This window comes from Dermacentor silvarum, chromosome 6 (assembly GCF_013339745.2).
Source record: "Dermacentor silvarum isolate Dsil-2018 chromosome 6, BIME_Dsil_1.4, whole genome shotgun sequence".
Taxonomy (NCBI): domain Eukaryota; kingdom Metazoa; phylum Arthropoda; class Arachnida; order Ixodida; family Ixodidae; genus Dermacentor; species Dermacentor silvarum.
In genome coordinates this window covers 179,334,321-179,478,499 of record NC_051159.1, presented here as the reverse complement: position 1 = coordinate 179,478,499, position 144,179 = coordinate 179,334,321, and the positions used below count along the sequence as shown (strand labels likewise).

Genomic DNA, 144,179 nt, shown 5'->3' with positions numbered 1-144,179 from the left:
GGTCTGTTGCTCTTCAACTTATACGCTAACGATATTACTTCTTCTACGAAAAGGCGGACTTTATAATTTGCGCAGATGACACAAGTGTTTTCATTTCGTCCGGTTATTGCACCAATTTAATTACTATGGCAAATGACTTCTTGTGCAGTCTATCCCATTGGTCCACAGAGAACTGGTTAAAAGTAAATACTGCGAAAACAAAGGCTGTAATTTTTCATACCAAAGGCATGCGTCTTCCTTCAGATCTAACATTAGCGCATAGATCTACAAATACAGAACTTGCTCATTCTGTAAAGGTGTTAGGGGTACACTTCACAAGTACTATGCAATGGGACAACCATGTAAGCTCTGTACTCCAAAAACTTAGCCGCATAACTGGTGTTTTAAATCGCTGCAGATATACTTTGCCCGTGTCTGTGAAATTATTAATTTATAATGCTTTATTTGTGTTTTACATTCAATATGAGCATCTTGTATGGGGCACCAAGACTCAGTGTAACTTGAGTAAATTATTTCCTATGCAGAAGAAAATACGTGTCATCGCTAATGTACTGTATGCCACCCATACTGAAAACCTGTTTGAGAAATACAACATTGCTACAGCCCATAACATCTATAAATGCAGACTCTTACGCGAATATTACTTTAGTACCAAACGTAATAATACCTTACTTGTAGAACTTGCAAAACTATCCGTCAATTAATACCCTTATTCAACTCGTACACCTGAAGTATGGAAGATTCCGCGTTCTAGAACTAACTACGATCGTCAAATGCTGTGTAATAACCTTCCAATATTACTGAATTCATATGATAGAGCAGGCTATAATTTACAGGATTTGTCGCTCTCAGAATTTAAAACTCTATTGCTTTCACCTCTTAAGAGCGCGTTTGTGAATGTTTAATAATGTATCTTATGTTCTTTTTTTTCGTGTATGTTACCAAGTGCATATCATTTAACTATTTCAATGCCACAGTGTGTTTGCATTGTTATTACTTCTGGAAATATTTCTTTTTTTCATATATTGTATAACTGCAATGCTTCATGGCCACTATATTAATACAATATATATGTTGCTTCAGGTGTTACTCCATGCAGCCATATTGTATCTAAGGGGGTGAGATTGCCTCAAGCCTCGTCTGTGCGGCCTTTTAAGCGAAGCTTTATAGGCTTACAAGTTTCGGTAGTGGTGGTTGTGGTGCTGGTGTCACGCTGAAAAGTGGGCCGATCCTGGTGATCGTGCAGAAAGCGTCCAAGCTAAATGACACATACCAGGGACAAAAAAGAAAGGAAGAAAGAGAGAGAGAGAAAGAAAGAAAGAAAGAGAGAGAGAACGAGAGAGAAAGGAAGATAGGATGCATTAATAAACGTTTATGTTTCATTACCGTGACGTAGTGAACTTTACGTTACCCTGACGAAGGTCAGATACAAGCTTCGCTTACCCCCATTTTCTCGACAGGGGAAGGGCTTTTTCGCTCATCCACATCCATTTACCACTCCTCTGTACGTGTGCGTGTGTGTAAATGGCAATCAATCAATCAATCAATCAATCAATCAATCAAACCAACACTACAATACCGCAACTAAACGCTCATAAAAAAGAAAAAGAAAAAAATTAAAGTGGGTATATGAGATAAACAGTACAGTCGTGAGAGAGAGAAGCGATAAGGGAAAGGTATGCCACCAAGATTAACCCAGTTGGCTACCCTGCATTGGGGAAGGGGACCGAAAAATGAGAAGGGAAGTTCGCAGTGTGCACGGACACACACACAATGAAGAGCTGATCGTTCAGTTCATCACAAGCAGTACGCTGGAAATTCGCGAAGCTTCCTAGCTGTGGCTCGAGAACGTTGACAAGTTACATGTACGGCATGACACAAAAGAAAGAGCAGCAGCAGCAGCAGCAGCAGCAGCAGCAGCAGCAGCAGCAGCAGCAGCAGCAGCAGCAGCAGCAGCAGCAGCAGCAGCAGCAGCAGCAGCAGCAGCAGCGCAGCAGCAGCAGCAGCAGCAGCAGCAGCAGCAGCAGCAGCAGCAGCAGCAGCAGCAGCAGCAGCAGCAGCAGCAGCAGCAGCAGCAGCAGCAGCAGCAGCAGCAGCAGCAGCAGCAGCAGCAGCAGCAGCAGCAGGCAGCAGCAGCAGCATCAGCAGCAGCAGCAGCAGCAGCAGCAGCAGCAGCAGCAGCAGCAGCAGCAGCAGCAGCAGCAGCAGCAGCAGCAGCAGCAGCAGCAGCAGCAGCAGCAGCAGCAGCAGCAGCAGCAGCAGCAGCAGCAGCAGCAGCAGCAGCAGCAGCAGCAGCAGCAGCAGCAGCAGCAGCAGCAGCAGCAGCAGCAGCAGCAGCAGCAGCAGCAGCAGCAGCAGCAGCAGCAGCAGCAGCAGCAGCAGCAGCAGCAGCAGCAGCAGCAGCAGCAGCAGCAGCAGCAGCAGCAGCAGCAGCAGCAGCGCAGCAGCAGCAGCAGCAGCAGCAGCAGCAGCAGCAGCAGCAGCAGCAGCAGCAGCAGCAGCAGCAGCAGCAGCAGCAGCAGCAGCAGCAGCAGCAGCAGCAGCAGCAGCAGCAGCAGCAGCAGCAGCAGCAGCAGCAGCAGCAGCAGCAGCGCAGCAGCAGCAGCAGCAGCAGCAGCAGCAGCAGCAGCAGCAGCAGCAGCAGCAGCAGCAGCAGCAGCAGCAGCAGCAGCAGCAGCAGCAGCAGCAGCAGCAGCAGCAGCAGCAGCAGCAGCAGCAGCAGCAGCAGCAGCAGCAGCAGCAGCAGCAGCAGCAGCAGCAGCAGCAGCAGCAGCAGCAGTCGTTCCTGAACTTGTGTGGAAAAGCACATCCGCTGACGCGTGTCACATATCGCACGTCATTCATAGCCCATTTCACGCGTTACTTTTACTATTAGCCGATTTCCACCTCACAAGCGCCTTGCATGCGTAAGCCACGTGGTTCCGCGCCACGGCGACACTGGTGAACGAAGTCGTGGGGTTAATTCCTGGCTGCCGAGGTCACATTCCGATGAAAGTATATAGCGCAGAAAACCCAGGAACCGATCTGTGGTAGCACTTCAGGAACTCCACGTTGTCAGCACCAATCCGGAACCCTCCTCTACGACGTCTCTCATCCACACTCCAAGAAAGTTTGCACCCTCTTACTAGAAAGTCGCAAAGGATCACACAGTATGAGCGGTCTATGAACAAACATGTCGATCAATGGAACAGGAAATGGGTGATGAAGATAGAAGGTGAACGAAGAAGTTTCAACACCCTTTGGGGCTTAGCTTGTCCCGCAACAACAATCGTCATCTGCCTTGCGCGCCTTTCTTTTCTCTAGCGCTGCGCGCCTGGCACTTCCAGGTGGTCACGAACGGCATGCGCGCTTTGTCTGCGTGACATCGCAATCTTGACAGGAAAGTAGCTAGCGCAGTTTTCAAGGAAGGAAACGCAAGCAAGACAGATGACGATCATTGTAGCGGGACAAAGATAGCCCCGAAGGGTGTAAATTGTTTTTGGACTGTATACTCACTGCGCTGCTTTACGACGTTAAACTAACTAACTAACTAACTAACTAACTAACTAACTAACTAACTAACTAACTAACTAACTAACTAACTAACTAACTAACTAACTAACTACTGCTTAGATTCGGTGTTTCAGTGATCTGACGAGATTGGGTGCATGACTTGCAGGCTTACCTCACTGAACGCTGCGGAATCCGCAACGTGGTACGAATAAGGCGAGCATGACGTGGCGTAAAGTGGTACGTCATTTGGCGGAGCGGCGCACGCTTGAAGTGCAGTGCAGACGCAGATCTCACAGCGCATGACCATTGTCGAATCATCTCGTCTACAGCATGTTTAAAGCGACCGCGCAGCTGTCGGTTGCTTCTTTGCGCCGGTTGCTTCCTTCCGCACTTGCAAGAGGACGCCACTGACGCACCTGCGTCTTGTCTGTGCCGGAGAGCCATCGTTCAAGCGCGAAATTTCGAACACCATCCTGCCAATCGACGGTAGCGGCCTCGCAAGGAATGTGTAAATACATTGTGACTTTCGCTATGTGTAGTCGTTTCTTGGCTACCCGCGTTCATAGCATGACATTAAATTCCGTTGGATAGAAAAACACAAGCTGTACATTATTTTTTTTTGTACTTGCCACATTGCAGCATGACAGATGAGCCTAGCGGATTTGAGCATGTAGCGACCTTTGTAAATGAAAATAATTGTCTGTTTTCAGAAAATGCTGTAGCTGTGTGTTTTTCAAATGTTTTTGGTTGAGATATACGCCGAGAGGTCGAATGGGCCCACTGAATCGCTCACTGGGCCTGCTAAACACCGAGTTATGCGTGGCATATGAGTAGGGTTCCGAGTTTTTGTAGTGCATTTGTGACCAAGACTCGAAGCATTTTGCCTTTCTGTAAAGTTTGCTTCTACAGTTGAAGTTCTCAGTTTTTCGGAGCTTCCAACTGCACCATAAAAAGTTCGCTTTCTTTTTTTCCCTGGGGGGGGGGGGGGGGGGAGGGGGTAGCTGAAGCTTCTTATCAACGAAATCTCTTGACGAGCTCTGGTGTTATGCTCGCCACTATGCCTCTTGAATTTCCTGGAACAGTTTGTGAAGTACATCACTAGACAGTACTGCTACACGAGCGCTTTCTTTTCATTGCTACTTTTAGAGGCGAAGCACCTTACGGCCGAGCCTTGTCCCTCCCTCGTCGTCCGTAGCTCTGGTTTGCATGGAGACCGCTAGGGGCGCTGCGGTGCACAAGGGCTATATAAGCGCTGTATATACTGTACACATGTACAGTATATATATATATATATATATATATATATATCTGGATACCAAGAGAAGGGAAGCGCAGTCGAGGTCGGCAGAAAACCAGATGGAATGATGAAGTTAGGAAATTTGCAGGTGCAAGTTGGAATACGCTAGCGCAAGACAGGGGTAATTGGAGATCGCAGGGAGAGGCCTTGGTCCTGCAGTGGACATAAAAATATAGGCTGATGATATATATATTAAGACGTCTCTGTTGGCACGACGTTTATTCGGCCCGAGTACTCGGGAGCGAACCAGCAAAGGCACACACCCGATGATGATGATCACACATAACTGAAGATGAGGATCGAGCAACGTAGAATAATGATGATAATATACAGATGAAAAAGACGTGCGTAATAAACGCCCACACTAATTCCCCCCCCCCCCCACGTGGAAGCGGCCATCCTGGCCGCAGGTCAAGGTGACGAAGAACGCCGCGTGAAGGGTTTCATGTGGGAGACATGAACGACCTCGGTGCTGCGACAACGGCGGTCTGTTACGGCGAAAACAGGAGTCACGCGATAATTGACGGGCGATGTCTGCTCCAGGACTATGTAGGGCCCGATGAATCGCGGCTGGATCTTGTCGCACAAACCAGGCGTGCGAAGGGGCGTCAAGTACAAGTATTTCCTCACCAGGTCGGAAAGACACAACGCGATGGAAGGTGTCGTAAATGATCTTCCGGTCTTGTTGTCTGGCTGCTGTGTTTACGCGAGCACGGTGGCGGCACTGGGCGAGTCGTGAAAAGAATTTTCGCTAGACGATGCAGATGGGTTGACAGGAGAATTGAAGAAAGAAACGTCTAGAAGGGAATTAGGCGACCGTCCGTAAACTAGGTAAAATGGCGAGTAGCCGGTGGTACGCTGAACGGCCGTGTTGTAGGCGAAAGTGACGAATGGTAGAAGCTTGTCCCAATTCTTGTGATCAGGCTGAATATATACGGCGATCATGTCGGCAAGCGTGCGATGAAATCGCTCTGTCAAACCGTTAGTTTGTGGATGGTAACTCGACGCAGTTTTGTGGGTGGTACCAGAGGCACGCAGGACTTCGTTTAAAAGTTGCGAAAGAAAAACCTTTCCACGGTCGCTTAGCAGTACCCGAGGAGCACCATGGCGCAGAATTATAGCTTGAAGGACGAAGTCGGCAACCTCCGAAGCTGAGCCAGTGATCACTGATGTTGTCTCAGCGTAGCGCGTCAGGTGGTCGACGGCGGTCACTATCCACCGATTGCCAGCTGCAGTAATAGGAAGGGGCCTGTAAAGGTCGATGCCAACAACCTCAAATGGTGCGGTGGGACACGGAATAGGCAGTAATTCGCCGGCAGGAGCAGATGTTGGGAGTTTGCGACGCTGACACGGAGAACAGGAACCGACGTATGTCCCCACACTATAGTAGAAAGGCCAGGCCAATAGTAACGGCTTCGTATGCGATCGTAGGTCTTGTGGAAACCTAGATGGCCAGCAGTCATGTCATCGTGGAATGCTTCGAGGACATGGGCTCGAAGAGAGTGCGGTAGAACGGGCACCCAGCGTTGACCGTCAAGGTGGTAAATGCGCCGATACAGCACGCCATTGTCCAGCTTGAATTGTGCGAGTTGGCGTCGAAGCCGCGCGTTAGGTGGGCGAGAAGCGCCAGAGAGGTGGTCTATCATACGCCGACAATATTGGTCAGCCCGTTGGCGAGATGCAAATGTTTGATCGTCGTCCTGAGAAAGGTGGTCCATTGAGGTAAGAGAGGAAACCGGCGTAGAAGTGACATCCGAAGAGCTGCTTTGCGACGCAGTTGCCGAGGTGTCGAGTGGGTGCGCAGGAAGCGGGCAACGAGAAAGAGCGTCAGCGTCTTTGTGTTTTTTGCCTGACTTATGAATAATGTCAAAGTCATATTCTTGCAGGCGGAGAATCCAGCGACCCAGGCGTCCAGTCAAGTTCTTCAGAGTGGAGAGCCAGCATAATGCGTGGTGGTCCGTAACAATTGTGAAATGACGCCCGTGCAAATAGGGACGAAACTTCTGTACGGACCAAACAACAGCCAGGCACTCCTGCTCAGTTATCGTATAGTTCTTCTCGGCATCGGTGAGTACGCGGCTGGCGTATGCAACGACTCTCTCGCGCGAAGAGTTGTGGCGTTGCACAAGAATGGCGCCGATGCCGTGGCCGCTAGCGTCTGTGTGCAAGAGAGTCGGGGCAGTCTCATATATATCGCGCGACGGAAGTCGCGCCATAGGCTGTGGGGGGGGGGGGGGGGGGGGGGGGGAGCGCAGTCGAGGACGGCAGACAACTAGGTGTGGTGATGAAGTTAGGAAATTTGCAGGCGCAAGTTGGAATCAGCTAGCGCAAAACAGGGCTAATTGGATATCGCAGGGAGTCGTCTTCGTCCTGCAGTGAACATAAATATAGGATGATGACGATGATGATAGAATTGCTGTTGAGAAGCCCTGAGCCAGCGTATACCAGCGCGACTGGATAAAGACACCAACCATAAGTGAAGTGGGCACCACAAAATCGTGCGGTTTATATGCACTGCTTCTTTTTCCTGTACACGCTCGCCGACTTCCCACACGGAGAAGAATCTGGGTGATATGCTCAAGGACAAGGCGTAACAGTGCAATGAACGAAAAATGCAGAAAAATACACACGACTAACGCTGGTTGCTATTGCCAACAGAATATTTATTTCTGCTTTATTAACTGCAGCGCGACAGGTAGGCAGTGGGCAGAGACGAAGTGAGCAGACCGGGCGCTTGAGTCTGTTGGTTATTTTCCGGTCGCACTGCAGTTAATAATGAATCAACGCCAACTAGATCAACTTTCAGTTACTGTCAGCTTTTACAAATACTGCCTCTGTCATAGTCAAATTAATTAGGCGCATTATCACAAGATGCACAGCTCATTGCTGCGCCACATACATTTCTGAGGTCCAACTAATCAAAGCTGGTCTTTAAAAATAATGTTTCAGTCAGCAGAACACAATGCTAGCCCTGTGCGCGCGCGCGCGCGCGCGCTGTGTGTGTGTGTGTGTGTGTGTGTGTGCTTATACAGTCTGCGTTAGCTTTTTTCGTGTTGTTTCTTCTTCTTTCTGAGGTTTAACGTGCCAAAACCAGTTCTGATTATGAGGCACGCCGTAGTGGAGGGCTCCGGATTAATTTCACCTTGAGTTTCTCACAGCGGACATCCCACCATGCTGTTGCATGCGTTCTTGTATGCAGCGTAGCACAAACAACACATGCATGATGACCGGCAAGACGGCTAGATACGTTTTGTGACAGATTGTTCTTTTTTTTTTTTCTGGGTGGTGCTCTTTTTTCCTCCTGCTGTAAGCGATATCAGTGACATGCAGTAAACCATCAGTCGTTAGCACCGCGTCGCGTTTAAGGCTTCCCTGTCCTCTTGCGTGCCCTGTTCGGCCCGCATTCGGCCGTCGATACACACTCCGTAGCGGGGAGGGACTCTCGGCCAGTGCCGCAAGAAAGCGGGCGGTGCTCTCCAACGCACATTCCCGCTGTCCGCGGTTATGATTCGAACATTCGCTCCACGCAGCGGTTCTCGCAGGTGCGGCTCACGACAACGGGGGAATTCCACTGCCATCACTGTAGGTAGCTGGGGCTTCTGCAGTGGGGGGCTGTGGGGGGAGAGCTCCGTGAAAGTCGCCCCGGCGGTCTTCCAGCGGCTGCTGCCCGCCTCCCTTCCCCCGCCCCCCTCCTCGTCCGTGAACCTGACCCGAATCGAGGCCGACCTCGTATAAGAGGCGCATCCGGAAGCGCGCATCCCCCAGACGCCCCCCTTGGTCGGAAAGCAGTCGCTCGCGCAGACATGGATTCTTCTTCGCCGCCTCGCTTCTTCGCAACCGCCGTCACGGTGAGTGCAACGGCCGGCGACGCTTCTGGCCGGACGCCGGATACCCGCTGGGTCGAGTCGAGCCGCGCACAGCCACTCACCCCATTACCGCGCGAGTCGGGCGCTCGTAATATCCCCCGTTCTTGTAGTAATCACGGGAGTAACACAACGGACCTTTCACCCGTACCTTCTTATGTTACAAGTGATTCGATGTGAGTACCCCTCCCCCTTTATGTTTCCTGACCCCCCTCCCCCACCCCTCTACCACACCCTCGTTCACATATACTGCTCACTCCTGCTATGGGAACGAATACGTTGAACTAGAGGGTGTGTTGCGTGTTGCGAAAGGTACTTGTATAACCAAATATCTGACGAATGTCAACAGGATCAACAGTAAAGCTCTTACATTGTAGCTTGAGCATCAGATTATATTTTCTGCATCTATATTTGTTCATTTGCGGATACAGCTGTGGTAACGCTTTATTAATACCTGAAGGGTAAAATAGCCGAATACTCACAATGCAACTGTGAAGCAGTGCTAGAGGTTACACATGATGATATGGACGTTGCATCAGTTCAAGCACGACGACAGAACAAGGTGAGTGGAAGCAAGGAAACCAAAACGGGAACTCAAGAGGATGCTTGACGAAATTGCAGAATTTACACCTCACTTCATGCCGTGGAGTCATACTTCAGAGAGGTCAAGGATAACTCTCTGTGCGTGTTTTCTGTCCATTGCTAAAGAGCGACAGTGATCCGCGACAAAGTGCAGAGCGCCCCTCGGTGCAGAGCGACGCAACAGGCAGGACACTATAACGGTCCGGTCGTATTGAGCCCAGTACCGCCAATTTTGTACAAATTATCTGGACTGGGCAGCCTGCAGCGAGGCTCCACCGAACAGGTCTAGCTGCGTACATTCGCCCCTTTATCTGAATTAGGCGCTCGGAATGTGCCTTAGGCTACTTCCACAGGGGTAATGCCATAGCACTGCTCCCTCCCCCTTTTAATTCTCGGGTAACAGAGGGTCAGCTGTATACTCGTCCCCGTCCTACAGGATTCCACGCAATCATGGCGCTGGCGACTAGCTTTGAGTCAAGCGATTGCCGGACAACGCGTAAGGTCGTTCACACCAAACACTTATCAAACACAAACTAAATTTGTAGCTTGTTTGGCGTCTGCGTTTTAAACATACAGATCAACCAATTTCTGGATGCATTTAAGTTGGTGCCAGCAGTCTGAAGAATCGCATTGTCCTTTCCCTTTGTTTTCAGCCAAGGCCACAGAGCGTTGTTTTCAGTACCGTAAGACACCGTAATGTGCTCAGAAACAGTACAATTACGAGACCATATGCCACGAGAGTGCACGTACTACTTCATAACGCTCACGACAGTAGCCGTCAGCAAAAAGCATCACCACTACACAAACTACACCACACGCCCCGGGGCTCTTGAACTTAATTCCCGTGCAGCAGGGGCGGATCGGGGTAGCAACAAGACGATCTAGAAGAGGGGGTCACCGAAACAAACTGAAAAAAAGGAGGGAAGGGGGATGGGTGGCTCACTGTGCGCTCAATTTTGTCAGCGCGAAAATTTTCAGACAACACTCGATATGTTACTGCTACCTACTTCGACTATCAACGCGCAACATACCAAGGCAGTGTTGCGGCCACGTGTCGTCAGAAGTGTCGTCATTATAAACCTGATCCTGGCAGAAGGGTATAGCGCTGTCTCATGCCCCCGAATCGCTTCCTCTCCCTCCTATATGAGTTGGATTGCGGTCAAACTCAAAGAGGACTGTATAGATGCGCAACCATCTACGTTCGCTCGTTTCCTTGACGTCATGGCGCCTCTCGCGAACTACGTTTTGCACTACGGCGGCACACATGTGAGGTGCATTGTGGTTTTATGGGCGCAGCTTGTACTGAGTACTTAGGTTGTCACCAAGCCTTCTTTTTTCTTTTTGATTTTTAGTAGGTTCACGTGCTACGCTTGCGCGCCGCGTATTAGCATATTTGCAAATATATGTATCCCGGCAAGATAAAAAAAAAAGAAAATCCAGGATTCTTTGCATCATCGTATAGAAAAAGTGCGACGTCAGCCACGGCCATTCATCAATAGTGCACTTTTGTGCTGTTTTTACTTATACGCAGCTTCCATTCTCGCACTATTCACATGGACCATTTCGTGCATGGATATATAGTTAGAGATATTACGCACATAAATATCGTAAACATTACGTAAAAACATTACGAGAAAGTTAAAACGTGCACCTCATACGGCAACACTGCCGGAAGGTATATACATATATACTGTATATATGCGTGTATACGGGCAGCGCGGCCACCGCTATACAGCGGTGCCGACGAACTTAAAACGACGCAAGCTTCGTTATCGTCATTGTTTTGTCGCGTTCTGTAGCACCCCTGTCGCTTTGGTTCGCGATCTTCGGGCTGCATGCACCGTTACCCAGTGTCGCTATCGCCAGCCTCCGGTGGCTTCGACGCGACGAACCCGCTCTTTGTCGGTTAGCGACTGTAAACACAAACGGGTAGCCTTAGCGTAGTTCTGTTTTTACAAGCAAAGCTTGTTTAGGTCTAGCCTGAACGTCCGTGTCTGTCCGCAGAAACTATCATCATCAGCAATGGCTCGAGCGTCGTCGTCTTTTTCCGCAGCTGGTACGCTGGCGCCCCTCGGCGCAACCGCGCGAAAGCGCTCGTGCCACTGCTCACGTGTTCGTCGTCCTCATCTCCTTCCACAGCTGGCTCCATTGCCGCTCATCATTCCAGCGTACAATTTCACTTCTGTCGTCGTAGTGGGGAGGCCGTGTTTACGGAGGTATGAGCCATTGCTTAAGGGGGTATACATGAGCCATTCATTGTCTTACGTGACGGATAGATTTAGGTTTGAAGCAATTTCACTTTGAAGAATCGCAAGCGGCAATGGCGGGCGGATGCTGCTAACCCCGCTGCCAAGAAAACTCGAGACATCGAATGCAAGCGTCTGTGGTTCGACACTTGTCCCTCATCAGTGTGATCCGCTCCGACGAACAGCGACACAATGCCTTGGAAGTGTTGAGTGAACATTACGCTACAAGTGGAGAAGAGCTTGGTGAATTTAGCGTTTGTGGTACGTGTAAAAGGAATCTTTAATCAAGAGAAAACTGTCCGCGTTCAGCTATGCGAACGGGTACGCATACACTCCATTTGTTGTGATGGTGATAAGCTTCGCTTATCATCCATCTTCACGGAGTGGAAGGGCCGGCAATGTTTTCTTTGTGGTGCTTCTTTTTCAATATGTTCTTGTTTGCGAGTCAATTCACTATTCCCTTGAGATCACACACACCTACCTTCGTTAACAGATCGCACGCTTATCACATAGTGCACGAGCTCGTTTCACTGTTTTTCTTTATTGAAGCGATAGAAGATGTTGGCGCCCAAGTATGGCATCGGCTACTACTTGGATGTTGAAGAGGTGATAGAAATAGATAAATAGTTGCGTGTACTTTTGCACATAGTTTCAAGATGCCGACATAAATCGCTTCACTTTATTTGAACTGTTTTTGGAAGGTATGAAAACTATTTCCCCTCAAAAGTGTTCCCATTGCAGGTGTTCTCAGCGACCGACAAAAAAAAAAAAAAAAAAGAGTAAAACCACTCTACAAATAACTCCAAGTGGGGTGGAATAAATTTGCTATGCCAGAGCTGTGCTTGCGATGTCGCACTGCATCGCATGTTTACTTTTTTCTGCAAATATAAAAAGCCCGCGAAATATTAAAAAAAAATACCACTGTGAATGCGTCCTCGTGCGCACTGAATAGCAGTACCATGAAATAGTCTCAGATGGGAAAGCAAGCTGTTAATCTCAGGCTCGTCGTTCTTGGCAGCGGATGTTCTTATTCTTGATTCGAAATAATCGTCGGAAGCAGTTGGCCCGTCGTGGAAAGAACACGGAATGGGGAAAAGGCATGGATCGTTACAAAAAGCGGCCTCGGGTTACTTTTAAAAAGTGGTCCGCAAATATTATTCTTGCAGTTAATGGAAATCAACGCCTGTCGAGCCTGTCCTAGTTTTACTAAATAGGCGAGAGACGCTGACGCGCGCACGTCACTCATAGGGAATGCCTCCTGTCCCGGAGCCTTCAGCAGCACCGGCGCATCTTTGCGACTTCCCCTTTTACAGCTTGCCTGCACGCTGGGTGACGCAAGCCCCTCGGTCCAACGGAAGCCATCGGGAAAGAGGCGCACGCTCTGTCTTCCCCTGACGCCGTCGCCAACTGATCCGAGGACGGCGGCGTTTAAGGTCACCAGACCACTAATGTGTTGCAAGAAGGGCTCGGGGGGATGAAGTCTCGGCGCAGGCATGCGTAACCAGAGCGCCCCTAACCGACCTAACCGTGCCTGCGCAATCTGACAGCGGGGCGGAAAAATAGATACAGCGGCCACAGCTCGCTTCGCTGCGTCTACGAAGTTCGTCACGTGTGCTGAACTGACGGTGTTTTACGTCCCAGAGCGTCAGCTATGCAGGACGCCGCAGTGCACCGGTGCGGGTTTATTCTTGAGGTTGTTTAATGTGCACATAAATCCATGCACACGAGAGCTTTTGTTGTGCTTGCTTGCTCCAATCAGAACGCGACCACCGCTGCGAGAAATGGAACGGCCGAACTGGCGTTGAGCAGTACAACGTAGCAGCGCCACTGACGAATTCTGGCTTCGGGCAGCAGCCCTGCTGGGGTCGGAAATCTGAAAGAAGGTAGGAATGGACAGAGGGTGCGAAGGATTTCACGGTATACACACATGGCGCACAGCACGCTCGCTGCAACCTGCTGCTTGTGACCATATGTGACCTAACTACGTGGGCTGCACGTAAAAACGATTATATTTGTTTAGGTCCCACTTGATTGGCACCTTTGATCACTGCACATTTAATCATGGAACAGTATCTACTCGTGCCAAGAAAAGAAGATGCTCGGGCAGTCGAAATGAAAGTGAAGGCACGCCTTGATCTATGGCGACAGCGAAGTGACAACATGGGCGTGTGACTGGCGTTTTCGTTTTCTATCGGAATCGAATACAAATGCGAACCAATATTTTTATTTTACCAAATACAAAGCAATTCTTTTAAAATTTTTCCACCACTTCGTTTATGTTCCTTTCAAAGACTTTCTTCATTTGTAACCAAAATGGCTGAAATTGTCTAATAAATATGGTGACAGCTCAACACTGCTGATTTGCATTGTATACTTCACTGATAATTACGCTTGGCATTTAAAAAATCACTTTAAAAATTTTATTTGGTCGAATACTGGGCTAAGAATCGGTTCATAACCAATCAGGAAAAGAGAGGACATGATAATAAATTAAAGAGATCTAGGAAAATTAAAAATGACTTTAAAGAGATAGAGGACATTGCTACCCTGATCAAACTGCTCAGCTTTGTCACGGTATCGATAAACACAAAAAGGGGACCTGCTACGTCCTTGTCGTTCTTTGCTTTGTGTCCTCATGCTTTTGCGTTTCCTTTAGGATGAAACGTCGTATTAATACACTTGCTTTACTGCAGGTGTTAATTGATGTTACTTTTGTGCTGTTCACCAAAGCAATTGAACGCTTAGGATTTAACGCTCGCCGTGCTCCACAGCACCTCATTTTAGAGAGCGGACAACGCTCTAAACTAACCTTCTTCCAAGTCGAATCCAGAGCAGTTAGGAAACTGATGCCAAAAGCAACGTGTATTCTGAGCAACATGATAATTAAAAAAAGAAAATATTTTATGACTAGTGGCCTTGTGGGAAGTGAGCATGGAGATAGGTTCTTGGTTCAGCACCTGAACAAAAGATAACGGCTGCGTTCTATTCTACGATTTTACACTGAAAAGGAGGAATCATACGATTGACTTAGCCTGGCTACGTACATTTCCATGCTCCTAAATAATCAATCAATCAATCAATCAATCAATCAATCAATCAATCAATCAATCAATCAATCAATCAATCAATCAATCAATCAATCAATTATCGCGCCCAGGAACAACCATGAGGTCTAAGAGCTGGCGCACGCATATATAAATAAAAACAAACATAAAAAACAAATAAAAACGGCAGGGGAATATCAGTAAAACAAAACAATGAATAAAAAAGCAATCTTGAAAGGAAGAGGGTACATACAACGCAAAATGAAAACATAAGGAAAAGGCGGCGAAGGGCAGTTGAGCTACTAGCAGTTAACAATCAATCAATCAATCAATCAATCAATCAATCAATCAATCATTTATCGTGCCCAGGAACAACCGTCAGGTCAAGGTGCTGGCGCACGTATACATAGAAAATGAAATACACCAGGGGAATATCAGTACAAAAAAAATAATGAATAAAAAATAAAAATCTTGAAAAGAAAAGTGTACATACATGCAACCGTAGGCGCAAAATGCATACATAATAAAAAGGAGGAGAAGGGAAGTTGAATATGTGAAACTAAGACACAACAACGGAAAGCTCAGAGCCGAACAAAGAGAGAGTTGTGAAAAATGTCAAGGTCATAAAGTGGGCGTTATAAAGACTCTGTATTCTGTGGACGGTTGAGTGTTGGTGGTGACAGGCAGCAACATGGGAAGGTCTCTGTTTTCTGGTGATCTTGCGCGGAATACGAAACTTGATACAACTGAGGAGTTCGGGGCCCATGAGGATACCGTGAAGGAGTTCGAAAAGGAAAAGCAGGTCAGCGCGATTACGTAGGCAGCGAAGTAAGGGCAATGACAATAACGCGACAGTGCTAGAGCACGGTCCAGTGTCCGTGTTAGCAAAGCAATATAATAATAACAATAATAATCAATCAATCAATCATGTTTATTTGACGTGCCCAGGAACAACCCTAAGGTCTGAGTGCTGGCGCACGCATACATTACAAACCAAAAACAAAACACTCGGGGAAAAATAATAAAAAAATAAATGAATAAAAATAAAAATTGTGAAAAGAAGAGAGTACCGACAAGAAAGCGCAAAGTAAATACAAAAGAAAAAGGAGGAGAAGGGCACTTGAACAATACATGAAATTATAACACAAGGCAAAGCTCGGAAAAGAACGATGACAAGGAGTTATGAAAGATATCAAGTTCACGAAAGTAAGCGTTATAAAGATTCTGTATTCTGTGGACAGTTGAGTGTTGGTGATGACAGGCAGGAACATGGAAAGGTCTATGTTCTCTGGTGATCTTGCGTGGGATCCGAAACATGACACAGCTGAGAAGTTCGGGACACGTGAGGTTACCGTGAAGGAGTTTGAAGAGAAACAGAAGGTCAGCGCGATTACGTCGGTCGCGAAGTGAGGGCAATGACAACAATCCAACAGTGCTAGTACAGGGTGCAATGTCAAGGTTGCAAAGCGGTGATTATAAATGCTTAGGAACTTTTTCTGGACACGATCTATAATGTCACTGTTGGATCTAGAAGAGCCATTCCAGATGACCGACGCATATTCGAGTTGAGGAAGACAGATGTTTGTGTATAATTTGCGGAACGGTGTTGGAGACTTGAATTCCCTCGATAGTTTGCATACAGAACCAAGAGAGCGCATACCCCGCAATGTAACACGTTTAGTGGTGAGCCGAAAAGTGTAAGGTTCCATCAAAAAGCACATCAAGATCATTGATCTCGCAGACCTTACACAACGGCACAGAATCTACAGAATAAGAAAAAGAAATACTTGCTGTTTTGCGTGTGAAAGTCATGACTTTGGTCTTAGCAGCATTCAAGGTAAGGTTATTATCCTTGCACCATTTAGAAAAGTAAAACAGGTCAGACTGCAGGGCGCGACAGTCATCAACAGTGTGAATTTTCTTTAAAATCTTGATGTCATCGGCATATAGAAGGAAAGAAGAGTTCCGAATAACAGAAAGAACGTCATTAATAAAAATTAAAAAAAGGAGTGGTCCTAATACTGATCCTTGAGGGACGCCGCTAGTTGCCATGTAAGAAGAAGACGTTTGGCCATTGACGTTAATATAACAGGATCTGCCAAGAAGATAACTGCGCAAGAGATTCACAACTGACGAGTCAACATCAAAGTGCGTTAGCTTGATCAGAAGCAGCGAGTGGCTGACTACATCAAAAGCCTTGCTGAGATCACAGTAAATGGTGTCAACTTGCCCCCTTTGAAGTACCGGCGTGGAGATCTGTGTCATGAAACTTGCGAGATTTGTGATAGTGGAGCGGCCGGTGAGAAATCCATGCTGATTCGGAATGAGCGAGTTCTTCACAGTAAAAGATAATATGTTGTGAAGAGCAAGCTCGAAAATCTTGGACGTAGCCCAGAGAAGAGAAATTGGGCGATAATTCGAGACATCTGATTTACATCCAGACTTAAATACAGGAAAAACACGAGCAGTTTTCCACATGTGAGGGAAAGTGGAAGTAGTCAAAGAGTTATTAAATATAGATGTCAATACTGGAGCAAATATACTGCCGTAAGCTTTTAGAATTGCGGATGGGATGCCATCAGGGCCGCAGGATAGGGAAGGCTTCAAGCGCTTAAGGCATTCATGGACAAGCTTTTCATCAAACACCGCACTAGATGTAGGAACCGTCGTGTGCTGCTGACTGACACCAGTGTTGAAACCTGCATCTTTATATAAGGAAGAGAAATGGGCTGCAAAACAATCCGCGACTGCTTGGACTTCTGCCCCTCTAGAGTCAAGTAAGCGAAAACCCCCTCCATGTTTATTGGAGCGCTTACGGATATACTTCCAAAACTCCGCCGGCCGGTCGGAGGCGCTATTTTCCAAGAATGCCATATATGAATCTTGATCCCGCTTATAGAGACGTTTACAGAGAGCCCGAAAAAAGCGGAATTCTTCTCTGTACTCATTAGGCAACGGAATTCTGGATTTTCGGTGTGCGCTATCTTTATGCTTTAGGGCAATTAGTGAGTTCAGACGAAGACCAGTGGGGATATCTAGAGCGTCTAGGCCTGTACTGGGGAATGTATTTGCGCATGCTGCTCAGAACAAGCTCTGTAAACTGATCCACTTGGTCATTAACATTGCTTTTGTCTGTAACCAGTGACCAGTCGGTGGTCGACAAGGAATTATATAAACCAAGATAATCACCACGCTTGAAAGCAAAGCGTGGGGATTCATTTACGCCACTGGAGGAGCTCTGCCTCAGTGCTGACACTGAGACAGTTATCTTTAGTGGCGGATGAAACTTATCGGTACGCACAAGGAAAATTTCGGAATGAGAGACATCTAAAACCTGAGCATTCGAGATGCAAAGATCTAAGACATTGCCACAGGAATTGGTGATTAAGTTATGCTGTTGAAGGGAACAGAAAGACAGAAAGTCCAACAACAGGCTGCATTTCTTCTCTGTGTAATGATTGTAATGAGAATATCTAAGTGTGTTCCAATGAATACCTGTATTAAAATCACCAAGAAGAATTACTTTGTGCTTACTATGGGAGGATATTACACTTTCAATGGAAGAGATGACCTCATCATACAAAACAGGGGAAATATTCGGCTGTACATAGAACGATCCAATCAACAATTTTTCACATCGGGCTAGGCTGACTTCTAGCCATATCGACTCCCGTACACTTTCTATATCGATGCGCCGTACACATTTCAGTGAATTGTCAACTGCAATCAGCACGCCACCACAATGATGATGATGATGATGATGATGATGATGATGATGATGATGATGATAATAATAATAATAATAATAATAATAATAATAATAATAATAATAATAATAATAATAATAATAATAATAATAATAATTAGGCTGTCTGCATGCTGCGTAATCTGGATATGTATGTTTTTTTTTCTTTATTGTTCAGCCCTGCGTGATTCAGAAGAGAGCTCACGTTTATTTCTTTTAGAAAATTCTACACTTTCAATAATTTCCATGTGAATGGAAATAATTGAAGAGCGTTGTAAACAATTTATATCAATGCCTTGTATTTAAAACTGCGTCACTTACCGACGTTTCAAACAGCAATGCCCTACATGTTGGACGTAGGCAGATTGGGTGCGGTTTCGGGAGACTATAGTAATGGGTGTGCCAGGCATGCTACCCAAGAGGGACACACGTCATCACGAATTCGTGTCTGTCGCATAAATGTTGTTCCCTTATATTTGGGAGAGTAGAGATTCCTTGCTCAGGCTTTTGGAAACAAAGGTTTGTAAAGGCTGAAGATAATTTTGAACCAAACTGGCACTCGTGATGAGGCGCCATCATTCATCTTTATTCTTCCGCATGAACATCAAGCTGCGGCACTGACGAGGAAAGCGGCGAGTAATACGTCACCTATCGATATGAACCATCCGCAAGACAGAACTTGTTTGGCTGATGTAATAGGCTTCACAATCCAGTGATGATAGTAAGGTTAACACTGAGCGACCAGCAAAATGTCAAGCGTTTTGTAGAAAGTGAGCACAAGCGCGATCTGCACGTGTTTTCCTTGCGCCCGGTCCAGCGGCGCGCCAAGCAATCCTGGCAGCCACAGATACATTCGAAAAATGTTTCACCGATGAAGTGGTCACTTTTCTTGTAGATCATACCAACTGTTACGAACAGCAAAGTAATCAATGCTTAGACAATACACGGGATAAGAGGTAGTGCTTTCAGGCCCTTCATATTCGGTGCGGTTGCCTTACATAGAAGCGGTATAATATTGACAAAATTTTCCCAAGTAATTTTCAAAGCATGGTTACTAGCTTACGATTACCGAGTTGATTGATGTTCTAAGGCAATTGTCTTTCACTGTAAACGCTACAGAACTGTTGCAGTCGCGTCTAATGCTCCCGATGTGCAACCCGACTCACTGGTATTGAGACACTTGAGCAAAGGTCATTCAAATGTCATGGTCAGAACTCAAAGCCCTTATGATCATCGGATATAATGCTAACACATGTGGAATGGCGAGACATGACCAAAACATTGCAATTTAGTGCGCTGCCATATTGACAAGAAGTGGTATTCTTCGCTACATCTTGATGCGTGTAGGTGAAAAAATGCGTTCCAGCTGTAAAGGGTAGCATGTCTTAAAGCTGACCTGCTCGCATGGCCAAAGGCATGTAGCAGTCATATACCAAAATGTCTATGGCTATAAGCCATTACATGAAAAGAGACGACAGTACTTTTGAAAACACGAAATGACTTTGCTGGTTCATTCACATTGTAATTCTGCAGGACAAATAAATAATTTATTAGCACTGCCACGAGAAAAATACCATTCGTTGTGAGAAATTTGACATCGGAGTTCATACGAATGACGGTGACAAGAAATTTATTTGGTCCTGAGTCACACACGTTAAGAAGTGCATTTGCCTAGTGACCTATATGTAGGACGGCTCAAAACCAAGTTACAAAATATGTTCATATCAATAAAGTGGTGATACTTTATTCTGACCCATCGGAAAGGTTTTTTATCAAAAATATATTTAAAACAAACACCTTAATTATAGCCCACCGTCGCGCCGCCTACAGCCACCGCTTCTCGGCGCCACTGTAGCCTGTATAGAGGCGCGTTCCTTACCGGCTATGCCTTTCGCGAGGCGCGCGCTTGTACAGCTGAGCAGGCCGCAACCTCTCGAGCATGCGCCATATAGGAACCGGGTCAGATTGAAAACGTGCGAAGAAAGCAGGAAGAAAAAATCCAGCGCTAATGCAGCTCCACTAACGTGAAACGTGGGGAAGTGCGAAGCAGTGATGCGCCGGTGCTGGAGTAGCGCTGGAGGGAGGAGCAATCGAGCTAATGGATGGATGGATGGATGAGGCTGAACCCTTTAAATCGGGCGGTGGCATACGCCACCTAGCCATGACTATTAACATATTTTGTACTTTGTGGTGGGAGCGCTTGTGGGTGGTGGCGCCCTCTCTTGCGCTGCGCTGGTACCAGTCTGACGTTGGGGAACCAATTTTAACGAGTTTCTGCTAAATAATGCGCTTAATGCTTGATTATTCCTGTCTTTTAAATTATTCTGAATCATGTTAGTTTCTTTTGAACCGGTTTTGATCAATGCTGCACTTGTTTTGACCCTGTTTTGAGCACTTGTTTTTGAGCGTGATCACGACAGATCACGCGCGACGGACGCCCACGCTGACAGCCCGGGCACCTAAAGTGCTTCGCACTTAAAATTCAATTGCCAAATTTTAGCCATATATCGGTTAACAAAACGCGCGGTGAATAGCAGTTCTCAATTTTTTCCTATCGCGGATAGCGGGGACGGAAGCGGGAAATTATTTATATATTGCTTATTGCAGCCATATTGGGTGATAGCGCTTCGTCCGTTCGTTCCGTTGGTCCTGTCTGGTTGTAAGTTCATTTAACTGTAACACGCAACAAGCAGATCGAATCCGGAATATTTGAGAATAAAATGACACTCAATTTGTTATTCAAAATCTGTGAATATTCCTACGCTCTTTCTAGGTAGGAATGAGCATCAATATCCGCGAATACTCTCGCTTTAAAGTATTCTCACATAGTATTCCATACTACCATCGTGTCTTCTGCAATGCGAGTGTCTAAATCGAACATGAAGTTTCCCATTTAAAGGTTAACGAGCATCCCGGCTCGTATTGCTTCTAGAATAGGTCATCACGTACGATAGAAAGCATTTTTCTCTTGCTATTTCGTAATGATCAACAGTGCGCGAACAAGAGAAACCTTACGTTTGAGCCAACGCTTCGACAATAGGACTTTGTCCTTTTATCAAAACGTTGCATACTTCTAGCCTGTGATATTCCTTGTTCTCCCACTTTTTACACACGCACTACAGAATAAGCTCTCTTTGAAAGCCTCACTGCTACATTACAAGGAAGGAAATCGTTAAGGTGTTTGCGCTACAAGTTTCAGAAATATTTTGATTTTTGGTGTAGAACAAGGAGGCATTCAGCCACCAGATAATAGTCGCGCTCACACGAGTGCTAAAGCGGCGGATCGCATCTCCTTCTCAGCACATTGGACCTTAAACGACGGTAATGCGCTTGGAAGCGCACCAATGCGCCAGACGAGAGCAAGTCAAAAAGGGCGAGTTGGCTCACACGCTACGTGTATAGACTTTGGCGAATCGTATCGAGGGAGACGGGAAAATCAATCCTGACGCTTGCCTTCCTCCACTCAGCTGCGCATCAAAACAGGCAGGAATAGGTTACGGCTCGTTTCGGTCATCGTCGCGAGAAAAAGTGATGCTCCAAATGTAAACGCTGGTGCATAGCATTATCGTGATGCGCTGGGAAATGCGACACGTTATAGTGCCAGATTCAAGTAAATACTGCTTGTGAAATCGATGATTGGACGACGTCTCGTATGTTCGAGAAACAAATTCATATCCGAAACAGTGTAGTTGAACAAGGTGTCCATGTAGAACAAGGCTTCCGCGTGGAAGCCGAAACGTCAACCCATCTATCTGACTACACCACTTCTGCTGGCATTCTGTCTTTCTGTCTCTAACATGAAGTACTGCGTATGACTTACATCAGGTTCTCAACAGCAGCTATATAAGACATAGCGGAATAGAGATTACGGCCGATGACGTCTTGATTTCAGCAAACTACGTGAACACATGGAAGGACAAGGGGGTGATCTTTCGCGTCGTCATCTTCCGAAAGCACTTAAGGAAGAAAATTTGTTAATAAGCGTCCTGATATATGCACGCGCGGAGCGTCAGAGGTGATAGCTGAGTTCACAACAGTAATTCACTGCACTGCTCTGCGCGCGTATATCATGCAGCACAGAAAGATATACATTACAGCTCTCACTTTCAATATAGAATTGAAAAAAACAAAGAGGAGAGAGAGAGAGAGAGAGAGAGAGAGAGAGAGAGAGAGAGAGAGAGGAACCTAAATGCAGAGATGAACTAAAATCGCCGCTCTTGTGAGACCACTTGTATTGTAGCAATTGGGTGTGCAAACATTAACATACAATATAAAAATGGAAAACAAAACGAGACGAGATTCCACACACTGAGAATAGAAAGATATTTCAATCAATAGCTAACTTAGAAATAGAGTGCGAGCACTTCGCCACACTTGCACATCTACTATTGTCTCTCCTATGATAAAATCAGTTCCCAGAACCTATACGTTCAGCGCAATGTAATGTTCAGCATCCCTGTCATGTATGGACTTAAGTGTCAAAACTGATCGGAGCGCCTGATTTCGAAGGGAGGGAGGGAGCGCAGTCGTAATACAAGATGCCTTTATCATTAATTAACAGTTTGCACACGTGTAGTTTTTCCGAAAGGAAGTCATCGGAGCATGAATGTACGCAGTAGGTAGTCGGGAGGCGTTCTCTCACCTGTTAGTTCTTGTTATTGCTCGGTATTTCTCTTCTGGAACATTGTATGATAGCAACCGGAAACGCATGCTGCAAGTAAGATAAGGGACAATGCTTTACGTGGGTTATACCAAAAATGAAAGGGTGAACTCGCCTGTTCTTCTGCTTTTTCACTAGGGAAATTAATGCGAACTGTTCCGCAGGCGCAGTGCTTCTTCCTACACGCATAGCAGATGTGACTCAACGAGAGGCCAGCTGGTTTGATACCTTGTTGTTACCAACAGTACATTGAACAAGATATAAATGGGCTGTAGTTGGCAGCTAACGCTAAATCATCTATAATTCGTGTTGGACTTTCATCTCATGGCGAAGAACAAGCTCAGTTCTACCTACGTGTGGCCAGTTTCTTGTTTACAATTAGCGTACACGATTCTACGTAATTTATGTTCTACACTGACAGTGAGGGCAGGTATTCCACAGCTACTCCTTATATGACGGTGTTATTTTGTCCATTGGAAGTTGCGTAAATCGCTGGTGGAAAGCAGTTCCAGCTACACAGTTTTACTTGGTCCACAATCAGCATAGCGGCAACAAAGTTGGTGGGAACAATGCGAACTATCTTGAGGAAAGCGTCCGCGAAGCAGTGGCTTCGGAAGCGGGGCAGGCTTGAAGACCAGGAGGAGGGGGCCAGTGTTGGGGCCACTTGAGGGGCAGGCTCAGCTGGGGAAGCGAGAAGGAGCTGCACTGCCGGTGCAGGTGGCGGGCGAGACGCGCGCGTTTGCGGATGTGGGTCAGGCGGCGGCGGTCACGGCCACTTCCTGCCCGGTCGGATCGCTCGTCCCAGCGCGAGACAAAGACGCGCCCCGCGGTGACCCCCCTCCCTCCCTGAGTCGCCCTCCCTTCGCTGGGCCTTGCGTGCGCAGATGCGGACGGGAGTGCACATCCGTGGATAGCGGAGTCGGCACGGTGTCGAGCGCGGAACGCAGCAGGGGCGGTGAACGGGAACAAATGCGATTAGCTCACTCTAACTGCTTCCTAATGCTCGCCGCGAAGCGCGTTCACGGTGACTGCCCAGAACGCGGAATTCAGTCGCGGAATGCGTGGAAGCGAAACAAAAGCCGCAGCGGCTGAACCGCACACCGTCTTTCATCTAGCCGCCCTCGGTCCTCAAGAGATCTCGGTGGCCTCGTGTTGTCGCTTTTCGCGGATAGAAAATATTACAACAAAAGACCTAATATTTGCATTTATTGTAAGAAGGTTGGCGTAGGAGCAAGTCGCACTACCAGTGTTCTTTTTTTCGTCACCTTCCGCGGCTTGCAATATTTTGATATAGAGCGAAAGAGAGAGAGGTACTTGTATTTTTACACTACATTCTGCTCCGACATTTTACGGTAACTCAGTATTTCGGGACAACTCAAACGCACGTACAACTGCTGTAAGAGCGTCTGAAGGTACGAGGGGATCAAGACCAATACTTACCGCAACGAGAGCCAGAATGGCTACAGTGTGCGACAAGTTGTCCTGGTGGGGTTTAAGTGTCCACTTAGTGGACTGACCATTTCGGCCGCCGCTGATTGGCTAGAGCTGAATCAATGAGAAGAAGACTGGCGTTGGGTACCTGTTTCCTTCTCACAGGTACCCCAGGCCAGCCAACCAGCACAATTAAGCAGCAGCCGGAATGGATACGCACATTAGGTGGTCATCTTCACTGAATGGTGTCACCCCCCTCAGTTTTCATCGAGGTCAGCACCTCTAGGCTGCTTTTCGAAGTATAAATAGATGATTAAATGGTAGAAGCATTTAATACTGGTGTCAGCGGTGTCAGTGGTGCAGTGCGTGGGAGGATTTAACGAAATCTTACCTGGCACATATCGGAGGAAACAATTAAGCAATATTTAATTCGAACGCACGCTTACGCACACGTAAGCGACTTTACCATGCCGTAAAATGTGTGAAAAGAGCCGCGAAAAAGCACGAAAGGTGTATACGCAAGCTGCTATAGCGCTATACAGGGGTCGTCCGCATTGCGGATCAAGCTACGCTAACGCGCGTAAGAAGACGTTGCGTTTGTTGAGCATGAAGTGAATAATAATCCGTCTCCTGATCTCCTGATCGCAGCTCTTCCTGCTGGTGGTTCTGGCGCTTGGAAGTGGCGTGCATGCTGACTCGGCCACCGAGCGAGAGCCTGCCTCGTTCCGGCAGCAGCAGCCGCTGGGGTCGTACCCCACTGTGTACGGGCTCGCGTACCAGCAAGGGTTCCCGACCGCCTACTTGGCCAGGCCTGTTGCGAGGCCATCGCTTGGATCTCGCCTTCGGGGCCTGGTGAACGCGCTGTTCTTCCGCCGCCAGCAGCAACAGCAGCAGCAGCAGCCCGGCTACCCGACTTTCAAGCCAGCGGCCGCAGTTAAGCCCGATCTGGTGGCAGCGGCGTCCAAGCCCTTGCTCCACTCGGCGCACAAGATCCACTTTCCGGGCTCCTTCCAGACTGACAAACTAGGATATGGGAAGCAGGGACTGCAGGCAGCCTACGCCCAGGCATATCCCTACTTGTCCACGGCAAAGCTCTACAACGGTCTTTATGGGACCTCGAAGAACACGTACGCCGCAAAGCCCTTCGCCGGAGCATACAAGGCCTGACTACCCCGGACGGATGTTACTCTGAAAGACCGGGATGCGGCCTGAGCGCTCTCACTGGAGCTTCGCTTTTTTTTTCAAGTGTGGTGAAGTTCATGGTCATCATTTGCCCCTCTTCGAGACACTCAGAAAATCATCGTGGACCTTGCAGAGCGCCCGTTTAGCATCAAGAGCCAGCGTTGCTGCAGATGTCTCAAGAGTCATCGCTTTCAACTCCACGACTCATGGTTATCCATATCGAACAAACGGGCATCAGTCAACGATTGGATGACATTCGTCATATTTGCGCTTCCTTCTCGTCCTTTTCATGAACGCCTTGAAGTCAACGCTAATAATGGCTAAGATTGACGACATGGAGTCTGCCATTTTAGTGCTCGTCAGCCAGCCCACAAAAGTGCCCGAACTCACGAAATTTTGTCTAAAACGGTATAAAGCTTTCTCAGTATCTGTCTCTACCGGTGGCAAAGAACGTGCAGAAAAGTTCGTCTGCTCTTGCGGTTGGCGCAAGTACCACGAGGCGTGTTCAAAAACATTTTTAGAAAACTGGGATAACCGCTCTAAAAAATCTGTTCGTTCAAGTGAGGCACTATCATACGGGTTTTCTTTCAGACTACGTTCATGAAGCTTGGCCTGTAATGCAAATTTAATTGTAGCTATTTGTCATGCCATGTTTTTAATTGTTAGAAGGACGACATTGTAAAATATTGTTACCAACACAAGCAAAGAGTTCAACATTTGTCAGGCCTACGTAAAGATCGACAACATCATGATGTATTACTGATGAAACTCGTAGACTTAAAAAGTGCTTGTGGGTACAACTGCTGACTGTCATATCGTCTGAAATTAGGAGAGGAATGTGGAAGTGTGCAGGAAAGAAGCCAACTCCGGGGAAATGGAGGCATATAGTAACAGTGGTTTGATCTAGTGCGGATATCCTGACATATAGCTTTCAAATAAGGCGTTGTCAGAGAGCTTATAAGGCATTGTCGGTTGAGAGCTTATGTTCTTGCAGGATAATGTGAGTAGGATGCAATGAGCTTCGAATGGTCTGTAGTACCTCACCCGTTTTTTCGCAGTCGGTTTGATAACATTCACCGTTTGCTGTTGTCAAATTTGCGCTGTGCCACCCTCAGTGGAAACCACTTTGCTTTTGAGAGCAGCCAAACGCATGTAAGCATTCAGTGATACTTCAAGTAGAAGTCAGACTGCATTTGTACGGCAGTATACATTTTTAAATGTTAGTTTCTCACCCGATATAATGATTGTTCTTATGGAACTCGATCCAACTGCATTGTGCCGAGTTATCGTTGTTCTGTAGAGACAAGTGTTTTGCTAAAAGGCTGGAAGATCAAGAGTGACCGAAGCTTAGTGCACTGCGTGTGACGAGCTGAAGGTTGAGAACTGACGTAGTGATGAAATTTATTTAACTACTGTGCCTTTATGTTTCATCTCGTCTAAGTCTATGAAAATCCAACGTGAAGAATTATTTGTACGACCTACGAAACTTCTTGATCTTCAAAGGACTTCCACTGTGCGACAAAAAGGCCATTGTAACGTATCTGCGTATGGAAGGTACGAGAATCGCTGTATAGCTTTTATGACAGGAAAGAGAAAGCATCTTGAGCCTCGGTAACTACCATATAAAGCTGATAGGCTATGGTGGAACTTGGCTAAAGTAGCCGCTCAATTTCCCCGATTCTTCTCACTCTTCTAAACCTTAGGTCCATGCGGTGAGCTATTCGCTAAAAAGAACCTTTACCTTTAGACTTACCACGGAGAATGGGTGAGAATTGTATTGCCATTAAGTGTGTGTGCGTGTGTGCGTGTACCAGCATCTTTGTATCGAACAAACCAAAAATGAAAAGAGCTCAGAGAATCGTCTATTTATTTGCTCCATTTTGGCTATCACGAAACCCACCCACAATTTCTCATCATAGAAGGTTACTTCACCGTGCACTATTCTGGGTAAAAAAAAAATGAGGTCTAGTAAGCGCGGCCTACCAGCACAAGTTCGAAATTGTGGATAAAGCTACGTAAACACGTTCGCTTAGCACATGTAACGTACGACGGTGTCGGCCGAACTCAGTAAGACGACAACGAGAAGTGATTTGTTGAGCGCAGTACTCGAAGTACTCGTACAGTACTCGAAGTATTCGTATTTGAGTAAGAGTTCATTTAGGTTTGCGCTAGCGCCTGATGTCATGTGAAGTGAAGCAGTGAACAGTGTGGGCATACAGAATGAGTGGTATGACGACATGAATGTTGCGCAGTTAGTGCGGCACTGCGGTCCGTCAAATGGGCCCGAAAGCAAATGCGATACGAGCAGCAAGCAGGCAGGCGTGTGAGGACTAGACGAGCGCTCTTGCTGCGAGCTCTCGTGATGCGCTCAGAGTCCATTGGCGTTGGCCTGCTAACGTTTAGTACTTTTACACAAAATATTTTCATAATATCACTTTGCTGTATGCGTTACAATATTTATGCGTGTCTTGGTTCTAATAAATTTGTGTGCTGTCTTTGCGGTCTTCGCTTGACTTCAATTTGTATAGACGAGGGTGCCTTTTACTTTTTTTTTTTTTTTTACAGAGGGCGACAGACCGAAGGTGAAAGCTGTGCGACATAAGTATACATGTGAGACACACAGTACCCAGTGTATTTCAAGGTTCCGCAACCACGTTGGTAATGCCATAACGTGGTATCAATGGCAATGACTGAAAAGGATTAAACCAAGTGAAACATTATTACTTGTAAAACAAAGTGGAATTCAAGCACGGTATCCATCGTCCCTTGCAGGAAGTTTTCAATAAGTGGTTTGAACCTTCTAAAAAAAAAAAAAAATCGTTTGCGCGATGACTTTGAGTGGTCTTGGTTGCCTTTTAGTCAGACCTCCGAGACAATGAGGTCCCAACAAACCATCGCCTCCGAGATAACGGCCGAGCAGGTCTGCATTGAAGATCATGCTCACGCGCTTCCTGTTCTCAAAACTGCCACTCCGCGCTGTGTATAGTTGAAAAAGCCGTTTCACTCGTACTCTTCTCATTCCTATCTTAAATGAAATTGTAGGTGCTTGCCAGTTTATACTTGGAAGACGCTCAATGAGCCGTGGAAGCTTTTGGCGGCAGGCAAAGAACAGGAAACTCGTTACATCATTCAAAAGTTAAGATAAAGCGACTAAAACACATGAGCAATGTGATATACTGCCACAGCGCCATCGTTAGCAATTGAACCGCATGAAGCGGCACATTTCTGAAATATTGCGTGCAATATTGTGCAATAGAAAAAATTGTGCAATTGTGCCTTGTGCAATAGAAAAAATTCCGGCATTTCTTGGACTTCGTTGCGAAACACATTTAATTTAATCTACAAGAATGGACTCTAAGCTTGCCTGCCACGATGGACCGATAATAATTTTGCTCTATAGGTATGATGCACAATTCAATCGCAGCCGTTGTTGTGCAATTATTTTTCAACTTGTTATAACTCACAGATTTCGGTGGAGCCCATGTACGCAAAGACTGTCATCATCAGCATTGGCTCGAGCGTCGCCGTCTTCTTCCGCAGCTGGCGCCCCTCGGGTTGCGCTCATGCTCGTCCTCGGCACGCGCTCATGCCGCTGCTCCCGCGTTCGCCGTAGTCGTCTGCTTCAACAGCTGGCTGCGTTGCCGCTAATCATTACAGCGTAGAACTTCACTTCTCTTCGGTCGTCGTAATGAGGAGGCCGCGTTTAAGTGGGTATGAGCCATTGCTTAAGGGGGTATGAGCCATTCATTGTCTTACGTAACGGACACATTTCATTTTGAAGCAATTTAATTTCGAAGAATCGCAAGCGGCAATGGCGGGCGAACGCTGCTAACCTCGCCGCCGAGCAAACTAGAGACATCGAACGCCAGCGACAACGGCGGACTGCGGGCATACCGTCAGTGATCTCGTTCTCTCTGTCGCTGCCGAACGTGTGTGTAACCTCATAATTAAGTAATACTTTAATAAACCCTCGGGATTACCCAGCAATAAAACCCGGGGCCGCACGTTTCAGCTTCGCTGGTTAACCATCTTCACGGAGTGGAAGGGCCGACGATCCCCCCCCCCTCTATGTATGTGTTTGTTGGTGCTTCAGTAACAGGCAACGACGTTTATGATGAACTGATGGTTCCTATACTCTACTGGGAGATCCTCCCCGCAGAGCTTGCCATGGAAGAGATGGTCTTGGACTCGTCTGGTGGTCAGCACAGACCGCCTGCGGCTCAGAAGCGGCCCAGTTCTTCAGTAGAGTCAGACGTTGCTGATTCTGAGCTTTCTGAATCAAGATCGCACGATTCGGATGACTTCATACCTGCCAAGCACCGCCGTTCAAGACGGATGTCCGGTATCGTCCTCAAGCGAAGCGACTATCATATATTACAGCAGCATCGTTACTACGACAGTAGCTTTCATGCCCGTTGGCGCGATGGTAAGTATGAATGCTATCTCCCTACAGAAACTTAATGATTTCTTCTACAAACTAGCTCCTGGACTAATCCAAGAGGTTTGCGTGAATCCTTGGAAAAATGTCATTACCGTTGACACAACAGATGATAAGATGGAGCGAACTCTGCTTGGTTTGTCTGAAATCTGTAGTGTCCACACGTGCCATACATACCCCAGGGTGCGCATATATAGCAGCTGGTGTCGTATCTGATGTCGACTTGGAACTCAATGACGACGTCATTAAGAGCATGATCGTTTGCTCGCCACCATGCAAAATAATTAGCGGTTGAAGGCTGGGCTCATCAAAGTGCCTGAAGTTACTGTTTGCCTGTGGAAAGCTGCCTAGTCATATAAAGGCTGGACTTGTGCGCTATCTTGTTCGACCTTTCGTACCAAAGCCCTTACAATGTTATAATTGTCTTAAGGTTGGTCATGTTCAGGGATTTTGCACCAGAAATGTGGTCTGTGCTAAACGTGGTGGGAATCACCATGTAGATTCCTGTGAAAGTCAGATATATCGGTGCCCTAACTGTAATATGGCGGATATATGACAACGGATAAAGCATGGCTCTAATTGAAGAATGAAATAAAAGCGCTAAAAAGGAAAGCCAAAGAAGTATCTTAATCGCCAAAGAGAAGGCAGCAGGATATGAAAGCTCGCGTCGCTGTAGTGCTGGTCTAGCGACTGGAAATGCCTCGACAAAGCAAAAGGCAGCGCGTTCAAAGAATGACAAAGGAAATAACCTTAACAATTGTCAGCAGCCTCGCCCCTTTGTGCTGCAATGGAATGTCAGGTCGATGGGACCGCGGCACGCTGATCTAGTTCTTCGACTCATCGCTATGAAGACTCCACCAAGTGCTCTAGCGCTTCAGGAAACTAACGTAAGGAAAAACGAATATCGACTTCCAGACTTTGTGATTGTCCACAGTAGCACTCGGTGCGCGGAACCAGCCTGCGGCTCTTTCCAGTATGTAGAACGCGGCGCATACGCGCAATGCTTCACAAGCATTGTATACGTACGCGCTGACTTGGATTTCACGATTCTTGACACAGACGACATTTGTGATGATGAGTTTGAGTGTACAGGTGTTACTGTGAGCCTCAGGGTGTGACTACAACGGTGGCAAGCATATACAACCATCCTTCAGATACCCCACTACTTGATTGCTTAGTGTCTCGGTCTGGTGCATCGTTTGGGATTTTAATGCCCACCATCCGCGATGGTGTTCCGGTCCCCAAGATAGTCGTGGGACAGAGATTAAAGAGCTTAGTCAGAATGACCTGCAAATACTGAATGATGGTTCACCTACATTTATAGGCAGATGAAAGGAGCTTTCCACTATAGAGCTTGCAATATCAACGAGAGATGTGTGCTTAGCCTGGCCATGCGAAGCTGACCCATGGGGCTCAGATCACCTACTCATTTGCTTAACACCAACACATACTGCGGGCCGCCAGACTGCCGTCTATACAGTGACAAACTGGGACAAGTTCCGTACAGTACAACGACGACGGAGTACCGGCAAATCAAGCCCCAATCTTAAGCTTTTGCGGCTCCGCGCATGTCGACGCCACGCTTATAGGCGGGAGCAGCGCTCTAAGCGATACACCGACAGGACTCTGTATAAGCGCATTGATGCAGCCATAGGGCGGCATACAAAACAGCTTCGTCGCAAGAACCGGGCAGTTTTATGTAGTTCGCTGCATACTGGAATTGGTTTCGGTAGTGCATGGCGCATACTGAATGCTCTCCGCGCTCCCGAAATGTGCAAGAATCCTATACAGCTGCATCGTACATAGTGACTGGCCAGTCAACAAAACTTCTAGTGGTGGCATTTGCAGACATTTCGTCTCTCGTAGGCCCAGTGGCACCACAAATGGCGACCTTCCTTCTTTGACAAGTCTGAGTACGATAACTGCTTCTATGGTGCAGTCTGCGAGATGGATGAGGCAGACTTCACTCTTGATAAATTCTCAAAACGCCGCACTGCCCTAGGTGAAGACTTACCAAGCATTTCGGAACTATTGATATGAGTTTTAATGACTGTATATTTGAGGAATATAATGAAGTATGAACAACCTGTGTAATCCCTGCTGAATGGAAATCGTCCGTGGTAGTACTGATTTTAAAGCCCTGGAGCCCTGCAATACACCCCAAGTCCTAATGGCCGATATCCCTAACTTCAAATGTCATCAAGTTAATAGAGCGAATGGTCCTATATTTCATTTAATTTCATTTATTTTACCCTCAAGACCACAAGGTATTGCAGAGGGGAGTGGGGTAAAAAAAAGTTACAAGACAAAGAAAACAAAGAAGGCAGCAAGTGACGTAGTCATAGACATGAGATGCCAGAAACGATGGTGTCGATTATTATGGCTGTACGAAATTGTGCGTGGTCTTCAATAGCAATCAACGCGCCGGGAAGGTCGTTCCATTCTTCACACGTCCTGGGAAGCAAAGACTCATGACAAGCTTTGGTGCGACACTGCAAAACTCCAACTTTGTGATGATGATCAATGCGAGGAGATATGTAGGTTGGGGATGAAATAAGATTATCGCGCAGATATAAATTATGGAAGTATATTTTATGAAACAGAGCTAGGCGAAAGCATTTGCGACGAGCAGAAAGCGGTGGAAGTTGCAAGATATTTTTCATAGAAGTTACGCTTGCCGTACGGTTATAAGTGCTTAAGATGAAACGCGAGGCATTATTTTGAACACGTTCGAGAGACTGGGTTAGTGTCTCAGCATATGGGTCCCAAATTGATGAAGCGTATTCCATTTTACTTCTAATTAGCGTCTTGTACAAAATTAGCTGTAATGATGATGGAGCGGAAGAGAAGTTTCGACGGATATAACCTAACATGCGATTACATTTATTGATAACGCTGTCGATGTGTAAAGACCAGGAAAGAGTAGAGGTTAAATGGACACGTGGGTATCTCTAAGATGTAACCGCTTCCATGGCAGTATTGTTATAGGTCGGAAGGGGAAGTACACGGCGGGTTACACGCATGGCTTTGCACTTAGATGGGTTTAGTTTCATTAAACACAAGTCGCACCAGTTACAGACAGCGTTAATGTCGTTTTGCAGAGTGTTAGTATCAGCGGTGTCAGAATTTCACGAAGAATAACGCAATCGTCGGCGAAGAGATAAATGTTAGAAGAAGTTTCATTGGGTAAGTCGTTAATATAAATTAAAAAAGGAGAGGGCCTAACACTGATCCTTGAGGAACGCCAGATTCAACAGGGCTAAATGGGAAGAAGTGGTTATTAAATGCAACGAACTGTGATCGATTAAGAAGAAAGTTCTCTAGCCATGCAAACAGATTAGGATAAAGATTTAGTTTACTAAGCTTAAAAATTAGTAGTTTGTGAAATACCTCATCGAAAGCCTTCGCAAAGTCGAAGAAAACAGTCTGTGCATGAACCTTTATCAAGAATAAGATGAAGATCGTGAGTGAACGAAAGCAGTTGTGTTTCACAGGAAAACCTTTTGCGGAAACCGTGCTGTGCGCGTGTGAAGAATGAGTTATCGTGGCCTAGATGTCAGGCTAGAGAAGCTGAATTTTTTTCACTGATGTCATGAGTGGTTTTCGTCGCCGCCATTCAGCTTTGAACAGTATCTCAGACCTTGTCTCAGCGCTTGAATTTACTAGAGGAAACAAGCACTCCGCCTACATGCTCTTCCTAGATGCACTCTTAGCACGGTAACGTTTATGTTAACCTATAATTGCAAGTAACTTATAACATAAAGGTTAGGCTACTCGGTGACTAAAAAAACTTCATCTTTGTGTTTTCGTGAATTTCCGTCGCGACTAGAGGTTACATGTGCCGAAGCGTATATTTTAAAGGTTACTGCAACGCCAAATGTCTTGTAACCTTTAGATTGTAACCTCTAAAATAGTTGGAATTCGTGGCTATAGGGGACCTACTGTATGGATTGCAAGTTTACTTATTATTGTGTCGTATTACGATCCTGATGTAGTGTTTTTAGCCGGGACTAACCTATACGATATGTTGTGCGGCCGAGGGAATGAGGAGGTTGGACTAAATTAATATTTTATTAATACCAGCGGTGATCTTTGGCTTTGCAATGTAAAAAAACATTAATCTTGCACGAGCGTATGCACAAAAGCGACAGCAGCAATTCATTCATCACTGACCTCTACTGCATACGTGCCATTATAATCTAAAAGGAAGCCACAGAAACAGTGAACATACATCGGAGAATATTATGGCAAACGATGTTGCGGCATACGGTTCAATGTGATGGAAAGCCCCCCGCTACCGCTGCAGGCATTTTAGGCTGTGGCATAAAACAGACTTTTATATCGGCACAAAAACTAAAAGCAGATGCATTATGGTGATTGAATATATATTTTTACATGTATGTATGTATGTATGTATGTATGTATGTATGTATGTATGTATGTATGTATGTATGTATGTATGTATGTATGTATGTATGTATGTATGTATGTATGTATGTATGTATGTATGTATGTATGTATGTATGTATGTATGTATGTATGTATGTATGTATGTATGTATGTATGTATGTATGTATGTATGTATGTATGTATGTATGTATGTATGTATGTATGTATGTATGTATGTATGTATTGTTACGTTGCGGAAGTCGTATATACATGAGTATTTACAATATATACAAGAGATGCAACGATACATAAAACAAGATGGCTGGCGAGACGGATTCTACCTCTACAGGCCACATCGTGTCCTTCTGACTGGCGCCATTCTTGTTTGCGCCGTAACTTAATCGTAACGTAACATAACGTAACGTATGTATGTATGCTTACGTGGTAGTCTGGCGGTGGTCTACTCCGCACCACCGTCATTTGTACTTTGCTACTTGAATAGGCAGGACTTGTGTCGAGTGAGCTCCTGAACGACCCTTTGTAATGTGGCGAACCCATTTTAAATTAAGGATCCGGGACCTCAAAGTGGTGCGACGTAATGCTAACGTATTTCTCTCGCATTTACAGCTAAATCGCCACTAACATTTTACCAGTGGCATAAAAATTGATTTTCTTTTATTAAAAATAAAACATTAGGACTGGCCTCTTACCAGCGTGGCCAGACAAATTCTGGAGATCATGCCGCACACCTTTTCCCGTTGCGTGCTGGCGTAACCTTGTGAGTGAAAAACAGTGTTAGATCCAACGGACATATTGGAATTTATGTGAACCGAAGTTTTAGTAAAGCGGTAGCAAAATCCTATTCCTCAGGCATTTGACCCATGCCTTCATCGCATTGTTCATCACCAATTGCCGGTTAGACAAACTCTAGCTAGTTCTGCTGAAGTATCTAGCTAACTAATCAATCTTTGGAAGACGAAAAAAGAAAAAGGAAAATAAAGACATCGCGCGTTTATTAACAACAGTGTAGTTGGCATCATGCTGTCTATGCATGGTGTAGTCGATATGCAGATGATTTTGGTACGTCATGATGGTGTGTATATTGAAGATATAAGTGTGTTGAAGTAAGCGGGGCAGTCACATTGACGATACATCTTTATTTGATCCAATTTAGAAGGAGTTCGAGCTTCCAGGGCAACACGCTGTGAGCAGTATGGTGACAGCCATAGCAAAAACCAAGCACCGCGAATGCAAACGGTGGCAAAAATTGCATGTCATAACGGCCATTTGGACTGCTGGGTCAGACGTGGGCTCAGGTCTCGTGGATTGCTCAACTACACCGTTTTATCACCGTCATATTCACACGCATAGAAGAGCGAAATGTAAAGAGCTCCGACAGATCAAAGCTTCGCTCGCGCTTGTTTTACTGCAACATGGAAACTGGCCGAGCCGGGCCTGATCAAACAAGGCGCCCACGTTGGCGCCGTCTGATTATCCTGGTGGCAGCAATCAACGCTGCAGAGACGTTCTCTGCTCGCGTTCGGCCAGGGAGAAGGATATAAAGCGTCGCTCAAGCCAGCATTCAGCAGTGCGCCATCGGCAGTGAGTCCCCGAAGCCACAAGGTGAGACTGGCTTCTTCCCGTTTCCTCTTTGCCGCCGTGTGCGCAACATACAAGCACCTTCGTAGCTTCGTGCTACAAATCGGGTGGACGAAAATTCTTCCCTTTCATGCAAGCACCTGTGCTTAACACCGTAAACAGTTTCCCAACACCGTGGGCCATTATATGAAACACCAAAAGAAATGTTTGCTGCCGAAGTGAATGGTCCAAGCATGCAAGACCTTTAATCAATGAGGGTAAGGGCGAAATAGTATGTGTTACACCCTTCGAAAAAGGTGATAATTTATTCATGCGCTCTTGTAGTTTGGAGGCAGAGTTTGCTGATACACTTTGCACTCGGGCAAGCACTAACAGCGGAAAATGTTTAACGTTGACGATGCTACTACCTGTCTGGCAGTCCTGTTAGGATCGTAAATTTAATATAATAAAGTTTGCCTGGCAGTCCTGCCAGGATCGTAAATTTGCATAGAGAAAATGGGGCGGGTGTCCTAAACATTAATCTCATGAGCCTGTTGGGTGCGGAAAGCGCTTCAATATTGAAGGAGCGGCATTCGCGATCTGTTCAGTTCATCATACTTCCCCCAAAAAGTGACTCAATCAGATCGAATCGTTGCGGCCTTTTCCCGGAGATACGAGATGCCCAGCCCTGCCGCCGCCCGCTGCTTGGTCCTCCTGCTGCTGCTACAAGCGGCGCTTGCCTTTCCCGACTACAAAGGTGAGCATGCGTGCAGCCTTTCAATACCAGAACATTCAATAACAAAATATGCTCCATCTCACGAAGTCCATGCAGTATATTGAAAGCTAGGGGTCATGTCAGTCATCAAAAAAAAAAAAAAAAAAATGGAACCAGAAGAAGAGTTCCTCCATTCCCTGGTTCTGCGCCCTCCGCGCGACGCTGACTGAACGGAAACGCGTTTTTTTGGAACAGCCAGCTGGTTCACGTTACTGATTGCCTAACACGATCTCTAGCGTTCACTATACACTCAACAGAATTAGTGAAACAGAGCATACGCAGAATAGTGCTACAGCATTCCATGAATCCCACATGGAGTTTTCGACTTGTATACAGAATGCTTAATAATAGACGCTCTTTACTTCTGGTAAACTACCAAAATGCCGTCTTTCGAGTTAGCCGGTTACTTAAACTTTTGGAGCGCACTGGAGGGAGTTTTTCAATAAGCCTCTTTATGACCATTTGCTTTGTGGCATAACATTTAAAAAAATATAATTTTACAGAAAAGCCCGAAGGCAGGCTTTCCGTCTATTCTGTCAGCTGGAACGGAAGTATTCTAAGATGCTGGAGGGATGCCGATGTCTCACTTACTGTATGCAATAAATTAGACACGTGTGCCTCTCCAAACACCTAAAGTACTCCATTATGTGGGGCATGTTTACCTATAATAACCATTCCAGGCGCCACAGAACCATCACTAAGACTGAACAGAACAAACTAAGCAATGTAGCGCACTGCACACATCACTGGGGGTATTTAGAACAAGCCTTTCTCATTTTTGTCGATTTAGAGGCGGTATCAAATAATGAAACTATAAAAATGTCCTTAAACAAAGCACAAGAATAGACAGATTGCGAGTGTACATCTGTTGCTGGGGAGAAATTTTGCATTGGCAACTTTCAGAAAGTGCACAGGAGCAACGCTATCAAAAAAAAAAAAGGGGGGGGGGGAAGAAAAAGGAACCTGGAGACACACTAATGAAGACATAAAATATTGTTTTGGCGCTCCATTTTTTTTAATCTTTATTGATGTAGCGCACGCCCAGACGCGCAGGTGCACGTAAGTGTAGTAGATGGCCCACGGGCTTTTTGAAGAGCGATTTCGCGCTACCTGACGAAGAAGTTGCTATTATTTTGTGTCCATATTCACGTATTTCACTGACACCTTCAAGAAGCATCAACGGCAGCTTTGATAATTAACGCAGAAATAAAGCAAACACTGCTGAGAGAACCACTACCCCTGTATAAAAGGGCACTTTTAAAGGCACATCGAGCCAAATGACTCCAGCCTATAGTATATTGACCACTATAAGTGACACACAAGGCCTCGCTTGAGCAATGTGAAAAGTTTTACTCAAAATTTTATCCACTCCTGTTGAAATACCTGGCATTAAATAATAGATAATACTCACAGCTCGAAAACAACAATAAGAAAGTAAAAAATAAATGCAGGAAGTGAAGTCTTTGCCAATAAAAGCTCGAATCCGCTGCCCTACCGTCAAGACCCTGGGGCAGGGCTGCGATGCGCTCGAGAATAGTAAGTTCTACAGAGGCACCCGGCAGGTCTGGTTAGGCCTGCATTGCTCCGGAACGTTTGACAAAGACTCTGCATGCCTTCTGACCGCTGTCTCTTCGCCTATGCACACAGACCTTCGCGACCTGTACGAGCTGATGGCCAAGGGTGAGCAGGAAAGTGCCGGCCACGCCATGGAGCGCAAGGCCGGCTACACACCGACCCTGCGCTTGCGGTTTGGACGCCGCTCCGATCCAGCTTGGAACGAGGCGAGGACATGGGACGCTCAGCGGGCAGCCTGAACGGCGGGCACTCGCTCTCTATGCGTGAAATAAACCGATGATTCATTCCTGCAGAAACACTGTTATCCCCTCTGGTCTTACAGCAGGCGCACGCAGACATAGCTGGCACTGTCCATTGGAACGGCCGGCATCCACGTAATTACCGGTGAGCAAGCCGAAATTACATTAAAAAAAGAAAGATGCAGAGAGCAACACTTGCTTTCAAAACTCAGATTGCAGCAGCTGCTCCTTGCTGCTGCTATCACTATAGGATGCTATACAAGGTGAGAGCAGAGCGCCGATCCAAACACATAGGTTGCACGGACATCATCGCGGACGCCACATTGGGGTACCAGCAGGTCGAGAAGGGGCGTAAGCAAGGAACATGACAGCATGACATCACCAAAAAGCGCGTCTTGCGTCGAACGTCAGAGCGATAACAATGATAAACCGGTGAAACAGCAACAGAAAGCGCGCCTTGCGTCGAACGTCAAAGCGATAACAATGATAAACCGGTGAAAAACAATCGCCGTGAAAAAGCAAAACAGTTTGCGCGTGATACTACATTGCACTGACGTCATCGTAGTCACCATCTTAGGGTACCAGCGCGGTGAGATATGGCTGCGTGATGTCACATGAATACTATCTATAGCGCGCGAGCGCATGTAGCCGACAGTACCATCCGCGCAATCTGCTGATAACTATATACCAGCGCTATTGGTGAGGGCACAAGCAACAGCCTTGGTACAAGGGCGCAACGGAAAACTATATGCCCACTTTGGACCGCGTTATTGTTGGGAAAGACTTGACTGTGCCCTTGCTTATTGCTGCGTCCTGGCGCACGAGCAGAGGCTAATGACGCAGCTAAATGCGAAGCCGCTGGGGACCACTGTGTCATCTGCCTGTGCAACGGGGTCGAGGCATCTCACGCAAGAGCCATGACCACGCCGCGGCTCACACCACTCGCAACACGAAAAGGAAGCGTCATCTGGCGGGCGCGCGCCACGCGCGCCAGCGCGCCGCTTTGGCGTGGCTGGCGCAGGAATAGAACATGTCCCACCTCACGCCAGGGCCGTAAGACCAGGGTGCACCGCGCGCTATGCATAGCTTGGCTGGCCAGTTGCATTCTTGCGCTGAGTTTTCACCACGGTGCTCGCCACCCACTTGTGCGCATGCGCTTCGGCAACAGCTTATCGCCGCGCTGCTGTGGACCACGTTCAACGCGCTCAACCATACAGGTGGCAAATTTTCGGGGATCCTGGCGTCACCGGCGTTACGCAGCCCCTGGAAGGCGAGTGCTAGTTTCCGTTTCAAGGAACATGGGCGCTCCTAGCGGTTGCCGGACATCCTAAGTTATTTCTTTTATTTCTCTTTTCGTGAATTTTAAATCGGGCGAAGCCCAGGAAGTGGTTGTCTTCGTGCGTCCGTCGAGCTTGCCTCCGCTCACCCTTGCCACTCGCTCAGCGATATCACAAGTCAGATCGCGCTCGGTCACCTGCTTCGATTGTCGTGTCAAGTATGAAGATGGGAAAGATAAGACAGATAAGTTTGATCAGGCGTGCAAGGAATGGAACCCGCAGGAAACCAGGCCAACAGAGCATTAGACGAAGATTGCTAAATCGCGGCATCGCATGTCTTGTGTGGCTGTGTGGTGTTCTAACAGCGGGATTTCCAGTTCTGCCAAGTTGTTCAGGTTTTCTAATGACCACAGGTAAGCACAAGTATTTCACTCTATTTTCTGAGCAGGTATTCATTTTGCATGAGTAAACCAGTTCTGTGCAAGCCTGAGTGGATTGACAAAAGAGCAGTGTCGCTTAACTCATTCGTCATGACGGCAGCCCATCTGCTGCCGGTGAAATACTTGTAATGAAGGGCTTGAGTGCGTGTTTTTTGGGCTATACATTTTGTTCAGTCTTTGTCGACATGCACAGCCAAGGTTAAAAAAAAAAAAACAGAAAAGAAAGAAAGACGCAGCGGTGGTGGTTAATAATTTTCGCAATGGTTTCGATCTTCTGGAATCTATGTTCGCTCATTGTGTACAGATTTCTGTTGTGAATGAAAATTGCATTCGCAGATTGACACTTTCGCACTGCGTGGAGGTCAGTCTTTTTCCAATACGAAATGTGTGAATAAAATGAAAACGTTTAGCTCTTACTTGTCTTAAATTTTGGCTGACTGCGAAATTGGCAAGCTTTAGTTGATACACTTCACAACACACGAACAAAATTAACGAATGGTGGTGCCAGGAAGTTATTTTCTTTATGCTAGCGCCCCTTTATCTGTGGACTAGAGGTGCTATTCTCCACACGCATGACGGCTGCACGGCCGCCATTATCCGCCATCTTGGCTGTCTCATCAGCTGTCCAGAGGTTACCTGGTTTGAAATTTGTGCCGGGAAACGGTAGTTTTGCAAAATGCAATTTTGCGTTTTCATCAGGATAAGGAAACGTGACGTGGAGCTGCAAATTTTATCGACTAATACTTTTTTTGTGATCCTTGGCACCTGTATTGCGACTTTAGCGCTTTAAAAATAAAGTGGGCGGTAGCGTGCAGATGCCCGTGCAATGCATCTGCAATTTCGCGAATATGTGGTGGTGTTCCAAGATAGCCAGCATGTCAGCTTGTTTATTGGCTGAAGGAATATCCCGTGAAGAGCGTCACAATTAAGGAAGGGCAGTTTCGTAAACGTCAATTTGACGTTGCGCTGCCCCACCATTGTAGACATTTTCCGCCATAATGTGTGGTGTGACGAGCCGCGCGAATTATGGTAATGAGCGGCCATATGCAATGTCGGTCGAGAGGCACGCGTATCGCCGCATTTTCCCTGTCATTTGAGACCATGAAAATCTTTTGTTCACAACGCGTGCTCATAGCATGTGAATCGCTATCGGGTGGTGTTGGCATTTGTGTTTTGAGCCATCATTTTTATTAAAAACACGTTTATCTGAAATAATATTGGTTGAAAGTAGCAAGCTTTCTGCGACATTTTGCAATTTTCACTACTGCGTTGGTATTGTAATCAATATTAATGACTTTTCGCGTCATCAAAGGTTATGACAACGGTGACTTTTTAATTTCTAAAAAGAAATGTACGCAAGGGACGCCTTGAAGTTTCCTCTCACGGTGCGAGTAAGCAGCGAAATGCACAAGAGATGGCAGTGCGGGCGCTTGCGTCGCGCAAGCGGATACCTGTGGCGCGTGCAACGCTATCGATGATATTCGGTCGCGCTGAGTCACTTGCGTTTCACGAGATAGCGATAACGCGGCCTAGAGCGTGCGCTGATCATCACTGGCAGGTCGCGTATGTAGGCTCAAGGTAGAAAGCAAGCGCGTGGGCGCCAATATACGATGACTCATTGCTTTTCCCGAGGACACGCATCCTAGCTAATGAAGCAGACGAGCGAGAAACGATTTTGATGGAATAATCGTACGCTTTGAGCTAGCTGCTTTATTTTTGCTGCGGAGGAAAACTGTTTTCCTTTATCAAGAATGCTAGGTTCAATGCCTACATTAGTTTCTTAGGCGGAACGTCAAAGTTACGTCACGTTACGAAAGTAAATTGGGGCTATCGGCGCCGTTTCTAAGCGTCACGCCTACGTCACGCCTCGAAGAAAATGTCGGAATGTCCAGAATAGTCTTAGTTGAACCGTAGCCCTAAACTTAGCCGCAAATTAGGAATTTCCAAGCGACTACTTTCACGAAACGAGGAAATGTAACATTTTAACAGCGAATATTGGTAGTTAAAGGTTTGCTGTATAAGTATTTCTCATTATATAATTGCTTGGCGCTGGTGTGTACGAGCGATGCCCCAATGATGTAACAGATGAATAGAAACTTGCAAGGTAGACGCGGCAGAAAGACAGCGCTTCCTAAACGCGGTAAAGCCCCTATATTTATAAAAGTAGCGCCATTCTTAGATCTTGCCGCCACCGCGCTCACCCCGGCACTTCCTCCTCGCCAAGGTATATATATATAAGTAACTGGTAGCGTAGCTTCCATAGAAGCCCACATGTCAAGACAATGGAGGCTCGTTGCAACCGTCGCCATCTACGTATCGGGAGGACACCAGCAAGCAAAAAACTAAAAAAAAAAATAAATAAAAATAAAAGTGACGTAACAACCGGAAATGGTAGTGACGTCAAGATCTTAGGCTGCTTGGCGCGAATGTGAATTTCTTCAGCGGGGACGTGCGGGGACGCGCGCTATCACGGAGAGCGAACGCACTCAATCTCCCACGTGCAAGCAAGGAAGCGGAAAGCCAGCGCCGGAGGGAGCAGGGGGGGGGGGGGGGGGCACTTCTCTGCCAACAACCGCGCTCGTCGCTCGTCCGCACAGTTACGGTGGCTAGATGGGTAGGTGTGCCGACCGAGCGTAGTTCACCACTTCTCCGCATCATGACGCAAAATTGGCGCTGCGGACAGTAGAAAGGTTCAGCGGCGCGCAACGGTGGCTGCGCTGTGTAGACGAGCTGCGTGTCTGATAGTATCGCTTGCCTCTGATTGTATCTTTGAAGTGCGCGTTATAATACCGTTCTGAGCAGTGTAGGCCAAGCCAGAATGAGGAACTTGTTGTTGTCGTCTAGTCAGAAAAAACGAAATGATGAAGTAAATTTTCTAGCTTGGCGATTGGTCACATTTATTGGTACAAATGCGGCGCTCCAGCCCATTGCATTAAATATGTAGATGCATTTCTTTCCATGCATAACACAATACTGCAGTGGTTTTATACGGTATATGGAAACGTGTTTACGTGAAATTTAGTAATTTCTTATGTTTCAATTTCGAGAAATCTAGCTATTATGTTTATTGCTGCCTCAGTTACGGTATTTAAGTTGTTACGAGACGAATTGTGTTGGTAAGTGCACATGGTTCACTGTTTGGTTCCAATAAAATAAAGCAATACGTCTTGGGCTACATTCAAGAATATATTTAAAATACAAGAAACGCTCTCATAACTTTAGTCAGCAGATGCACCAACATAAATAGCCTAGCGCGCCAGCAACGTCTCAACGTTGGTCCACCACATCATAACATTATTCACAGCACACGCCTCCGCTTCAGGTGATTCCTCTTCTCCCTGTTGCTTTCGCGCCCCATGTTCTTGTCCTTGACAAGAAAGTAAAGGAGCATAATTGAATAGAATTTCACAACATCTTTTGTTAGCTCTTTCTTGTGCCGCTCACAGCCGATCATATTTGGAGGATTCAGCTGCAGAAAGGATGCAAAGTCGGCGATACTGTTCCTTCGTAACTCATATTTAAACTGAAGCACAGCTTGAAGGCGTTTTCGAGCGATGCTACCAGTTTTTTAGTGCTTCAGAAGGGAGCAACAGCCCTGACCTACTCATTCTGTTGAATTCAGTAATGTCCCTGAGCAATCGCAGCACTTGGTTCTTTGCAGGAACTTTCTTGCTACATAGCCTGCTATATAGAATATAAGCATCGAGTCACTTTTCTTTTCCCTGTAGCAGCGCAGCGCTGCTCGATGTCGCAGGCGCTGAGCACCTCATGTGCGGCTTGCAAATTTCCAATGTCGAGGAGCTCATCGACGTACGCTTTTCGGTGTACGGCTTGCTCATAAACTTCGCCGATACTGAGCAAGCTACTGAGCAGCCCGGGGCGAACATTTCCGCTCACAAATTTAGAGCCCGACTTGCAGTTTGGAGCGAAGCAGTAGGTCTCCTTGGTGGTCTTCTTTGGTGGAGCAACGCCGCCGCTAATCTCGCCGGTCATCTTTCCTACCTGGAACATTCCACATCGCTTAGGAACTTACAAACAGTACGAGAGATGCGGAGCTCTTCACCTTTGAAACTGACACGAACAGATGACATACAACTATTTCAATACGGGCTTTATTTTTTTTGCTCGCCGCCAGTCCGCCAGCCCCCTGTAGCAGACGACGCGCACCGCTGAACCTTTCTACTGTCCGCAGCGCCAATTTTGCGTCATGATGCGGAGAAGCGGTGAACTACGCTCCAGAAGCGGCGGTCGGCACACCTACCCATCTAGCCACCGTAGCACAGTCTCTTATCTCTCCCACGCGCAAGCAAGGAAGCGGTAAGCCAGCGCCGGAGGGAGCGGGGGGGGGGGGGGGGGGGGGGGGGCGCACTTCTACGCTGCCAACAACCGCGATCGTCGCTCGCTCGCACCGTCTCTTATCTCCACACGGCTCTGACCTTTATGCGCTCAGTTTCCGTTGAAGCGATAGACCGCACGTACAGTCAACCACAAAAGTTTGCGGACCACGCGAGCGCGTGCCAGACTGCCTATCCGCGCCACCTAGCGATACGCCACCTAGCGGCGACAGGGGCGCTCTCCCGGATATGAGCCCTCTTGGTACTCGCCTGCCTGTTAATTTTTTATTCCCGTGCATGACATTGTTAGTTCGTTGTGTTGACGCAGAGCGCTGTCTGCGATAAGACCGCCACATATCTGGCTTGATAGCAGTATCGGAGCAATCACTGCAACCTTTGTCGACTAGTGTGCCAGTGGGTAGATAAGTTTCACGAAGCGCTGCGACGATTTTTTTTACGCGCACTTTGGTTGGCAGCATCTTGGTCCAATGAGTGTTGCTGCTTCTGCGTCTTGAGAGAAAGGGTAGGGAGGTGTTTCACTGTCATCAAAAATAAAGAAAAAGCGGATGCATAGAACATTTTCTTTCACACATAGGCGCATCTTCGCATCAGTCGCTGAAAACGTAGTAGACTTGCTTCAGGCCACGTGGTGATTGCCTATTTGGAATGATGCCGCTGCGTGTTCCACTTGATGAAAGAAGGCACATTGTGCGTTTATTTATAGAGGGAATACCTCAGCGCGAAATCTGCCGCCGAACCAACAGGAGCCGGACTGCCGTGAATAGGATTATTCAAGCTTTCCGCGACGATGACAGATTCACAGATATGGAGCGCAGTGGGCGTCCAAGGGCCACGACTGAGGAAGAGGACTGCCTGATTACGGCCGCCATCGTGGCTGATCCTTTTCAAAGTGCAGAGGATATCCGAGAAGCGTTCTCGCTCGCGGTATCGTCTGAGACTGTAAGAAGAAGGCTGAGTGAGCTTGGCCTGCAGTCTTTCTTAGCAGCACAGAAGCCCTGCCTCTCAGACAGCCAGCTACAAGAACGACTCATGTTCGCTACAGCAATGAAAGATTGGACAACAGAGAAATGGGGCGATGTCATCTTTAGCGACGAGTCAACTTTTTCCACGCGCTGGGACCAACGGAAGCGGGTTTGGTGTCCACTAAACTGCAGGTGTGTTTACAGTGTATTGGCAGTTAATTCACGAAGCTAATTCTGCATCACAACATGTTTCACGTAAAATGAGCTTTTGGACATTACGAGATTTTTCTGTAGTGGTATTATGTTGAAAACATTAACGATTGTTTCATAGTACTACTTACTCTGAAGCTAATTAAAAGCTGCCAGTGGGTCTTTCAGTACTATCTAATGATGTTTGCACGTTTTCTATTGCAACTCTATAACAGCATTACAAAGTTCATACGCAAGAGGAATCACAACATTTTTAGACGCGCCGCTGGAACCCAATTGTATGCTATTTCTTGCAGATATCTGCCTAATTACACACAGAGTGTTCTATCCAGTGGACGGTGTTCCGTGAGCGTGTGGGGAGCAATCAGCAAAGATGGCCTTGGTCCCCTTGTGCATCTGAAAGGGCCCTTCACTGCGTCACGGTACTGCGACGTCATCACTAGACACCTCGTTCCGTATGCGCTGGACGGTCCCTTCAGCGACGGCTGCTATTTTTTTCAACACGACCGCAGCCCGATCCATAAAGCACGTATCGTCCAGTCATTGCTAGAAGAACATGCTGTTTGCCAGCTTGAGGGGCCTCCATGTGGCGCCGACTTGAATCCCATAGAAAATGTCTGGGGCATGTTGAAGAAACGGCTGTCCACACGAGCCAACCGTGGCCGCACGGCCGATACGCTGTGGCAAGCGATCGCACAAGAATGGGAAAGCCTGCGTGGTCGACCGGAGATTACTGAATCTTTGTACGAGTCGATGCCCACACGCATCAATAAAGTGCTAGAAAACGGCGGACATTTCACTTCCTACTAGATCATTGAGAGACCTAAGTTTCATGACACTTCTGTAAATGTCTTGTGAATAAATTCATCCCCTTCAGACACGAATTATGATGCACTGTCTGCAAATGCGTCAAATGCGCATGGCATTATTTCAAGACGCTCACTATTACATTCCAAGAAAGAAGACGAAGCAATGTGCTGTTTTGTGCGAGTTTCAGTTAAAAAAATTAATTAGCGTATAACTCATTATCTAATTATTCTGAAATCCGTCAGCTTCAATGCTTGCATAAAAAGAATCAACTATTAGGCCCGAAACGCATGCACACTTGCTTTTTCGGTTGTATTCGTGTCGACCGGAGAAAAAAAATACTCTTGACGTTGGTCTTGGAACGCGGCACGTCGAACGATTGTCTAACATGGTAGTGTCTCCAGCAAAGTGATCATCTGCAGCAATACGCAGGACAATGAAGTTAACTGACCGCTAGTTGTCCCATCAGGAAGCGGACACAAATGTGCACACTGAGTTTTAGGTCATTTGAAGAAACACGTGGCGTGGGACGCGCCTCCGAATTTCGAGTCCCCAAACGAGGACGCCGTGTCGCAAAGGGTTATAAAAAGAGTCATCGCGCCCGATTATTTCTTATTTTTCTAAATGTAACCACTATAGCAGCGCGGTGGTTCGGGCTTTGCGCAGCAAAACCTGGGCGCAGGCGATCAAATCCCGGCCGCTACTGTCACTTAGCGATGGGGGAGGAACGGAAAAATTCTGCCTACTGACTAAGCATCTGTGTCCCATGGCTGCCTCACCGCTCACTCACGCACTCACGAAAAAAAAAAAAAAAACAGCGTGGCTACGCGAAAATAGAACTGATAACAGCCGAAGAATACGCTGTCTGATTACTTGTACTGATATTCTGCTCTCAAAATATAAGCAAGTAGCCCTGGCTAACAAAGAGCGCGTCACGTTGAAAGAGATAGGTAGAAAATATTTGCGCACAGTGCGAAAATAGACAGGCCATAGATTTAAGGAGGGATGCGTCTTCAACGTAGCGCTGCTGTCGATCGCTGGTGACGTAGCGGAAGTGTCGCGAAGAGGCTCTTGGCCACGCGCTCGCGTGGTCCGCAAACTTTTGTGGTTGACTGTACCTTCGCCGCTGCGGCGTATCCGCTTGCTGCCAGAGTTTTGACGGTCGTTGTCTGCAGTCATTCAGTGTGATCTATTCATGTTTGTTTGTGCGCGCTCACACCACGCTTGTTCATTTAGTTAGTAATAGTCGGGCCACATTTTCCAACGCACGCTACTCATGCAATGCTGCCCAGATCGCCAGTGCAGCGCTACAGATGTGTCCCTTCGCACGCGCTGCCCACGGGAAGCGCTTCTCATCAACACCACCGTTTCACACGCGCCTTCTCGTGGTCATCGAGTGTCTCGTCATGTCGGTCTACTTACGCCGCAGCACACCTCCTTACTTAATCAGCTCATGTTTACTACAATTCATATTGCTACCAAAGCCGCTCACCTTACTTACATTGCTGTGTTGCTATCGCATTCATTGCTTCGCCCTTAGGGCGAAACTGTGACATTTTTTTCTTTCCAGCGCGCTCCGATCGCCATTATCAGACCTGTGCGACAATACGAATCGCGTTGCTGCTTCCAAAACGGCATTATTAAGGCCAGTTACTGACTGACGAAGCAAAATCGCGCCTCAAAAACTGCTCCGCAGGGCGCGATCGAAGTTTTCCGCGGATTTCCTCTGGCCCGGTATTTTGTAGCGATGCCTTTCCGATGCTAATGCCTTTTCGCGCTTGGTCAGCGGTCAGTGACGGTCCGCTGACGTTATCAACGGGATCAGCCGGCCGTGAGCGGTGGATGATAAGACTAGTATAGAATAAAGCATAATCGCTACAAAATACCCGCCCTGGGCCGCTATTTTGTAGCGATGCCTTTAAAGTAATAATGCCTTTTCGCGCTTATCGCGCTTTGTCAGTGGTCAGAGCGACGGTCCGCTCACGATATCAACGTTGATAACGCGAGCGGACCGTCGCTCTGACCACTGACAAAGCGCGATAAGCGCGAAAAGGCATTATGACATTAAAGGCATATCGCTACAAAATAGCGACCCTGGTAGCGCGTTAGCTGTCGTCTGCTACGGCAGGTCCAACGTAGGCGGCGCCACTGTCGAGATCGCGCCTCAATGACCGTGATAGTCATGGTACCATATTATGACGTGATGGCCGCGCCGAGTGCGACAGTGGAACGGAGGAGGAGGGAAGTGGTTGGCGCTAGTTTTAATATCGCGGGGCTTTAGTATCGGCATGGGACCGAGTGTCCCTAAGGAGGTATAGAGAGTTTCCGGTTATGTATCCAACTTCACCGGCCGCTTCTGGGCAGGCTGGACACGCTGAACATATGATATATCCGTGAACGGCACGTCATCGCCACCAACGCAAGTGCTCTTGCGAAATAAGCGGAGCAAAAGGCCGCCAAAGTATCACAGTGCTGTAGGACTTGAAGAGCGGAGCAGAACACGAAGACAGCAGTCGAGTTGCAATGCAAGAGAAGGCAGAACCAGGCGTCAAACGGCTTGCAGAAAAGGAGACAGCCATAAGGCCGCGAGGAAAGCAGGAGTTGAAAGGTAGCCTCGTCGTATCGACATGTTGAAGAAGCGAAGCTCCGACAAACAGCAGAAAGGGACGCTGCGAGAGTTGCAGGGCAAAGGCACGCCGCTGTGTTGACATTGGGTGCTAGCGATGCCTGTGTGTAAGGATGAAGAGAAAGTATACGTAGTACGTGCAGCGTGAGGCAGGTGCACGTAATTTCATGCACGGAATAGCTGTTTTCTTTTTCTCGACGCATTGGCTACTTCGCAGCAGCGGAAACCACTATAGCGTGAGGAAGGAGGAAGAAAACTTGAACGTGGACGTCTTCAATTTGTAGAAGAAGAAGATCGAGCAAGGTGAGCCGGGCTGTCTGTCGGCTTTTATTGCTGTCGCAGGTGTGTTAGATCTGCTGTTTTCCGAAAGTTATTTTACCCAATACGCTATTGGGAATGCACTGGGGTTGTGAATCATACCAATCACGTCCTTCCTGAATGATTCTTATGCTTAATGCTTAGTTGATATGATAATGTCACGCGTATATGATAAAGATTCTTCTTCCATTGGTCGGTATTGTTCGAAGCCACTGCTATAATACTACAGGTATAGCACGAGCGAGAAATGATATAAAAGTAGACAAATATGAATTCGCTGCATAATTGGAACAGGGGTCATGATCCCGCCAGCGAGATAGAACGAACAAGACCAGATTGAACAGGAAGAGTAGTAGACAGGGCGCTTACTTATCTTTCTGGTTCGTCTTCTTTTTGCAGGTGTTTCCCCTTATACGATACCACGTTCACTTCTGCATACACTGTAGGGAACGCTCAATAATAGAACACACCTGTTCTTATTGTAAATTCGACTGGTTCTGTACCACGCTCCAACTCGGTTTGCAGCAATGCGGAGCCCTCTCGAGGTTGCCATCGGAGTAGCCACGTGATGGTTTTTCTGTCGGATCTCGGCCATGCTCCCAGGTTGATGGTGGAAGCACCTCTGAGCGCTCGGAGCTGGAGCGCGGCGCTCAGAATGAACCAGTTGAATGTGTTCCGACAGTTCGATTTCAACCAGCCGAATGTAAACTGAACCGCGAGAACGCTCTAGAGCCCTAGAAAGCGACCAGTCAAATGTACCATTATTATGGATACCTTGTCGGCCCTTCTGTATTTTCCCGGTTTCCCCAGTGGTCTCTGATCCGATACCAAGTATTGTGTCGTACTTAAAGATTAGGTTCTGGGAGCTGAGGAAGCAGATGTCTGCCAGACCGTGGCACATCGTGTTCAGCTGTCATGCTTTGACCTTGGCTCTGTTTTTGCTTCCCTTTTCACAAGGCTTCGTCATGGGAGGTAGCTGCTATCAGTTCCTACACTTCAGAGACCGACCCAGCATCCAGACGATGGCCAGCGTCTGTTTTGTGAGTGCCACAAGCAAAGATTTTCTTATTTTTTCGGCCTAATAGAGACTGTTGAATAGGGACTACCAAACGGGTAGTAGACACATAAAATGATCGTTTACTTTCAAATTATCAAGTGTGCGTGAAACAGATTACACGCGAAATGGGACGACACGCGTGCATACAAGTCGTGTTTGACACATGTCGAACCACGTATCGAATACTACAGACAGAGGGCGACACCCGTTTATTTTCGTGTACGTAGTAGCTTAAATACCATGTTATCTAACTTGCCGATAGGCATGTCATTTTTAAGCCAAGTGATTCTTATACCACGTTATACAGACGTGTGTGCGCGAAACTAAAATGAATGAATAAATAGTGGGGTTTAACATCCCGAAACTGCTCATTAGGTTATGAGTGACGCCTCAGTGGAGGACTCCGCATTAATTTTGACCACGTGGGGTTTCTTAATGTGCGCAAAGTTCACAAACGTTGTTGTCATTCGCGCCCAATTGAATTGCGGCTGGAATCGAAAACAGGATACCATGTTCCCAAGCAGAGCAACATAGTTGCCCATCGCGGCAGGTAACTGGAATATGAAGTCTCTGTGCGAAAACAACTCTGCCTCCCAAATCTCTTGGAAGTGGTGTACTGTCAGACGAATCGCAAATCGCCAACAGTTTCACCGCCTCACCACCCTCATATTTCTCGAGGTGTGAAAAGGTGAATTAGGCAAAGTTTCCGAAGTTCAACTGCCCATAATGACAGGGTGCTCTAAACCACACCGTAATGATGACATCAGCTGCTGTATACGCGGCACCAAAAGTGTGTGACAGTAATATTTGTTTTACTTCATTCGTTTTTGAGAAGGGCAAGCATGAAATTAAAAAGATTAGGCTCGTGGTATAGTTGTGTAACGTAATAGGTACAGTACAGGTCCAGCAGAACACGCATGAAACACGCATGACGACCGAAAAGTCGGAGACGCGGCAAAGTGGATAAGCGCCGTGTTTTATATCGTCATGCATGACCTGGTTCTACTGTACTGTACATAATGCGAGCATGAAGGATTAAAAAAAAAAGAAAAAAAAACCCCGGTCAGCTCTGGAAGTCTGCTGGCGCAGTGTTCATAGCTATCTGTAACTCGCCTGTAATGTTCTTGAGGAGCACCTCAGTCAAGGAAATAAGGGACAGACAGTTTAATATTAACCATGCATGTGGCTCATCATGGTGATTCTGGAACGGTTGTCAACCAAAGACAACTATATATATATATATATATATATATATATATATATATATATATATCATCATCATCATCAGCCTATATTTATGTCCACTGCAGGACGAAGGCCTCTCCCTGTGATCTCCAATTACCCCTGTCTTGCGCTTGCGTATTCCAACTTGCGCCTGCGAATTTCCTAACCTCATCATCCCACCTGACTTTCTGCCGTCCTCGACTGCGCTTCCCTTCTCTTGGTATCCATTCTGTAACCCTAATGGTCCACCGGTTATCCATCCTACGCATTACATGGCCTGCCCAGCTCCATTTCTTCCGCTTAATGTATATATATATATATATATATATATATATATATATATATATATATATACAGGTTTTTTCAGCGAATACTTTCAAAAATTATTAAAGATTGCCTGTGGCACATGAGGCCATTCGAGTTCATGAGCTGGTCTACTCGAAGAGGCGGACATTATTACTTGCACAAGAAATTGCAATGCACAATCGAATAATTAACAAAAATGCACTAATTAAGTTTTAACTAATTACCTGATGGCCCATATTGCAATTTACAAATTGTAGCCGTAGAATTCGCAAGGCGGATCCACTTGGAAATAATTCTCAGGATGACACCAGTTTCGAGATATTAATTCCCGAACTTTGCGAAGAAATGCATTGGAGTTCCAGTTAATTTTGTGCTTCAATGCATAAAGCGACGTTTTGTTAAGAAAATAACTGGAACGCCAATGCATTTCTTCGCAAAGTTCGGGAATTAATATCTCGAAACTGGTGTCATCCTGAGAATTATTTCCAAGTGGATCCGCCTTGCCAACTCCACGGCTACAATTTGTACATTGCAATATGGGCCATCAGGTAATTAGTTAAAAACTTAATTAGTGAATTGTTAATTATTCGATTATGCATTGCAATTTTTTGTGCAAGTAATGTCCGCCTCTTTGAGTAGACCAGCTCATTAACTAGAATGGGGCTATCTGCCACAGGCAACCTTAAATAAATTTTGAGTGTTGCTGAAACACCCTATATATATATATATATATATATATATATATATATATATATGCTTGGGGTCGATACGCATATAATTATTACTACCTCGACAAAAATATCACCGTTTGGCCATAAGGGTGAAGCAATGAATGGGATAGCAACATGTTAGAATAATACGTAGCTGTAGTGGCAGTATGACTTCAAGTAAACGTAAGCGGACTAACTAAAAACGAGCTGTAGTGCTAGGGGCCATATATTTGAATCCTGCCATCGGACAATTTCATTTATGTTTATTAATTAAAGCCGAGGTTTTTCTTAGCGACTGTATGACCACTTTTCCGTGTCGGGTATGTTTCAAGCCTCTTTCCTGGGCCGATCCCGAAGGTAATTCACAACCGCGGCAATAAAGTTACATAATTTTCAGGTTTGAGCTCTGTTATTATTTCGCACTTATATTACACTAATATTGAAACAGATTCAATTGTGCTGTTGTGTTTTATTATCCATGCTATTACACTAATCTCGAAACAGTGTCCATTGTCGCTTTTTGTTATATGGCTGTAATTTTGAAACTGCCCACCTGCTTGGACCCAAGGGTCTGCAGTATGTGATAAGTAATATATATATATATATATTTATTTATACGAACCCACATGACGGCTAAAGTTCGCTTTGTGTGTCCTTGTAATCGATATCGCAATAAAAACGACTACCTGCAAAACACATATCTTTCTTACGTGGTGCATCATCATTGTATTAAATAATATATCGCCTTATTTCTGTTCAGATGTCTTGCCCACTTTATGGAGGTAAGACGCGTTTGCTACGGCAAGGTTGCAATGTGTTGATCTGGGCATGTTGTAATTATGAATCTAGGGTAGCTATGTGCTAAAATGAATCCATATGCACACATGAACAACAACAAAAAAGTGAGTAGAACATAAACAGAGCGCTCTGTCTATGGTCTAGTGCTTTTTCTGTTGTTTTTCTTTTGTCCGCGTGTGAATATGCTGCGCTGAAACTATCATGAATCCGGAAAGGTGGTACACCCCTTCATTGCGACCTCGCTCTTCACCTTGCCCTAAAAAAAAAAAGGCATATGAAGGAGATCAAGATAGCTCATAAAAATAGACACAACACAGTGAGGTTGCTTGCTACAATAACAATTGGTTGTTCGTAGAAATGCCACGCATGACCCGGATACAAGCTATCGAAGGACATTGCACAATCTTAGCAGGCACAGATTTTTTGAGCTCAATTATCTCCTGAAGATTGCTTCAATAAATAAGCGAATCGTAAATGGTAAGTCTACAATTCGCTGCAGTATAAATATCTAATCCAAACTCGTGCCATAGGACGCAGGACAAATAATTGATAGCAGCAACAATAGTGCTGCGTCGAGCCTCATTTTCGTTGCCTTTGGTCTTTTGGCTCTAGTATACGTGCTTCAATATGAATCCGAAATTAAGAAGCCTGATGTCATAAATGAGAAAAAAGCAACTGTCCCCCGTTCTTCAAAGGAATTTTTTGACCAAGTTGAAAGTCCATAAATAACAAAAAAGACATTTCTCGCAATGAAAATTGCCCACATCAATGATAAATGTCTACCGTGCCACAGTGATGCTGAGAAACGCGCTTTAATGCTACTCGTCGGTTTGTCGTGGTGGGTCAGTACTTACGGGCTCTTCTCTCCGAACCCGATGTCGCAGGCAATGAACAGTATACATCTCGTCGCGGTGCTGTACACGGCCATGAGCGCTGATGACGCCATCGTCATGCTCAAGCTGAACGGCATCGAGTCGACAGTCACGGGTATGCACGTACTCCGCAGCAAGTACTACGTAGTGCTTATCGATAGACGAAGTCTCACTTGAGAGATGGGTACTTGTACAGCAAGGATGCGGTAAGGAAGGGCCCATAACTCATACTTATGCCACTGTCATGGACGTCCTTCGCGTTGTTCGCGCATGTGTGCTTACAGTAGCATTTGATCACTTGAATAAACAGAACAGCGCAAATTATAGCAAGGCGCACAGAAAGAAAACGCAACAAGCGTTGACTTGCAAGTAGATTGCATTTCGCAGGAACATTGAGCTGGAGTTGCTTTTATTTGCATCCAGCTCACTGGCACACGTGCGAGGTTTTCCGAATTTACTCTAATCACTCTTGTTCAGAAATAAATTTATTTGCGAGTTAAGTGCTTGTTACTTCATGTTTTCCTGTACTGTGTTACTTCGCGCTGTTCCGAGAGTTCGAAAACTCCTAATTAGCGATTCTATACTGCAAGTCTGGACCAGCCCTTGAACTTAAGAGGAAATAAAAAAGAAATGGTGTTACGTACAAGTGCTGGACAATCAAACGGCGCAAATCGCTATGTGCATTCGAGATAGGTTTTGATACTCGCGTTCGCGCTACTCTGCCTCAGTATTACGTGTCTCAATCATTTCGATGAATCTCGTTTCAGAGCTTCACATCGCAGGGGGATCACGCTTTGTCCTTTATTACATAACAATATTTGCTGACTTGTTTCTTATCATCGGCATCGAAGATGTGAGTAGAACTGTTTGCTGTAACACACTAATGCTTCGTACTAGTTCTCAGCTTGGGTTTCAGATGACTCTTACCTTTTTTCCCACTAAGTACAGTGAAACAGTAAGGAATAGACGCAGCTTTTAAAAATATACGAGTGAACTTTTAGCTCGAAATGTTTTTGTTCTGCATTTGGTTGTCACAAAATACAAGGTCACATCGAAAGAGGAAGAGAAAGTCCAATTGTTTCCAGCACGCCTCATGCTCTGTGACGTTCTTGCAGAGGATGGGTTACACAAGAGACATTAGAAGAAAGCACTCATAGTGAAAACGTTAACTGGTAGGAATAAACTTGGATTCATGCATAAGCAGATCTAATTTACAGAAGTTTTGTGATCTGAAAGGTGCGAAATGTGATACACTGCGATCAACTTCCTTTTATTATAACATGTTTACAGACAATTTGGCTGATAGCTGAGATCATGGCCGATATGGGCCGCGATATATTATAGCGATGCCTTCTGCTCGATTCTATGCCACTCTTATCATCCATCGTTCACGGCGGGCGAGTCCCATTGATAACACGGGTGGAGCGTCGCTCTGGCTACTCACGAAACGCGAAAAACGCGAAAATAAATAGCACCAGAATAGGCATCGCTAATTGAGACGCGCGTACACTCGAGATCAGCCACGCGCAAGTAAAACAAACACAAGGACCATAAGGCCGTAGACCGCGGGCACTGGCAAAAAAATTGATTCTACAAATGGGCTCGTGATTTGAGATAAGATAAATATAAGTTGACGCTGTTATTGCGTGTATGCTATGTTGCTCTTTTCATTTAGCGCTGTGGGTAGTGAGCCTTGTCTAGTGGTGTAGTGCATATTTAAGACATAACGCTTACTGTATAATCCCAGATAAGCCTTCTTCCTTCCATTGCCGCTCTACTATAGACACAAACCGATATGAGGTGGCCATTGACATTACGGTTTTGTTTCTTTGTTTTTGTTGTTTGGATTTCCGTTGTGATACAAAATTCTCCCAAAGTACTGAAGTGCACCCTCATGAGTATGGGGAACGCCACCTTTTACTGACAGATGTCGCTGATAAGTAAGGTGTCATCATCTAATACTTATACGATCTACGACTGATCGCATGACAGCGCACCAGGATGCGTTCCTTTAGAGATGTCATCATCATCATCATCATCATCATCATCATCATCATCATCATCATCATCATCATCATCATCATCCAATTTATGGCCGCTACAGGATAAAGACCCCTCTTAGTTAACTCCAATTATCCCTAGCTTCAGCTGGCCCCATCTTATGCATGCAAATTCCCCAACTTCATCGCACCACCTAATTACATGACGTCCTTGACTGCGCTTCCCTTCTCTTCGCACCCATTCTGTAACTATATCAGCCACCCTTTATCTGCCCTACGGATTACATGGCCAGCCCAGCTCCATTTCATTTTCTTAGTATCAACTGGAATATCAGCTATACCCCGTTTACACCTTAACCCACACAGCTGTCTTCTTCTGGAAACATGAAAATACACAATAAAGAGATTTATGAAAATATAAGTGCATGAATACGAATAAGTACACATGTGGCCAGTTTCGGGTTTTGCGGATATTTAATCCCAAACACGCTACATCTCCGATGCGTTTTGGTGGTCACGGAATGCGCTTTCCGTTAGGGCGTTCGTTCACCGACCGAACTCCAACCGATCACTGATGGTTCATGCGCTTCACGTCGCGCAACAAACAGATACACAGTCAATGAGTTGATAAGGATAAGGTGTGATGAGGGGTTATATTGGTCTTACCACGGTTGATAATGATTCGACGTTGATGGATAAGGTGATAAAGAGCGATAAGGGCTTATAATGGTCGCATCAATTCTGATAAGACTATTAAACACCGATAAGATTTAAGGGTCAAATCAAGTCCGATAAGGTTGATGAGAACCGTTAAGAGTTGATAAGGGTCGGATCATGTCCAGTAAGGTTGGCGGGGACAGATAAGGATTGATAAGCCTTGGATCAATTGCGATAAAGTTGATACCGACCGATAAGGGTTGATAAGGCTCGGATCGAGTCCGATAAGGTTAACAACCGATAAGGGTTGACGATAGTCGGATTTAGTCCGATAATGATGATAACGACCGATAAGAGCTTATACTGGTCGGATCAAGTTTCATAACATTAATAGTGGCACCGGGCTGCATGGAGTTGAGCAAGCGGCACAATGCTTATCTATACTTAGACAACTCCCAGAGAAGTTTCTGCGTGAATGTGTTTATTTCTTCAAAATTTCAATAGCCTTCGTAATCAGTGGCGCAACGGATGCTCAGCGCAAAATTGACGGGTTTCATATCCCTGTTTGAGGTCTAATATGCACGTTTTTTTCTCCTCGTCTTGCAGAACTGTAGGCTGGGAATGCTGACCTTCATATGGTGGAACTCATTTCGAATTTTCCTCGAAGTCCTCACCATCGTGGGTGTGGGATTATGGAAAGGCACCAGCGAAAACGTTAGTATATCTGCATCCTCGCGCTTCACGTGAACCGACGAAGTCGACAGATCAGCATTTCTGCGTTTAGCTGTATTTTATGCACGTTTTCTTGTCGTTGACAAGACTGTGAAGTTAAAAAGTTTAAGCAATACGCTACGTCAGCCAGCGATTCACCTTTCGCGTCGAGAGGATTATGAGCTTTGCCGAATAAGCGTTGTTATAAGTCTGTATGGCCTTCAGTGCTGTCCGCATGGGTCTCGCGTGAAGCCTTAAAATATCAGCATGAAACCGTCTGACCTGTAGGATCCCTCATGATCGATAATTTATGAGGATTTGGCAGTGGTCGCGTATAGTGGCAGTCGAACACCGTGTTGCATTCACTGACGCGTCCTGCATTCGGAACGCGAAAAGTACTTTTCTCGGTAACCGATGTCCCTACGATGTTGGTCGTTGCTATGAACAAGTTAACGCTCCAACATTGACGTCCGCGGACATTCTAATGGGCAATAAAATTACTACAACCTTTCTTCCCCCCTCCATAAGACTTTGCATTTTCCTAAATGGAGACGCTTTTCGCTTTGCTTTGCAATCTCGAGACTGCGTGCCACAACATTGCTCCCAGACGCTGTACCCAGCATTGTAGATGATCATATCTCCTGTCAGCAATGGTGGCGGTGTTTGAGTGGTAATTTACCGTTTTACAGTTCACTCTCATAATGTCCTTCCTGTCCTGCCTGGGTCTGACACTTCTCGTTCAGGTAAGCAAAGAAGTTGCATTTCTTTACCTTGAACCATCGATAATATACCGATGCAATAGTTACACCATAATTCCGTATAAATAAGAAAGTCTTGTTGATTGATTCGCTGAACAAATGTTTTGTGGATGGTAAAGAGTTGACGTGACCTTTAGGATCATCTTGTTTCCCTCAAACCCTCATAATATAGTATACAGGGTGTCCCAATGCACCAAGATTTAAAAATATGCAAATGCCACGTAGCTGGACAGAACCAAGGTAATATTTTTGCCGTCGCTTGGCGTTGATCAGCTTAATTCTTGCATTCCGTCTAATTACATACCAAGTCTTAATTAACTTCTCAAATATTGTATTTAGATAAAAAAAATTCAATGAGAGAATTGCAGAGCAACATGAAAAACTCCCGATACAGCTTTCTGTTCGTCGATACGTGCTACATAAAAGTATTTTTCCGAGCGTGAAAGAAGCCTGCGAATACACGCAAAGTGCTTCGAGTGACAATTTTGCGAGTATTCGCGGGCTTCCTTCACGTTCGGAAAAGCACTTCTATGTAGCACGTCTTGAGGAACAGAAAGCTGTATCAGGAGTTTTTCATAATGCTCTAAAATTTTCTCATTTACACTTTTCATCTAATTATAAATTTTGAGAAGGTGAAAAGTAATTAGGACTAATTATATGATTAAGCGGAATGCAAAAAAAAATTATCTGAGTATCTCTAAGCGACGGTAAACACCTTGGTTCTGCCCAGCTACGTGGCATTTGCATATTTTAAATCTGGGTGCATGCTAGTTGGGACACCCTGTATACAGACGACAGCAAACTGCTGTCGCTAATCAAACGTTGAAGAAAGCTACATAAATATCTTTAAGAGGGTAACTGCAAAAAAGACCGCTCCAGCTTTGCGCACAATATGTTAGTTCTATTACGGAGACTTCTGAATGCACCTCAAGCACCCAAAAGTCTGTTTAGATATTTAGTCGCAGTTATCGGAAATTTGTTGTCGCACTAGGAAGTGCCACAACTGCTTTCTGTAGCTTGTCCAGTCCTGAAAACAATTAGGTTGCTTGCGTAGCGATACCTCATTGCTGGAGAAGCTCCCGCGCAAAAATTTGTTGATCGTGTATAAATTTTGCTTACAGTAGCGATACTTAAGGCGTATTGTGTGGCAGAAGAATGTATGGTTTTGTTTGTCACATACTGCGCAGGTATTATTTTTTTTGTCTGTGAAACTGTGACACGTGCTACGTTAACTGCAAATCACACGAGATAAAATTTTACAAGGTGAATTTTCCATGGGGCACAACGTGGGTACGACGTGATACAGCTTGTTCTGCAAAGAAGTGAGCTATCTGAAATAACACTCTGCACAGCACATGTAAATGAAGATATATTTTACGACCTTTTTCAAAGCGATTTAAGTGCGGATATGTGCGATGCACCAATGTAAAGAAACATCGCAGTGGAAAGTAAACGTTTTAGTTGCGCGATGTTGACTTAGAGTTTGCAGTGGTTTGTGAAACGTCTTTTCTGATGCTTCTTATGTGTCGTGTACCTGTTGGACGTGCCTAATCATGAAAAAGCTTCCTTGCTATCGCTAGGTACACTGTGTGCTTTCTTTGGTTATTGTCCTTTTGTCTGAAGCCCTGCCTGTGTCATGTGTTTGAGAACTCAGAAAAAGAATATCGCGAGAACTGCCGCAGAGGTGTGCACCGAAATCTAAGAGGGGGCAGTCGTCATCGGTGGGGCGAAGCTTATTTCACAGCAAATCCCTCTAACGTATCTAAGTAAATCCTGTATAATTCTCTATAATTTCCTATAATTGGGGTTAGGTTAGGTTAGATTAGGTTTGGTTGGGTAAAGTTAGGCTAGGTTACCAAACGTTACCTAATTATAATTAGAGGGATTTAGAGATCCTTTATTTAGAGGTGTTAGAGAGTTTTGCTCTGAAATGAGCTTTACCTTCATGTTGTCGAGTGCATGCAAGATGGCATCACGATATGGCACCGCAGCAAACACACAGGCGCGTCGTAATTTTGCCTTGCTAGCGCAAGTTCGTCAACGTGCACCTGACCATGTCACGACAAGCAAGTGCGCATGCATCAGCGGCACCGTGTGCGGCTGACACCCGAACTTGGTGTAGCATGGCCTTTCGATCGCGTTTTATGCGAATATTTTCTAAGCTTAAAAACAAAGGCAGCTAAACTCACTCTGTCCTCACCTCGAATTGACATGTTTGCTTAATTGTCACTCACATTTCACATAAAAGAAATTCATTTTTTTCCCCGAACTGCATCATTGGCTGCCTGGTTTCTGCAGACCTTAGGTGCCCAATTTTTCAGTAGGAGCTCGCTTTCCCGATGGTGAGGCGAACATACGACGGTGATCATCTTGTCTGGTCAAAACAGAGATGAACGAAGTGCTTTAGTGATCGGTGCGGGCCGAACACTACGATATTGCGGCGAAATTTGCACGAAAGCAAAGTAGAGGTAAACACTATTTTTTTTTAACATTGTGCGAAGAAAAACGCCAGCCAGTTAGTGTGAGTAACGATGGTTTAGCTTCATACTTTCATATTACAGTTCAGTTTAGAATCAAAGAACTGAAAGCAGTGGTAAGCGACTGCCTTAAGGAAATCAGCTCACGAAGCGCGAGGCGGCGCTTTGAAAACTGGCGCGCTGCTCTAGTCTGCATGCGCCCTGCTTTCGAGTGGACGCTCCAGCTTGCGTGTTCCGGCGCCATTGCTTCGTGGGAAAGAGCGCACATGTTGCAGATGCGGGGACAAGCAAACTGCTCGGCAAGGATGCCACCGAAGGAAAAGAGAATCGCACAGGCTGTTCGGCGCGGTCCCCTTCCCGTGCTCTTCATTCCTGCTCGAACCATTGCCAACTGTCCCGCCTTATTGAATTGCGTGTTACTTCTGAGAGTGGCACTTTCTTGCACACATGCACAGACGCAGTCTCACTGTTCCGAGTAATAATAATAATAATAATAATAATAATAATAATAATAATAATAATAATAATAATAATAATAATAATAATAATAATAATAATAATAATAATAATAATAATAATAATAATAATAATAAACATCTTTGCATCCCCGATGCTTTGAAAAAGCGCTTTACACGTATAGGTGCTCGAGATTACACTTATAGTGGCGTCTTCGCAAAGTTCTTGCAGTACATCGTACGGACCTTGCAGCCCATCTAAATAGACAAATTGCGAGTTGTCTTATATAGGTATAAATGGTGCTGGCCTGAAAAAAAAAATAGACGCATATTTTATTTTTGAACCAAACTAGGCTACCGCAGATGCTATGGCCGTTGAGTGCCATCGAAACACTGAAAGTCGTCCCTAATAGGTTTGCAATTATATGGCATTGGAGCATGTGTCACCCATGAAAGAAGAGTACATTGAATCTCGGCAGCAGACGCGCGGCGGATTTCGGTGACAAACGCGGCCCGGAACCGTCAGCCCAGGTAGTGGAGAAGCGCGACGCTTCAACTGCCTGCCAGCTCGAAACCTTCACGCACGCCACAAAGCTCTCGCGCGTCAGCACGAGTAATCTCGAAGAGCTGGTCGGTGTTCGGCGACCCTTTTCGAAGAAAGTCCGAACCCTAAAATGGACGAAAGAGCCAAAGAAAACTATCCACTTTAACACTAGAGCAACGGTTCACAAAATTGGTTTATTAAAGGGATGATGCACTTGACTGCGTATATCTGAATGTTTGGCGCAGTGAGGATACTTTGGTAGCGTTTGTTGTTTCGTTGCGTGATTCCATAGAGAACAGAGCAGGTGACAGCTGCATCTGTAGCGGTAGTACCGATAGTACGAATGCGCCGACTTGTTTTGTGTGTGCGATCCTGTGTTGAGCCAGTTCTGCGATAACATGTCGTCAGAAAGAAATGCTAGGCATTTCCTCGCTGCTATACCAGGTGTTTTTATTGCGATAGCAATTATATGGACACTCAAAAGCAGATTTCTGCCGTCGGCGTCGCCGTCGCCGTCGCCGTGAGGTTCCGTATGACGTCAATGAAGATTAAATCATCGCCGCGCGCCGAACGCTGTATGTGCGAGTGAAAGGGCGCGAGGGACGCGCTCTTTCGCGGGGAGTGAACGCACGGCGGAGAACAAACGCGCGTTCTGCTCTGTGCTCCCTTAAGGGCTGCAGAAGTAGGCGTCTCTTTCCTCCTTTACAATCACCATATATGTAGAGCAAACGCGCCTTCTTCCGATGCGCGAGAGGCCGTGGGGGAGGGGGGGGGGAGGGAAGGGAGGCGACGTTTAGCTGCGGCACCAAGTGCCTATTTATATCAGAGGCTCCGGCAACAGTCACCAACGCCGCGCGCATTTTTAGCGAACGCGGGCAAAACGCCGACGGCGTCGACAACAGTTCTGCGTGTTGCCGGTGCTGCTGCATGTCCAAGTTTATACAGCTGATAAAGCTAATATCATTACTCCGTATAGCTCTCTACCAATTTGCTATCGCAATTGATGCTTCGCCTTTCAGGTGAAACTGCGACAACTTTTTTTTTTCTTTAGCCGCACCAAAGCTTAAACGTTGCCTGTGGTAGATAGCAGAATTCTAACCTTTGAACTAAATTACTCGATGATGGCGGCCATTACTTCTGTGAAAAATATAAATGCTTAATTCAATAATTAAGCTAAATAACTTTCTAAATAACTACTTTAAGGTGCATATTTCATTTCCCCAATCGCAGCCGGTGAGTTCGCAATGCCTATTCACTTGTACGAAATTCTTAGGACTATGCCAGTTTCGAAATATTAAGCTTCAATGTGTCCGGCGATATGGACTGGCGTTCAAGCTACTTTTGTGCTTCAATGCATAAAGCAGCTTGTTCATAAAAAAGCAAGTAGAACAACAGCGCATCTTCACCGCAGTTTAGACAGCGCATAACTCGAAACCGGTGCCATCATCAGAATTCATGCTAAGTCGATATACCTTGCATACTCACTAGCTACAAATCGTAGGTTGAAATACGTGCCGTAAGGTAAATACTTAAAAAGGGAATTAATGTAATTATGTTAATTGTTGCATTAAGCATTTTGATTTCTCGAAGAAGTAATAGCCACCTCATCAAGTAAATTAGCTCAAGGTTTAGACATGTCCTATGCAACATAGGCAATTTTTGGAAACTTAATGCAGCAAAAAAAAAAGAGGAAAAAAGAACACGTTATTTATTGCGCCCATCGTTGAATGTCCCCTTTTTTTCTCTGATGACTGCACAGTTACCACGTGGACTTCTTTCAATTGACCAGATTCTACGCAACTGTTGCTGCGCGCGCTCTATCTTTAGCTAAAGGCCATGACACCGTGCGCCTATCTTTGCTTCCTTCACGTTCGTTCACTTAATTCGCGTTAGCTCGCCTCTTTCAAATTGGTTCCCAGTCGAGGTTGGTGACAAAGCGAAAGGGCTTCATATTCCGCGCATTGATTGCCTGCTTCGTTCCTTCTCGGAACCGTTCGCTGCGCGCAGGGATTCTTCACGCGTCGCGTGTTCCACTACAGCTCGCTGGTGCGTCCCGGCGTGCGCATACACGCGCACGGCGAGATGATGCCCAGCGCCATGGCCCTGGTCGAGCCTGGACCCACTGTCGGCCACGTGGGAGGTAAGGAGGGCGATGAGGAGTCGACCGAGACGAAGACCGCGCACAGGACGTCCGAGAGCCGCAACGTGACCGACAGCACCAAGCGAGAGCCCGGCCCGAACGGTGGCGAGCAGTCCTCCACTATCATCAAGAAGAGTCCTCCAGAATGAAGCCACGGGACCGAACATAAAATACGTCACTCGCGCTGCTTTGCTCGGTTTTGGTGCTCTCGGCATTTACTGCGCCATACGCGATTTATTACACGGCCCGGTACCTCAGCGGCAGCCTACGTCGAGGCGAGAAAACGGCTTGGCAACGGAACCTTAGGCCCTTTGTCCCTGGATGCGAATGGCAAGCCCGCGCTTACATTCACCTAGAAAAGCGGATCGGGCTGAGTCAACCCGTGTCGTGCATACGGGATGACACAGTCCGACACGACGCTCGCTCAGTCCGACTGGCTAGCGCTCACGAGGGCCATGATGGTGTAGGGGCTGAGCTAATTATAGCACAAACGAAATTATATTTCTCCAATGTGACGTAACGGACACTATATAAATGCGCTATGGCTGTAGCCTCCTCAGCTCTGCTGTAGATGCGTGAACGGGAAAGAGAAGCCTAAACGTAGCACAAGCGAGATGCTATTTCTTCAATGTGGATTCCCGGACACAATATAAATAGACCATCGCTGTAGCCTCCTTGGCTCTGCCATAGGTGAGTGAACGGGATATCCATAAGCTTTTCACCGTGTGCGTGGCGATTCAACGTAACAAGTATTGTGATCTCATCGCAAGCCACCGGGAAACGGCTAGAATACGTGAGACACCAAGTCCGCGAACTATCAATTAGCCCACCATGTCTAGAACGCGTCAGCGCCCAAGTTCTCACTTCTGTAGCAAATATGAGGCGCTATAACGTAAAGCTATTCGAAACTGTTTCTATTCCATTTCTGCAATCAGCCCTCCAGGATTCGTGAAAAATGTCCCCCAACAATTTCTATCTGTCACGCGACGTCATGAAAACCTGCTATAACGTGTACACTGTGATAATGCATGATTACACCGAACAAAAGACAACTTTTTTATTATACGCCTTTTTCGCCATTAGCCCTCCGCTATTGATCAAAAAATCTCGGGATGCGCCCAGTTCACCTGCCTGTCATGTGGCGTCACAACACCTCCAATGCCCACCACGTGAAAGTGACGTGTACGCATTACAAGGGAATTATGCCGAACAACACTGCACTTCTTTCACAATAGCCGAAGACTGCCCCATCCATAAGCAGTAGAAGATCGCTGCCCGTCGATCACTATGGCGCTGGCTACTTAGAGCTGCCGGGGAGAATGGTTTGATTTGCGTAGACTAAAACATTTTGCGTGGCAGTATAGCGTTGTTGGGCCCATTCGTCGACTATACGACATCGCTCTGCCAACTCTTTTTCGCTGATGATCCTATTTAGCGGCATTTTTGAAGTTCCGTTGCATGCAGCTGCGATTTTCGACCAGCCACCGCAAGCTACGCAAGGGGAAGCAGACCAATCGCAGACGCCAGCTTCGCCATCCTCATCCGGTTTCTTACTTTCACTGCGCTAGCTCGGCCCCACTGAGACCCTCTCCACTTCCGCGTGTTCCTCGCCTCTTGTCAACCAATTAGATATGAAAAACCCGTTGAGGTAGGCAATGCTATTCGCTTTTAAAGCAAACAAAAGTCACCTCCTATAAACGAGTAGAGCGTTTGATTGGGCTGTTCAAACTACGCTGGACAATCTGTCTCGTGCGGCACGTTGCAAACGGAGGGAAGTGTGGCGCAACTGCCTCGCTATTCTGGAGATCGCGAGAGGCAGCGCGTGGGTGACGTGTGGGTGACGCGTGGGCGCGATCCAGAGCAGCCGCCGCAGAAACCTCGCTCATGCAGCGCTTTCTTTTCATATATGGTATCGGTGGCGTAGTCGGTGAACAGACAACGCCCTACTTTGGCTCCATCGCATAGACATCGTCGTCGCAGAGCCTGTATTGCGCGGCACTACGCTTTTATCGCGCTTTCGCCATACCCTCCTTCTCCTCTTTCCGCCTCATGGTTCCGCTGCACCCCCTCCTCCGTTTTCCTCCTCGCGCTTCCTTAGATATCGCCGTCTTTCACCCCCCGCTGCGCTCCGCGTTCGCTCTTTCATCCTTTGCTGTGCTTGTTCGCTCGCTTACGAGGGACGCCGACGCTCGCCGCAGGAACGCGCGTCTAAGAGCTGCGTAGCTGTAGCTGCTTAACCGTAGCTGCTTTCCAAGAGACGAGGGCCGCCGAGAATGTTCTATTGGCTGTTTTTGAGTCCCAGTAAATGACGGAGGCTCCTTTGCAGCTTCGAAGGGCCACCGCGACGGCCATTTCTTCTGCTTAGTGAGTGAAGTTGGTAACTACCGTGGCTGCGTTGACGAGCGAGCCATGGGCGTCCACCGCGGAGGCCGCGTAGGCGCGCCGCGTAGTTTTATCGGCTGCATAATATCTGGCCGCGTCAACGAAGAGGACTTGCATTTTGTTACGCTTGATGTTGTCGAGGATTGCCTTGGCTCTCGCTTTTCTCCGCCATTCGTGGTGGGTCGGGTGTATGCTTCTTGGGATTGGATCAACGGTTATTGCCCTCTTGGCGTTTGTGCATAGTTGAGACTTCTCAGGTGGCATGAAGATGGGCTGTATAGGCTTCTAGTAAGATCTCGATGCCCACCCTTGTGAGTGAGAGCCGACTAATTTGGGCGTTTCGCTGTGCCTCAAAGAGTTCGGTTGCCGTGTTGTGTAGCCCCAGTTGGAGGAGACATTCCGTGCTAGTGTTTCTAGGGAGGCTTAGGACCTTTTTCAATCCTGTTCTGATTAGTGTGTCGATTTTGTTCAGCTCCGTCTTCTTCCAGTTGAGGAAGAAGGCGGCGTAGGCTACGTGGCTGATGAGGAAGGCGTGAAATGCTTTCATGAGGTTGTCCTCTTTCAGTCCGTCCATTGTGCTGGCGACCCGTGATATTACCCTGGTGAAGTTGAGGGTGCTCTTTTCGATGCGCTTTAGTGCCTTCCGCGTTGTTATTGCTGTAAGCCCCAATGACCATGCCCAGGACCTTGATTGTGTAAGGAACGAAGCGACTGCGCGTCCGCCGGTTGTGGTTTATTGAACCAACTGGTCAAAGATGGCGCTAGCGCGAGCCTTCGCCTCACGCGTTCTCTCCTCTTCGTCGTCTTCAGTTTTCATCAATTGTGTTACAACTGGGGATGTTTCCTCCGTCCCTGGTGTGTAGGCGAACGGGGAGGGACCTAAGGGACTGTCTCTGCCTGGGTCCTTGTTTGCACAGAAGGAGCTCTGATTTGAGGGGGAGAGCTTCCGTGGTGTCGTGGTGTCCAGCGCTTGCTGTAGGTTCTGCTCCCGAGTGCCTAGCGGGTCGCTCGCGGACCAAATGCTAATGCCGTCCGCGTAAATCACGTGCACTACCCCCGGGACTTTCGAGAGTTTGTTGAAGGGATCGTGCATTGCGATGTTGAAAAGAAGCGGCGAAAGCACCGACCCTTGCGGGGTGGCGATGTTGCCTAGCCTGTGCTTTCTGCTTCTGACTTGTCCGACGTTTATGGTGACCGTTCGGTTATCCAAAAACGATATTACAAAGTTGCGAAAATTTACTCCGAGATCTAAAGTGGAGATTTCGTTGATGACGTGTTCGTGCCTGACCGTGTCGAAGGCCTTGGTTAGGTCGAGCGCCAGGATGCCTTTTACATCCCTGCATTTGTTGTCTATGACGGCGCTCCTGATGAGCAGCATGGCGTCTTGCGTGGATAGCGATTTTCTGAAGCCTATGCGATTGTGGCGGAATCGGCCATTTTCTTCAATGTGCTCTTCAATTTTTATGTGGATGGCATGTTCCGCGACCTTCCCGAGGCACGACGTAAGGAAGATGGGTCTCAGGTTCTCTGCATGGAGCCGTTTTCCGGGTTTGTGCATGAGGACTACATTGGCAATTCGACTGGCACCCGGCCTTCAGCCCATACCTCGGTAATCTTGCTCGTAAAGATTTGTACGGCTTCGTCATCTTAATTTCTGAGTAGTTTGCTTCTGAGTCCATCTGGGCCGGGGCCGAGCGTCTGTTTAGGTCGTGAAGGACGTGCACACTCACCGAAACTACGCGAGAATAGAAACAAGAACGAACACGGTGTCGCCCTTGTCTTCTACGCTCTTTATTTTCCCGATTTACTCGGTTTTTGAGCGTAAAGCCGTATACCAAACACATTTAGCAACATTTACTCTTTTTTTATTAGGTAATGAATATTTTTAGTTCGCCCTGAAAGCGCAATTCGTACTGTTGAGATGGGCTGTTGTGGAGAATGGCTGCGTCCTCAGATGCGGACATTACTTGCTCGGCAAATAATATCTTACTCACTGTAATTGACAATATTCACTAACATTTTATCTTAAGTGTTTCCTTCGTGTTACATGATGAAATTATTAAATTGAGTGGTTGTAACAGTCGATTTAATTTATATAACAGTCCATTTAATCAAAGATGCAGGTGATAATATGCTTAAAAATCTCGCGGCGTTTTATACGCAATGTCTCACGACTTCAAATGTACCAGAGAGCTGGAAGAATGCAAACAATATACTAATCCATAAAAGGGGAGACTTTAAAGAATTGAATAATAGACCCATTAGCTTGCTTTCAGTATTGCATAAAATATTTACCAAGAGAACTTCCAATAGAATCAGGGCAACACTTCGATCAACCAAGAAAACAGGCTGGCTTCAGGCAGAGATATCCTACAATAGAACACCTCCATATCATCAGTCAGGTTATTGAAAAATCTGCGGAGTACAATCAACCTCTTTATATGTCTTTCATAGATTATGAGGAGACATTTGATTCAGTAGAGATACCAGCAATCATGGAGGCATTGTGTAATCAAGGAGTACAGGAGGCATATGTGAATATCTTGGGAAATACATATCTACAAAGATTGCACAGCTACCTGATTTCTCCCCAAGAAAAGTAGAAAATTGCCTATTGAGAAAGGTGTCAGGCAAGGCATGTTTTTTTTAAAAGTTATATGACACTTAGGAGATGTTGGCGTCATTAATTGACGCCTGCTACTCCTTTACTCTCTTAAATGGAACATTATCTGCTGTTACATGATCTACCATTTCTTCGTTTTACGGGTACATAGTGCATGAAGTAATGATGCGCATTTTGCTAGACCATCATCAGTGAAGTGTACTGCTCGACGTCGGGCTTTATTGTTCACTTAAAATTGTGCGCATTTGAACATTAAAATATTAACTTTCCTTGGTTTCAATCTGCATAGTACAATCAACCTCTCTATGGCTTTCATAGATTATAAAACTTCAGGCATTTGATTCAGTAGAGATACCAACAGGCATAGATGTACTGCGAAATCAAGGTCTACAGGAGGCATACATGAATATCTGGGCAAATATCTACAAGGATTGCACAGCAACCTTGTTTCTCCACAAGAAAAGTAGAAAGATGCCTATCAAGAAAGGGATCAGGCAAGTAGACACAATCTCTCCAATGCTATTCACTGCATGCTTAGAAGTATTAAATCTATTAGGCTGGGAAGGCTTCGGAGTAAGGATCAACGGAGAATATATCAGCAACCTTAGGTTTGCAGATGACACTGTCCTGTTCAGCAATACTGGGGATGAATTGCAACAAATGATTGAGAACCTTAACCGAGAAACTGTAAGAGTAGGGTTGAAGATTATTATGCAGACAAATGTAATGTTCAATAAACTGGCAAGAAAACAGGGAATTCATGATCGCCAGTCGGCCTCTAGAGACTTCGGAGGCGTACGTTTATCGAGGTTAATTACTCACAGGGGACCCTGATCAAGAGAAGAACATTTACGAAACAATAAAAATTGGTTGATTGAATACGGCAGGCATTGCCAAATCCTGACTGGGAGCTTACCACTGTCGTTGAAAAGAAAAAGTGCAATCATTACATAGCTCACATAGCTTACATTACATAGCTGGGACACCCTGTATATACAGGGTTTCTTTCAGCCCGCGAATACAGGCTAAGTGCCTCGAGCAGCCAGTCGCGCGGCAATTCTGCGTGTACTCGCGGGCTTCTTTCACACTCGAAAAAACACTTTTACGTAGCACGTATTGAGCAACAGAAAGCTGTATCGGTAGTTTTTCATGTTGATCTACAACTTTCTCATTGACGCTTTGATAATTAGGACAGTACTTCTCGAGTTAGATAATTAATTACAATTACCTAATTAAATTTCAGGAACGAAAAAAAATTACTGGCGGCAACTCCACTGTACTGGAAACAATACACACTAGGTTTACTTCGCGTAACGCCGGTACTCTTTTTTTAAATCGTGCTGCGTGATAGCTGGGACACCCTGTATATACGGAATCGGCTAGCTAGCACAAGATGGATAATTGTGGACAAGGCCATCGTCCTGCAGTGGACATATATATATATATATATATATATATATATATATATATATATATATATATATATATATAATCAGCCTATTGTTTACAGGGGTACGTGCCATTGCACTTTGACCCTTTCTGCACGATCCCTAGGATCAGCCCACATTGTTGGTCTATGTCGCTGGATACGATCCGCCAGACCCTAGCCATATGCAGCTTCGCTGTAATAAATCTCGGTGGACTTTATTGCGACCACCACACACAGTGGCCGTGCGTCGTATTTTGTGAAAATACCGCGTATTAACACGATAGCGTTAAGGGCCCCGTGTCGCAGAAAATACGGCGTCGGTGTCGGCTTTGGCACCCGCAGCCGATAAAATCATCCCCAACCACGCAGGCCCTCCAAATATATTTAGGTATGCCACACCATTTTATCATTAATCTTGCTTAAACCTTGTCTTGCATTCTTGGTAAAGCTATTCCTTGAAATTTTGAGAATGACAATCCACAAACAAATGTCATGAAACAAAACACCCACAGCGCATGCCTTTTATGTTAAATCTTCTCAGACTGAAATATTAAAAGTACGAAACAAGAACGGAAACCTGAAAATTAGGCATTTTTTTTTTGCTCGGCTGTGCAATATCTCCGGGATCACCCCACGCAAGAGGCCGCGTTTCTACCAGAAAGCTCGCCTTCGTGCAAAGCGTTTGCCGTCAGTGTTTCCCGGTAACCATTACGGTTGCTTAAGCTGCAGTTGTCGGGAAGCGTGAGAAGCAGTCGGGGATCTTTGAATGCTATCGCGTTCCACTCTTAAAAGCGAAGCTTAAGCGTCCTCCCAATTTTTTCTCATCGAGCTAAAACAAGCATTGATGCACATGCCGCCTGTTATCATTCAACAAGGGCAGCTATTTTCGTAGCCTCCCTACTGGATGCTGTCACCATACTTTAATTTCACGCTCAAACAACCGTAGCGACTTTGGGCCACCGCACTTTTCCCATAGGTTAGGAGTTTTCCCATTTTTTAAATATGACTGCCCCGTGTATGTACTGTGTAGTTCGGCGTTAATAAAGATAATAAATGGCTCCTGCGTTTTGTTTATTGTACGCTCGGCAATCTTCATAATCGTCCACCTGTGGCGTCTTCGCTACACCGATTGTGTCGCGCCTCCACCCCGCTTCTGGAGTCTGCAGTTATCATTAAAAGGGCCATGACACCAAATTTTCGAGGTTTTATAATGCACTGCATCTTAAACCATACCATGTTAAAGAAAATTTTGTCAGGAAGCTGGCAAAATTTGAGGGCATTCGGTGCGTTAGAAATTTTGAACTTGAGTTAAGTCTGAACCGTGAGCAGTCTGGCAACACTGACCGGATCGAGACAAAATGAAGCGAGTTCTGCATGGTCATCGCGTATGCGTCTCGATGGTCAGCCTAATATGTTTCCTGCAGGCATTCTCTCTAGTTCGGGCTGTTTTTATCGTGCGAATGGAATTGCGGGCACAATGCAACGCGACACTCTTTCTGCGCCGTTGTGTTCCAGAACTCGCGGAGCTAGGAGAGTCTGGCACGGCGCGCATGTGGTTTCGAAGCAGACGTCACAGCGATGGCCACGCACTTATCGACGCTTAGAGATATCAATATAAACATGAAGTTTCTGGCTTTAAACGTGCGCTGAGTGCCCAGTTTAGTTTTCTTTTAGCCATATTTACCCATCTGCTCCTGGTTACAATAATAAATTGAGAAAATTTTGACAAACATGTCATGGCCCCTTTAACTTACAATGGGCACACTCCGAATTGTTTTTCAAAATTAAATCACTTTTAGGAAACATGGATACTGGATTTCCCGATGGTGCAATCAGGGTAGCAACTGTCTCACATTAGATAGGTCCCAGGTTTGATCCTGGCTGATGCATCATCTTCATTTATTATTTATTTATGACTGCTATTAACGTTGCCATGGTCATATTTCGGGCTCCGCCATGCACATATATAACTGCAATAAATATGCGTACTCGCTATCTTCCTTGAATGAAATGAAAATTGAATAAGTGGGCTTCTCCTCATACGAATCATTATTGTGGAGAAGACAGCTTGAGAGGCTCTGCTACATGCGTGCGGAGGGATCCGAAATTGCGTGTAGTTTTCGGCACGGTGGCTCGCACGAGAGCCGGCTTTGTTCCTTGGTGGTTTATTTTGACACGCACGCGCACGCGCGCTGTAAAGACGGCTTTTTGTTCCGTTTATTTACTTCTAAAATTTGAATCAAGATACCGTGGTGGAGCTGAACAATTTGTCGCTCAACTGTAGCAGTTACAGCTATAATTGCCGAACAATTAATGGAGAACCACAAGCGTCATGCTCAGAATGTGGGTTCTACTGTCACCGGTGGCAAGCAGTTTTTTCTTTCACTTTCATTTCCGTTGTAACAAGACTCGCAAATCTAAATCTGACTAATTATTTCGACAGCTCAGTAAAAAAAAAAGTAGTAAAAAAAAAAGAGAAAATAGCGTTTGTTCCTTTGATGTTTTTCTTGACTTCATTACATGTTTGCCTCATGCAGTTGTTACATGACTAAAGAACGCGTCTCTCAATCCTCTTTATTCTTCCCTAACTCACAAAAAGGATTATGACCGGACAACAGCAGCAAATATGCGTGTGACGCGAAACGCCCCTGCCTTAGCGTGATCGTCAGTGGGTGAAATACGAACACTTTTAACGATCTTTGCAGCTATGCAGCACAAACAAAAACGAAAGAAGCTCTCTTAGCTATCGTGGAGTCGGGTGGGTTTCTTTCCGCATGGTCAATCCTGAAAGCTTACGAGCATTGATGTCACCCACAAGAGCTTGCCACATGCGTCGGTGCGCTGCTCAGCAGGAGACCCGCAGGGACAGAGCCTGCTTTCGGATGCGGAGTGCTCTGGCTTTAGGAACCTGTGCTTCTTGAGCAACACTTGTTTCGCATTCACTGTACCACACTCGACAGCACCCTAAACAAGACCATTATGGTACTTGGGCAGAAATGTTTCTGCAGTCACGAATTCCCGAGGGGAGATGTTTGAACTTTATCGTTTTTTGTCACTTTGAGCCAACAGCGCAGAATCGCAGCATATAAGTCAGAGCGGAGGCGCAAAGCGCTGCAGCACCAGCAACGTTTATTTGTAGAAGCCATTAGACGCATGCCGTCACCGAGGCACTTCTTTGAAAGCGAAATTGAGCAAGAATCATTAGGGGCACCCGCACCATACGTATAACACCCATTGTGAAACTATACGCTGATAAGGTTGACCTTTTCGAGCTTTTTATGAAGCTTTACCAAAATATATAAACAAGTTTCTTCTACACTTCAGCAATATCATGCTTATTATATACCACGTAACTTGTGCCAAATAAAAAAAAAATGACAGTCACTTTATTATACGCTAAAGATGATGAAGGCGAAAACCTGCGCGCTCACGAGAGATTCATTAAATTAATTTGACATTCTCATTCGAATGCGTTGTTACTTCCTATTACTTGTTTGCTCTTTACTTGTTTTTCGCTTTACTTGTTCTCTTTTTCTGTCGCCTAGACATCGCTACCCGTTCTGCGTGGTTAGAACGGTCGTGCCTTTGTTTTTCGTCTACTTTATTGTAGCGCAGGCAGAATGTAAGGTAAGGTAAGGCAAGGCACATTAGACCGCATATCGCTAACTTTCAACGACAGATTTATTTCCAGTCCTCGCAGCCATACTTATACTCCTCGAGACATCATAAGATACGAGTACATTTCTTGGCATATATGAACACAACCGGGAAAACCACACGCAGACACTTTTGCGGCCACACTGATTATTTAAAAGGGTGTCCGCTCAACGGGAACAGAGGTACTCGAGCTCTTTTATTGATAAAGAAATTGATGGCTTACTGGCGCATGCGTCACCAAATGTGGCTATGTTCGTAGCTTCCATAGTCATTTCGAACTTGCTTCTACTCATGATAAGTTTCTTTAATGTGCATGAGACGTCACCTGAGACGTCACTTGAAATTTGGTGCAATTGTATTATGGAAGTGCCACTTAACTGGGCAGAACCAAGGTAATGTCATTTGACGTAGCATGGAGCAAGTCGGGCTATTTTTTTTGGTATTTCGCCTAATTACATAATTATTTATTCTTTGTTAATCAACTTCTCAGATATTATATTCAGAGCAAAAGTGTCAATGAGAAAATTGTAGTCCCCTCTGAAAAGTTTCCGATCCAGCTTCTGTTGCTCAATACGTGCTACAATGCGTACTACATCAATAAACTCTTGCTCTAATTATAATAGTTGAGCAGTAATATTCTTTCTGCTGATATGGTAATTGACAATAAGAGAAAAAAAAATAGCGCTGCGCAGACCGTGTAATGCGTAGGATGGATAACTGGTGGATCATTATCGTTTCAGATTGGATACCAAGAGAAGGGAAGCGCGGTCGAGGATGGCAGAAAAACTAGGGGAGGGGGGGAGGGGGTGATGAAGTTAGGAAATTTGCAGGTGCAAGTTGGAATCAGCTAGCGCAAGACAGGGGTAATTGGAGATCGCAGGGAGAGGCATTTGTCCTGCAGTAGACATGTATATAGGCTGATGATGATTATTATTCTTTCTTCTGTTTCATTTTCTTTCGCCGGTTGTCTTTTAACGGAATGTCAGAGTATAGGTGGCGCGTCACGCTAGCCAATGTAATGGTACCTACAATTTATCTGTCATGTGTCCAGAGAAGCAGACATGCTCTGGCGATGTCATAAGCCATGTTTTCGAAGTCGTGGCGCGGCGCGTTGTCTACCGTGAGACGATGTGGACGACAGAAGCACACTGAGCTGATTCTTAACTGAGTAGCCTCCTCACCGCAGCTGCTTTTGTCTTAGGAGATGTACCGTCGTTCTTCGAGACGTGCGAGATTACCGACTTCGCTAACCACCGATTGCACATTGTATAAAAGTGACGGGATAATGTCGCTCGGTGGTATAAGTGTCTATAAGGGGTAAAAATGGCAGTATGAATGACGGAGCAATTGACGCTTGCACAAAATCTCGCGTGCCTCAGTAGCCATATCTTACATGTGACGGCTGAACCCCATGTAATTTTGCGCGAACAGGAGCGCGAAACATGCGCGAGTTTTCCTGCAATACTGATAGCTCGTTTGCGGTCAGATTCTGCGCACACGTGGCATTTCACGATGCATGAAGTTTTCACTACGTCATACGGAGGCGTCTATGTATTTTATTAATTTCGAACAATAATCGCTTCTTCGCCATGATGAAGAGGAACCGCTTCTTCAGGGGTCGTCGTTATACATTGTCGATGGCTTGCAAGGTCGGTAGCAGCGCAGCTCCCCGAACTCGGCACTGGTTTCCATGGCAACCTGCTGCGAAGCATGTAAGTTTGGAGACGCCGAGCGAATTGGTCAGAGCGGCAAGCAAATAAGCGCATCCGAAATAAATAAATAAATAAATAAATAAATAAATAAATAAATAAATAAATAAATAAATAAATAAATAAATAAATAAATAAATAAATAAATAAATAAATAAATAAATAAATAAATAAATAAATAAATAAATGTTTCGTAAAGCGTGATATTAACGAGTAGTGTGGAGTGGCACACAAAAGTTGCACGTTGTGACAAGTTCATTATTGATGTTTGCGCACGCGCGCATGCGCACGCACACATACAGGTGCGCTCAGGTGCAGGCATACGCCAGTGTAAGTACGCGCGCAAGGCAGCTGCGTTCAAAGTCTGCCTTTCCCTGAAGAATGAATTCATGGGGTTTACGTGCCAATACCACGATTTGATTACGAGGCACGCCGTAGTGGGGGACTCCAGATCAACTTTGACCCCCTGGGGATCTTTAACGGGCCCCAATGCACGGGACACGGGAGTTTTTTGCATTTCGCCCCCATAGAAATGCGGCCACCACGGCCGGAATTATATCCCGCGACCTCGTGGTTAGCAGCGTAACATAGCCGCTAAGCCTCCACGGCGGGTCTTCGTCAGACGCCCTTAATCATCGAGCTTAATGCTGCGCTGTGTATACCATTGGTCGGTCTTTCCCAGGCTCCGTACTGCACGCCATCCGCTCTCAGTAGATATCCCAGGTCGGCCATTGCCACCGACTGACGCGATGGGTCTGCCCGCAGTAGGCCGAGTACACGGCCCAACCTCTGCTCTTCCAACTGCGAATAACACGTCAGAGACGTCAACGCCGGGAGTAGATCATGCTCGTACAGACGTTTTAGCAGTAGAAGTAGCATTAGCAGCAGAAAAACATTACGATCGATTTGTTTGCTAACAACCGCCAATTTGTTATAATAATAAAGAAAAATGTAAATAGTTTGCAACTGGCGCAACGCGCATGTCTTCAACGCAAATTTCGATGTCTTCTATATTTAATTTCTTACGTTGCAAACCAAGCGGCCGCCGGCGCGGAGGAATGAGCTTCACTCACCGGGGGGTAGTCAAAAGCCCTTCTGCCCATACGTGGTATAGTGTTAGTCGTTTTCGAAAAGAACTGTCCCTGCGTCACTCCTAGAAGGGCTAGGCAGCAGCAAAGCCTCATGAGAACGTCAAGACGCAGCCAGCCTGCCGGAAGAAGAACGTAATTTCTTGAAAGCCGTACCCGGGCACACGAGAAGCACCGTGAAAACTCTACAAGTGAGCACACGTGACAGAGTAAAAGCCTCGCGTGTTGAAGCACTGGGTTCGGCCACTGCATGCAGACGCGTGCACCGTCGTAAGTGTAACAAAAGTGCTATACACCCGGCGTGCTTGCTGTTCCACATGTACACTTGTCAGTTTTCGTTTTCGACATTGCAAATCAGCAAACTTTTTTTTTTCTTCTCTTTTTCGAGGAGGGCTGCCTCACGGAAAAACAAAGGTAGAAAAAGAACTCATAAATATTAATGCAATCCTAAATCATGCAGGAGGTCATTCCAGTCACCCAGCATGTTTCTGGGCTTCCTGCATGAATCCACAAACACGCTGACTGGAATGACCACTGACACCGTGCTCGACTCCGATCCACATCGTTTCAAGAATGCCATTGAATAGACGCTGCAATTAGGTATTCCCCATACCTCGTTTAGGAGGTCCCGCCTAGAGTTTCTACTTTTGGACGTCCTCCTCCATAATACTGTGACTGTGTATTTTTAATATTTTCCAATAAAATTGAATGGAATTGAAAATTCCATAACTGGGGCCTCTGAAGTGTAAATTAATGAATAAGCGATTTGCTCGGGACTTACGTATGGCGCCAATTTCACCCAAATAGGGCAACTTCTTTCAGACCCAAGACTTGCGTCCCTTGCTGAATAACTTCAGAAACGAATTTTTATCGCATTGAAAAAGTTTACCCAAAGCATTGCCGATTGTCCTCTCGTGATAAGGAGTTGTAGCTTGCCGTGGCGTGTAACTTTCACATCCTCCGTTCAGGTTGGGCGTTGCTGCTCGTTGTGCGCAATTTTTTTATTTACTCATTATTTTATTTGTCGCAAGGTACGTATGGTAAGAGACGTCCTTACGCGCAAAGAATAATAAGATTGACGTGTTTCTAGGCGTCTGACGAGTGTATATGTCTGAGAGAGATAGAAAGATAGAGATTTCAATCTTTGCATGAGGTGTAGGGCACGGAGAATTAACCTGGCGGGAGGTTACGCATGCGATTAATTTAGGAAAAAATGTGGTTGATCCCTCTTATATAGGAATCGGTATAGAACACGAAAGTGAAACGTGTCTTCACAGAAGTAGTGTAATGTTTATTGCACATTGATATATAATGTTATTGGTGTTTTGTGGCTAAAGCGCCCTTAGGCGTTGATGCACCCACGCTGACGCCTGGTGGCACGTCTCCTCCATCACGACTACCAACGTCGATGACCATGAGCAACCGTCGTGCATATGGAAGCTGCACTACGCTGCACACGCTAGCACAACGCGAAAGACGAAGCACGTAACTGACACACTAATACAACGCGCAAGACAAAGCACGTAACTGAATCGTCACCGAGTCAAATCAGCGCGTACAGCGCGTCGTAATTGCAGCCTCCGCGATCAACTTCAGAAACATTTTCAGAGCTAATTGCGGAGGCCACGCTCCGCTGTGCTGAGTACGGTGAACGCCACCTAGGTGGCGTTGGTAGTGCTTCTTGATGCCAGCGTCCCTTCGAATGCTGGCATCGAGGCGTCGTAGTGCTGAGACCACCGAAGCGTTCACTGTCGGTGCGCGTTAGTGTCATAATGCAGTACTTCTCTTTTCTGCTCGTAGGCGGCGGCACCGCCCTGAGCAAGAGCGCGGGTACACGGAGGAGTGTTAGATATATAAGGCGCGTCTGTGTAGCTCTCTGCAAATGCGTTTGTGGCGCAATGGGTTAAACGCTCGGCGATCTATCGTCGCGGACCGAGAGGTCGTGGGTTAGATTTCCAAATTTTCCATGTTTGTGGAACTTTTTCTCTGGCAGTGACAGTCTTGCTTTCCTGGACAGTTGAAATGTAAAGAGGTACCGCCCTTGCGAGTCGTACCGTTGTCAAGAATCCCCGTGGCATTGTCTGACCCCGCAACTGCCGACGAGGAAGCCTTATTGAGCAAACTTCAGCAGGGTATAAACGGAGACAAGACAGCGAGATGGAGACCAGCTCCCTATAGAAAATTTTGTGTTCTCGAAGCGGAGTCTAAATGGAATCAGCACAGGTTTTCGCAAGTCAGTGTGTCTCTGCGTGTGTGTGTGTATGTGTGCGTCACATAGAGCGTAGTAAGGGAAAGGAGGTGCACAAACAAACAAGGTGAACCGGCCTTTTTAGAAACCAGCCCCCTTCGATTCGGCAACGGACGCTTGACTGGTTGTGCCACGAAAACATTGGCCTTCCGGATGCGATAAGAGCACTTAACGCTTTGTGACGCACAGCCTGCGGTAGCACGTTGCGTACTGTAGGCTAATGACAACTGCGGCACCTACTTAGTAGCTGGACAAGTAGGGTGCTGTGCGGTAGCGATGAAAGACGGGGCACATTCCTTAAAAGGACACTGCATGAAAAGAAAAACTAAATCCATTTAGACTGATGAATTATCCTCTCAAAACTTCGTTTTCTTTAATTTTCTGGCCATACGTGGATTACTAAAACAAAATGAAGGCTACATTTCAATTTTTCTTTTTAAATTTGCGCCGAAACCATCGCACTGCTACACCAGTGTGACGTCACGAATTTTGCACTATTTTTTTGCGTTTACCGATGGACAACTAGCGACACGGCAAGCTGATGCGGGAATTGAAGGTGGTGTCGCCAGTAGTCTTTCCTTTTCGTGTCTTTTCTGGCTTACCAAGCCACTCCTAACATTGAGAGCGGTTTCTTTATTACCGGTACAAGAATAATTGAAGTACAAATGTAATTTACTATTACAGGATAATATTTTCTTTCTCTTTAGTGTTCCTTTACGCAATTCACATCATAGTAGGTGCTAGTGAACTGCAGAACTGCAGTGGTACGAAAGTTTGCCTGCAGCCTACATCTCCCCTCAGAACGTGAATAGCGAGAATATTCTCACCTCTCAGAGCTCGTCCGTTGTCCATCGCAGCTCTGCGGAGCAGAGTACAGCTGAGCTCTGCGTCGGAGCGCCCGCACGCGACGTCTTTATATGGAGGCAGAGGGAACGCGCATTGGCCGGTTTACTTTCTCGCGAAGCCAGCGGGCGAAACCCAATTATCACTTGCCAAGCGGGCGCCCGCGACATTAATCGAGATCAGCAGGCGCTGCTGACAAGTCGCTTCTCTCCATTTTCTTTTCCTGCAATTTTTTTTTTTTTTGCTTAGCTTGCGCCGTACTGCTACCGATTAGGTGCCTCACTAATGCGTCTCCATATATGTATATACCTGGATCTTTTCGCAGACGCTTAAGCTGAGATACGTACACGGACCACACGACGCTCTCGAGCACCGCGCGATATTGCCCTGTCGGTGTCTTAGGGCATGACAGGACGTCACTACCTTCGGTGCTCGCGTTCTTCTTTTTCGCGTTGCGGAGTTTCTATTTCAACCAAGATGTCAGACAGTAATCTTGTTAGGTCCATTACACCAAGCTTTCATGAGCTCCAAACACAACGTCACCTTCTTCGCTAAGGCCATTCGCATGTGGTACATGCATTCCGTGCATTCAAGGAGACAGCCAGTGTGAGCGCCAAAGAGAAACCGGATTTTTAAATCATGACGGACGCCGAAAGACGTCGAACTGTCGCGTTTTAGTTGGATTTACGTCCTCACCGTCTATGCTCATATTTTTGCTATGAGACTATAGTGGGCGCTTCGATATATATATATATATATATATATATATATATATATATATATATATATATAACGCATGCATACATACATACATACATACATACATACATACATACATACATACATATGGCCCACCTGGTATGAGTGAGTGAGTGAAATGACCTTTATTAGAGGTCCGGCGAGGACGCGAACTCGTCGCGCACCCGGATAGTACCACGTCGGGACCGGCAGGTCTAGCCCACCGGCCCGGTTGAGGGCACGCCGGACAGCCAGGATTTGCTTGTCTAGAGCGGGGCTACGCAGTAGCGAGTCCCACTCATCCTTGCTGAACTTGGGGTATCTCGACCCGCACTCCCAGAGCATGTGTGCTAGAGTGGATGTCTGCCCGCAGGATGGGCAGGTGTCGTCGCGATATACGTCAGGGTAGACTTCGTGCAGAACGGCCAGACACGGATATGTGCCGGTCTGTAAAAGTCTAAGCGAAACAGCTTGCGCCCAATTCAATTTGGGTTGAGGGGGTGGAAAGATCCTTCTGGACATGTAGAAGACTTTTGTTACCTCATTGTGAGTAGCGGGAGCATCCCTGTGGCTGTAGGGGGGAGGGGTGTCGGCTCTCCTTACAGAGGAAGCGCGGTCAGTGAGATCGCGCGCAGCCTTGTGAGCAGACTCATTGAGGTTCGGGGGAGCACCCTCGACCGACCCTACGTGAGCGGGAAACCAGTGAATCGAATGATGCGTGAGAGCATCCGGATTGGAGACGCTAAGAAGACGAGCAGCTTGCTCGGCGATGCGACCCTTCTGAAAAGCCCTAACTGCCGTTTTGGAATCGCTGTAGATCTCAGACCCACGACCGTCTAGCAGGGCGAGGGCGATGGCGGCTTGTTCGGCGACTTCGAGGTCTGAAGTGCGAATTGAAGTGCTATTGGAAAGCTTGCCGCTGGAGTTGACCCCGACGACGGCAAAGGTCTTTCCATCGCTGTACTCCGCGGCGTCGACGAAGCGTGCTCTGATGCCTTGTTGATTGATCTGTTTGAGAATTGCTACTGCTCTCGCCTTGCGTCTGCCCTTGTTGTGGACGGTATGAGTAAGCTGAACCTGGCTGACTTAGTGGCAGGGTGTAAAACAATGCTTGCGCCCAGTCTCCTCTTAAAGAAAAGAAACTATCGCAGGTGTAGTTTTTATTTTTATATATACAGCAGCGATAGCTGTCAAGAATAACATCAGCCAAATTTCATGGCTTCTGTTGCAAGTATAATCATCACCTTTTTTTACTGATATACAAAATGAAGCGATGTTTCACATGTTGAAGTGAGTGCAAATGCAAGGCTATTTCTCGTGGAGTCTTCATAGTTTCTGGGAAAAGCCATTTTTGATATAAACATGGCTATATGATCTTCCGCTAACAGACAGTCTTGTTTAAAAGCTTGTGGTTGCTGTCGTGGAAAGTCTCACAATATGCGACAAATAAACACGCGAGAAAAAAAAAAACGAAAACATTCAGACACAAATGTTGAACTTCTATGTACAAAAATGTTTATTTTTGTCATAAACTTGTCCAAACATTTTATTATGTACAAAGTTGTGCAGTTAACAATATAGCTTCTTAGCTGTATACAGATATTTCTTTCTTTTTTACACCAAGTAGGATGTATAGTATAGTGTACCAGAACATTCATGTTGTATTACTTTACTCGGCCGGACCATAGTGCCAACTTCTTTTTGCTTTAATAAAGAGAAAAAGAAAAGATTTGTGGCATGATGACCGTGGAGTTTTTTTAAAGAGATTTCCGCAACATACCGCGCAACGGCACAACCGAATACTCAGTTGGAGCCCCGAGAATGGATTCTTGCAATGCGCAAGTGTTTTCCGCATGAGCATCAACTATCACAATAACGGCCGAGGCACAATAGTCGCGTACTTAGCGATGTTGTGTTCAAGGAATACGCCATTTATACAAAAAGAAAAAAAAAGAAGAAAATGCTTTAAACGCAAGTAAGAAACGGGGAGAAAGCTGTGCTTGATTGTTGAACGTTCTTTTCCTTGCAAGCTTACCGCAGCTGCCATGCTGTGCAACCTGATCGTGCCTCGCAAGAATCACTAGGTTTCTACATAACTAACAACTTCCGTATGCTGGAAAGATGGCATGGAGGTATTTGTTGGGAAATTTAAAAAAAATGGGGCACGCTGCTTTTTGTGCTGCAGAGGAAACGCAGTGAACGAATTAAATGAGCCAGTAGTTTACATAAAAGCATGACCAAGGACGTCATGTGTACCATACTGCACGGACTGATTAAGTGTTTTGAGAGAATGCGGTTTTATCCTTTACAACTACACCCTTCATGTTGTTCTGAGCGTACGAAGACACTCTCAGTTTCCTCTTTGATAGCTTGATATGCTGCGCAGCTTGTATATTCCGTATATACCGCTGAGCACTCCTCTCCGTATCGCCATTATTGAGAGTGTTGAGAGCATTGCTGAAATGATCTTGATCAGTCGCAATTCTCAGAGCGCCGCCGGCGAATGGCGCTATGAAAATATTTCATTCAGCTGTGCTCCCTGCCACCGAATCCAACTCAACGTCGTTACCACTCACCAGTCATTCTACACCGTTGGAAATGCTGAATGGTGAGCGGGTGACCGAGGATGAGGTAATTCGGCTGTGCTTGTCGGCCCATCTCTCGTTCAGCGATTCTTATAAGTTTGCAAACGATCGCCTATGTGAGGAGAAAAATGGAGAGGTTGACAAAGTGACAAAGCGCACTGAAAAAACTCTCCCCGAGCACTTTGCGGCATTTGCTTATTATGTGCAGGTTGTGTCCTCATTGACGACATACCTGCACCAAAGTCGGAATTTTCTACCCACGTTGGCCCTCTTTAGAACATTGGTGTCGTTATACTTAAGAATAGACAGAATACAAATATGTGTGTGCGAGCGCGAGAACTCCTGGAGAGGCGAAGGGGCACCGACACCATATTGAGGGAGCGCTGAGCCGTGCTCCCTCAAGGGCTGCAGAAGATCGAGCCAACCATTCCCTTCCTCACGCTTCTCCCCACTAGTGTGCTAGCCATGCTAAGAGCGATGAGGCAGCGGCTGCAACGGCGTAGCACGGCAACAGTTGGCGTCGATGCATGAATGTTTTACCCGTAGTTCGACCAGCCTCATAACTTTCGCTTCTTGGCCCAAGGTTGCGGAGATTATGCCCGGTAGGTACATTCAAGGTGTCTGAAAGATCACAGGGACCGCAGAGTATACGGCATCAAGACAACAGGTCTCTGAATCACATTGTCTGCGTGGCAAAATATGAACGCGAGGAATTATATACATACGTATAAAGATTGTTCGATCACTCTCAAAGACACGCCGGGAAAAATATGATGTCCCACCTGCTTGTTCCCGGTCACAGTAATAGCGCGGATTCAATGAGAGTTGCTCGCCATGCGGCATGATTGCACCATTCTGCGAGTGTCTTGTTCCTTTAGCAAAGCTCGCACATTGCTTTGCTTGACGCGGCAGAGCGGTCACACCATGTGGCTGCCCAGCTTTCCGAGAACGCAGCTGACCGCCGCAGCCTGCGGATGGCTGGGCGTTGTACGCACAATGGAGTCCTGCGCGCACAGCACGTGACTTGAGCTTCGGGGCAGCAGTGATTCGCTGGGGTTGAAGACCTCGTGTGGGGCAGCTGCTGCCGATGGCACATAGATGGCACCAGTGCAGCACTGTTCGGTCTCATCGCCGGTAGGTTTTTCTTCACTAGGAGGTATTTCCTGCGAAAGTACGGGGGTGTATGGTCCGCGAAGGATCATTTGCACACATGTTCAAACAGCCTCCATCTTACCTAACGCGTCAATGTAAGCACTGTGACGTCTTGTTCTCCCACGAAAGAGCGTTCACTCGCTTCTGCTTTTGCGCCCACCACTGAGACTAGCGACCGGTATGATAACGTGCAAATCACGGCGGTGGTATACATAGCTTGCACGTGACGTCACATCCGCGGACACGCTGCCGCGGCCGCCATGCTTGTGAACCGCTTGTCGCTAGTCTGACGCGCGCGCGCTGCGAGAATCCGTCGAACAGTTGCTTTCTGTGTGTCGTGACAGGCACACAGAAAGTCTATTCGTCTTTTCCTTGGACATGCCAGCATTTCCAACTGCACGGCCTTTTTGCGAGGACTACTTCGCACAGTTGATTGGATCTGCGCGTGTACGGTACAAAGAAAAGATTGAACTGTGCGAGAACGTCGATCACTACACACTGCGCCTGGGAATAGACACAAGTGCCGAATGGGCGTAAGCGCAGAGTTTTTTTTTTTTTTTTTCACTTTCAAGGTCTTTCAACTGGCTGTGCATAGTCTTAAAGTATCCACCGCGGTGTCTCGCTGGTTTTGACGCTCTTCACTTTCGTCAGCGTCGGTTTCTCCAGTCGGGTGTGGCGAGAGGGGCCGATCGGCACACGGCTGAATCCCTGTCACCACCGCGTCGGCCTCGGCACACCGTTCCTGCAATTCGGCTTCCCGCTTTTCGGCGTCCGCTTGCCGATTTTCGGCGCGTCGTTTTTGGAGGCGTTGGTGTCGCGAATGATCAGTATTCATGGCGCTGTAGCCGAGGAGAAGCGACGGAGCCCAGTCAGGGTCCGTCTCGTCGAACAGTTTAGCTGGCTTGCCTAAGAACGCAAAATGAACAAAGTTACAAAGCTAACCTTTCGTTATATATCGCCGTTGTCACGCTGTCAAAGTCGGAATTATTTACATGTAATGAAGTGTGCGCTGCAGACTCGCAGGTTGCGGTTCTCGATGTCTAAGTTGGCACGTTTAATGCGCGCCAGCCATAGGCTGCGCCGCTTCGTGCTCAACACTTTCGTGCGCTCGCACTGGTTCTCCACGATCTTCGGTAATGAAAAGAAGCTGCTGTTAGTGGTTTTTTTTTCTCCCGCGAGTGTCACTGTGGTTGGAACAACCAAATATCATGCACATGAACATGGTGGTGACAACACGTCTTGCGGGGCTTGCAACGACTGTGGGAGAGTGAGCGGTTCATATGCATGGCGGATGCATATCCCAGAATTCGTTTCACTGACGTCAGTGCAAGCTATGTATAGCCACTCCCAGACCGCACTGATTAAGAACTACTGCAAGAACTCCGAGGTTGTTAAACTTTAGTGCCTATAGATGATGCTGATCGCACTGCTGCTGGTAGTACTGTGGTAAATAAAGCCTTCAGAACCCTGGTTTTTACTTACAGTTATGGCTTGACCAACGTAAACATCACTCGTCGCCATGGATTGCCCGTCGAAGGTGGACTCATGGCTCGCCGAATTGCAAAACTGCATGTCCGCTGAAGGGCCGACAGAGTTCTTCTCAGATGCTGCGAAAAAAAGTGCAATTAGCGTTCTGAAGACGATGACAGCCAAAGTACAAACACAAGTATAAAAAAAGGCAACTAGGAAACTAAATCAACCTGAGAAAAACACGTAGACTGTATCTTTTTTTTTTCCTGAATGAGGCGAATACGCGGGAATTTACCGAGAATTCGGCTACCTCTAAACGCATGCGAAATTCATCTGTGCCATTGCTTCTGTGTCGTACCACCCTGTATCCTGCGCAAACAATACAAGTAATACGCAAAACTGCTTGAAAGAATATTATGCAGATTCATCGCACATTTAGAATCTATGTTAATTGGACCTTTAAAAAAGCGGTTACCTGATGCTGAAAAATTAAATGCGATGCGTAGTTAAGTGTCTTTATTGTCATCCTAGGGCAACGTGTGAACTCGTGTATTGTTAATTTTTATCTACTGTAAAGGTTACAATTTCAATGCATAGTAAATACCAGTCAAAAGACGAAGGACAGAGAAGAGACGTGGCACACACGACGACTGGTTAAGTCGTCGTGTGTGCCACGTCTCTTCTCTGTCTTCCGTCTTTTGACTGGTTTTTACTATTCAGTATGTACCAACTGACCCAGACTGCTACTCTACTACAATTTCAATGTCATGCAATGTTTATGTTTATGCACAACCCCGTCCGTAAGCTATGTACAAATGCGGGCAGCAGTTCACGCGAATGCAGACTGTGAGATGACGATGGACAACGAAGAAATTTGTCGAGGTAAGAACGATGAGATGAGGTGTGCGCAGCGAGAAGTACGACACAAAATGCAGTGAACTTTTGTGATGGAAGAAAAACGTGCATAGTTCCTTTCTTGTGCTTGGAAATAAAAACTTGGAGGACGCTTAAGCTTTCAAGAGTGGAACAGCGACAGCGTTATCGGGCGCCGTTGACGCCGACACCAACACTGGATTTTCTGTGACACGGGGCCCGATAGAAAACAATGCTGGGCCGATCCCGGCGGCAGTGCAGGGCAGAGCAATGGTTCATACCCCGTAAGGCAGAGGCTACAAGCAGTGACTCATCAATGGTCCATACCCGCGTAAGCAAGGAAAAAGGGGTTTGTGTTTGTGTTTCCACGTAACAGAATTATGTTTTCTCGTATAGTCAAATTACAACCCGACGCTATCATGTCTGCAGGTTGTGTGAAAATCTGACTTTACGAATTTTCTTACACATTTTACTTTGAGAACTTCAATTAGATCATTCAGTAACGCCTATGCGCCACGCGGAGGGCCTGCGTGGTTGTGGTTCGGCATGTTTTTTTTCTGACGGACAACGCCGATGGCAGTGGACGTCAACACCGGATTTTCTGCGACACGGGACCCCTAACGTAAAATTGCGCGCATCTTGTATGTATTTGCATAACATTTAATTAAAACGTTTTACGAAATCATCGCTTAACGTTGATTTCAACATATGCATTGGATCTACCGTAATATTTGTGTGTGTGTGAACTATTCTGCAAGAGAGTAGCTACACGCAGAAGCAGGTAGCCACGGTAAGCAAAGTCCGGGTGAATTCGCTAAGAAAGGTTCGCTTGAACAAGATCATGGACTGCCAATTTTATCGACTAAGAGATGTGTCAATCAATATAGCATTTGGGAGGTTATATCATACAGTGTTCTCCTACCATAAATCTGCGCTGAGCAAAACGTTGTACCCCCGCCACAGCACCGGCCTGTTCGGGCGTGAACGCCTTCACCTCCTCCTTTCCGACCATAACGAGAGTGCTGTCACGTGACGCTGACGTAATCGCCTGCGCGCGCGTTCTCTCCGGCGCCGCATTCCTAACCCCATTTCCTTCATTTTCGCCTCCACGTGCCCTCCCTTTTCCCCAAGCGGCTCTCGATGACAACCCACAGCGTCAAGGCCTGCGAGTTATCGGCTTAATGCGATCAGAATAAAATGATGGTGAGAACTGGAGTGTAGCGAAAAGTTGGACGAGTCGGTACGTATTAAATAACCTGTGATAAGAACTCGGCATTATTGGTCACGTACCGGCTAGCCGCCGCCGCCTCCTGCGACGGCGGCGCACGAGGCAGGCGGCCAACAATCCGTTGAGCAGCAGCGTGGCGCCGGCAGCGACGGTGACGAGCAGGAACTGTGCCACCGTCGCCTGGCGTCCACCAAGTGCGTCCATCACGGCGCCGCTGTGAGGCCAGCTGAAGGCTGCGAGGGGCAGTCACGTGAGTGAGCTCTGGCGGGTGCGAACAGACACTACGGTATGTCGACTCAGCGCTTGGATTTTGCTGTCTGCCGATTTGAATGGTAGTGATGGGGACAGCAATAAGTGGTCTAAACTATTCATTATGACTTTCGGCAAAGATAGGTGTAGTTTGTTGCACCTACAAGCTTATTCAAGCACGTCACGCAGTGACCGTAGACGTCTCCTATATTATCTGTAACTGATGTGACGACACTGATCGCCCCCCTTCCCCCCACCGCCCCCCCCCCCCCTCCTTCAACGCACCACACAAGGACTCGACTATTCAGCCCTACTCTCCAGGCCCACTTCGAAATTAGGAAAGCTCTGGAACGATATATAGAGTATCCCAACTAACTTTAGCCAAGCTCTTCAACGAAAAAAAAAAGAAAAAAAGAAAGATTGGTAAACCATGGTGCAGGACACTATTTTAAGACCTATGGCGTTCGGTCGTCAGAGGTCTGACGACTGAACACCGTAGGTCCTATAATTGCACCTTGCACCGTGTTTCTTAAAATCTCTCTCTCTCTCTCTCTCTCTCTAATTTTTTTATTGCAATAGCAATTATATGGACACTCCAAGCGTATTTTTGGCGTCGCCGTCGCCGTGAGGTTCCGTATAAAGTCAAACAGCGATAAAATCGTCGCCGCGCGCTCTATGCTGTATGCGCGCGTGAAAGCATGCGAGGGACGTGAGCTTTCACGGGGAGCGAACGCACGGCGGAGAGCAAACGCACCTTCTTCCGTTGAGCGAAAGGCCGTGGGGGGAGGGAAGGGGGAGGGCGACATTGTGCTGCGGCGCCAAATGCGTATCTTGTGACCGGGTGCAGGAGGAACTGGAATCTCGCAGGCGAAAGGAGGAAAGCGGGAAGGCAGCGCGGCAGGGGCTTCTGCTCTGCGAGCAACTGCGTACTTTGAGCGGCGGCGGCCGGTCGCGCGCACAGTATCTTGAAACGATCTGCAACACGGCTCCTACCTTTGTATGCGCTGTTTTCGCCGCTCAGTTTCCGTTTAAGTGATAGACCGCACGTACCCTCGCTCGCTGCTGCTGGCGCGCTTGCTCACGCCAGCGTTTTGACAGCGGTTGTGTGCGGTCGTCGGGTATGATCTATTCATGTTTGCTTGTGCGCGCTGACACCATGCTTGTCAATGCAGTTAGTAAGCAAATGTGTCCAAGTTTATACAGCCGATAAAACTACTGTCCTTACTCCGTATAGCTCTCTACTAATTTGCTATCGCAATTGATGCTTCGCCTTTCGGGCGAAACTGCGAATGTTTTTTTAACAGCTTGGCTGAAGTTAGGTGGTACACCCTGTGCTGTGTTCGCATGACGAACGGTCGAAGTTTTCGAAGTTTTGCCATATGATGCTTTGTAATGCGTTTAACACTTCATGCTGGTTGAAAGTATAGCGACCTGATTCATCGCCACCCCTTACCCTTTGTCGTGACAACGGGTGACTCATGGCTGAAGGCGCTCTCGCCGAGCGCGTTGCGCGCCTGCACGCTAAATGCGTACTCGACGCCGGGCTCGAGTCCCTGCACGAGCAGCTCGAAAACGCCCTGGGCCGCGGCAGTGTGCTCGTAGCGGATGGAGCCTGGCCCGCCTCCGAGCCGCCGCGTGCGCACGCGGAACTGCTGCTCGAGCCCTCCGTCGAAGCCTGGCGACCACACCAGCAGCACGCTCGAGTGGCTCACGTTGAGCGCACGCGCGGCCGTGGGCGGGTCGGGTTTGCCTGCGTCAGGAAGGGGCGCGCACGCCGCGGCCAAAAAAACCAGTGAGTGCCCGAGTTCACGAACATGTGCACGAACGGAGCGAACTGCTTACCCCTCGGCCGCACCGTAAATCGGGACCAGTCGGAGCCGAGCTCGTTTCGCGCGGTGCACGTGTAGCGGCCGTAGTCGGCGGACTCGACCCTCTCGACGGACAGCGTGGACCTCCAGCGCACCACGTCCTCCTGCTCGCTGCGCACGACGCGCCGCACGTCGCCGCTGCTGTCCAGCGCCACCTTGCCGAAAGACCAGAGGAACGCGGGGCCCGGCGCACCGTGGGCAGTGCACGACAGCGACAGCGGCCGGCCAAATTCGGCCGCCAGCGTCGTCTCGCGGGCCTGCAGCATGGCCGCCTTGACTGCACCGCGGAAAGCAACGGGACATCGCATCGCTACGGGGTCGCCGCATTGAAAGGCGGTCAGGTACGCTTTCATTTAACCACTGGCCGAATTCGCCAAGCTGTGTCCACCGCGATAGCCTTGCTGAAAATGAGGTCGCGGGTTTGATTATCTGCGGCGTTTGGTTAGAGGTGAATGCAAAAGCGATTGTATACCCATATTTAGGTGCTATCCGTTAAGGAATTCCGAACAAATAACTATGGCGTCTCTCATACCTCCACTGTTAATCGGGTACGCTGAACTAACTAACTAACTAACTAACTAACTAACTAACTAACTAACTAACTAACTAACTAACTAACTAACTAACTAACTAACTAACTAACTAACTAACTAACTAACTAACTAACTAACTAACTAACTAACTAACTAACTAACTAACTAACTAACTAACTAACTAGACAATCAATCAATCAATCAATCATCAACTACGTTATATTGTAGTGACACGCACTTCTCTAGTTATCTTCTTTTCCGTGCTTCGTTATTTCACCGAGTGGTGCTTTCTGAGTTGTCTCACCAACACAGACCACTCGATAATGGTGGAGGATAATGCAGTATGTATGGTGAAAAAGAGCGCACTACATTACAACGGCATTATAGTTGTGATTTACAGATCTTTTTTTAATGTCATGTAGTGAGGCCAGCTCTGAGGTCAAAAAATTAGGAGGACGCTTAAGCTTCGCCTTTAAGAGTGGAACGCGATAGCATTCAAAGATCACTGGCTGCTTATCAGGCTTTTTTCTCGTATATTCAAATTACAAATAAGTTAAGGGTTGGGTCTGTGTTGGTGCGCGAACGCCTATACCGACAAGGACGTGTGGACAGCCCTTCGTGTACGTTTTGTGGCTCCTGTGAGACACTTGAACATCTCGTTTTAAAGTGTCTCGCATTCATTGCGTAGCACGCATTGCTAATTAAGGAATATGGACTTATTGGGCTGCAATGTGCGACCCTTGAGAGAGAGAAAAGGTAAAGGAAAGACAGGGAGGTTAACCAGAGCACGGCCGCTGGATAATTTATCCAGCGGCCGTGACCAGAGATTATCTCCGGTTGGCGTGCGACTCTTGACGATTGCCTATTTCCAAGGGGGTGCGCTTCCCGATGTGACCAGGCCCATCGAGCCCTGCTAACTTTTCTGAAGGATACTGACTTGGCCTCCCGTTTATAGTCATTATTTGTATTTTGTTTTGTTCTTTCTGTGTCTCCGTCCCTTATTTATTTCCTCTTTTCTTTCCTCATATTTTCATTTCCTCTATCCCCTCCTCCTGAAAGAGTAGGCAGGCGTTCTGCCCCTCTCGGTGGCAGTTGTCAGCTTGCTCCCTCCCTATTTCATTCGTGTCCTTGTGTTATATGTGTACAAACCAAATAATAATAATAATAATAATAATAATAATAATAATAATAATAATAATAATAATAATAATAATAATAATAATAATAATAATAATAAATTACAATCCGACGCTATCACGTCTGTAGATTGTGGTGAAGTCGTACTTTACAATTTTTCTGACGGATTTTACTTTGAGAAATTCAATTTTGTTCACTAACACCTTGCGCCACGCGAATGGGCTGCCCGGTTGGGGTGGTTCGGATGATGTGGTTCGAGATTATTAGTTCCGCCAACGACGCCGGCGAGCCCACACCGACACCGGATTTTCTTTGACACGGGGCCCTTAACGCTATCGCGTTAATGTGCAGCAGATCCAACGAATCTATATACAGCGAATTTCCTTGACCGTGGCGCGAAATACGTTTTGTGAAAAGGGTACAGAAGAAAGGAGACAAGCGCTTCACTGTCTCCTTTCTTCTGTACCCTTTTCACGAAATGTATTTCGCGCCATGGTCAAGTATACCTAGGAAATCTCAGCACCAACTTGCCCAAGAACAAGTTCTTTTGGATATACAGCGAAGCTTTGTGTAAGGGCATAAAGAGTCGAAACACAAGCACACACACATTATACCGAGCCTTTTGTTAAGCGGAGTTGCTGACTGCTTGCGAGTATGACGGACGCCTTGAACGCATCGGGGTTTCAGAGGCAGTATACGCATACGTACGTAGCGCAATTCGAATCCATTCTATCCGCAAGAACCGTTTACCTCCTCATTACCGTGCAGCTGTGGATGCGCGAAGGCGAGCTTTCTGGTTCTTATTTTTTCTTTCCCCCGCACGGCTTGCCGCCACTACAGCGGATGGATGGATGGATGAGGCTGAACCCTTTAGATCGGGCGGTGGCATACGCTGCCTAGCCGTGACTGTTAACATAATTTGTACTTTGTGGTGGGTGAAATTTAACCCCTGCCTTGATTTTAGCCACCAATCAGATAACCTCCGTTTTGTTATTTCTACCCGCTTAAAGTCTATTTTGCCTCCACTGTCTCTAAACCCCAATGCTTTGAAAATATCAGCCCGGTTGTTTTGAACTGTAGGGTTAAGCCCTTTTACAGAAAAGTATGAGGTGTTCAGCCGTTTCCTCTTCCTGTCCACATGCACCGCACAACGTGTCTATACCTTGGTAGTTGACTCGGTACATCTTAGTCCGCAATACTCCCGTCCTGGCTTAAAACAACAAAGAGCTTCCCCTAGAATTATCATAGATATTTTCTTTGGCAATTTCTTCCTTGAAAGTTCTGTATTTTCCCAGTGCTGATTTCGTCTGCATCCCTGTATTCCACAGACCCCTCTCTGTTTCTTTAACCTTTTTCGTAACCGCTGTTTCCTGGTTTGCATCCCTCCTGCAGTCCAAATATTTGATTGACAATTTTCTGGTCAGCTTCCTCCATTTTGTGTCAACATTCCTCATTTACAAATAACTGGAAACTCTCCTTGCCCACCGCTTTTCTGACATTTCTCTCAATCGCTCCTCAAATTCTATCTTGCTGCTAGCTTCCCTGCCCTCGAAAGACGTCCATCCCATGTCACCATGTACCCCTTAATTTGGTGTATTTCCGTGTGCTCCCAAAGCAAGCCTACCTACCCCTCGCAGCTAACTTCCAACCTTGCTCGAACCTCTGATCTCATGCACAGGACCGCATTGCCGAAAGTCAAACTAGGGACCATCACCCCTTTCCAAATCCCTCTCACCACTTCGTACCTATTGCAATTCCACAGTGCCCTATTTTTCATCACAGCTGCATTTCTGCTACCTTTATCCGTTACATATTTTTCATGTTCCGTTATGTACTCAGCCCCATTGTTTATCCACACCAAGAAATTTGTACTTATCCACCTCCTCCAGCGTAACCTCCTGTATCCTATGCTCGCTGCCCTGATTATCATTTAAAAAATCACAGCATATCCACGAAGTGAATGATGATGAGTGGGGAAGCACCGGGGGTTCATTCGGGTAAACCACACCTACGGACGAGAGATAAAGAGAGCGCGCGTCGTGTACGAACGCCCTTGTGCAATGCAGCGCCCCTAGCTACGGACGAGAAAGAGAACGCGCGTCGGGAACGAACGCCCTTGTGCACCGCAGCGCCCCTAGCTACGGACGAGAAAGAAAGAGAGCGCGCGTCGGGGACGAACGCCCTTGTGCACCGCAGCGCACCTAGCTACGGACGAGAAAAACGCCGGAAGCGTTCTCCGGAAGCCGGAAGCTGGCTTCCGGAACCAAAAGCGGAACCGGAAGTGGAAAAGGAAGCGGAAGTCGGCTTCCGGTTATACTATACATATACATATATATGTATATATGCGTATGCATACATGCATAGCGGTCTCCATGCCAACCAGAGCTACGGACTTCTAGTGAACACTTCATAAAACTACATGCGGCGTCTCTTTCACGTACGGACACACAACGCCATCTATTGAGCAATTCATAAACTAGAGGTGGCTACATACTACTACTATACTACTACAGAGGAGGGAACGACCCACACCCTAAGGAGCTTCGCCCCTAAAATCATGACTGCCGATTTTTCTTTACTAATCTTAAAACCTAAGCTACCTCCCTCTTTACCACAGATGTCCATTAATCTCTGCAAGTCTTCCTTGCTGTCAGCCATAAGTACAATGTCATCCGCGTACATCAGTCCTGGTAATGACTGTTTAATCCATTCTCCTTGCTTGAAAAAGGAAAGGTTGAAGCACGGAGGCAAGCGCCATCTGGTGGGGCTGCAAGGAACCCAGCAGCGCGCGTGATGCGCTGTGATTGGTTGGCCTATTCGGCAAGAGAACAGCGCGGCCGCAGCGCCCATGGTCATGAAACCGTTCGCAAAGAAGAGCTTCGCTTTTGAAAAATGATGTGAAGTATTGAACATTCAGTCCAATACCTTGGTTATGACCCCTCACTTAATGTCTTGTGTCGAGGTCTCTGAAGTAAAGTACTATTATAAATAAATACAGAGAAGGGTAATATAAAATTCACTGGACAATGATGCGGGGATGAAGCGCTCGTCCTTGTGTTGCTCCTTTTCTTCGTTCTTGTTTGTTTGCGCGCAAAAAGTTTTCTTAAAAATGAATCTGTTCCAACTAGGCTGACTCGCAGTTAGACAATGATGAATGCATTTTACGCACATATTCAAATACTGCTCCGTATTTAAAATGCACTCACTGAATGATTTACAATGTTATGAGCTTGATATGAAACTACATTAGGAACAGTACAAACGAGAGAATGCGAGGGCACGGCATCGCTGACGACTGCGACAATGCAAGGACCCTTTGATCGAAGAATTAATGCAGCAAGGGCGGTCCTGCTTGACAGAGTTGGCATAGATTTACCTAGGCAACATCGGGATAAAGATAAGCATATGAAAGAAAAATACGTCTGCAGCGCTGCATGTATAATTATGAAATGTAAAAGAGCCCTTGTCGAAAAGGAGCCTTTGCATTAGAAGCAGTCCAGAGAACCATTCCAAATATAGCAATTCTGGGTCATATTATGTAGTCACCTGAAGGTTTTTTAAATGCAGTGTTCACAATGCTTTTTTTTTATCTGTAATACTTAAAGGACAGAAATGTACCTATGGAATGTTAGAGATATCTCCAGTAAGTGAGTGAACATATATAGCTATACCAAAAAGCACTCTGCTTGCCCTGCATATGCTATATTGTTACTTTTAAGTGTACATTTTGTCCTATATATGGCGTGATTAAATTAGTTTCGTCGGCATTGAGTTTTCACAAAATGCCAAAGATGTTACTTAATTTATTCACCTCAAACAACATTCACTTTCAACTTTGTATATGTTTTCTATAAAGACCTTAACTAAAATTTAACGAAGAAATTTTTGTTAACCTTTCGTACTGCACTCAGGCCACAGCTTTGCAAGTTAAGAACTATGTCCTCCCGGCTAAGCCCTCTGTGTGAAAGCAAATTGCTTAGTTTCAGTAGTTCTTCATTTTTAAGGCTTTCGAAATCTTGAATATTTAAAGCCCTGTGCGTGCTGCTGCGAGTAAAAAGCACAGAGGAAGATCATATCGTGGGACATTTCAGCTTCGTAACAGAAGAAAAGACGAGATCGAGGGAGAGAATGTCTACGTCTGTTACTTTGCTTCCCCTAGTTCCATGCTAAGATCGCCAAAGGAAAATCCAGTGCTGCAAACGTTGAACCAACATCATGATTAAGTGTAGGTCCGGATTTTCAACAAAATCATTTGGCATTGTTTCATTGAGAATGTATGTTGTAGCTCCTTCCACTCCTCTTTCAGGATCAGTTGTCCCACGCGCCTGCTTCGAACATTTATTTGTAACAATGAAAATTCTTATGTTTGTGGCCCATTCATATCATCGCGTAATATTTAACAGATAAATAAACCACGACGCTTTCGCACGTGTTAACCATGATAAATAACTTTCCATATTCTATAGCTATCGCTTTTGTCACTAAATTTTTGAAACCTTTAGGGGGCAGAGTGGTGTCAATTGCTGTATAACGAATTTATGATAGCTGCTTCAAAAATGTTGTTTTAAAGAGCCACGACGTTACAAGGTAACGCGAGACGTACAGATAAATAAATGCACGGAGTGCCAATCAAATCGACTTAGTCGCAGTACTGCAGCCGTGCACAGGCCCTACAGGCGCACAGTTTCCTTGAGTAATTTAACCATGAAACTTTCTGTTGATGCTGTCTTGTTGCATCCAGCTAGGTCATGCCAACCGTCTTAATTCAAAGTTTCAGCTCACACTTTACGATCAGCCTGGCGGCCCGGGCAACTTGGCTGCCCAGGCCATTGTGGGCGACGCACTCGAACAGGCCTTCGTCCTCCCGGGTCACGTTGAGCACCGTGAGGAAGGCACGGCCACGCTCCAGAAGCAGCCTGGCGCGATGACGAAGGTCGAACCCTGGTCGCCGCCACCGGACCACGTCGTCCGTGAGCGGGTCCGCGTCCGCGGCGCACGCCAACGAAGCGTTCTCGCCCGCACCGGCCAGCACCTGCTCCGTTATCTTGGTGATGCGGGCAGGGTCTGCGGAGTCGCCGAGCCGACATTCTTTTATGTCAAACTGGCGCAACAACTTTCGCAACTGACGGCGCTGTAGCAACGTACCATACATCATAGTAACGCAGTAGAACACTCTTTAATGGCGTAATGTAGCATCATTTTCCGGCGACATGATTGCTTGCCTCGAAGCGCAAGCGTCCACGTAATGACTTAGGAGCAGCTGGACGCACCCGGCACGAAGAGGCGCATAGGCGGTCAAACGATACAATACGCGTGCACTCGCGTTCACACATTACCGTAGTGACTAGTGCAAGCTGGGCGGACGAACCATAGACCGGGCATGAAACATACTTGTCGATCTCAAAGTCGTCTCATTTTAGCCGCCAGCAGGTCTTGATAGCAAATTGGATACGTTGGGCCATCGTATTGCCAAACTTTGCCCCCGTTATGCTTCTTCGCTCATCATGTGATAGTGTCAAGATCTGTACATTTGTCCCTTCAGAGGATGCCGAGAGAGGCAAGCTACTGCGTGACAATGTATATTCACAAGGAGCCCTTTCATAGATGGGGATGTCAGTATATGTAGCCACGCACCGATGCATAAAACTATTCGGATTATAATGTCAATGAAGTAGATTATTCATGCTACAGAATACAAAACCGGAGCACTAAATGCCAAGGGCAGAAGAAAAGAACGCCAGGACATGGTTCGATGCCTATTTGGTGAAATATAGGAAAACGCTGGGAAAGGGGCTCACTATGGATGCCTCTACATGCGAAGCTTAGTAGTGAACGAAATGCCTTAACGTCAGCCCATTGCTGGACTCAGTCATCGAAGAAGTTGCCGTATGGGGTATCTGCCAGTCACGGTATGTCCTTAGTGCTGCATATTCCCTGCCTTTCTATGCATCCTTTCTCTCTCTCCCATCACGAGCTGATGCTTGCTTAACATATCACACACGCTAGAAAAGAGCTCGTATTGAGGCATTGGATAAGCGGAGAACTCGCTATCCACCGAGACCGCCACTTTCGCTCCTGAAATTTTATCTCGAATTTCGTCCTTTGGGCACTATTTACACTCCACGTTAATAAAAGGCTTCGGGTTGGTGTCACCGATAATTTGCTTTTTTGACATGTGGAATCAAGCACTGTGCCCATTAGGCAACCGGTAGAAGTAATGTTTTATGAAACTTCCTGCCTTTTAACAATAAACCGATTTTTAGAATTATTTGGAGCGGACGTTTTATTAAAGTCCCCCAATGTTCTGGAAAAATAATCGAAAATCGTGAATTAAAAAATACCGATTGAAGTATCAAGCTTACAAGTTACTCCTCACCACAAATCAATATCACCATTTTTGATATCAAAAATCAATACCATCCGTCTGAATAGGACAAATCAAATGTATTTAATTTTCTGTTTGCATGAAATAATTAGTTCGTTTGGTTGAATTTTTAAAAGTCGGGTTTGCAAAGCACTGGTGCATTGAAAAGTTATGTACAGTCAATCAGTCTGTCTCCTTGACAACCTCAAAGAACTATGTAGAATTATAATTATGGTATTGTTGCCATGTTATACAGAGCTAGAGACACGACGCCTGAGTTGTTTAGACTGTTCCAGTTTTGGGGAAAAGTCGGAAATCGTAAAGTTGACATGAATGTCTGCTCCTTAGCAGTCGCTATTATTTTGTCTATATCTCACTGAAATTATGTTTGCTACAGGCATGGCAGGTCACTGTTGGGAGGCCATGCTGGCTTGCCCAGAGCTGGAAGACCGGCGAAAGTTGGTGGACCGAGCCAGGGTGGCAGCGAGAGCCCACGGATTCCTGGAATGAGGAAGCCGCCCACCTGAGGGCGAAGAGATGTTTTTGCTCTCTGTCGCTAGTTCAGATAGAAACGTTTATCTCTCTCTCTCTCTCTCTACATGCATGGTAGCACGGACGGACCGACACAAAGCGTTTTATTATAACGTCGAGCCAGCTATACTGCTATTTTGTGGTCATGAGTGTCCAGCGGCTTTTAAGTAAAGGATCCTGCTTACGTGAAGAAATACACTTAATCCCCAGTCCGCCTTTTTATCATAGTTTCTTCTATGCCGTTTCCACGAGCACTTAGATTACAGGTCTTTATTTTATGCTCATCTGAAGAAACAGTGGTGAAACTCGCTTGCTCTGGAAGCCGATAACAGATGACCCCACATATGCGGGACTCCGCGTGATTATAGCGTTCGAACAAATGGCAGGTCAGAAAATATCGTATTTAAATTTGCATAACGTTCAGTTTTATGCCCCTCGTATAGCAAAAGTAGGAAGGTGCCCAAGTGCAAGCATCCTCATTTAAATGGATAGTTCGAACGACTGCTGACTCGTGTTCGATCAAAGATTAGCATATGCCCCCCCTACCCCCCCCCCCCCCCCTTACTTTTGGATCTTCTGGCTTATTTCATTTTTCTCAATTACAGCGCTCTCACTTATTGAAAATAAGACCGTTTTCAGGGAGCGCATGGGATCCGCGTTATTAATTGAATAAATTATGCACGTCGGTATTGTTCAAATCTACGAACTTCGACAGGGCTTAGCCAAGGCGCGCATTATATTTTAGCTTAATAAGCCAGTAGCCCTAAATTCGATTGCGGCCGATATTGATTTTTCGCTGTTATTCTTTTTGCAGTAAAGGAGGTAGTTAAACTGAAGTATTTTCTGAAGTTACTGTAACCTGTACGACAGCAACAATTTTAGTTATGATCGCTCCCGGTTCTTACTCAAAGTTTGTGCGTGCACGTGTCTGCCTATGGACAATATTAATCGTTCTTCTTTTTGGTGAATAATTGAATTAACTGACTTTGTCGTTAATTTTGTTGGCTCTGCATGTGTAAGCTTAGCTGGGTTCTTTTTCTTATTTATCATGATCCGGAATTGATGATGCGGATTTAACGCTCGCCATGCTGCACAGCACCCCAGGTACTTGAACAATGCGCGAATCTGTGACACAACCGGCAAAGCTTGGAAAAGAACGATGACAGGCATCGTTCTTATTCTAGCACTGCTGGATTATTCTAGCACGGTTGGTAATTGCCCTTATTTCGCTGCCGACGTAATAGCGCTGACCTTCTGTTTCTTTTCAAACTCCTCCACGGCAGCCTCACCTGTCCCGAAATCCTCAGTTGTATCATGTTTCGTATTTCTCTCAAGATCCGGAGAGAACATATACCTTTTCATGTTCCTGCCTGTCATCACATGCACTCAGCCGTCCACAGAACACAGTCTTCATAACGCTTATTTTTATGATCTTGATATTTTTCATTACTCACTGTCATCATTCTTTTCCGAGATTTGCCTTCTTGCGTAATAGTTTCACGCATTGTTCAAGCGTCTTTCTCCTCCTTTTTCTTTTGTATTTACCTTGAGTTTTGTTGTAGTAGGCTCTTTTCACAATTGTTCTTTATATTCATTGCTTTTTAAAAATTATATTCCACTGCAGTTTTGTTGTTTTTGGTTTTTGGTCGGTAATGTATGCGTGCGCCAGCACTCAGACCTTAGGGTTATTCCTGGGCAAATTAAACATGATTTATTGATATATTGATTGATTATTATCATTATTATTATTATTATCACGAAGTCGGACCTGATTTCTTTTTCTAAATGGCGCAGGGATAACAACCCTACCTTAAATCCTGCTAATACAGAAGTCATGAACTTTGCACGCAGAACAGCAAGCATTTATTTTTCTTATTCTGTAGAATCTGTACAGTTGTGCAACGTCCGTGAGATCAATGATCTCGGTGTACTTTTTGATACAACCTTACACTTTTCTGCTCACACTAAACACGTTGCACAGCGGGGTATGCGCTCTTTACAGACTATCGATAGAACTAAATTCTCCTACACCGTTCCTCAAGTTGTACACGACTATCGGTATTCCTCAACTCGAGTGTGCGTCGATCGTCTGGAATTGCTTTTCCAGATCCAACAGTGACATTGTAAATAGGGTCTAGAAAACGTTTCTAAGCATATATCATCACCGCTTTGCTAACACGTACACTAGAACTTGCTCTAGCACTGTTGGATTATTGTCATTGCCCTTACTTTGCTGCCGACGTAATCGCGCTGACCTTCTGTTTCTTTTCAAACTCCTTTACAGTATCCTCATGTGCCCCAAACTCCCCAGTTACATCATAGTCATTCCATGTTTTAAGGACTATGGTTGTATCATCTTTCGTATTACGCGCAAGGTCACTAGAGAACACAGACCTTTCCATCTTCCTACCTGTCATCACCTACACTCATCCGTCTACAGAATAGTCTTCATAACGCTTATTTCATGATTTTGATATTTTTCATTACTCGCTGTCATCGTTCTTTTCCTAGCCTTGCGTTAATTGTGTCATTTTCACAAATTGTTCAAGCGTCTTTCTCCTCCTTTTTCTTTTGTATTCACCTTGCGCCTTGTTGAAGGTACCTTTTTCAGTTTCAAGATTGTTCTATTCATTCGTTGTTTTCTTTTAATTTATATTTCTTGCCGTTTTTATTTTCTAATGTATGCGTGCGCCAGCACTTAGACCTCCTGGATATTCCTGGGCACGGTAAATAAATAAATAAATAAATAAATAATAATAATAATAATAATAATAATAATAATAATAATAATAATAATAATAATAATAATAATAATAATAACTATTATTATTATTATTATTATTATTATTATTATTATTATTATTATTATTATTATTATTATTATTATTATTATTATTATTATTATACAGTTTGCTTGTGCTTAGACATGTTTGATAGCTGTGCAAAAATGCGTGAACATGGTACAGAAGCGATATAGAGACAGGACGGGCGCATGTATACTTAAGATTTTATGCCTCCAGATGCCAGCCACAGTACACCGCGTTTTTGTCGTATTCAAAACAGATTACTTCAACATTGTCTGAGAAAGACAGCTTGATTTCCGCCCTTTATTTCAGATAAATTGTTTGAAGAGGCAGACATTGCTTACAGGATAAATCGCAGTGTTATACTAGGAACCATTCACAGTGCGAAACGAAGAACTACACAGAAAAGATACACGTACAAGCGCAGATTTTTTTTTTTTTTTTTTAGGAACGGAAAAGAGCCTAAGGAACTAGTAATAACTTGAAAAAGGACGGTACGTTGGGCATGTTGGTATTCCATGCTGAAATCACTGACAGCGCGAAAGGACAAGAACTACACAGAAAAGATACACGGACAAGCTCTTTTCCGTGTATCTTTTCTGTGTAGTTCTTGTCGTTTCGCGCTGTCAATGGTTTCAGCATGGAATACCAACATGCCCAACGTACCACCCTCTTGAAGTTATATTAGGTACCTAACGTAGCACTACTGCTTAGCGCTATTTATTTGCAAATGAAGTTGTCATGACTTCATGCGCATTTAGCAGAAATCCTGAGGCAAGATCAGTTCTGGAATATCAGTCTACAAAACTGCTACGAAAGAGATAAGCGACAACTATTAGCGCCGCGTAGCAGAATTACCGAATGGAATCAGGTCTTAATTGAGACACGCTATTATAATTGCTTATATATGGATGACGGCGAAGCCGATGGATAGAGCAAATTCTGAACTTGCAAAATATTTGTTTCCAGCATATTGTTGCAGATCTTCAAGCAGAAACGTGTATATAAAAAAAGCTGGAGTGTCATTGAGGGCCACTGATAATGCGAGTGCTTGTTGGACATTCTTTAAATTCATCTTTTTCTCTGCTGTCCTGCGCACGAGTTCTCATGAAAACTATTTCTTTATCTTGCATACAGTTTTTGAGAGATGTTTGTATCACAGCTGGAATTTCGTAGCGGTTTACTCATTTAATTTCTTGAGCTGTGAAACGGTCTCGCTGTTGCTGTTGCATGCAGCAGATAGTGGCATTTAACGACTGCGACAATCATAAGTGTAGAAGTGCAGACCACTTTATGTACCACCAGTGGATTTTGCACACACATCTCCTTCTTTAACAAGGAGAACTTGTCGTTCGAGATAACGCGCGGTGAATGCAGTGCATAGATGGCGCGCGTATTCTGCGGGCGATGGCCGCGTGTTGCTTGGTCCGCGTACCTTACTGCATGCATGGACGAATGCGCATTTGTTGTCTTCGCTTCGCACTCCTGTGCTACGATAGCATTCGATCAGGTAGTGTCTCAAAGCTGCTCTTCGGCACTAGCCCGGTCGGTAAGGCAACCGGATTTCCAATTAAATTCTCGGCACGTGAGGCGCAGCGGCGAGCCAAGAATGTCAGGTATTTGAATGCAGCCTGCAAGGAAAAATGCTATGGTGTAAGCATGAGGAAGATTGGCGGCAACCCACTCCAGTTGGTATCATCTTGGATGTAACACACTGGAACTCTGGGCAGCCACACTGAAAATATGCGGCGGACAGAGCCACTGAAATGGAGTGTTCAGGGCCGTTGCGCATTTGGTACCGAAGTAGGGCTGGGTGATTGACCTGCTCACTAAATGTTCCAGTCTCGTTGTTTTTTTTTTAATCGTATGATTCGTTTAGTATTTTTCAGCCTATGGGTCAAACGTGCGCATCTCAAGTTTGCTGTTTTCCTATAATCGAAATGAAGTTGCCGGAAACATTCTACTTCAAACTTCTCCAGGTTAACCCTATTTACTTCTACATATGCATCTGCTTATACTGTTGTTCCCATGCAGGTTTGAGTATTTCGCTGTAGGGTAATTTTTATGATGTCTGTCGATAATTGTGTTTTGATATTTGGTGTGTTTCAACATTTTCCCTCGTTTTTTCTTACTTTTTTAAAAGCGGTCAAACAGGGTCGCTTTCTGAAACCGATGTAACGAAAACATGTCTTCGCAACCTTACTTTCGTATTCGTTGTGTAGAGGACGAACGCCGTTACTCGGCCATGTCGCGTGAGCAGATGACGCTGTCGTCGCGCCACTACGCAATCAGAGCTAAATATAGCGTCGAGCGCCGGCGTTGAGAGGCGAAGTAGCACGGCAGTATACTTAGTCTATACGAGCAGGAATGGTCTCTCTTGGGAGAGCTCAGCTAGGCCATAATTGATCAAACTGGTGTTCTTCTGGCGTTGTAAGGCCTACAAATGTGCAATATGTACCAGTAATTTCACGCTTGCTTGGCTGGATATATAACGTTTCGTAGAAATCGTATGACAAAATAAAACTTCGGAGAAAAACAACGACTCCTCAATGTCTTTCATACAGGCTGCGACAACTTGCGTGGACGAATTCGTGTACTAGAGACTTATGTACACTGCGCATCGTTCGCACGGTAGTCAAACGAACGCAGCGCGAAATATCCCTCTAGTAATATCAGGATGAAACAATGAGCGCTACATACTCCCGCTATTTTTCTCCGGTTTCCACAAAGAAAGTGAAGAATTACTGACGGCATTGGTTGAAATTAAAGGTGGTCACTATTCTAGCTGCGCCTCCGACGAACTCCACTGTCCGTTATCACTCCAGCCAGCTCTTCCCCGGAACGTTACTTTATCGACGTAACGACTCAACTACTTTATCGGCTAAATAATCTATTAAAAGCTTGACTTAAACATCTTTACAGACCCTCCTACTGCGACCCTTAGTGCCGACTATGTGGAAAGGCAGTACTAGTTCGCTTACATTCCTGGCCATTCACGAAGCGTTCGTGCTATAGCACCTCTAAGAGTACTTACAATGCACTTTGACGACAACGGTGGCCTTGGTGGACCCGACGCTGTTCCTGGCTTCGAATTCATAGCGTCCGCTGTCGTCCTTCTGTGCGTGGTTGATGAAGAGCGCCGAGGCGCGGTGGAATACCCTACGCGTTTCCCGCCACGACTCCAGAGGCAGCGGAACGCCTTCCTTGGTCCATGCGTAGCTTATCTTCGAAGGGTAAGCCTTCGCGGACAAGTTCAGCAGCACGCTGTCGCCTTGCTTCACCTCGTGTTTTGCCACGGGCGGGTGCAGGAACAGTGGCTTGTCTGGGAAGACCAAAAGCAGAGGCGAAGGCGTGTCAATGTTAAACCTCGCCTGCGTACGTCATTGCGAAAGTGAAGTTACAAAATTTTTTGCCGATCGAAACGGCACGAATGAAACTGTACGGCAAGTGACGACATATTCTCGCCTTTGGCGCCCACACATGCCAACTGCTTCGGCACCCAGCTCTGAGTTACGGTCGCTTAACAGCGACGGTAGTCGCGAACGCACAGATACATTGCCTCACAGGCGGCAATGTATCTCAACCGTCTGCCTTTTTTTTATGATTGGGTCTGTGTTCAAAGTTACGTCACAAAAATGCTTCGAGTGATTTCAGAAGGTTCAAACGCAAAGCATAGGCGGCGTGTAGATTTATAAATAGCGTCCCCAAGCGGCTTTGCGTGCACGAAAGCCCGAACTCCTTTGTACGCTTTTTGCATTATTTTGTACTCGGCGTTCTTTTATACGCCTGGCCGATAGCATCCCTTAACGTTGGGTCCCATATTTCTAAACCTACCTAGTGTATTTCCCTCGATCAAAAGCCTATGACCACTTCTATTGCTACGTTCCTTTCAGGGGTGTAGTGCATTCAAAGTTTGTTTATGATATAAGCATCAGTGTGAGGAGGAAAGAAACCTGTTACACAGAATGCGTGTTACATTTGCCAGACATCGACAATCTCAAAGCAAGAGCTCCGGCCTCTGATATAAAAAAATAATTTCGTCTCTTCTCTCCGTGCCAAATATTTCTTGCGCTGACTTGCAAGTCCTGATGCTTTTGCGCAAGGCGGCTTGCTTAGAATTGCGTCTATGAAAAATTCAGAACATGATTATTGTATTCTAAAAACTATCCGTGTGTGGAGTTAATTACGAGTTATTCTATTTTTATGAAAGATTCTGTAGCAGCAAACACCACTTAGTTATATTTGCAGATAATAATGTATATTTTGTTAGAAACAAGTTTACCTAGCAGTGAGTCAAACAACACAACAAACAATTTCTTCTTTTGGCATCCTATCGAAATTTACGTCATGCAGGGTATCGCGTGCTGTCAGTCTATAGCTTGACGACTGTTTAAAAATATATATAAAGAATTTCGCAAGACTTATAAGCATCTCGCAATTTGTCGGAGAAAATAAATGGCGCCGTAGGCCATCATCTTAAACAGAATCACCTCGATGTGGTTTACAAGTGCAATTCAATAAATATAACCCGCCACAAATACAGCTAGAGCTTGAGAATTTAGGAACGTCATCAATTTATAGCGAAAGGGGATGCCTGTGCTCGTTGTTGCTTGAACGCTTCCAAGCAATACGTCAGCACTTCACAGAAAAATGCGAACAGTAACTGCTAAAATGATGTAACTTGAGAAACGCACATTAGGAGAACGTTGGGGCTTTTCAAGCGGTGATTGCTGCTCGTAGGCAGAGAGACAAAATTGTGTAATTGGAATGTCAGATTATAACTCAAGACGGCTTTGCTTCCAGCTCACCTTAAGCACAAATAGAAAGAAATCTGCTCGGCCCCTGATGCGCAAGTCATGGCTTTTGTTTCCCAGAAGTCGGGTTTTTTCAAGTATGCCGGAGCTGAGTGTGGGTCGCAACTTCAGACTCCGGACGCCCGAAGTGGCCTGTCATTCTCAAGAAAGTCGACGATAATAGTTATAGCGACGCGACACGCAAACGCAAGCAAGCACAAATATAGGAAGAGGTTAGGAAAGACCGTTCTATCAGACCATTTCTCATAAAACGCACTTGTGAAAGCTTTTAGTGCCTAAAGTTACTGCGTTTGCCCATGGTTTTTTTACGGCGGCCCTTCTGTCTCAAATTCCCATTTTTGTGTACCCGTAATGCCATGTAATACTGGGGGAAGAAGAGTAAACAAATACCTCGTTCGCTGCTAGCACACCACGCCTACAAAAAACGTATTTCCCTGAGAAAGGATTCACGTATCAGTGCGCGCGTACGAGCTCGCTGCTGACACCGAGAGTGAACCAAACCCTCGCTTTCGGTGACGAGGTCTTTATTTTGTGGTTTACTGCAGCAGGTTGGGTCCCTTACGTCGCACGCGCAGCGCCACGCTCCTGGTGGCCGCCGGCTGCACCTGGTTGGAGGCGAGGCAGGTGAACGTGGCCCCGTCGTCGGCGGCTGTCACGTTTAGGCGCAGTCGGCTGCGCGTCGCCTTGCCGCCGTGCTGGGCCGCTACGCGGCTCTGGTGCTGGCCAGACAGGGTGCGGCCGTCGCGCTCCCAGCGGATACTGCTCTCCGGGTTCGAGCTGCCAGACTCGCACGTCAGCACCACCTGCCGGCGAACGACAGGAACAGGTACTTTTTTTTATTGGTTTGTTTATTGGTGGTGTCTCCATCAGATCGTTAAAGGGTGCTGCACGAATGCTACAACGTCGTGAAAGACATCATTTAAGATGCATTTCACGTCAATGGTTCTTCTTTCCCTCTCTCTCTTTCAACTTTCGACAAGACGTGCATTAGTACTCATTTTTATCATTTCTTATTTGTACTATTTACTGTTAACGAACCCATATCTATACAAATCAGCTTTCTGGAGCCTTTTCTTTTTTTATTTCTGTATTGGTCGTTTTCCAACCACCAAAACCATATCTCTCCTTACTTTCTGTTTTCTGGGAAAACTAGGCTCACCAGATTTGAGAACACCTGATTAGAGGTTAAGATTCCTTTCTGGTTTATGTCAAACCTAGCAAGAATTGACTGGCGGGCTTGTTGGTTCATGGTCGCAGAAACAGAGCCCTGGAAGACGGGACAAGATAGCTATGAGGGCCCGTTTGCTCCTTCCTATATTGTTCCTTCTCCCAGCACTGCTTTTCTGTTGTCGCAACTTTTTCTTGGAAGAACCGGTAGCACCACATCCCCCTCCAATTCTCTCGCCATCACAACTAAACAGCCCCTCCATTTCAACACTGATTTTCCTGACCTTACTCTATGCACCGGCGTATTGACCATGCCCTTTGGGTGTAGGGGAGAGTGAGCTACGTAAAGGCAGAAAAGAAAGTTGTTGCTTTAGCGAAGACATACACCCTTGTTGAAACATTTATTCCAAAGGGATTCGTTGTTCTACCACTGTTGATCATTAAAGATGTACTTCGATGATAAGAGGGCCCTAATTAGTTGGCATTTAGTTACCGTAACACGCATTGTAGCCGGCTTAGTTTTGTAATGAAGCTTCATCTCCGACCGACATGGAGCTTTATTAGTTCAGCAGTAGCACTCTAGAACGACCAGTCGGGGATTTCGCCGGATACTAGCGAGAGTGGTGATGTATATGTAAGCACTGTTGACACGCCGTAGAGATGCGTGACAGGAGACGCCTCCATTAAAATCAGCTACAGGATCAAGCAGAAGCTTTAGAGAAAGATTTAGATCTCGCCCGAATTTGGCATTCATATACAACTTCTAGCGCGCAACCAAGAAACGTTCCCAATACAACCTATAAGCCGATTAGAATGATGGAGTGAACATATGCAGATTCATATATACATTCCTGAAGCAGGAAAAGTGATATATATGCACGGCTATAGAGCCTACCAACATTTTCAGAAGAAAAAAAAATTGAGAACGTCATGTAAGATATAACAGTTATTGTGCAAAATGCAAAATAACATGTACATTTTTTCCACTTCATATGCGCGGTGAGGCACAGTTTACGGAATGAATTGTCTTGGTTGCGAAGTGAAAGCGCTGTAAATTTCCCACGCGCAAGCAAGGAAGCGGAAAGCCAGCGCCGCCACTTCTCTGCCAACAACCGGGTTGGCTCGTCGCTCGTCCGCACAGTCTCTTATCTCTCCCACGCGCAAGCAAGGAAGCGGGAAGCCAGCGCCGGAAGGAGCGGGGGGGGGGGGGGGGGGGGGCGCACTTCTACGCTGCCAACAACCGCGCTCGTCGTTCGTTCGACCGCACCGTCTCTTATCTCCACACGGCTCTGACCTTTATGCGCATTCGCCGCTCAGTTTCCGTTGGAGCGATAGACCGCACGTACCTTCGCCCGCTCCTGCGGCGTATATATCCGCTCGCTGCCAGCGTTTTGACGGTCGTTGTCTGCAGTCATTCAGTGTGATCTATTCATGTTTGTTTGTGCGCGCTCACACCACGCTTGTTCATTCAGTTAGTAATAGTCGGGCCACATTTTCCAACGCACGCTACACATGCAATGCTGCCCGGAGCGGCAGTGCAGCGCTACAGGTGTGTCCCTTCGCACGCGCTGCCCACGGGAAGCACTTTTCATCAACACCACCGTTTCACACGCGCCTTCTCGTGGTCATCGAGTCTCTCTTCATGTCGGTCTACTTACGCCGCAGCACACCTGCTTACTTAATCAGCTCATGTTTACTACAATTCATATTGCTACCAAAGCTTCAATTTTTTGGAATATATTTCCTATATTCACCCATCTTTTATAACAGTTTTAATGCACTAAGCATAATATTTGTGAAAATCAATGAATATAATATGACTGTTCCTTTTAAACGTAACAAACGTCATAGACATCGGCATTCTGGTTAGCCTATGAAGCGGTATGCTGACACCGCTTTCCTGAAGGTGCAATCGACTGAGCCATCAGTTTAAGAAGTTAGAGAACCAAGGTCGAATTCTACGTGATGATGTTTTACTCATTGATGACTCCAACCATTGTCATGGTAATGCTATACGCTACACGCAAACAAAATATACTATGCTGTCGATATTCAGGTTGGTCGTCTCATGCTCTGTGAGGGGAATCACAAAAGTGGGCTTCTCCTCGCAAGGTATATTCTAACGGAGAAACCAGCTTTACAGTGCGGGTCACATTGCATTTGCAGACACCCAGGAGATTTGTCGAGGTTCGTATGCACGTACAAACACTGTAATGAAAGAGAGAGAGAGAGAGAGATGGAGAGAATCGAAGAAGAAGAAAAAGAAAAGCACACTAAAGCTGCATGTGAGCTTTATGCGTTTTTCGGTTAAACTGCTATTGTTTACCAGAGTCCTGATGTAGCCATCTTGATATGGAGGCAACTGGTGCCATGGCCGAGACGCTCGACTAACGAAGACGCATTTCAATTTCAATTAGGTACGCTTTCAAGAAACAAACGAGTGATAAAATTGTATGCCATATGTAATGCATATGACTATCAAATTTGAATAATATGAAGTCATAGCTGTTTAAATGGCTGCACGCATACGGTGTCCTGCAAGTGGCTATAATCTTCATATCCAAGTCTCAGGTTAATTGCATTAACTGCAGTGATTATTGTATTACAATATAAGTAAACACTGATACTTATAATATATTACAAAATAAGCTCTTAAAACGAAAGTCCAGTGGCCCGTGTAATTAAAGTTTACCTCTCAGTAACTTAATCTTTACTGGAAGCTTCGCATATCGTATCTTAGCACTAAAATCGGCACGGGGGTATAAGAAAGGAACAGCATGCACATTCTTTTAAGCACATGTCATTTCTCTCTTTCTGATCTCTGGCACCATGTTTTTACTAAAGTACGATATGAATCAAAACCACCAACTCGCTCAAAAATATTTATGTTACTCAGGGAATTATGAATCAGCGGCTGGACGAATAAATCGCGAAATGCGTTTCTGTCAAATTTCCACATTTTTGTAGAAGTAACCCATTCCGAATTTATATCTGCTTTGCCGTCACGTAACTCCGTCCATATAAAATAAAGTTTTCCCTCCAATACATCGTACACAGAGAACTTTTTTTTTTCTGATAATATACGCAGCTTTTTTTTTTCTCGCACATGCTTATATGAAAATTAGCTTCAACAGGAGTTTGTATGAGTAGCCGCAGGTAATCTAGTTGAACGGTGGTCTTTTTTTTTTAACAAGAAAGTGTTTTATGCCGGGGTCCATGGTCAACTTCCTGTAATGGATGTGACGTGCGAGGTGAACGTGTAAAATATGAAATCTTGACATAGGGAGCCTACATGCATCTTGACAGGGTTGGCGCCGCCATCTAGGAGCGGTGAAGCGAAGTGCTGCATCATGACACTAACGAGCGCCGACAGTGAGCGCTTCGGCAATCTGAGCGCAGCGGAGGCTCCAACGCGGGATACTGCGGAGGTGACGACGCAGTTTCCGCACATGGTTTGTCTTTAGTGTCGGATTAGCCTGTGACGCCTCGTCATCTACGAAGTGCAGCTTCAACATGCATGAGCAGTGCTACATGCCGCCTACTGCTTCGCTTGCGGTGGCACCAACTACGAAAACTGCTGCACTAAGCGGCGCAGACAGGCAACGACGTCGATCTCGCTTTGGTCCGCCGAGAGACACGTCAGCGTGAAGCGGAACGCCTTCACGTGTTTGCGGCGCACGCTGCGAACTCTGCCACTCGCATTCCTGAAGCGGAGCGCGTCGTAACTCAACTGGCTGCCCAAGACACTACGGAGCCGAACCAAAATGCTCGTACCTTCGCCGATGCGACACGGCAGCAGGACGCCGCTCGCCAAAAGGACCCCGCGCGCCATGCAACACGGTCGCCGACCCGCAAATCGAGCACCTTTCGCTGCAGCGGACCGTGAGTTCACGAAGCGATTCACTAACAACCCGTTCGGTTTCGCTTGTACGGTTTGCGAACGCCTGTGATTTATGGCGGATTTGCACAGTGCTCCGGCGCGTGCAATACAGAGTCTCCGGGGGATGTTTCCCAGTCGCGAGTAGTTCGACAACTTTCGCTTTTGTGGCAATTGTCGAGGATCCCTGTGCTGTGGTAGGGTGCCGCTGATGGCTACTTGCAACTTAATTATTCACGTATAATAAACCGGCAACAGCTTTTGTGAAGACGCGTTTCACTTTCGTGTTCTACCGATTCCTATGAAAGAGGGATCAACCATAATTTTTCAATCAAGAACGAAATATGCGTCACTCACCGTGTCACCTTCTTTCGGAGCTTGTGGAACCACCGTGATAGACACTACTTTCGGAGGAACTGCGATATAATAACAATGTGTCGTTGTTTTTTGTAAGTTATTATTTGAACGAACGCAAATATGACGAATTGCGGCGAGCGACATATATGGAAAAGAGCGCACATGCAACACATTAGAAATGCACATTTGAGCGTTTTCTCGATCAGATGATTTGTGTGTTTTTCTCGATCAGATGATCCGCCAGCAGATAGGTGAAAAAAAATTTCAGGAAAACATGTGGTAGGCGAGAACAGTTGTTTTCAAGGTGATCACTAGACTAGGGCTTACAGTTTGAGTTGACTCACAGACAACGGCCGTATTTTGTAACGATCCATTGCATTTCTCGTTCTTGTCGGCCTTCGTTATGCATCGAACGTTACTACCACCATGGACGTCACATAGCCGTTAGCAGTGGGATCGACCACTCTTGCGCAACGGATTAACAGATAAGTGAAGTAGTATCGAAAATAAATGGTTCCTTGCAATATATGGCCTAATAACCACAGCTGCCGGCTAATAATACTCATATTGCATACGTAGTCATAGCTTTATCAATGACATTTAGTTAGTGGACAGTAAGCTCTTGCATTGTGTTCCTCATTTGTCCTTGTGTTTTCTTTTATTTTATGATTCGTTAATTACACATGAACTCGCTCCGAATAACTCAGTTTCCTGTTTTTGCGCTATCGGTCATTAGGCGAAAATCAGTAAGACTGAACAAAGCCTTAGTGGCCTCTTACAAAGAACCGTCGTCTTGACGGACGTCGTAAGGGGCTCCGTAGTGGCCGAATTGGAGGCTTTGCAGTGAAACGTCGCCTGATTGTCGTCCGGTTGAGCCATGATTTCCAACACACTCGACACTCCGCTTCCTGTGACCGTAGACAGCGATGAGTACTAGAAAAGAAAATTAGCAGAACAAATTGCAATACGGAACGGCTCGCACATTGCAGTTTTAAAATACAGTAGCCTTTTGTTAATTCGACTTCGGGTTATTCGATCCCAACCGAAGGTCCCGGCCGGTGCCCATGCATATCTATGGGGCCAAAATTTCATTATTTCTTTCTTAAAATTGGCCCTCACCAGATAATTCGGACTTGACCAGTCAGCATTCACGTGCATGACTGCTATGGTGACCCCAATAGCGACCCCTTTTGTGGCAGCGTCTTTCTCGGCGGAGCTTAGGAAACAGTGAATGCGTTGAACACTCATCAATCTTCCGTCGAAAACACCTATTTTCGGCTTACCCTAGGAATATGTTCAAGCAATAACAGTAGCTGACAATGTCTGATTGCGACATTTACCCAGTTCTAATGCGCACCTTCTTTTTAAAGAAAATTGGGACGGAAATTGCCTGAGCGGTGCAAGCGGATACGAATCTAAAACCACGTTCGCGGCGTTCGTATGCTTCACTTCATAATACACCTGTAAGGCGGCGAAGCTGACTTTAAAAACCAGGCGTCATTGTGTAACACATATTAGACCGTTGCCTATTTTTCTGCCTAAAAAACATCGGGTGCGCGTTAGATTTCTACTTTGCTTATGAGCTTTAATGTCGCTTCTACGCTGGTTTCTTACTTTGGACACATATAAAGCGACTACACGTTTGATTCGGGGGCATGTTAGAATCGGGCAAGTACTTCCATATGAATTAGTACTTTCAAATGGATTAGCGGTGTGTAATAATGTTTTCCGAATAATTCAATCAATTTCTTCGGTCCCGTAAGGGTCGAATTAACGAAGTCGATTGTATTCACTTCAAGTTTCTTTTTGAAAAATACGAGACCTATATTGCCGCATTGTTACAATAGAAAGCCTTAATGAGCATCGTATAAAGAACTTGACACGCACTCACCAACCTCAATACAAATAGGATGAAAACGCTCGTATACATGCAACTAACGTTTTCACCAAGAGTACAATAATTAATTTAACTGATTACCACTGACCACTATGCAATCTCTTAATATTTATGATCTTATTGCGTAACATTCAACATTAAGGGCCCATGACTGCGGCAGCCGACATTATGCTACATGTTTGCCGATTGAAACGCAATATTAAAAGGTTGATACTAGTTACGCGCATTGCCGGGTAGACGCGCAAGTCACTTCTGGCCATCACACTGGCCTGAAATAAAGCATGCAAAGGTGCAACGATGGCATCTTTTAGGGAGCTAGGCACAAGTCCGCGTAGATGTAATCGTTGCGCATTTGCAAATGCATCGCTTCTGGAGGGTAGTGGAGAGAGCGGCGACGTTACCTCCTTGGTGCCCTTGTACCACTTGACCGACGGCAGCGGGTTTCCCCCGATTGAGACGCACTTGATGCGCTGTATCGAGTTGGCCACGATAGGGGTGCCTTCGTCGTAGCCGATTATCACAGGCGCGCGGGGAGGATCTGCGCATGAAAGCAGGCCGGATCGTATTACCATTGCTGGGGGAGAAACGCGCCACGTCACCCACAGGGAACCTGATCCTTTAGATAGAGTGATGCACTTAGTGGCATTTGCCAGGAGTGCTACCAACGATATCGGTGTGAGAAAAGGTATGGTGTTTCGATCACCAGGTGATTCAGGGAAAGCCCATGGTGCTTAGTAAATGTGGCTGCAAACGTGAACCTGCAGACGTGGAAACGTGGATGACCACGATGTCATGAATTTATAAGCAGTTTGTGGCCGCAGCCAGTAATTCCGTACAGAACTGTGTTAGCATGTAGCGATATTCATTAAAAATCCTGCTTATCAGACTACGTGCCCAGGCTGCACACATATTAAGCGTTTTCTCAGATCTCGCAGTCCATAAACTTTTGACCCTGACAATACACCTGTATTAGCTCAGCGGCAAATGATGGAATGCACTCTAATGGCGGTTCTCAATCGAAGAGTGTGTACGCATTTCCCCATCTTAACCTGCCAGCGAAAAGCGCGTACAAACAAAAAGGTTATGAAAGAATGTAAGTTTGGGTATGTTGGTATTCTACTTTAGCATTTAGCACACAGAAGACACAGGGGCAGTTTCGTCTACGTCTCTCTAAACTGTCCATGTGTCTTTCCTGTGCTAAACGCTAAAAAAAAAAAAAAAAAAAAAACAGCTATCATGCGGCGCAGATTGAGACTTTCCAGGTCAATTTGAAAAAAAAAAAAAAAGCTTCATACACATTCAGCAAACATATTTTTCTTCCATGAAGTTATGGAAGCTGTTTCAATACTGCTGTGTTGACCCCAGAACGTTGGTCTCCACTGTATTATAACGTTCTTATTCGATTTAGTTGCCTGCATGTAGGATAATGTGCATAATTTATGTGGAAAAAGAAAACAGTAAAAAGAAGCGTCGCAACACTGAACAAAAACTTCTGAAAGAAGGCAACACTTAATAATATTTTTTATGTCCTATATACTCGTGACAGGCTTTGAGAAGCCAAGCAGTAAGAAAACTTTTTGGAAAGCCATGCTAAAGTGACTGTAAACATGCTTTGATCTCGAATGATACTCTCAGTCAATTGAAGCATCATATCTCATCATATGCCATCGGCAAACACTTCAAATTTAAGGGACCACACGCAGTACACAGGCTTTTAGATGGTCGTGCCAAAAGTAATGAGCCGCACGTTTCACGTAATTATAAAAGAACACAAAAAACCCACTTTTCATTGTACGTGATATCATCTGCTATCCGGCCATGAAGCGCCATTCCGAATCAGCAATTCGTGCAATCTGTGCGCTACTACGCAAAGAAAAATCGGCGTCTCATTGTGTAACCGCGCTGTCATGAAAATCTTCTTAAAAGTCTCGCATATTCATTTAGGGCTCTTTGCGCGCACGGGGCTATCCTTGTGAGCTTGATTCGGGCAACGTGAAAATATGAGTGAAACATTTTAAAATGATTCATCAAGCAGAAAATACGCTCGTATTAGCCTTACAGGAGTTCCATTGTACATTATGCTGTAAGCGCCATACAAGAACGGTTGTTCTCAACGAGGCAGTGGGCTCCCTTATCCCGCTTACTTAACGTCGAGAAAAGAATTGCCAAAATGTGACGTAAAGTTTTTCTATGTATACAGGGTGTTTCAGCGAACACTTTCAAAAATTTTTAAAGGTTGCCTGTGACAGACAGCACAATTCTTGTTCATGGGCTGGTCTACTCGAAGAGGCGGACATTACTTGCTCAAAAAATTGAAATGCATATTCGGACTAATTAACAAAAGACACTAATTAAGCTTTTATCTAATTACCTTATGGGCCGTCTTGCAATTTACAAATTGTATCCAATTTCGAGATATTAATTCTCGAACATTGCGGAGAAATGCATTGGCGTTCCAGTTACTTTCTTAACAAAACGTCGTTTTATGCAATGAAGCACAAAAGTAACTGAAACGCCAATGCATTTCTCTGCAAAGTTCGGGAATAAATGTCTTGAAATTGGTGTCAGCCTGAGATTTCGAGCCAAGTGGATCCGCCTTGCGAACTCCAGGACTACAATTTGTAAATTGCAATATGGGCCATAAGATAATTAGTTGGAAATTAATTAGTCGATTATACATTAAAAATGTTTGTGCAAGCAATGTCCGCCTTTTCGAGTAGACCAGCTCATGAACTACAATTGTGCTATCCGCCACAGGCAACCTTTCAAAATTTTTGAAAGTGTTCGCTGAAACACCCGGTATATGGCTATAGCCCAAACTTTTATCTCTTGCGAAATATGAGGGCCAGAATGAATAAGAATGCTCTTACGCTGGAACTGTTCGTAAGAGAAGTTGCGAGCCAATTGTGGTGTTTTTGGCGTATCATTAACGAAGGCTCTCGACCAAGGGCAAACATCACTTACGAACGAAACGCTTTGTCAATTTAGCTGTAGACACCAAGACAAGCCCGCGAAAAACCGGACGCGATAAACTATTTGTGTTGAAGGTTGCTGCTCATTAATTTTGGCGCGACTTTGACATAATACGCTAGAAAGATACGCCAACTTCGGTGAGAAGTGAACACAAGGAAGCGCAGGGTCTTACATATGACTTTGACCGTCACCGTTTGGACGACTGTTGCCTGCAGCTTGTGGTTCTCTGCTATACACGTGAAAGACTTGACGTCGGGGTCCTACGAGAGAAAAAAAAATGTCGAGGATTGCAATAAGGACGAATGCGCTGTGGGTAGTGGAAGACGCGAACGTGTACGTATCTGTTATTTTAGCAGTAGCCTTTCGTGTACTGAATATGTCGAACAGCTATTACACGCAATAGAGTATCACCTGTAAAACCAATATAGTGTAAGAATAAATTTTCTTTGCGTTGGGGGTGCTAAAGACAGGCAGTAGTGAGAACGTCGAATCACTAACATTTCGAGTATGCTAGGAGTCTAGTATTCTGCCTGAAGCAGGCTGCTGCAGTTATTCGTAAAAAAATACGAGAACACATGTCAAGTTGAGCGCTGCCTTTTGAAGCAGTAGCCGTTACCACGCTTCATAAATTACCAGCTAGAAACTATTGTTTGTAATTTTGTAGTTAGCAGGGAAATATGAAAATTCGATACCAATTTCTGCGTATATTTATTGGTGCAAATATGTAGCCCTTGCGTACGATTACTTGTTGAGCATCAGTCAGCAAACTATCATAATACGTTTCAAATTGAGACATGCATGCATCGTTCTAGACTTCGCGATTGCAGATTTACGCTTAAGTTGGTTTGCAACTGGTGCAAGCGCGTATAGTAAGTGTAACACCAAGCGACAATTATACAAATATTCTGCTGCACTGGTGTCGCAGAGGAATGTATTCTGCGATATCAGTGGAGGGCATTGTGCGGGAAATTACGCAAGTATCAACTGCATGCGCAACCTGAGCAGACTTTATACTAAGTTGCAAATTAGCAGAAACTTCCTTACACCGAAGGGCGCTAAACACTGAAAAGTGATCTGTCTGTCGCTTGACGGCCATTTTTTAGTGCACTCGTTTGTCTTTGTTGGGCCTCTCTTTTCATTGTGCACCGGGTCGCCCCACCCTGCTTGTAACTACATTTTGGAACATTAGATATTAAATTACTTTTTGTTAGTATTTTTAAACCGCGCCATCGAATGCGGGGAGCGAAATACGTCCTTCGTAGACTGCAATATCGATTGCACACTACATAGTGAGTGTCAGTTCATGAAACAACAGCCCCGTGAGACGCCACTGATTTGTGATTTGTTTCGTATACCCAAAATGGAGTACAACAAGAACGGAATGAGTGACACGCGAACACTTCTTTTTGTGTGCGTATTCATGTGCTGCTATTTCAATGCCACATCATGAATGATCATTTGCTTTATGCTCATTAAGCACGACTGTGGGCATCGCTGCACGAATAACGCCGTTAGCTCAAGCTCGTAAAGGTAGAACTCACTAGAACGTTCGTTTCGTCCTGATAGTGAATGGCGTAACGTTGGTAATTCTATAAAATTACCAGCCTATGGACGAAATTAGAATTTTCGTGCTGAACGGTGGTTCACCACGAATGCAGAAACGTGATATCGATTTGAGGTTACTTTCATAAGGCAGGCACTCCTACCTTATACCGCGTACGTCCCCTGTACGAAAATATAGTCGCGCACTGCACCATTTTGCAACGCTAGCATTGATTTGGAATATATTCAGCTGTAATGACCTGGTTACATCGGTTAGGTCTCAATGGCGGTGGCAGTAAGTGCTATAGTAGTTTTATGTTACGTTATCTCTCGTTTGCTCACTAGTTTATTCTTGCGTTGGCGTGCTTGCATTCGTAAAACATCCTTTTAACCGCCTTCTCTTTTATTGGATACACATTTTTTATTTTATTTATTTATTTTATTTACTATTAGGGTTCTATTTAATGTTGCTTATTGTAATTCCGAGCTTGCTTGCTGTAGAAACGACTTATCGGAGAAGTATGTAACAAGCATCCCATTTACTTTAGAGGGCAGCTCCTATTGCGAAATTAAGTGGCGACGCACTTTAGGATCTGTCTTTTCAGCGGCTTTTATGCGTAAAGAGCGACTACTCACGTTCTTGCTTCAATAAGCACTATAGTACTTACTCTTGTGGAGTACTTAAGAAATATATGCATTTATGACGTTGAGATCCAGCTACTGCGCAGAGTTTCGTAAAGTTTTACTAGCTCAGAAACATCCCCGGTTTATTTTCTACACAATGTAGTTGTTGCCCGTTACCAAATACCTTAGTGCGATCATCTCTTGTGTAGCCTAGTACGGAAAATGCTTATTCTTTTTTACGTGAAATGTCGGTGTCGCGTAACGAGGGCTATCGGCCTAAGAGGATAGTAAGGCTTTTGTCAGAATCCGACACAGAATAGTCTACAGCGAGCCGGCATCAAATCGAGAAGATGAGGCAGGATCAGACGTGTTATCCACTTAAACTTTTCCAACCTGTTTAGCTTCAATCGGCCATATGGCAATACTATGCTGCCTTGTTCATGCAAATGGCTGAATGACATTTCAAATTAAAAAAAAAAAACGGGCAAGATTGCACTCGGTCGTGCAAAGCTTAGGCACAGCGAAACTGTCAATCCTCAAGTCTTACTGGCTGCTACTGCTAGGTATTAACTTGGTTGCTGCTAGGTCATAACTTGGTTTACCTTAATTACGCACGTAGGGAAGGTATTCTCGAGCGATCATTTTCGGAGGTACCTTCCCTTTCGCGACATTTCGCGTGACTAGCACTGGACGCGTCGGCGCCTACGAGCGACAGCATTCCTGGCATGCCACAAACGCAGGCAGGCTAACCAAGGTTGGCACAGTGCCAATAAAGCTGTTACTTGCCGACGCCGAACACGTTGCAGGCTAGCCGCTCGATATCTAGCAAAAGTTGACACGACTAGACGCAGCCCCTCTTATTGCAAAATCCGAGGCCAAGCGCATGCACACTGGGCGAAAGCTATGCCCAGTGTACGGGCGGCGCGCAGCAGACGACACGCCGGGATGATGTCACGGCGCATGTGCAGTAGCGCGCAGCTGGTGAGTGCTCGGTGGAGCCGTGTCTGTGTCGGGCGAAGCGAGCGCGCATCTGCGCCGGCGGTTACTAGGCAACGCGAGGTGACGTCATCTCTACTGCTTCGCCGCATGAGCGGCTAGGCAACGCGGGCGGCGTCGGCAGCAGCTCTGCGTGTTGCCTCGTTGGTGCTGCTACAATTTCTTTCGCCCTCTATCTCGCTCACATTTCGTCTTTCCCTCTCCCTAACATTGCGCGCGCCGCGCGCATGCTCTCCTTCCCTCTCCTTAACGTCCCATGTCAAGGCAACATGTGCACGGCACGGAGAGGAGGCGAGGCACACGCCGCTCCGCGAGGTGGTTGCTAGGCAACGCAGTGACGTCATAGCTCGGCGAGGTTTTGTGGTGGCAGGCGGCACTTTTTACAGTTAGCTGGAACAGCTTCGCTGTTCAAAAGGCGAAAGCTTGCACTAGGCCGCGAAAAGCTCAAGACACAGCGAAGCTGGCCGATTGATTGCGTCTCTTGGTTGCAGCTAGGTTGAACGTGGCTAGGTCGAGGTTTAAACTTGGTTGTAGCTAGGCCTATGCTCGTGTACGTCATCTGTGCTAGTACTGGAAAGACTGCGGTAGTACTGGAAAGGTGCGCCGCGCCATCGCCGCCGTCACAGCTGGTATGACGTCATGCTCCCCCGCACCGTCGCGCTACCACCGCGCACCTTTCCAGTACTACCGCAGCCTTTCCAGTACTAGCGCAGATGACGTACACGAGTATAGGCCTAGCTACAACCAAGTTTAAAACTCGACCTAGCCAAGTTCAACCTAGCGGCAACCAAGAGACGCAATCAATCGGCCAGCTTCGCTGTGTCTTGAGCTTTGCGCGGCCTAGTGCAAGCTTTCGCTTTTTTTTCTCCTGGCTCAGCACGCCGCGGAGAGAAGAGAAGCGGGGGTCGGGAAGGGAGGAAGCTGGGGAGGAGGAGACCGCGTGCGCATGCGCCGCGCCGCCCTCCTGGTACCCATGGCTACGGCGCGGAAGTTTCTTGATACGAACCACACATTACGGCTGGCTTAAACAGCTTCGCTGTTAAAAACTACCTCGTAGCTTGAAACACACTTACCACAGAATTGTAAACGTATGTTAACTTTAGAATATGCAAGCGAACCTTGAACGCTAGGGGTGATTGAGAAGCTGCTACGGTAGGCACACGAAGGGCACATAGATGCGATTGTAACGGGAAGTGAATTGATTAATGTTTTCGAGAGCAGTTTTGCCCCATCTTTGTTCGCAATGGAAGCCGTAGTGTAGTTTGAGATGTGGCACACCTCGCCTTTTGCTTGCAATATCACGCGACTGAGTTATTGGACGCCTATCGAACAAACAAAAATGGTGCCGGTGTCTGACTTTCCTAAAGCCATCCTGCGTTGCAACTTTTCTCAGCAGTTGTTTGAGTCTTCGGGGGTAAAAAAAAAAACAGAGAGAAGAAAGCTATGCGGCAGAGCTATAAGCCGGCTCGAGCTGGAAGACCTGTCTTTTTGAACATATCGCGCTACAAGCAGATGAGGCGGCGATTCATGTTCTTAAACGTTTTACTCAATATCGCGATGCACAGCAAGTTCAAACTTGCGCAGGCATTTTAATCCGCGAATCAAGGAAATTATAATACGGTATCAGATATGCGATGTTCTGTTAGAGTAGAGTCCCTGGGCAAGGTAAACTCACTCGAGAGCGGCTGGCGAAAATTCGCAAGCAATGAATGTAGTCGGCTGGTGTCGCATAGGGTATAGAGGATCACTCGGGAAGGTTTTAGCCCAGCAATGGTCTCAGATATGTTGATGATGAATGGTGATGGTACGTTATTGCGTGACCGGAGTACTGATGAGCACCTGTACACTTTGTTACCGCTGTGTTACCGGCTGTCAAATTTTGGCAGAGAAAGCGACGATCCGTGCAAGCCTGAGTTTACAGCGCGTAGTGGTTACATAAGGTACGCGTTGTTTTGAAAGTATTGATGAATTGGGCCCATCAGATGAGCTCAGTTATCAATGTTTGACTAAATATGGCCACCCTTACTTTATTATAACCCGCCTAAAATATACGAGTGCCAGAAGAGAAGCGGCAGCAACTTCCTCTTTTCAAGAAGACACGAATAATTACGGGAGCTGCGGCAAGCCCCGAGTATGGCTTGATCGGGCTGCGGGCATACCTGCCTTGTCAACGTGATGGTGAGGTTCGACGACGTGATCCAGCCGTTCTTGTTCTGCACCGTTGACTGGTCTGAAGCGGGCTGCACGGCGCGACCGTCCAGCCTCCAAGACACCTCGGCCGCCGGGTTGCTGGGTGCCGTAGTACACGAGACGGTCACCAGGTCGCCGGCCTTCGCCTCTTTTGGTGCCGCCATGAAGACGCGAGCGGGAGGGACTGCGTTTCGCGTTGAGACGTCAACGCGCTGCAAACAGAAATGCTACCTAGCCAAACGACGGCGTAGTGCCCATGTCTTGCCCTATTATGCCTTATAAGTACGTTTTGCATCTATTCATGAGGTATAGCCATCACAGGAGAATGAACTAAACGTGCGAAAAACGAAAGAAAGCCGGTTTTTCGGGTTCTTTGCTTCCTTGTCCATCGCTTAAACGCAAACACCTCGGTTTCTCAGTTTCTCCAGGATCTTTATTGAGTGTACATTGTTACCGACAGGTGCTCAGACCTCAATATTTTGTGCCACGAAAGCTCACCACCAGCGCTGCTGGTGACGACGTCGCGTCTTCCGGTATTCTGCTATACGTCCATGTTAGTAATTTATTTTCTCGTAATTCATTGACTTCAAGGCATCGTCGACCAAAGGTGTGTCAGAATGCTTGTTAAGCGTTCTTGGAGAGTGCACATTCGCGCGCCGCTCGCCAGAGCATACTCACAGAGCACGCTCAGCGTGACCGATGCCTGCGATGGCTGCAGCGTGACCAGGTTGCTGGCCTCGCATCGATACACGGCGTTGTTGTCCGCGGCTGTCACGGTGAAGGTGTAGGCACTGGTGGCCTCGCGCGAGGCCGCCTTGTAGCGCGCCCGCAGCGGCCGGCCGTCGCGGCTCCAGGCGAGCGAGGCCGGCGGATTGCCGCCACGCGAGATGCAGGCCAGCGTGAGCGTGTCCCCGACCTGCACGATGTCGCCCTCGTGGTAGCCCTCGATCTCGGGCGCCCCCGGTGGGTCTGCGTGCGAAGAATCGATTGCACTGTGATCTTTTACGCCCCAAAAGAAATGTAGAAGGAAAATGTATTAAGGAAACGGCAGAGGGAGTTGGCCCGAGGTACAATTCCCCAACTTGTCTAGCTTGAGTGCGCTTGTGCCGGGGCTGTATCGGTGTCTCTCGCTGCGATTTCAAGTATTCACGATGCCATTTCAACCAACTTGTACCGCCTCGTCATCTTGCTAGCCAGCTACTCCACGCCGGGTGAGAGGAAGATGGAGAGAAGGAGAGTTGTGAGGACGTCTAAAGGTAGCCAATTATCATCATGGACCTATACAGTAACAATTTGACTATGAGAAATGCCGCAATGATGGCTTGAGAGTTAACTGGACACTCAGGGTTTTCTATCATGCAGTAAAGGCTCGGTGCACGAGCGTTTTCGATTCCGCCTCCACCAGAAGGCCTCCGCCGCTGTCAGGTATTTCACCGGCGACCTTTTGCTCTTCAGCAGAAGGCGTCATCGCCTAAACTTACCGCGGCAGGGACTGCATAGGTAGAGGACGCGTTCCCATGATAGTGTTACCGGCATGAGTACAGCTTACGTAGCGCGTTGCGGACGATAGAAACAAGCGATACACACCAGCGGCGTGTATGCAGAATTTGTTTTTGTTTCTTCTGACCTCATTTTTGTCCGTAACGCACAACTTAATCTGTCCTAATGACACACCCAAGAGGTCAATACAGCGACCTTAGTCAACTACCGATATGAGTTGTCCAGAGACCCGGAGCAAGGTGTTGCACAGCTTTCCGGACCTACGTTTAGCTGAAGCATCTGCAGCGGCAGCGAAGATCCAAGAGTTGTGTCTGCACCTTGTTAGGCATTTGGCTTGCGCGATTAACTTTAGCTCTGCAACGGCGCCGGTATTCGTTTTTTTTTCTTTGTCGTCGTCTTTTTTATTGCGCTTTCCTTCAAGAAAAGAAGCCATACCAACTCGCCCAACTTTCCTCGCCGCCTTTCCACTAATTAAACGCTTTTTCTCGCTCTCGCCCAACAATGTTTTTTTTAATTACAGCACTTTATATAATATGACCATTTGTAAAGCCAGGAAATGCTTTCACTGTGACTTACATAACACGCTGACGGTGACTGAAGCCTGCAGCGGGCTCTCGAGGGCGGGATGCGTTGCCTCACAGGTGTAGACTGCTCGATTGTCGTCCAGCTTGGGGTACAGCGTGACAGAACTGTACACAGAAAATAGCTTCTCCCCGGAGGCATTCTTTCGCGTCAGCACTTTTTCTGAAACAAGTAAAGCCAGACTTTGAGCATATGTGCGTTTCCATGGGTAGTTTAAGCAACTGCATAGTAAGCAACGGCCAAGGTAAGCTTCAACAAACGCAAAATGCTCAAGCTGCAATCAACATAATTAGCGACTTTCAAACTTCACAAAGCTCGAAGATTTAAAATTAGAATGTAGCAAGCAGTTGTGAATTGGCGAAACAACGAGAAAACAAAACCGACACTGAGGAAGCGAAAAAGAAATTCAGCAGACACACTTAAGACTGCTTACTTGTGGGAATGCGAAATCACTATAAACGCTTAGGTGAAATGTTTTCGATTGTTGTTTTCGACATGCATTAAAGTTTTTTTTCTGCTGAATGGGTGTGTGTGTGTGTTTGCGTATACGTTGTTAACAGACCGGAAACATTCAGACCGTTTTGCTGCAGAACGATGAATATTTTTTTGTGTATGTGTTTCCTTGCTTCCTTTTCTGAAGCGTGCTTCCGTGGCCGGGGACCACGTTTCACAGCTGCCACTGAGGTAGACGCTTCGGAGAGCATCCCAAAAGACACAGCACCGATGAAATTCGAAGAGCAAGTGACGCGCGGGAGGTATCGACGTGACGCGTGCAATGAGGCACGCACTAAGCACACCTCATTTTATACACTCATGATTTGGCGTCGAGAGTGCATCGCAGTAGAGATAGCACTGGTGAAATCCGAAGAGCAAGTGACACGCGGGAGGCAGTGACGGAAGCAGTGACGATGTGTGCAATGACGCACGCACTAGGCACAAGTTTAGTCAGCCATAGCCGTGGAGCCACCGTGGCGTCGGGGAAGCGTGCTCGTCTCGCATCCCGGAGGCCCGTGTTCGATTCCCACCCATATCTAAAAGTACCAAATTTTATTTTCAGTTCGATTAATTGAATTTGCTTACAGAAACCTGCCTGACGAATGGGACTTCAATCCGAGCATTTTTGACGTGTTTTTACTCTTAGCGCCGTCGGCCATTTTTGGTACTATCTTTCGGTCACGCCGCCGACGACAACGCCGGATTTTCGCGTAATCAAGCATATAATGCTTTCGCATTAGTAAGACAGACTCTCGAGCCGGGAATCGATGACTGTATACTGAGCAACAACAGGCCTGAATAGGATTGCGCGTGGCTGATCGTCGTCGCGCTTTGTTCGGGGAGCGGCGTGTCGACAGCTAGGCACAAGCACGATTGCGCGCCCCGAGCGATGAGTCTCCTCTGCCTTCTCGGTCTTCGCCATGGACCGCAGTATCTCAGATGTGTGTCATGGTTCGTAGGTCACAGGAAAGCTCTGAAGTACTCTAAGACGGACAATTAGGTACAAAGGTACAAACTTAAAGCAGGAATGTACCTGGTCTGCATTATGATGAGGAGCACCAAAATTTCAATAGGATGTAGTGGCTAAACGTTAGAGTGCTCAGAGGGAGTAAATGCTCGACGGTATGTCTTCTTACTACATATTAAGACGTCAGATTCAAATTCGCTCATCGCGACTAGTCCTTCTTTGAAAACGAATTCGTTGCTCCCTCTCATATTGATTACGCATGTAAGGTGGCCCTGCAGACGAACGGTGGAGTCCAGAGTTAAAGAAAATATATGATTTTAGAGCACGTGCGAATTTTTCTTTCTGGCAAGTGTGCAAGCGCCCGGCTTTGCAGCAGACGGCTGGTTGGTGGCCCTGGCACTTTTATGCCTCCCTGTGCAGCCTATGGATGTAACTTTAGCCGGCATTCTAGTGGGAGTGCCAGAAAAGGGAGAGCTGTACATCGATGCGTGTCTGCATACGCAGCATTGTGCATAAAGTGAAATTGTTTTAACGCTGACAGACACGCACACAAGAATGGGCACAGGACACACGAAGCGCTTGAATAACACACTCGCTTAAGTCACCACCCTGATTGGGTACATAACGTGCCGTAATCATTGTAACGACACCTTGTAGACTAACTTGTACAAGTGCTGTTCCGTGAGCGTTGGCGGCATACCTTGTGCGAGTGGGAGGGAGTTCCGTAGCCACCTGATGTTAGCTGCGGGCTTGGTGTTCCGTACCCAGCAGGCAATGGCCAGGCTCTCGGCTTCTCTGACTTCCACTACACTGCCATTTCCCCGGTGGCGAAGCTCGATCTCTTTTGTCGGCACTGGGAGGTCCAGAAAACAAAAACGCATGCTGTTAATATATAAGGCGAGACAAGCTCTCAATCAAGTGGCGATGCTGGGTTGTGAATTACTTATGGATCTTAATTAGACTTTCACGTTTTTTTTTGCCGTAGCTGTAATACTTTTCAGAAATAAAAAAATTACGCGACGAATGCCAGCCCGCGTATTTGCACTCTGGAGCGACGGCATCTCAAACTGCAACCTAGTCCAACGACGAGGCTGCACAGTGGTTGTTCACGTAGGTATGTATTACAGAAGCCACTTACACTAAAATGCAGCAGCGAATGGCACGTAGTATAAATATCCAATATGAGCAACGTTGATACTACCAAGGATTGTGCCATCTACAGTATTGACAAAACTCCGAAATGTCAGAATATCAGGCTTAATCACCGTCGCAAATACCTTGAAGTGTCACGCGACACTAGTCCCGGTTTCTAGATCAAATAGTCTATGAATTACTTTAGCACTTTGAAAGACACTGCACAGTTTGATACCGCTTAAAATTTGATGACTCGATACTTTTTGGTGATCTTTTTGTTTAATCGTTGCCCATTTCACAATTGTTCAGGGTCCCGCAAAAGCATGGTTAACATTATTTTTGTATTTTAAGCAGAAATACAATTACAGTTAAACCTCGTTATAGCAAAATAATGAATATAACGAAGTAATAGATATAACGAAGAAAGTAACTTTGGCACCCCCTTCAACTTCGTCATAACGAGGTATTAGTGAAATGTGCTAAAAGTAGGGAGAAGAGTGCCCCAACGCTCTTATTCTTGTAGGCTTCATGAATGCAGGAGAGAGGTTTTCCACACTCGCGCACTTCGCCAGGGCATGTTTTGCTAAGCAGCACGACTTCTGCTTTCAGTATAAATAAACCTAATCAAGACATATATTCTTTGTAATCACAGCAGTTACACACTCTAGATGTATCTTTTTGCAGCGGCCACGCTATCATTGTTTTTCGCTCGATACTCTACTGACATACCGAGCACTGTGAGGCGGGCTGCAGTCCAAATGGCATGGTTCTTGTAGGCTGGTCCTACCTGCAAGTATTAAAAGGTACCCTCACTACTCGTTCGCGTAGAGGAATACATCGTTTGTCTAGCGCCAACTCGCGGAAACTCCCTACAAATGCAGCCACAAAGTTATCGCTAGTATTTCAAGAATGTAAAAAGTGCATCTTTATAGCACTAACTACAAATATGTGACGGAAGCGTCTACAGTAATCTTCTAGCCTATTTTAGCCAACACAAAAGGAACATAAAACGTTTCCTCCTATAAAGACGTAGTCTGTACAATTACTTTTGGTTTTTATATAATAGCAGTCATTTCTTTTCATAAGTTTTCATAAGTTTTCATAGTCTTTTCATAAGGCCCGTGAGGGCCTCCTCAAACGGTGGAAGCGACAGTGGTTAAACCGGAGACTCCGTCTACGAATCGCGCATATAACAGAAGAAGCCAGAGATTACGCGACCGAGCTGACGCAGCAAAATTGGGTCCAGTTTTGCACCTCGCTCAAGGGTACCCTGAGCACGGCGAAGACGTGGGCCATCCTGTGTTGCCTGATCGAGCCCGACAAGGCCAAATCGACAACCAGTCGGACGCTTCAAGAAATCGCTCACAAATTCCCCGGGAATGACCAGGATCTGATTGACACCCTAAAAAGCAGATACCTGGGAAGCGACCCCATACGACCCTGCCTCCTAAAATACGAAGGGGAACCAAGACCAGAACTGGACGCTCCGATCACGGAGGAACACTGCTCCCGGGGCCGACAAAATCACCAATGCCATGATTAGAAACCTGAGCCCGAAGCACATCTTGGACTTGACCGAATACCTAAACGAGGAACTCTGGAGCAAGGGCCACGTACCGAACGAGTGGAAACGCGGAAGTCGTGACCATTCCCAAACCAGACAAGAAGCCCGCGATCGACGCCCTACGTCCCATCTCGCTGACTTCGTGCCTCGGCAAGCTGTACGAGAGGGTCATCGGAGCCCGCCTTCAACACTACATAGAGGACGGTGAGCTCTTCCCGCACACCAATGCTTGGCTTCAGGCCGGGACTATCTGCGCAAGATGCTTTCCTAATCCTGAGGGAAGAAGTTCTCAAGGGCATCCCGAAGGGAGGAGAACACCTCCTGCTCGCACTCGACCTGAAAGGGGCCTTCGATAACATCTCTCACGAGGCCATTCTCAAGGGACTGAACGACATCAGCTGCGGAGAGCGCATCTTTAATTACGTCAAATCGTTCCTGACGGGCCGGACGGCAACCATCGGAATAGGCCAGACTCGATCGGATACGATCGACGTGCCGAACAAAGGTACGCCGCAAGGGGGCGATAGTCTCCCCGATTCTCTTCAACATTGCGATGCTAGCACTGACTAAGAGCTGCGGAAGATCCCAGACTTAGGTTACGTCTTATACGCAGACGACCTCACGCTCTGGGCCACCAAGGGCTCTCTCGCGCAAAAGGAGGCGACCCTTCAGGAGGTCGCGACTAGCCATGGAGAGATTTGCGGCAGCGAGCGGGATGCGTTGCGTGCCCGAGAAGTCCGAGGTGATCCGGGTGCATGGAGGAGGAATCTACAAGTCACCCGGCCCTATCAAACTCTATCTAGAGGACCACAAGATCACGGAAAGCAAAAAGACTAGGATACTGGGTTTTTGGATCCAGAGCAACTTGAAAGCCACCCACACCATCCAAACCCTAAGGTCCACCACCAACCAGATCTCGCGGATTATCAAACGAATAACAAGAAGCCGCAAGGGCATGCGAGAAGAGTACACGCTCCACCTCGTGCAGGCTCTGGTGATCAGCAGAGTAACGTTTAGCATGCCAGTATCACTACGACTCGCTAAACAAACGCGACCAAGAACAAGTCGATGCCATCATCAGAGGCGCGTACAAAACGGCCCTGGGTCTCCCTGTTACCACCTCAAACGAGAAGTTAGCGGCTATCGGCATCCACAACACCTTCGCTGAGCTGTCGGACGCGGTTATGGCTTCGCAAAAAGCCAGACTACAGAACACGGCGGCGGGCAGAGCCATCCTTCACCGGACCGGCACGGCAACGGAGCTTCGTGCCCTCGATGGGCAACGATCACTCCCGCCCGAGGTCAGAAGCAAGATCACGGCGAACCCCATACCAAAGCACATGAGCCATGAACTCCACGAAGGACGACGCAAGGCGCGGGTCGACAGGCAGCGCCGACAATTCAAGGGTGACCCGAACGTAACGTACGCGGACGTGGCGGCGTACCCTGCAGGGGGCCTCTTCACGGTAGCTGCCGTGAACGGGAGAGACAACTCCTTAACCCTCGCGGCCTCCGTCAGGGCAGAGACCCCAGCTGCGGCTGAGACCATAGCCGCGGCGCTAGTAATAAAGCAACATGACAGGGTGGGCAGGGAAGTTCATGTCGTTACCGACTCGCAACAGGCCTACCGCAGCTTTACCAACGGACGAACACCGGTGCTGGCGGCTCAGATTCTAGGCCCGAGGCTGCAAGAATCCCATCAAATCACGTGGACGCCCGGGGCACGCGGGACTGGAGGGGAACGAAAGGGCGAACGGGGCCTTAGCTCGAGCGCTAATTAACCGAGCGGGGCAAAACCAATCGTCTGATCAATCCCCACCCTTTACCTTTGTGCCCCTGCCATCAAATTACTGCGACCGACTCGAGATCCAGCGACTCAACCGCAGGATTTATCCTCCCCCTCACAAAAAGCTCAGCACTGAAGAGGTAATAGCCCTCAGACTTATCCAAACAAACACATTCCCTAACCTACACAGATACAGCAAAATATACCCACAAACATATCGCGGCATCTGCTCCTGGTGCGGCGACACACGCCCTACGCTCTTTCACATCTCGTGGGGGTGCGGGGGCAAACCTGAACATTTAAAGACGCCTAACACGTCATTTGAGCGGTGGGAGGTACAGCTGACCGGCGATACCCTGGCAGGACAAGAAGCTCTCGTCCAGCAAGTACGTCGAGCAGCCATGACCAGTGGAGTCCTGGAATGAGGACACCATCCACTCGTCCTCAAGATCAACTCGATGGTCTAAATAAATGTTTTTTTCTCTCTCTCTCTCTTTCATAGCTTTTAACACACCGTAATGCTGAGCGCCCTAGAAAGACAGAAAATATACAAACCAGCAAGAACATGAAACATAATGCACAAATGTGCTTGCTCACTTTTATAAAGAAAAAAAAATCGCAACAAATCTTAGGCAGTGAAATACTGAAAAAGAAAAAGTAAGGAGTTTAATTTTCGACATATATTTCGGCGCACTAAATGAAAATGATCAGTTGAAAGTAAGCAGTCCACCCAGATTTCTTCAGCCTCTTAATGATGTAAGGGGGCCACCTCACTTCGTCTTGCATTAGCGTTCTCTGCAGATGCTTGTGCAGTTCCTTGGTCAAAATTAGTGCACTTGTTTCTAAGACATTCGCCAATGAACCTTTGCATCTCGAATGGTCTAAAAGTGTTTGCATTTGTTTATAGGAGCAAAACACTAATTGCGGTCCCAACCAGATAGTATTTGTACTCGTGTCGGTAAGTCAATTGGAGATATAATGGTGTATTGTGCAAATGTAGTAATAAAAATTTTGTATTATGGTATGCTCTTCAAGAACATGAATGGCTATGAACTATAAACTATTTAATCTACAGTGCTCAGCATACTAACTTGTATCTCTCCTCTCGCATGGTATGTAATTCATATAACAGCTGTTATTTTTGTTATTTAATCACTATAGCTGCTATTCTGTATAGCATTCTTATATCATCCATTGTTATCAGGACGTACGTTACTTCGAACTTGGTTTGTATTGCTTTCTTGTGAATTCGTTCTAGTCTTTGCGTTACCTATTATCTTGCTGCTATGCTAGGTTTTGCCTGTATTTTGTTTATCGGACCTCCTTCAACTAGCCTTTGGCTACAGGCCCAATAAGTGTTTGATGACCAGCGTTTTGTGATATGGAAATGATTATTTCCAACTTCCAAGCTGCAGATTAACCAAATAAGAAAAATAAGAAAGACGAGCAGCCGTTTTTCTTACTTGGCACTGGTATTCCGCCTCATCTTCCATCTGGACGTTGGTGATGCGCAGGTTATAGACGCCGCGTTGATTGTCTACGATCATTGTGTACCGCGGGAAACCTGGAATGGACGGGTCGAAACCTGCGGGAGCAAAGGAATATCCGGAAGTGAGCAAGGCGCCCAACGCAGTTAGCTTATGGAGTTCCGTTTGCAAGGTTCTTCAATGTTGAAATGACTGATCGTCATCGCAAGAGTCCACCTTGGCAAGGCTTAGAGCGCTCTTTGGAGAAACAATTTTTTTTGAGACTCGTTTGAACTTTGATAGACTCGTTCAGTGCTCATGAGAAGTACGTTTAAGTGAACGTTAATGGACCAAAGAGCATATTCATGTAGAATATATTTTGGAGATAATGTAGTCTATGACAGGGTCTCAAGTGCGCAAGCCCAAGTGGCCAGAAATTACTGACAGAATGATACCGAGGGGGAAAATGTAAAAAAAAAAAATCAATGTGAGGCACCTGAGAACATTCGAAACTGCCGAGCGACAGCTGGGTTTGGGCAAGCTGGGATGGAAATATATTTGTCCAGCACTAGACAAAAAAATGTACCGACTATGATGAATATGAGCCAGTTACACATCTTCGCATAAAAACGGGACAATAAATTTAGGCGAAGATTGGTGTAATTACTATCGGTTGGTGATGGTAATTATTAGTTTGCCACTATTTGCAGAGCCAATTTTCGGTCGACAGAAAGTGCAGCGTGAACAAGTTTGTCTGCCATTGTACCACGAAAAAGAACTCGAAATCATTGTGACAAGTGCAAAACGGGTACGGACTTTTTCTTTGGACTAGCACTTAAACTTCTTAAATCACTCTTACTGCTCATCCACGTGAACATTTACGAAAGCTTTTCTCTCTATGCCACTGAAGTTTATTATAAAAAGCTGAAGGATTTCCGACTCATTTAATATTCAACGTATTCTGACAAGGGAGGTCACCCACATCTCGAAGAACAGCTTCATCTGGTTCTTCTGGTAGAAGTTACACGCTCGCAGCACAAATGGCGTCATATGTTAACGCTAATTGTCAAACAATGCAGAAGGCCATCCTATATGCACCTTTTGACGGCACTTTGTATTACCGCGCTGCTGTCTTACACTGCTTGGTAATAAGAATAGCGTGCGGACACCCACCGAGCAGGAATCCGTCCTTGCTCCACTGGACGGGTCCGGCCAGGTTGCCCACGTGGCACTGCAGCTCGGCCGTCTGTCCCTCGACTGCTTGGGTGTCGCGGGGACGCACGCGGAAGTACTGCTGGCCGCCCGCCCATGTGCCCAGCGCTGCGAGAGTGGTGGAGAAAGCCGTCGTCGGTTGAACCAAAAGATAATTCCAGAATGAGTAATGGCGCTTGTGTACCATCTAAACAAGTAACTCAGCGCAATATAAAAGACAGACACAAGAAAGGGACAAACAAGGACAAGCGCTACGGTAGCGCTTGTCCTTGTTTGTCCCTTTCTTGTGTCTGTCTTTTATATTGCGCTGAGTTACTTGTTCAGTTATGCAGAACCAACTAGCCCAGCAATTAACTATTCTGTACCATCTAGAATGTGCAAGAAGGCTTGTAGTGCACGTTGCATATCACTGATGTGTCGTCATATCGAATGTGCCTGCTGACAAAAAATTGGCGACGAGAGTGCCATGTGCACATATATTACATATATAAATTGATTTTTTTAGACCTTCAAGGCGATATGTACCGTCAGAACGTTCGTGCGCGCTATAACGCATTTCCTGCACTTCACTGAGTAATGATGCCTGTCTTTTTTGGCATTTATAGAACAATGATCACGCTTAGAAACAGGTTAAAATTCGAGATTTCGTGATTTAAGACAGTGTGATACCAGGCAGCTCTGCGCATCACTCGTGAGATTTCTCATACTAGTCGCTGCGCTGAGATGAAAGCACACAATATTAAGCGTTGGAAGTGCCCACAAGAACAGTAGCCTGTGCTGCGCCCAGGTCGTACTAGGAGCAACTCATCTAAGACATACGGAAAGTTGACGCTCTTAACGCTCTGTAAAAGAGCGGGCGTATTTGGAGTTTTACACGAACGCGTTGAGAATCAAATATCGTCTCCCAGCGGTCACAAAACAAACACCGGGACACCAATGAAACTGAGCCGTGTCTTAACGGAATTGCCTACCACTACGTGCCTATATGCCAACCCGGTCCGCTTCTTTCAGTTTCTGGTCTTCAATTTACCTTCCTTCAAATGTGTGTTATTTTGAGGACTACATCTAGAAGTACTTGAAAATGGTCCCTAGCGGAGCCCTGATCTGACGGATCCGTGGCACACTGACTTCTTTAGGGACACTAAATTCATTAATTAATTCATTCATTCGCTGTAAATTCCCTCATTAATTGGCTGTATACTCATCCGTCTGCAGTTGTATTGCCCGTGGTTTATTGCGCAAAATTCATCCACAATACCATCTGATCTAGCGTCCATATTACGTGTCATCCCGCGCCGATAAACTGCTCAATGTTCGTGCCTAGGGGTAATATAACGTAAAACTATTCCAATCCGATTTGCGTAACCGCGGGCTTCAACACTATTTCGCCGCAGTTCAAGATTTCCGCGTCCCCGCTTCGAATACGCCGTCAAGCAAAACTGGTCTTTCTCACGGCCACGCGTAGCTGAGCACCTGTGCACAAGCAGCGGCTCACGATCGGGAATATTTTTCTGTGACTGTCTCTGCGAATGACTGAATCTATTATTTTTCTTTTCTCTCCTTATCTATTCTTCCCCTTTCCCCCTCCCCAACTGTAGGGTAGCCAGCCGGGCACGTCCTTGGTTAACCTCCCTACCTTTCCCTCTTCATTTCTCTTTCTCTCTCCCGCTATCGCACTTCTCCACTAAGATTTCCCTGGCGCGATCTCGGGGGTCACGCATAGGCATTCACTTCTCTCCTTGCGGCACACCACGCGGGCTAGCAGCTGGGCGTGGCATCCGCGATCGCATTAGCACCGGCGCAGTCTCAGAAGCCACGAGCCGGCCGAGCCGCGCCGGCGCGGCGAAGTTCGCTTTCCTCCTCAATCACACAGCGGAGCGCTGTGTTGTGTGCCACGTGCTTCTCGACCGCGACAAGCCAAGTGGAAGGCGAACGAGAAAGACCATCACAATGGAACATAAAGCAGATATCTAAAGGCTGCCGCGTCAGGTGCTAAGAAGTTGCGTGTTACACACGCCGAAAATTCTTTCATTGTTTTATTCAAATTTCATCGCATGCGCAGCCGTGTAGTGGTTCCGCGAGCTGCAAAACCATTTTCTATTTCCATGTTAACAATTGTGCACCCCATTGGGCACATATTTCAGTAAATTACAATAATGGATATAGCAATGTGACGGATATAACAAAGTAATTTCGGCCCCTCCGTCAACTCGTTACAACCAGGTTTGAGTGTATTCACGCGGCGTCACGTGATTGCATGGTGACGCAAAGGCACCGCTAACTTCAGAAGCTTCTCCAGTCGTCAGTGAATATGGTGCTTTTTAAGGATGGACGTTAGCGATACGTGCAGTAAGAAAGTACAAACGATATGTGTAAGTGCACCGCGGTCCCATTCTGAAAGTAACACTCTAGCGATTGTCATCGATGTGCACTGTCGTCGCCCTGTGTAACCAAACGCCTCCAGTAATTTACCGAATCTTGATCTGTGTGCCCAAGAAAGCAACCAAGATGGGTGCAACAGTACTACATAGTGATGCATGCTGACCTTAAAGCATGGCATACACAGAACGTGAAGCCAGAGTGCGTATTAGGCACTTCTGTTGTCAGGTAAAGCCGTGCAACGATGGTGCAATGACCGTCGCGCCTGGAAGGTTTCAAAACACCTACTCGATGATGAGAAATCTCACACTATAATGTATTAGAGCACGGAATGAAAGAAAAAAATTTGCTGCTCTGAACATAGAGAAATCACGGGGACAGTGCAGCCGTAGCCTGTTGTGATTTAGCGCCAGGCAGCGCCATTATATGAAATTATTCATTAGTTGACAGCAGTCGGGCGCCGTGATGAAGCTGTGTTCTGAGTTTGGGTCTGTGCATTTGCAACGGCAAAAGTAGTAGTCGCTTACCCGGAGTAGTTTTATGGGAGCGTCACAGCTGGACTTTAAGTGAATGCGTCGGCCACTAAAAGTTCCACGTGCGCATGATTCCATCCAAAGGCGTACTGTCCAGCTTAAACATTCTTCTCAAGCTGATTGACCTTTATATTCTTTCATAGGAACTGCAACATTTTAGGCTCCTTTAGTCTCGTTATTACAATTGCGCTCCACTACATCGCTTTGAGTGATGTGAGCCATTTGCCCTGTACCTATCACACCTAAGCGCACCTAGCACGACCGCTCAAGAAAAAAGAAAGAATTTAGGCAATCTATGTACTAGGCAAGATGTGTGATGTACTATGTGTGATTAAGTATGAAAATTTCCAGGCACAACTAGGAATCAGCGCAGGACAGCGGTGATTGGAAATCGCTGGTAGAGGACTTCGTCCTGCAGTTGACATACATAACAATAGGATGATGGTGGTGATGTACTATACCTATTTTCTTCTTACAAATGGGGTTTTATCTCGCCAAAACTTATTATTCTGTATTTGTAAAACGCGAACTATTTACGGACAAAAATCGTCAACGAATCTATTTATTTCTGTCTATATGTCGACAAGGGTATAGCGACACAGGTAGCGATAGGGCTTGTTGGTACATCTTGACTAAAGGGAGTTAAACGCAACGAAACGCGAGGACAAAGACAAAATACAAAGTACTGTGTGTCCACGTTGCCTTCTTTGTCCTCGTGTTTCATCGCGCTTAACCCACTTTTACCTATATGTGTTCCGCTGACTCCAAAGCATGTGGTTTTCTAAAATTGGCGACAATATTGGAAAATACGTGTGAGGCCTTAAGTCAAGTGACTGTACATATTGTTACGTGGCGGAACTAATGAAGGAATCACGTGTAAAGGCATATTTGCAAGTTATTTAAAAACCGGGCTACGCTATCTGAAGCAAGTTGGCTGTCAAAAGCGGTGCTAGCTCGTCCCACCAAATTGTCTTCTTTATTGAAGATCAATTTCGTCGTTGACGCTTCTTCTGATTGCTCCGTAACATCCGCCCCGGCTGTAAAGGCACCGTCTCGACGCTACAGCTGTGATGGAGGCGAACTCGCGGGTAGGTATAACTTGACCCGAGGCACATGCGAAACGCCAGCGGGCGGAGGTGCTGGCGGAGAGCGAAAGTCCAGCGGAGCGATTTCGTATAGTTAACATTGCCAAGCGGAATATGGCAACTTATTTCAGTGTAAGTCCACAAGAAGCAGGAACGTTCATGACAGGGAAAATTAACGCCGCCCGACTTGTAGCACGAAGTTACAAGAGAAACCCACAGAAAGCGAAGTGCCGTCCTCTTGTCTCTGTCCGTGTCTTTGCACGCTGGTTTTCACGATGCAGGGGAAGAAAGAACTTGGAGGAGGCTTAAAGCAAGAGTGTAACGCAATAGTATTCAAAGATCCCTGACTGCTTCTCACGCTTCCTGGCAACTGCAGCTTATGCAACCATAATGTTTATCGGGGAACGCTGGCGGTGAGTGCTGTGTTATGCACGAAGGTGAGCTTTCTGGTAGAAACGCGGCCTCTTGCGTGGAGGTAGTGCACAGCCGCGCCAAAGAGATTACGTCATTTTGAGGTTTCTGTTATTGTACCGCACTTTTATTACTTCAGTCTGAGCAGATTTAACATAAAAGACATGCGCTGTCGGTTTTTTTTTTTTCCCATGACCTTTGTTTGTGGGCTGCCATTCTCAAAATCACGAGGAATAACTTTGTCAAGAATGTAAGACAAGGTATGAGCGACTTTAGTGGTAGAAGGTGTGGCACTATAACCCGCGTATGCCGCAGGTCATCTATAGCCCGGCGTGGCATATACATATATCTAAATATATACGGAAAGTTTCGCTCACGGAAACTCAGCCGGCGCCGTCACCAATACCGGATTTTCTGCGACACGGGGCCCTTAACACTATCACGTTAAAAAATCGTCCTCATCCCGGGGATCGAAGGCGACTCTCCGGCCGGGGCCGTCGCTCCACCATCTGAGCTAACCAGGAGGCTAGCTGATTGCAGCGTTAGGCTGAATTAATCGACAACTCGAAGCAAGGGACGCTGAATATAGCAAATCAGTTCGGCGGAAGCCCTCATGGCGGAGCAAAGTTTATGAAAACAAAAATGAACTGCGAAGCTTTCTATGAAACCCATATGGGTTTCCTTAGTTGCTTTGTTCTGCCTACGGGTGTATGGAAATTTTTCCTTTCAACGCCAAGCTGACGAGGGACCTTGTAGGACCCTGTGTAGCGTGGCAGGCATCAGCTTTTCGGACAGGCCTATGCGGCGACATGGTGTTCGTAGTAGGGCTACAGACACAGGAGGAAATCAAAGCTCTAGATTCCGGCTGCCATCCTGATCATCTGAGCGGCCTGTGACGCCGTGTGCCGGGAACGAGCAATCTGGCGAGCCGTATAAGCCCGGGCGAAGACGTGTTCAACATATTGTTATGGGCAAAAAACACATTGTACGGGCAGATATTGAGTAGGAGTGTTTATCGAGGAAGGAAGGAGCTTGTCGAACGGCAAAGTACGGTGGTGGCCAGACGGAAAGTAAAAAACGCCATTTCAGGTTGCTCCATAACGATATATTCGATTGTACATTACCAAAATATCGTTACTCTTTTCCGAGAGATAACTTGTCTCTCTGTGAAAGAGAAGGTGCGATAAAAAGTTACTGAGGGACGAATTTCACAACATCTTGTACACCTCCTAGCACTAAAGGTTTGCTCAGGAAAACTAATATATTTAACATAAGCCCAAAGTGGTAGGTAACCTTCAAGCCACTTTCGGCTGTGCAGCGTGTTTGGCCATGTGCTGCTTGCGATTCTCACGATGATCGGGCAGTCATACTCAACCACATTAGACTTTTTTTTCCTCTCTGCAACTAGTATGATTGTGAGCTTACTGTATACTTCCGTGCAAGGAAGTCGGCAAATGGTGGTTTTCTACCATGAAGCAACAGCTGAAATGATAACGAAGTAAGAAACGCGACAAAAGGCAGCGAATGACTAGAATGCATGAAATGTCTAATTAAAACGTTGCAAGACCTTTTTATGTATTATAAATCGCAGTGCGAGGAGAAGGCCCGACCAGTAAATCTCTGATTAGCAGCAGACTGCGCTACGGAGTATTTCTTGCGGCGCCCAAGCTGCACAAGCTGCACACGATATTACCGTGCGGCCGTTAAACATCCAACAATATAATCATAAGTGACGCAGTGCCGTCCTCTAAAGAGTACCAAAGCAGAGTGCAGAGTTTTCTGACGTCACCTTCAGCAACGATTCATAACAGTTGTGCTATTTTCTTTCTGATGTTGCCGACTTCATGGGTCGCCGGAAACGCTAGGGCAAACCAGTTCACGTGACTGCCATGGGCCCCACGCAGACTTCAAGAGGCGAAGCGCAAATAGAATGCGTCAACAAAATATTTGTCGATGCGTGCCCTGTAGTTACTGAACTCGGTGCCTGTATATTTTAGTCAGCGCGTAGAAGACAGTCTCCGTGTAGCTTTCCTTTTGCATCATGTTGCAAAAATAAAGCAATTGATAATATTTAGCTGGACAAGTTGGCTACCGACATTGTGAAAAATGGTTACAGCTTGTTGTGAAAGGGGGATACGCGCTATAAAGACACGGACAATATGGAGTATAAGTGGACAGGACAGGCGCACTTATACTTCTGTTGTCCGTGTTTTTATAGCGCAGCATATCCCTTTTACAAGATTATAACATTCACCAACTAGCCCAATTTAACTTGCCGCTCTAATGGTTACAGCGCTGAGAAATATGAAACACAAATGTGAAATGCACGTCCTGTGGATGGGAAATGACGGTTCCAGCACCCGTCTTGTAATTGGTCGGTCAGTCGGCTGGTCGGCTGGTCGGTTGTTTGGTTGGTTGCTCCTTAGTGAACTAGCGCAGCCAATACTGGAGGATCGGCCATGACTTAGGTGGTACGAGAGCTCAAGATAATTAAATAAAACGAAGGAAATACGCTGAAAAAGAAATTAGCCGAAAATTATGAAATACAAAACTACCTGATACAGATATATAATGTATAATAACTAAGTATTACAGTAAAAAAGTCAGGATACAAAAAAAGGAAGAAACTTTAGCATGCTATTCTTCTTTACTCGTATAGAAACTGATGATCGCATCACGAACGTTATTGTGGCTAAAACTCAAAGCAGACCAATAAATGAATGAACCATCGGAAGCAGGAAGTTATATTCACCCGAAGCTTGTGAAATGGTTCTCTTGAAAATATTATCATTTGAACAGTAAAACGGCGACATGCTAAGAATATATGCTCTAGGAATAAACTATAACCTGCAGAAATATCATGAAGGTTATTGAGCCAGACCAAACTTGTTAAGATAGTACATACTAAATTAAAAGGGGGCAACTTTCTAGCCTTGCACCATCTTTAGCATCAAGTAAAATTTAAACACGAAAATGAGAGGAAGACAATGAAGATTTGTCAAAGTTGTTCACAGCAGCAATCTTTGTGAATCGCGCCCCGATCACGAATGGAGACATTGGTCAAACAGGGATTACAGGATCATCATGCAGTACCACTGCGAGTGCATCAGCAGATTCAACTAGGATTAAACATTTGTGGCCTGGCACCTACACCAAACTAACGAGCTGTAAACATCTTGGGACAAAAATATACAGAATGTTTTCAGGCGTTTGATAAATTGGGCGTTGTTTCGAAGAACAGACAGACAAGCTGTTGAAATTACAACTAACGACCAGGACGAAGGTAACTTACAAGATATAGAACGATTGCCAATAATTCAGCCTGGAAGATAGGCGTGAGGTCAGGTAGGTGAATAAAAAGAATATATTTTCAGAGGTGGTGATACAATACCCACTCCTGCATCCTCTTCACAGAAGGAAGCATAAGCCGCAATAAAAGTTTTTATTTTAAGCTGAGCAAGGTGCTCTTAAAAAAAAGACTTAGGTACTGGCAAATCTTTAACATTATTTGAAAAGATGTCATCACATTCAATCTTAGTGACTGAAACCGAGCTACTTAGTCAGACTACCTCACGGAGGTGAATATGTAGCGGGCCTAAGAATGTTTGCACAAAAGCGACTTCAGGCAACGTAAACAAGACCACTGGCAGTGCATTTCGCGTTCGTGTTTCGTCCTCCTGAGCTCCGTAAGCATGTTTCACCATGGATTATTCACACGAATGTCTTCCTTACTTTAAATGTTAATTTACTGCGCCTGGACATTTTCACACAGTGATCGTATAAACAAAAAGGATAAAAGAAATACACGAATTGCAGCTACCTAAGAGCCAAAAAACGTAAGCCATAATCAAAACAGTATGAGATGACTGGCTCCGGACTTACAACCCCAATCCACCTCAATAGACAGTTCTGTCACAACCAGACTTTAAAAACGGGTGCTTAAGGTGATTAGGCGCAATTTTATATTACGTATCCGATCTACACATTGCAAATTGCAGTGAATCGTGCCGTTATTGACGCTGCAGTGTCCACATGGCCTATATAAGTTTCTTAACGCGCTCGGCGCCAGAAAATCACACTCAGTAGCTCTTGTTGACACATTTACTATTCATCAATGTTATTGATTTCTGACAATGATGTTCAGGAAAAGGTTACTACAGTATTATGATGTCACATTAACAGATAATTATCTGGAGAGCTTAGAAATAATTTTGATAATTTGCTCCAGCAATCTAACTTTTCAATCTCAAATTGGTACAGCGTTTATGCTTACAGGGTCCTAACGAAGCATGTATCTGATGTAAGCGCGCTCAGAGGGAACTTAAATATGTTAGCCTGCTTTCACAGAATGCTCGATGCACAAGGAGGCATTGCCGAAATGAAGACCGGGAAAACATCACGTAGCCTCAACTTGACTGCCGGCTTGTCTCATGCTCTAAATTCTTAATAATTGAGGCATCCGAAATTGACAAGGCGCATTGGAAGTAATATTAACAACCCGTGGGAGCTTCTTTCTCGTCATTGATTTAAATATAGCCAAGGCGTCAAAAATTCTATTCTCACTGCACCGTCCGCAGTAGGGTCATCTCTCCTTGTTCAGCATCATTAAATGGGGGAGGCAATGTTTTATGATTTGAGGGTTACATATATTCGGTGATTTAATGGACGTCGTTGCTACTTGGTAAACCGCGTCATTACGAGCTTCACAGTGTTCGTAAGCAGCTGACTCTGAAAAGAGAGGTAGAGCCGAAACACGAACGCCAGATGAACGAGAGCGTCCGAGTATCACTTCGCGCGAAATGGTAAGGCGCACCAGTGGCCCGCGTTCAGTGCTTTCGAGTGTGTTGAGTCTAAATTAAAAGGGCCGATTAATAAATAACGCGGGGTCGTGTTCTACGGCGCTCACCTTGCCATCCTAGGAAGGCGAAGGCCAGGGAGAGCCGCGCGCAACCTCCGCGCGCACCCATCACGTCGATGGCCGCTGTAATCTGCGATGGCCGCCCGGCCGGGGACTCGCTGCGATGAAGAGGAGAGAGGGTTCCGGTGGTGGCAGTGAGCGAGCCCAGGGTGCGTCGGAGCATGCGAGAGAAAGTGGGCGGAGGACCGATACTAAAGCTCTCCAATCAGGCTAGTCGTGGAACTCTCCCTAAAGCACGCGTTTTAACAACTACAAAAGCTAGCGCCTAATTTAGACACCTACAGTTATTAGCGCCATCTGTAGCCTAAAAAGAAAGCTATTTGGGACAAACTTGCTAATGCAACAAACATATTTAGTCGATTCGTCCGCTCGCAGGCGGCGCGTACGCCCGATCGTTGCTCATGTATTGGCAACCAGAGATGACCCCACTTCGAAGCGGAGTTTCTCAGCTGATGCGATTAGAGAACCCCAGACCGATAGCTATCTGATGGGGACAAGTGCGCGGTGGGAATGCAGACTTCCGGCCCGGGAGCAACGTTTCGATCAACTCCGAGGCGCAGTCCGATATGAGTATGCAAGCTGATAATAAAGAGATCGACAGTGAAGCTGACATTCAGAAGCAGACGAAGTTGTGCAGACATTTACAAAAGAGACGCGCAGCGCTTTTGCGGCTGGATAATTACATGTAATTTTCGGACTGCGATTTGGGCTTTCCGCGCGTCGACCCGGGCTTTTCGTATTGATTATGAGCCCGAAAGCGGTGCAGCTTGATTAGTCGTCTAGATGTAATGATAAATTTTTAACATTAGATGCGATTATTGGGATTTGGATTGCCGCTATGCTGTGCTGGTCGTTTCATTATACAGTTAGGCGTCTGTAGCGTCAAGCACATTAAATGAATCTGTGAAAACAGTGCATTCACGAATATATTAGTACTGATGGAACACGTGAGCTTTTATTACTAGCCTTAGCACCACCTTGAGCGCATAAATAATATATTTCTGAAGAATGTTTCCTGTCGACGGCGTGTCTTCACGCTAAAGACTACACGAATGCAAGAAACCACAGCCTTTTATGACGATTTATTAGTCCTATTCAAGCAGGGAGTCCTTGCATCTAAAGGCAGTATATATATGCAGAAAATACTGCCTATAGAAGATGCAGACAAAATACAGAAAAAAGATTATGAATACGGGTGTTGTGTCTTATTGTAAGCGTATATGACACGTTGCATGCACATAAAGCAGTTCGTTCGGGAAACGCGGGCGTAGTTTATACCCGAACGAAGCAGACGACGCACATGACCCGGAAATGAACGGGCATGACGTCACAGCTGGCTATGAGGCCCCACCTCTCCTAGCGATCCCCCCAAGCAGACAGTCTTTAGTTCGAGAAAGGCCAGCAGCATTCAATCTTTTGCGTCTGCGCCACCAGACCGTCGCGTTTGAAAAATCGAACTCGGCTGCCTCCTCCCGACGTCGCAGGCAGACAGCTCAGAAGACATACTAGGAAGGAGTGCGCAAAATGACCGTCAGGTGGCAGTGCGCGCACCTTTATGGGTTGCTATTCCGCAGATCGGGATTCCATGCTCTACTTTGGTTGGTCAACTAGGGTGGCCTACGAGGACGGGCCCAGGCTCTTCCGGTAGACTTCTGGCTTGCGCATTTTCCCGCCGTCATTGATCGGTGCGTTGGGTCACGTGATATTTCCGCTTCCGGAACAAAACAACAGGCGTGTCATCAGTGTTTTCGCCGTTTGTATGTATCTCACAGCCTTCTTCCTCCCTCCCTCCCTCTCTCTCTCTTTCTCTTTCTTGCTCCAGATCTTTTCGATGATTCTCAATGACGCGGAAGAAACGGACGATACAAGTCCATACGCGCTGGGGGCTGCTCGAATCAAATATGCTCGGTTGCTCTGGCGTCACATTGTTAAACAACCTTAGAGAGAAAATCAAAGGAT

General features: G+C 46.3%; 4 protein-coding genes across 7 annotated transcripts; 2 read left to right on the top strand and 2 right to left on the bottom strand.

The window, feature by feature from the left end:
- Positions 1-35,961: 35,961 nt before the first annotated feature.
- On the top strand, positions 35,962-38,610 carry LOC119455230 (short neuropeptide F). 2 transcript variants are annotated; one of them, XM_037716637.2, is made up of 3 exons: positions 35,962-35,992; positions 36,619-36,704; positions 38,370-38,610. In XM_037716637.2, exons 2-3 carry the CDS (start codon positions 36,626-36,628, stop codon positions 38,534-38,536), a joined length of 246 nt encoding a protein of 81 aa, XP_037572565.1. In that variant the 5' UTR covers positions 35,962-35,992; positions 36,619-36,625; the 3' UTR covers positions 38,537-38,610. The 2 variants fall into 2 exon arrangements, with proteins under 2 accessions (XP_037572565.1, XP_037572566.1); XM_037716638.2 differs by lacking the exon at positions 35,962-35,992 and having other exon boundaries at positions 36,594-36,704.
- A 1,244-nt stretch (positions 38,611-39,854) lies between these two features.
- On the top strand, positions 39,855-65,188 carry LOC119457079 (uncharacterized). Of its 3 annotated transcripts, none has more exons than XM_049669892.1 (7): positions 39,855-40,226; positions 50,489-50,571; positions 54,511-54,613; positions 55,266-55,351; positions 57,762-57,869; positions 58,556-58,609; positions 64,108-65,188. In XM_049669892.1, the coding sequence occupies exons 1-7, from the start codon at positions 40,034-40,036 to the stop codon at positions 64,387-64,389; spliced, it is 909 nt and encodes a 302-aa protein (XP_049525849.1). In that variant the 5' UTR covers positions 39,855-40,033; the 3' UTR covers positions 64,390-65,188. The 3 variants fall into 3 exon arrangements, with proteins under 3 accessions (XP_049525849.1, XP_049525850.1, XP_049525851.1); XM_049669894.1 differs by lacking the exon at positions 39,855-40,226 and adding an exon at positions 48,920-49,516; XM_049669893.1 differs by lacking the exons at positions 54,511-54,613; positions 55,266-55,351.
- Positions 65,189-75,873: 10,685 nt separating this feature from the next.
- Positions 75,874-80,249, bottom strand: LOC119455229 (uncharacterized). The gene is made up of 4 exons (XM_049669895.1): positions 80,204-80,249; positions 77,114-77,247; positions 76,703-76,841; positions 75,874-76,032 (listed from the first exon to the last, which is right to left on the bottom strand). The coding sequence occupies exons 1-4, from the start codon at positions 80,226-80,228 to the stop codon at positions 75,956-75,958; spliced, it is 375 nt and encodes a 124-aa protein (XP_049525852.1). The 5' UTR covers positions 80,229-80,249; the 3' UTR covers positions 75,874-75,955.
- Positions 80,250-82,490: 2,241 nt separating this feature from the next.
- LOC119457078 (nephrin-like) lies at positions 82,491-142,548 on the bottom strand. The gene is made up of 20 exons (XM_037718906.2): positions 142,209-142,548; positions 132,856-133,002; positions 131,680-131,801; positions 127,596-127,653; positions 126,433-126,585; positions 124,265-124,432; positions 122,867-123,157; positions 122,158-122,372; positions 117,009-117,096; positions 114,265-114,401; positions 112,746-112,899; positions 111,967-112,025; positions 107,128-107,368; positions 104,786-105,073; positions 96,835-97,116; positions 90,357-90,659; positions 89,968-90,264; positions 88,328-88,498; positions 86,177-86,301; positions 82,491-84,705 (listed from the first exon to the last, which is right to left on the bottom strand). The coding sequence occupies exons 1-20, from the start codon at positions 142,381-142,383 to the stop codon at positions 84,460-84,462; spliced, it is 3,720 nt and encodes a 1,239-aa protein (XP_037574834.2). The 5' UTR covers positions 142,384-142,548; the 3' UTR covers positions 82,491-84,459.
- Positions 142,549-144,179: the final 1,631 nt, after the last annotated feature.

What these genes read in the sequence shown, in the direction of transcription:
- LOC119455230 (XM_037716637.2), top strand. Translation starts at nt 36,626, where the DNA reads ATGCCCAGCCCTGCCGCCGCCCGCTGCTTGGTCCTCCTGCTGCTGCTA. An exon ending in TGCCTTTCCCGACTACAAAG is followed by an intron (nt 36,705 to 38,369) that starts GTGAGCATGCGT and finishes CTATGCACACAG; the next exon opens with ACCTTCGCGACCTGTACGAG.
- LOC119457079 (XM_049669892.1), top strand. Translation starts at nt 40,034, where the DNA reads ATGAAGATGGGAAAGATAAGACAGATAAGTTTGATCAGGCGTGCAAGG. An exon ending in TTATCATCGGCATCGAAGAT is followed by an intron (nt 55,352 to 57,761) that starts GTGAGTAGAACT and finishes CTCGTCTTGCAG; the next exon opens with AACTGTAGGCTGGGAATGCT. An exon ending in GTCTGACACTTCTCGTTCAG is followed by an intron (nt 58,610 to 64,107) that starts GTAAGCAAAGAA and finishes CGCTGCGCGCAG; the next exon opens with GGATTCTTCACGCGTCGCGT.
- LOC119455229 (XM_049669895.1), bottom strand. Translation starts at nt 80,228, where the DNA reads ATGGACAACGGACGAGCTCTGAGAG. An exon ending in CAACGGACGAGCTCTGAGAG is followed by an intron (nt 77,248 to 80,203) that starts GTGAGAATATTC and finishes TTCTTCCGGCAG; the next exon opens with GCTGGCTGCGTCTTGACGTT. An exon ending in CTGGGAAAGACCGACCAATG is followed by an intron (nt 76,033 to 76,702) that starts GTATACACAGCG and finishes CATGCTTCGCAG; the next exon opens with CAGGTTGCCATGGAAACCAG.
- LOC119457078 (XM_037718906.2), bottom strand. Translation starts at nt 142,383, where the DNA reads ATGCTCCGACGCACCCTGGGCTCGCTCACTGCCACCACCGGAACCCTC. An exon ending in GGTCACGCTGAGCGTGCTCT is followed by an intron (nt 122,373 to 122,866) that starts GTGAGTATGCTC and finishes CGCGAAACGCAG; the next exon opens with TCCCTCCCGCTCGCGTCTTC. An exon ending in CGTCAAGACGACGGTTCTTT is followed by an intron (nt 112,026 to 112,745) that starts GTAAGAGGCCAC and finishes ATTATATCGCAG; the next exon opens with TTCCTCCGAAAGTAGTGTCT.